This window comes from Macrobrachium nipponense, chromosome 14 (assembly GCF_015104395.2).
Source record: "Macrobrachium nipponense isolate FS-2020 chromosome 14, ASM1510439v2, whole genome shotgun sequence".
NCBI lineage: Eukaryota > Metazoa > Arthropoda > Malacostraca > Decapoda > Palaemonidae > Macrobrachium > Macrobrachium nipponense.
This window is the reverse complement of record NC_087207.1, coordinates 62,654,557-62,798,735: the sequence shown is the minus strand read 5'-3', so window position 1 is coordinate 62,798,735 and position 144,179 is coordinate 62,654,557. Positions and strand designations below refer to the sequence as shown.

Genomic DNA, 144,179 nt, shown 5'->3' with positions numbered 1-144,179 from the left:
CAAAAGGCGCTGTATATGAGAGAGGTACCCTGATGTGAGAAGTACGAGGAATAAGTTAGTAGGATATAGGGGACTTTTTTTTAAGGAATATAAGAAGTATTGTGTGGCTAAGTATGGAGGTAGCAAGAAAGATTGGGCAAAAGAGTTTGGTAACTTCTTGATGGGATTTTTGTTGAGTATGTATGGGGTAATGAGTGTAGGGAATGTGCTGTATGAGAGTGTGAAAAACAGGCAAAGAGGATAAAGAGTAGCGTTCGATATAGGAGAAAGCACGATTTTGAAGAGGCAAGAATGAATGTTGGTGAGTCGTTGTCAGTGTATGTGTGCAGGTTGGAAACATTAGCTAGGAAAAAGTTTTGGGGACAAAGGAATAAATGAGTGTAAGGGAGTTGATGTAAAAGTTATTGGCGATTGTACCAGTGAGCATATACGAGTTAACGATTCTAAAACGTAAGGAGAAAATGAGATGGACGAATGAAAGGTTGACGTGGAATGATATTTTTGAAATAGTAGAGGATTATGAGTAAGATAGGTGTATGAAAGAAAGTAGAAGTGTTAGCATTAGGAATGAAGTAGCTGAGGGTATATGAGAGTTTAAGAGCTATATAGTCAGTTTTAGAAGGGCCAAGGCGAATGGCAGAGCGAGTGGTTGATAGGAGTGTTAGAGCAAGTAATGTAAGTATAGTTAACCCTAAGAGAGATTGGAGCGCAAGCGTTGGAAGAGTAGGATCAGATAGTCATGAACGAGAGCAGCAGTGTTACAGATGTGGAAAGCCAGGACACGAGAAGAATGAATGTTGGTGGGCATTAGGAGTGTGCTTTGGGTGTGGGTAAATGGGGCATTTAGTGAGTGTAAGGAATATTACATGTTACAGGTGTGGACAGGAAGGGCACATAGCAAGTGGATGTCGGGGTACCCTTGTGAATGTGATTTGCGGTGATTGCGGGAAGAATGGACATTATGCAAGGATGTGTAGAGAACCACGTTCGAAATGTGTTGAATGTGGAATGGAAGGTCATGTGGTGAGTGTGTGTAGGTGAAAGGGAGTGAAGCAAGCTAACAGTTCAGGAAACTAGTTAAAGAGGGGATTCAGTTGGGTGGGTCTTCTGGTGTATGAACGGTGAGAGTGATGCATATGCATGAAGGACTGCTGCATGAGAAAGGGTTTGGTAGTAGAGCACATGAATGTATGAGCGTGCAAGTGAATTGCAAGGGGATATGTTTGGTTGCTTTGATTGATACAGAGGTACCTCGAGATACGAAAGGCTCAACTTACGAAAAACTTGAGATACGAAAGCCAATACAAAAAATTTAACGGCTCTACATACGAAAAGTTTTCAAGATACGAAAGGTTTCTGAAAGTCCGAGATTCGCCGGGATAACAATTTTGAAATGCGCGCCGCCATCTTAGTACTAGTAGACTCGCCACCATCATCCTGCTCTCCCATTGGTTCCTGATGCTAGTCGCGGCCATGAGATCCTTCTCTCCTATTGGCCAGCGTCCCTCCCATCATGCATCTCCTATGTACACGTAGTGGCGTGCCTCGGCCACTCGGTACTAGCATTGTTATAGTACGCGCGCAGTATTCGTTTTCAGGATCGTCAATGTGTATTTAAAATAAAATTTTCTCTTATCTTTTCACAGAAAATGAAAACAGAAGAGCACCTCTTGAGTGACGACATATATGATCGCTCTCGTGGGATAAGTGACCAAGATCTCTCACATGGGATAAGTGATCAAGGTCTCTCTCATGGGATAACTGGAAACTTTGCAAGGTTGGTAGAATCTCCACTCCCTGCTGAACAGAGGGTGTTGACCAATCATTTACAACATGCATACCAGTATGTAGTGTACTTATAATCAAGGCACTTCAGTTTATGTTGAAGGTCAGCAGCCAAACATTCAGTGCCCAAATCAGTTGCAGAGAGAGCATTTGGTTGAACAGGGTTTTGATGGACACCAGGGCCAACAGTCATGAGGTGCAAAAAAAGAACCGAGTGATAAAAAACAGAAAGTTGAAATTCTGTAAAAAAAAAAAAAAAAAAAAAAAAAAAAAACTACGTAAAGTAAAAAAAACTTTAAAAAAAAGTTAAAAATCAAAAAAAGAAAGAAAGAAAAAAAAACGGCAGAAATTAAAGCCGCTTTTCATAAAGTGCAATCATTTGTAGAAGACACCCCCCGAAAATGCTCACACAGGAACATTGTGAAAAGTAGGCAGAAGCAATCTTCCTTGGATAGTTACGTGTATATTTTTTAAAGTGTACGCATGTACATACCTATCTGCTGTTTGTCCTCCTCCTCCTCTGCCACCACTTTCAGAGATAGCCTCACTCGAAAGGTAAGCTTCCACATTTTACGTACAGTATATTTCTTGTTACCATGTACACTAATATACACTTTATTTACAGGTTATATTTTGCATTTTTTTTTATTAATTTAGGTATTGAATGGTCCAAATTGTTGTAGTATTTCATTGTTTATATGTCAATTTAGCTTTATTATGAAATTTACTAGGGTGTTTTTGGAGGGCTTGGAACAGATTAGCCATTTTACATGTAACATGTGGTCCAAGATACGAAAACCTCATGATACGAAGGGTGCCTCGGAACGGATTAATTTCGTATCTCGAGGTACTACTGTACTGGGTGCAGTGTAAATGTTCTTTTTAGGATTGTGAAATTAAGAATTGTAAAGGAGAGGTACAAGGAATAGGGAATTTATTTATGCCTGTAGTGGGGATGATATGTGAGAAAATAGAAATTGACGGGGTAGTAATGGATGAGAGTGATTTTTGTGTAGTTGAAGAGACAAATGATAAGTACGATATGTTGCTGGGGGATAAGTTCTAGAAGAGGTGCGGGATAGTGGTCCGTCCAAGTACGAATATGATTGAGTTGCATGAAAGGGAATGTACATGGCAGGTTGTATTTGGATAAGGATGGAAGAGCAGACAGTAAGTTATGGAAAGGAGTGCCGTTGGTTGCAAAAGAGAGGGTGAAAGTGCCACATGAGGTCGGAGAAGTTGTTAGTGTGAAGGATGCATGGCTGGATAGCCTTGGGATTGCCGATGGCGACAAGTGTGAATACATAGTTGAGGGTATGGATGTATGGGAACAAGTTGGTAAGAGCAAGTGAGCATGTATACGATGGGGTTTTGGATATGGGAAATCCTCGGGTATTTGATGCTTCGTTGCCGAGTGTTAGAAAAAAGCGAGTGCGGGGTATACATGATGGTAATTATGTGGGGTTGTATATTTTAGTGAATGCAGACGACAAAAGATATGTTAAGGTATGGCAGGTGATGAGAGGTAGCGTGAAAGGTGATGATTAGAAGTATGATGAGTGGAAAGAAAGAATTGAGGTGGATGAAAATAATAGTGATAATGAAAGGGAACAGTTGATGCAGATGTGGATAGACGGGGTGCGTTGAGTCATGGTGATGAGGATTTTGGGGGATCTAAGCTTCCAGAATTCAAGATAGTTTTGGAAGACAAAACCCCCATATATAAACAAGCTGCAGAATCCCCCCACATATACGTAATCAGTCCAGCTGCCAAACTCACCCTCTGTCACACTTTCTTCTTTACACAACAAAATACACGCAGGACAGTTGATCTATAGCTACACAAAACAAAAAAACACAAAACACAACAAAAACTCTCAAAACACATGTACTTACCCAACCACTCCAGATACTCCGGGCTATCCTGTGCTGTCTGCTGGTCGATGTCGCTGAGACATAAACAACCACAAGCCAAAAGCAAGAACCACAACCCACCAACACAACAACAACCAAGGACCACAACTCAACACAACACCCAAGGACCACAACCCCACAACTCAATAACACAACAACAAACAAGGAACACAACCACATCTCAACAACACAACAAACCAACAAGGAACACAACAACAACAACCAAGGAATGCAACCACAACAAAAGACCACTGCACAACCAATCACTAACACAAAAACAACAACACAAAAAAAGGCAACACACACACCCACTACAACACCAAAAAATCAGAACAACAACCAACAACAACAACAACCCTCAACTAGCTACAACAATCACATACAACCCTCAGGAACTCACACATAACCCAACAAAACCTCATAGCACAACAAATCCAACAATACAGGCACAACAACTCTTAAGCATCAATATCAAACCAAACAAAACAAACAACAAATCAATAACATCTCAACTGACTTTCAATGCCTTCACTGAAATGCTGCAAACACTACTGTCTATCACCAGCTCTCACCAAAGACTAACTCAAAAACTAACCAAAACACAGAACTCCAACAACTAAAAGGACCAGCAGACGACCCAGAACTCACCAACAGCCAATCCAGTCGTTAACCATCCAACCACCAATTACGCCCTCTCTCTCTCTCTCTCACACACACGCACACACACACACACACACAGGCGTTGTCAAATGGAACTCCATAACTCCTCCAAAATGGGAGGAAGTTTAGTGCAAATGCAAGAGGTGAATGGGGAGACTCAAGTGAGAGTAATTGCGTATGTGAGTAAAGCTTTTCATAAAGTGGAGCAAAAATATTCAGTGGTTGAGAAATACCTTGCAGCGATAAGGTTATGTGTCAAAGCATTGAAAGTATTTTTGTATGGGGAGAAGTTTGTTATAAGGACAACCATTGGCCATTAGTGTATATGATTAAGAAAGAGTGTGTGAATGCTAGGCTCATGAGGACGTTGAAGATTTGAGTGAGTTTGATTTTAAGTTAGAGCATATACAAGGGAGTAAAAATGTAATTGCTGATGGGATGTCAAGAATGTATGGTGTGGGTGACAATCCTGTGAAGAGTGACTGGGACCCAGATAGTGCTTGAGGGATTAATTGTAAAAGAGAGATTTGTGAGAGATGACAGAATTTGTGAGTGTTTGTTTGTGGCATTAAAAGATTTATAGAATTAGTGTTTGGTTGAGGGAGTGCCTGAGAGTGTAGATGAGCTGCGTGCAAAATTGATGAGTGAATACAAAAGGAAGGGGTATACACGGTCGAGCAAGGTATGGAAGAAGAGATGTTGGTGTAATTGTTGTTGGTGGTAGCAGAGTTGCTTAGAAGAAAAGTGGATTTGTATTATGGATAGAACAAACCAGCTGAGTACTGAAGAAGGTTGAATGCTCGTGGGCATGGAGTTATGAGGATTCAGTTGTAATTGGTTGGTTAGAAAAGGGGATTATGAGAGGGATTTGACTCTGAAGTACGAAAGTGGGAAGGTAACTAAGGATGAATGTGGTGAGGACAATTGTGATGTGAGTAACCAGCAGTGAGTGTGTGCATGCATAAGACGCAAAGGAAAATGGTGACATTTGTTAGCATAAATGATAGTGAGTATTGTAGTTTGATTGATATGGGGGCGGAAGTTTCCTTAGTAAGTGAGTCAATAGTAAGTGAACTTGAGAGGTGCAATTGGGAAATGAAAAGACAGTCTACAAGTGTGAGAATACATGGGTTGGGGCAAGAAGTGTTTTGGTATGGGAGGAGGTACAGTTGAAGGTTAAGTTAGGGGGTTTGGAAGTAATGCATAACTTTATAGTTTTAGGAGAGAATGATATGCCAGCCTTTTTTTTTTTCTTTTTTTTGATAGGAATAGATTTTTTGAGGATGCATGATATAAGTAAAAAGGGAGGTAGGAAAATAACTAGGATCCAAGATAATGGTGTGTTTGTAGCGAATTTTGTGGGTATGATTGATATTGCTACAAGTGAGAATGATTTATTGAGTGAGGAGAAGATTGAACAAATGTAAGATAAATGCGTGTAGATCAGTATGTTACGACAATGTATTTTGGGAGGTGTGCATGTGGAAGATTGGCCCTGTGAGTTGGGTGTGCATAAGAAGGTTGCTAAGCGGTTTGTAGTGTGTAAAAATATAGTATATTTTTAGCATCAGGATGGGATGCGTGGCAGAGAAGTGTATGTGCCAGTGTTTTCTGTTGATTCAGCTGTGAGTATGTATCTGTAGGTGCATAACCATTTTGGGCATATGGGGAAGAATAAGTTGTGGGAATGTGTGAAAGAGAGATTGTATACACCTGGATTGAACAAAATTTGTATGGATGTGGCTATTACATGTGAGGACTGTCAGAAGGGAAAATATCAGTGTGAATGCGAGTCCGCCTGTGTTGTGATTGCAGATGAAAGAGCTGTTCGAGATGTTTGTGATTGATTGTGTTTCATTGCCCAGGACTGTGAGAGGACACATGGGAATGATTGTGATGGATCACATGAGTAAATTTGCTTAAGTGGTCCCCATCAAGGATAAACGGAGTGAAACTGTTGCACGAATGGTAGGTCAAGTGATGTTGCCAAAGTGTGTGTGTGTGTGTAAGCCTGCGAGAATGTTGAGCGATAATGGACCTGAGTTTGTGGGGTGGGAGTTTGAAGAAATTTTGAAAGAGTGGGGTGCAAGTGTCTGCCACTCCGTATATGCCCAGTGCACATGGTTTGGCTGAAAGGACTGTGAGAACGATGATGGAGATTTTATGAATGATGAGTAAATGTGACAACGATTGGGATATGTATATAGGGCGTGCAGTGTGGGTATACAACTCCACACTGCAAAAGAGTATAGGTATGTCTCCTTCCAAGTATGTGTTAAATTTTGAAAATATTGTTAGGCTGTGATTGGGCTCGTCTGAGAGTGATCGGGATTTGTGGAAGAAAGCGAGTGAAAGGTTTGAAAGTTTTAAGGTTGGAGATAAAGTATTGAAAGAGGTGATTGAGAGAGGAAGAATGAATGTGGATAAGATAAGGGAAAAATTTGAGGGGCCGTATGAGATTTTGGAAGTGGGACCGAGTGGATTGAGTTATGTTTTGGGGAAATTGTGAGTAGATGGAAGTATGGATGAAGTAAGGGCACATTATAGTCAGCTGCATATGGAAAGATGTACCACAGTATGTTCGGGGGAATACGATGAGTGAATGGTTGAAAATGAATCAGTATAAGCCGAGTGTCAATGAACAAATGAGTTGGGAAGATCGGCAGTTGGTATTGGTTGAGTACAGAAGTAGGCAAAAAAGCGTATGGAAAGGGAATGAAAGGGAGAAGCGTGAACTGCATGATAAGGGTTTTCGGGTTAGAGTACAAACGGTTGATAAGGTGTGTAATAGAGATGACTTTGAGGGAATGAATGATACGTATAGCATGCGTTGGTTTGAATTAACAGGGGTGAGTGAGATTTTAGTGGGAAGGGACAGAGTAGTAGGGAAGTAGTTGATAGGATGGATAAATCTTTGCAAGAGTTTGACAGAAGTATGGATGAATTGAGTGGTTTAGTAGCAGAAATAGGGGAGATATTGGGACCAGAGCTAGAAGATGTCGATGAAATAGTGAATGAGATTTGGGAGGATAGTTGTGAGGGAGATTATGGGAATTTGAATGAAAGTGGTTTGGAAGAAGTGAATGGCGATGTAACTGAGAGATCCAGGGCGCCTGCCTCCGAGCTTCCTTGGGTGTTGCGAAAGATAATTTAGTGTGGAGGTTGCAAGTGTAAGGATACGTTGTCAAATGTAATGGGGGTGGTAATATAGAGGAACAATCAGTTTCGTGGTTGGTGTCGCTATTAAGATCGTGTAGTATGTGTTTGTGGTTTTCTGAAAAAGAGTGAAAGAGAGTGAGAGAGAGAGAGAGGGTGTAATTGGTGGATGGTTGGTTAGCGATTGAATTGCTTGTTGGTGAGTTCTGGGTTATCTGCTGGTGCAGCTGCCGAATCAGTCAGTCTTGGATCAGTGTGGACTGGACAGTTTTGGGCAGTGGTCTGGAATTTCTTGATGGTCAGTTATTGTGTATTTTTTTGGAATTGTTGTTTTGCTGTGGATATTGAGACTAGAATTGTTGTGGCTGTGTTGTTAAATTTTTTGTGCTTGTGAGTTTCTGTTGTGTATGAACTGTTGTAGTTGTGTGTTCCAGAAGTTGTTAGTGGGTTGTATTTGTATTAACTTGTCGTGTTGATCTTTTTTATGTTGTTTGTGCAGTGGTCTTTTGTTGTATAGTTGTGTGGATGTAGTCCTTGTTTGTTTATTGCTGTATTGTTATGATGGCTGTATCCAGCGGACAGTGCAGCTCCTCCCTCGCCCTGAGCGTGTCAAGTATATGGTGAGTATATGTGTTTTGAGAGTTTTTGTTAATTTAGCTTGTGATCCCGCTACATTATTTATTGGTGCCCAACGTGGGGCTGCTGGTGTGGCAGCTGCAGGACGGTTGGTATGGTGGGTTGTGTGATTGGTGAAGGAAAATAATGAGTATTGAAGGTTTGACTGAAGTGGAGAGGCTGAAGGAGGAGTTGTGGTTGTCAAGGGAAGCTAAGGAAAGGTTGGAAGTAGAGAATGAAAGGTTAAGGGTAGAATGTGAGGAGCTGAAGAGCGAGTTAGAGGAAATGAGAGGAATGCTAAGGAGTGCAAAACTGGAAATGAGAGAAGTGAAAGGAGTGGAAGAGAGAATGGTTGAGGAAATGGACGAAAAATTCGGAGTAATGATGAATGCAGTGCAGGAGATGATGAAGGGATTCATGGGAAAGGGAGCAGGTTCTTTAATATAATAAACAAAATGGATTCAACACCAACAGTTGAAACTCAGGATATAAATACAGAAAGAAACTCAAACAGAACAAAAGTTTATTTACAAGCTTATTAACATAGATAAATGCAGAATGGTTTCTCCTATTTACATAACAAAATTAAAACTGACAATATGTAAAATGGGGAAACAGTGTGGTAATGAAATACTTGATTACTAGTTTTGCAGCTGTTGAAATCAGTGCTCAAAGCGAGGGCTTCACAAAAGGGGACAGTAGAAACTTCAGATGGCTTTTGACTTTGTACTACAGGAAAAAATGTCTTAGTCTTGAAACTTGAAGGGCGGGTTACTCCTCAAAACCACTTGTAGGACGGTTCTTCTCTGAAAGGGTTACGTCATCGATGTCGGGACCTCTCTCTTTCCGACTACAGACTGCGGATTTAACTCGTTTCGTTCACACTCTCTCTCGTGCGTCCTCTTCCTCTCTCTCCTTCTTCTTTACCTTCTCTTATCTGTGATGATATCTCTACTTCCTCAGTCATATATATAAACGTCAATCTCGGAGAGGGGCTAAAAAGGGCGGAGCTTAACTAGCGAACGTAATCGTCTCCCGACAGGAACTTTTTAGAAGGATCTAGACGAAAAGTTACATCATAATACGCGGTGTTTCTAGCAATGGGTGTGTAAGGACAACGCTTTTTCCCTATTTTCATTGTAACCAATCATAAAGTCGCGTTGTTCTTACTTCCATCCGATAGAGCGTTCAGCGGCCTTTCCGCCGATATATAACACATGCAATTCCATTATTTGTACACTTTATTATATCTAAATGAATGTCTGTAAGAAAACACAAATTTACCGTCTCAGAGTCATTTCTGTTTGCGGTGCGAGACTGCACTACATATCCGTCCGCACCTGTCTATGTCAACTCAGTTTGTCTGTAAATAAATCATCAGTACCCAGCTACCTGTCTTAATCTCTGGTCCTCACAGGTGTGCACTGGAGTTCCACAACACACCTGGGGATTCTCGAACAATTATGAGAACAGACGCCTCCAACGTGCACGAATGCCTCCTTTAATATATGATTCTTCGCTATAAAACGATCACCATGACAGGTGAGTACATGTGTTTTGAGAGTTTTTTTTTTTTTCTTAGCTTGTGATCCCGCTACAGAGTGCACTATAAGAATCTGAGTACATGGTGAAATTATTACCTAGTAGAACAGAAACAGTCTCAAGAGATTTGGCTAATGCAGTTCATTCAGCTGTAAAAATAGAGGCATTATTAGAAAGTCTGCCCACATATGAGCTTTTACCATGAACAACGGCACAACCAACACCACTTGATGTCTTTGATCCATCAGTAAAAAGTTTAACAGAACCCAAATGCATTTGGTTATGATTAAGAAAACGAGCCTTCACTTCTTGGACATTAGCAGATTTTTTAACCACAGCTGTTTTATAGACTGATGGTTCTGGAGTCAACCAAGGAGGCAACGTAGAGCATTAATTCTTACATGAAAAGGCTTGGAAGCTCTAGCATTTGCAAACTGCTGTGGATCGTTTTGGTTTAAGAATAGATGCTGCAGGGTTTTCTGGGGTACCTCTTAATTTGACCATATACCACAGTCCCAGTTCCTCTTGAGTTAAGTCTAGTTGGAGCTCTTCAGTGTCGGTATATAGAATTTCAACTGGAGATGTCTTAAATGCACCAGAGCATATTCTTAGACCAGCATGATGAGCTACATCCAACTCCTTAAGTTTGCTTGCACTTGCTGAAGAGTAGATTTGGCAACCATACTCAAGCTTTGATTTACATAACGAGTCATATAACCGTAAAATTGACCTCTTATCAGCACCCCAGTCAAAACCCGAGACTACTTTTAAAATGTTAAGGGACTCCTTTATCCTAATTTTCAAGGAATCAATATGACTAGCCCATGTTAGTTTCTTATCAAAGATCATCCCTAAAATCTTCACCTGTCTCTCAGCTTAATATTTGGGTTTTCTTTCGAGTACTTCTACTAGTAAAACGAACTGCCACAGTTTTGGACGGGGAGAATCAAAAGTCATTGTCATCTGCCCAATTCCTGATTGCATTAACTTAATTTTGCAGGAAATTACAAGCTGCAATAGTATCATAACTAGTGACATAAATAGCAAGGCCATCCACGAACAAAGACGCCTTTACTGGAGGCGAGACATTCAACAATGCTGTTTATACCCGCAGCAAACAAGGTGATACTCAATACACTGCCTTGTGGGACGCTTTTCTCCAGCTCAAAATCATTAAGACAAGGTATTTCCAATTCTAACTTTAATATATCTATCACTTAGAAATGACCTGATGAAATTCAACATTATTACCTTGTATTCCCATGTCATGAAGCTGTTTAATAATACCAAAACGCCAAATAGTGTCATAGGCTTTATCGAGATCGAAGAAGACTCCAATAGTCTGACAGGATTTTGAGAAACCTTGCTGAATTTGGGTTGGTAATCTTAGTAGTGGATCCAGAGTGGAACGATTTCTCCTAAATCCAAACTGGACAGATGATAAACCATTTTTCTCTAGATGCCACATTAGTCTAGAATTCACCAGCTTCTCAAACAATTTGCACACAACTTGTAAAAGATATTAGCTGATAGCTTGCAGGAAGATGTGGATCTTTCAAGAAGGGAGAAGAACACCAATTTCCTATTGTTAAAGACTTTAAGGAGATAAGATTTGGCAGAATCTGGAAGATTTTTCAGCATGCTATAAAGAATGTTATCACTCCCGGGGGATGCTGATTCAGATGATGATACGGCATCCCTTAATTTCCTCAAAGTTAACTTGGAATTATAAGATTCACCATTTCCAGAATTTAAATTAAGGGAGATTGTTGAATTCCCAATATTCTGGAAACGAGTGGAATAGTTCCTGGAACTTGATACTTAAGAGAAATGCTCACCCAGTTTTTCAACAACTTCATTAGGCTTGATGACAAGGTCTCCATTGATTTTCAGACAAGGCATTGGAACATATTTGCCACTTAGTTTTCTATCAATCTGGCTGGAGTCTTAGAATTTATGCCATTTATATAAAAAAGCCAGGATTCTCTTTTTACTTTTTAAAAATATTTCCTCTGTTTTGCCATCGCTCTTAGGTAAATAGATTTTGCTGTTGCAGACTGACTGGATTTATAATGCCTGTCACATTTCCTGGTAATTTCCCTTAAATTACCACAGGTTTTATCCCACCATGGAACAGCAGGTCTGTGTGGTTTCCCTTTGGTCTTTGGTATAGAGTTTTGAGCACTGTTCAATATTTCAGTGGCAAAGTACTCACGAGCCTTTATATGGGACTTGAACGACTCAAATTCCTGGGAGTGTTTAATACCTTCTTGAAATTTGATCCAATCTCCTTCCATTTAACAGGAAAATTCGAGGGCACATTTCTCACAAACTTCAGATGAATGGGAAAGTGATCATTATCATGTAGAAATTCATCTACAGACCAGTTAAAATCCAAATAGAGTGAAGAAGAACAAATACTCAAGTGTATAGCAGATGAATCAACTGCGTGGACATTATGATATGTCATAGTACCATCATTAAAAAGTGTAAGATCATTATTATTAACAGTGTCATCAATGATCCTACCCTCTGTCTAAAAATTTACCATCCCAAAGTAGATTGTGAGAATTAAAATCACCAAGTTGGAAAAAAGGAGGAAGTTGGTCAATTAAAAATTGAATGTTCCCAAAGTGAACCTACATCTTGGGGGAAGGGAAAGAGAGCAGACTGTCAAAAGTAGCCTGGATAGCAAGTGCTGGAAGCTGCGTGTTAAGGGGAACAATACAATATTGTAATGATTTAGCAATAACTATTGCAACACCTCCATGGGCACGGTTCCCATCTGTGGGGCTCATCATTTAGATCTCATAGTTTAGACCTGGATTTTATACTGCATCTCCTAACTTCATTTCTTAGAGGCATACAACCCCTGGATTATGCTCAAGCAGTAATACTTTTAGAATTTCTGAGCGAGTCCTTAGTCCCTTACAGTTCCACAGTTAAATGTCCAAATTGAACTTTTATTGCTTGGATCTTCCAAGGGCAATTCAACTGTAATCTGCACAATTGCTTTGGTTTATTTTCCGTGTGGGACTTCACAGGAGTTTCTCTAGATTGTCTTGATATATGTTGTGTTTTTATTGGCTTTCTGATACGGAGCAGAGTGGACCTATACTACAATAGTCTTGGTATCTAAGGCACTTGATTCCTTGGCTGTTTCTGAGGCAGACGTACCCTCATTGTTGACCTCACTTTTGTTACTCTTTTTATTGAGTTTTGATATGTCCATACTTTGAGCAGGTGGAGGAGAGGATGAAGTTCTTACTCTTTTTGTAACTTTGGTTTGTTCTTGTTCCATTTCTTCAAGGGTTTCTTGTTGCAAAGATAGGAGAGACAAAGGGAAGATCTTATAAATTGCAGATGATTCTACTGTAAAAGTAAGCACATCTTCCTTAAAAGGGGGGTGATTCAACCCTAGCAGGCTGAGCACCTAGATCAGATGACTGGGTCTTAGTTTCAGGAGTTCTTACTTTTAAACCAGGTACAGGTGCTACATTTTTAGCTTGATTTATAGGGGCTACAGAATTCAGAGCCATAGCATAGGTCTTTGTCTGACCAATTAATGTTTTAGCATAACTAATGCTTATATGTTCGGCATTAGCTTTACATACAGCTGCCTCTTCATATTTATATTGAAGAGTTTCTGGGTTTGATTTTGAGACAACCAGTGGTATTGTCTGACAATACCATAACAGGATTGGCATTGTCACCGAACAAGAAGGTTCCTTTCCCTCTAGTTTTGGTTAACATATAAGTGCTTAAGTGTATCTGTAGTGCACTCGATAGTTCTATAAAAAGAATGCATTCCAACATGGAATGTACTACCAGGTAACTCAGCCTACCAAGTTGAGCAGAAGGGTAGAGTACTGCCTTCTCACTAAGATTTTGTTCGCTTTGGTATTGTTTCCCCTCTCTCAAGAGTTAAATACTAATTTGGATCTCTCTCTGGTCATCACAGTCTCGGGTCTCTGGTTGGCTCGTAATTCTTGTGTATGGTCCACGTCTCGTGCTCCACATTTGCCATTACAAGAATTGCCAGACAGAGATATATCTCAGATTCATTATCATCTTCTGTTTACCTCAGGGTATAACAGAAGTCTGTAAGTCTTCTGCTTTGTCACCTCTTCTCTCAACCTCCTTGACTTTTATGGGGAGGCGTGACTTGAACAGGGAGGACTCCACTGAAAGTTTTGTTCCACGGCTTAGCCCTTGGACCAAGCAGGGTGTATGCTGGAGTAATAGAGGTGGGATCTCAAGTGTCTCATGAGGTTCTTCACTCTAGAGGGGAGGGTAGACCAGGAATAACTACGCTTTGGAAGGACTCAAAAGTCCTTTGCCATGAGATGAGGACATTCTCGAGATACAGAGGACCTTTATAGGTACTTCACTGACTCTCCTCCTACAATGCCTCTGTATACTCCTCATCTGAGGTGCTTCTGTATTTGGATGCATCGATGGAGGGTTGGGGTGCACACCCAATGGATTTAGTAACCTATGATGGTGGCCCCAACACATCAGATACCTCCACTTCATGTCCTAGAGCTCACTGCGGCATCTTCAGGCCTTCAACTTTAGAATGCAGTGGTAAGCACTCTGTGGCACTTATCAGCGACAACACCATGGCAGTGGCATATGTCAACAGGCAGGGAGGCTTAATGCCTTCCCAGCTCCAGTAGCTGACAACGAAAGTGCGGGAGTGAGCAGTCACTAACTCACTTTTTGTAAGCCAGATGCATTTTTGCCAAATAGAAATGCAATGGTAGACGAATTCAGCCTCCAGAATCAGGTAAGGTGAATAGAACCCGAGGTAATCAGCAGGGTGCTGATCTTCTCAAATTCAGAATGATTCTGGTGGCCACCTATTGGCCTCAGGCCGTTCAGTATCCTGTTCTGCTGGCTCTCATTACAGAGGCACTGAGAGCAGTTCCCAGTGGAGGCCACAATCCGCTGTGTCAACCATACATATAGCGGTATTACCAAGCGGTGCAACCCCCTGGCTCTTCACACTTGGAGGTGGTCCTCCATCTCTTGTGAACAGCAGGCCCTACTTTATTCAGACTGTCAGTCGTGGAAGAAGCTTGCCTCTCAGCCCCTAAATCGACTCGCTTTGAAACTCCTAAGGGTCATCATCTCTTCCCAGGGGAAGTGGACAATTTCCTCGTCGGCTCCCTTACCTGTGGGGGAGCTACTGGTTTGGAAACCTGCACTAGGCCTACCAAATCGCCGACCAACCGAGGTACCCGCTCCTTCTGCTACTTTGAGGAAGCCTACTTCTAATGCTGCCACTGTGTCAAGGCCTCGGGCTGACTGAGACTCTATGGAGACTCTTACGCCCTCATCTGGAAACAGAGGGCTTCCTTTTTCCCTCCGTGCCAGTGAGGGCGCAGGGCGAGAGAAGAGCAGATATACTACACAGGTATCACGGTTCTCCCAGCCACTGCCTAGACAGATTACCAGCTGTGGAATTAAATGATATCATCAGTGTCTAACCGAACACCTGTAGATGTAAGGAGAAGTTCCCTATAGACTCCTTCGCCAATGGCTTTGATCTCGAAGAAGTCTGGGACAAGCAGTAAGGATGACACTGCCTTTTTCAGCAATCACTTCTCTCTACTCCTCCTCACTCCCTATCGCTAACGTGCAATAGGCTGACTCGACTAAGCCAAGGGCTCAGCCTAACCCAGGGCCACAGTACGACAGTGCTGAACCAAATTGGGTGCTTAGCTCCTTCCTTCGTATTCCAGAGGAATCTTTCAGTGCAACATGGGCTGAAGGAGGGAATGGGTTGAGACATACAACCTGCACTTTCTTTCCCCTTCGAGACGTTGCACACATACCCTCAGACACTTTTCCTTGGACCTGTGGTGGAGGTTCCTATAACAGGACAGGTTTGCATCTTGCCTTAGATGTGCGGTCGTGGATGGGAGAATGAATACTGAGTGACTGGCCCTCTTCTTCTCCAACCCTTATCCTTCTCTTCCCTCACACAGAGAGTGATTGGCCACTACATGCTCGAACTGGCTACGATGCAGGTAAGCGACACAATAGAGTCCCCATTCTATTGTCAGTAGATGATGGAAGCAACTGCGCCTTCCTCTTGCAAGGGGAGGAAGAGCGGGTCCCATACGATAAAAAAAACCCACTGCTTGTATTTGCCGTACTGTCTTTCACTATCAGGTACATCAAAGCTTGTTTTTTTCTACGATACGCCTTGTCTACCATATTAAAGACAGCCCACATGTCTGATGATTGGTTTTGCAGTTGCTATACTCCGATCAGTTAATCAGAAGTGCGATTCAAACCCTAGCTCTTACAACCAGGGCACGAATTGAGGTGAGCAAGCTCCAGTCAGCTCTCCCGACTTATATCAGAATCCTCCCTCCAATTATACGTCTTCCTAATGTAAAGGACCGATGGTTTGTATATTGTATAGGAACAAATCACATTTTTTTTTAAGGAAAATTGTATTTTTCCTAACTAACTATACAAACCTGAGGTCCTTCACACATTAGACCAACCTCATGCCACCCCTCATTCTGTTATTCCTAGTTAAGTAGATTCCCCCTCCCGAACAAACTACATGGTTATAAAAGTCTAACAGCTGTTTCCAGCTTCGCTGAAGGCGATTCCTAATGTAAATGACCTCAGGTTTGTATAGTTAGGAAAAATACAATATACTTAAAAAAAATTTTGTACTAACCGATACGGATGTATTATACTACACAATCAACAATTTTTGCCATCAAGATATCACTGTTAATTTTCTTTATTAAACTCTGTCACACCCATTAGATTTTGTTACAAAATGATTACCTGTACTATTAAGCATACTGTCATTCTATATTTAGTTAACTACCACATAAAAAGAGTAAAAAAGCAAGAAAACGCACCAAATGTCAATTCATCAGTATTCACAGAGAGAGAGTTACAAGGAGTTACAGGGATTAGATGTCTCAAAGACTTGTTAGTCTATCTGAGGAGACATCGAGTGCTCACTTATCTCTTTGAGCATGTTTCACTGTTAATTCAGTGTCCTAATGCCTTTGTCTAACTTCCTTTTAAACTCTTTCACACTGTTGCTGTTTACAACTTCTGGTGGCAGTTTACTCCATGTGTCACATATGTAAAGAAGTTCCCACAATGAGATGTGTTGTATCTCTTCAGTTCTAGTTTTTTGTTGAATGTGAAGAAGTTATTGTGTACTTTTGTTGTGCCTTTCAGTATTGGATGTCTTTATTAGCTGTCCTCGCAATTGTTGTGTTTCTAAGCCATACATTATCAGGCTATCTAGTCATCTGTGGTAACCTATTTGCCTGATGGATGGAATTAACTTTGTGGCTCTTGCTTGTACCCCTTCTAGTCTATTTATGTTCTTTCTTGGTGTTGGTTTGTTTGTTTGTATGGTGTTTTTACGTTGCATGGAACCAGTGGTTATTCAGCAACGGGACCAACGGCTTTACGTGACTTCTGAACCACGTCAAGAGTGAACTTCTATCGACCAGGAGGCATTCGCATCCAATATGATGCAGCAAATTGGGAACATGGTTGGGAACTTGGTTAATACCAAGTTCCAAGAAATCCTAGAAAGGTTAGGCACGCAAGAGACCATAGTCACTGGTCTCCAACAGGGCGCTGCTTCGGGCATTCAACATCCCGGTCAGTTAGCCCATGGTCAGGTTATGCCGGACTGCTCCACTCTCCCTTCCTTCCATCCAAGCAATCCTTGGAGGGTGGCTAATTATGTACCTTTCGTAAACGGAATGCTTACGATTGAGGGCTGCGGAACTCGAAGGATTGAGGACTTCGAGTTCTATCCGCCAGGGTTGCAGGCCTCTTTCATAGGCTATGTCCGTCTCATGGAATCTGCTTTGGTCAGAGAGGACAAGGTCCCGAAAGAGATCGTCATCCTCTCTTGGGACCAAGCTCAGCAAGTTTGGATCCGTAACCTTGACGAATGGCAGTGTGTAAACACTAAGGTCACAGCCTACAGGAGTCCATTCACTATTTTTACGGTTGAATAGGACACTCCAATCCCGTTCACATCTAAAGTGGCAGAACTCACTCTGCAGGCTGCAATGAGAGATGAGCCTATGCCACAACTCCGGGAGACAGAAGCTACGTCTTTGCTACTTCCTGGTACAGACGACCTATGGGTAGACATGCCAGCTACCTTCTCGGTTGGCAAGCTTAAACCTGACTGTGCCATCTCCTTATTCAGTGAACGGCTACCCAGGCTCTCTGATGCTCTCATCCAAACGGAATTCGACGCTAGGACACGGCTTGCAAGGTCCCTTAACAGTCTAGTCATGACAGAAACGGCAGCACTTGTGTATTCACAAGAACCGCTGTTCAAGGTCATTGCTAAGGCACTATTGCTGAGTATGCAATGTGACTTGTATGATTTTGTCGTGGCTAGAAGGAACTGTAGAAAGCACGTCCTAGCTGAATCCACGATCAGGCACGAACCCAACAAACTCCTGGCCTCTTCTATTTGGGGTGCTGATCTTTTTCCAGCCTCGGCAGTCAACGAGGTGCAACATGAGGCTGCAAGGTTGAACCAAAGCCTTCGAGTTTGCTGGGGACTAGTACACAAGAGGAAATCGGAGTCTTCATCCTCGAATTCCAAACTAAAGAAAAAGCCTAGGAAGTTCCAGCCCTTCCAGGCACCCAAGCAACAAGCCTGTGTTCAGGCTGTACCAGTCACTCAACCCTCCACCTCTAAGAGCCAATCCCAACAGCAGTTCGTACAGCTGACTCAGCCACAACAGCAGCAAGCATCAACTTCCTTTGCTGTTTCCCCTGCATTCAACCCAACCTTTGAAAGCCAGGCATTTCAGGCATTCAATAGGTTCGGTAGGGGGCCAGATCTAGAGGCGCCTTTCGTCAACGAGGCGGAGGAAGAGCTACCAGTCGAGGCAGAGGTGCAAGGGGAGGACGTGGAGGCTGTCCGTCAGCAACCCAATGAGATCTCACAGGTAGGAGGGAGGCTGTACCTCTTTCGTCACCGTTGGAGGTTCAGCGATTGGGCACAAAGTATCGTATCCAAAGGCCTGGGGTGGAGTTGGATTGAAGGTCCACCTCCACCCAACACCTTCTATCAGGAACCAACAGCGGAGTTGGTAGAGTATTCCCGCGATCTCCTTCAAAACGGAGCAGTGTCAAGAACCAAACATTTAAAATTTCAAGGTCGCTTGTTCAGCGTGCCAAAGAAAGGCTCAGACAAAAGAAGAGTAATCTTAGACTTGTCCCGTCTAAACTTATTTATTCTTTGCGACAAGTTCAAGATGCTAACCATCTCACAGGTGCGGACTTTACTTCCCCGTGGGGCCGTCACCACCTCTGTAGATCTTACAGACGCCTACTATCATGTCCCGATAGGAAGACACTTCTGTCCGTTCCTAGGCTTCAAGTTAGGGAACCAAGCCTACTCTTTGGGCTCAACATAACCCCCAGGATTTTTACAAAGTTGGCGGACACGGTAGTGCAGGAACTAAGGTCTCAGGGTATTATGGTAGTAGCCTATCTGGACGATTGGCTCGTGTGGGCCTCAAGCATTGAAGACTGCCGCAAGGCTACAGCCAAGGTTATCCGTTTCCTCGAATACCTAGGATTCAAGATAAACAGGACAAAGTCCTGACTGACACCGGCGTCCCGCTTTCAGTGGCTGGGGATCCATTGGGACTTGGATTCGCATACTCTATCAATCCCGCCGTTGAAAAGGAAAGAAATAGCCAAGGCAACCAGACAGTTTCTGAAATGCAAACAGACATCCCGGAGAAACCAAGAAAGGATATTAGGTTCTCTCCAATTTGCTTCAGTGACGGACGTCCTATTAAAAGCCAAACTAAAGGATATAAATCGGGTTTGGCGTTCAAAAGCCAACAAAAGGTTCCGGGACAGGCTAGCCCCAATCCCAGCGATCTTACGGAAACGTCTCCGCCCCTGGGCGGAGGTGAAGAATTTGGCAAAGAAAATCCCACTGCAATTTCCGCCTCCAGCCTTAGTGATCCACACAGACGCGTCACTAACAGGTTGGGGAGGATACTCACAGTACAAAAAGGTACAAGGCACTTGGTCCCTTCAATTCCGCCAGCTTCATATAAATGTTCTGGAAGCCATGGCGGTGTTCCTCACCCTGAAAAAGCTTCGCCCAGCCAAGAAATCTCATATCATGCTGGTGCTCGACAGCGCAGTAGTGGTACACTGCATCAACAGGGGAGGCTCAAAATCAAGCCACGTGAACCATGTCATGATAGCCATCTTCTCACTAGCAGGCAAGAACAAGTGGCACCTATCAGCTACTCACCTTGCCAGAATTCAGAACGTGGTGGCCGACACTCTATCACGTTCAGCCCCACTGGAATCAGAATGGTTACTGGACAGGAAGTCATTCAGTTGGGTATGTCAGCTAGTACCGGGGCTCCAGGTGGATCTCTTTGCCACGGAATCGAATCACAAACTCCCTTGTTATGTGGCCCCCAACCTGGACCCTCTGGCTTATGCCACGGACGCGTTGGCTATAGAATGGAATCAATGGAACAAGATTTACTTGTTTCCTCCGGTGAATCTTCTCATGAAGGTTCTGCACAAGCTGAGGACATTCAGTGGTCAAGTGGCTCTCATAGCCCCCAATTGGCCCAAGAGCAATTGGTTTCCCCTTCTACTGGAATTGGGTCTCCGCCCTCAACGGATTCCCAACCCCAGGCCGTCACAGCTAGTGCAAACGAGGAATGTTCGCTTCCTCAGGACTTCAGAAAGCCCTAACTTTCTGGACTTCATGAAGTTTGCAGCACAGAGGGATGCAGATATTAATCCTCAGAACATAATTTTCTTGGAATCAGATAAATGTGAATCAACCCTTCATCAATACGATTCAGCAGTTAAAAAACTGGCTGGGTTCCTGAACGAGTCTAATGTACATACCATGACCACAAATCTGGCTATCTCCTTTTTCAGGTCATTATTTGAACAAGGTTTGGCAGCTAGTACAATAACTACTACCAAATCAGCCTTGAAAAAGATTTTCCAATTCGGATTCAAGATTGATCTAATGGAATCATACTTTACTTCCATCCCCAGAGCTTGCGCCAGGCTCAGACTTGCTGAAAGGCCCAAGTCAGTGTCATGGTTCTTAAACGATGTCCTTAAGTTGTGAACTTAACTTTTGTATACTTATTCACTTAAACAATACTTAGGAAAGTAATTTAAACAGCCTTAACACACAGATTAATATAATTATTAACACCTTACAATTAACAACAAACACGCTGAAGGTGGCAAGCCAAATAATACAGTCGTATGTTAAACCGCTTTATAGTTAAATGGAATTCCTTGTCGACGAAAGGACCTCATCCAAAACGTAGACGAAGCGAGAAAGTCCTATTCAGTGAATATGTTTAGCTCGTAACCACTCTGTCCTAAAATATGAACAATATCACTATTAGTGACATGGAAACAGTAAGTCAAATTAAATTTCCCAGAATTACTCAAAATTAAGCTGCATACATTTTTACAGGGCTTCGCACAAAATAAAATTAACCAAAGCCATAAACTTCATAATAATGCAACCTATGACGCAAATAACCTGGAAATTTTATATGAATAAATTGACTCAAAAGGACCAAGAATAGTTATTTAATAATTAAGGATTTAGCAAGACCTTTACTTAAATATAAATGAAAGTACTGGCAATAACAAGGAATCTAACTAAAACCCGCTTCCTTCAGTTGAACCCCATACCTGTTATTGTCCAGAGAGGCATATAAGTGGAAGTGACGACGACGTTCACCACAAGAGCAAGTTGCAGATAAAGGAGCCAATTATGCGACACATCAAGCTAGGACTCCACTTGGGCTCAATCACACACAACGATGCTGAATACATCAAAGTAAACCCTTGGTCATAACTCGAGGACGAGGACTTCAGAACTGCATACGTCTCGACATGGCACATGGTCGTGGCAAACCAATTGAAGAAGCTATCCAGTGGTCCAGTGAGGGTTTTACAACATCCACATATTGTTTATATTCCTCACTGTATAATTATCGACGAAGAAACGCATCTGCGAAAAACACTTGAACACGAAGATTAGTAATTTCACAGAAGGCTTAGAGGAATAGAGGAGGAGTTGCTGCCATACTGCGGACTGAGTGATGTCTCTGCTTCTGTCTTTCAGTACATAACCATATCGGCTTGTATAGTTATAACAAGGTAATAAGGGAACCAATGGAAGAGGGTTAAAAATGAAAACAAGCTAATTCAATACCAACTTAAAACTATCAAACAACTACTTACTCCCTTTGAGTCAAAATACGCGGTTAATACAAACAAAATGGAAAGTTACGAATTATATTCGTAATTTTCTGGACAAGTTGGCCTCAGATATCAACAACTCCTCGTGAGATTATCAGTCCCTTTTGAGGAAAACTCTATTCTTCATAAGCTTAGCTTCAGGAGCTAGAATTTCAGAGCTGTCGGCCTTATCTAGGGACCCAGGTCATAGAATTTCTTCCTTCAGGGGAGGTGTTACTTTCTCCAGATCGACGGTTTCTTGCCAAAAATGAGGACCCATTAGACAGGTGGGCTCCATGGAAAATTGTTCCGCTTCCACAGGACCCATCCCTTTGCCCGGTAACTTCATTGAAAGCTTACTTAAATAGAACATCTCGGAAATCTGATGGGCCTCTATTTATTAGGGAAAAAGGTGGCACCATTTCTCTAAAAGCAATAAGGCAACAAATACTATATTTTATCAAGAAAGCCAACCCGCAGTCCTTCCCACGGGTATATGATATTAGAGCTATAGCTTCCTCAATAAATTTTTTCCAACATATGAATTTTGAAGATCTGAAGAAGTACACTGGCTGGAAATCTCCGGCAGTATTCAAACGCCATTACCTTAAGTTCTTGGAATCCCTTAAGTACCCGGCGGTAGCGGCCAGTTTCCCCCGATACCGGCGGTGATAGTAGTCAGTAGTTCAGCTTTTTTCTCCGCTTGCCCCCTCCTTCCTACCAGCCTCGTTAACATTCTTGCCTTCGTTCCAGTTACATCACTGTTGTACTGGTCCTCAATGTATCATATTGTACATAATGTATAGTTCATAAGGAGCTTATTTCTCTAAATTTTGTTTACTATGATGATTAATGTGATTTGATAGTTTTAAGGTTACTGCTCTTTTATGTTACAAATTTGTCACTTGGTGTACATTATATGTCATAACCTTAATTGTTGTTCACTAGAATCCTTTTGGAAATTAATTTGTGTTCTTCCATTGTCCAAGCTTGGTATTTTCTCTGGTACTATTTCACGGAGCGACACGGCCGAGCCCAGAAAAGGGATTTTGACGTAGGAAAAATCTATTCTGGGCGAAGGGCCTGTGTCGCCCAGTGAAATCCCATCCTTGTCTTTCCACCCCCAACTGTGCACCAAGCTAGGGTGCTATCTGCAGGTATGACGTCACAGGCGCTAGCTATACAGTAGCAGGTAGTGAGCCGTAGGTCGGCTCCCCTATTCTTGAGGTTTTTTGATGTAGGAGAGGCTAATTGGAGAAGGACCCGTGGTAGTGGTTTCACTCGCCCCAGAAACCATACTGACGCCTTTTAATAAAGGTGAGCGAGCCAGAATATTCTGGCATTTCCAATTTAGCGGTTCTCTGGTATTATAACAATATTTTACCTTAGAAATAGTGCTAAAGGAACCTATTTCACTGGGCGACACGGGCCCTTCACCCAGAAATAGATTTTTCCTATGTCAAAATCCCTTTTATGATGAAATTGATAAAAAAACCAGGAATTTGTTGATATTTGATAGAAAAATACTGCGAATAGGCGAATTTCCCGCGAATAATGGGGGTATGCGAGTTTGTGAATACTGGGGTTCACTGTATATTTCACCTATTCATAATGCTTCCATTCTTTGCTCCATCATATGGGTTTATTTATATCTTCATAACCATGTCTTTATCTCATTTTTGCTACTGTAACTTAACACTCAAAACTCTTCCACAAGCATTTGTAGTTTCTATGCACTACTGTATACCTAATCGACACTGATCTGAAATCACTTGTGGGCCTTTTCTTAATTCCAAACCTTTGAACTTATATCTGTCATGTCTAATTTCTAATTTACCTCATCCTTCAGCTCATGGGAATATTCAGTACAAAGGCATTATCCTTGAATAATTAGTCCCATAGATCAAGTCTTGGTATCAGTCACTTAGGAGCAAAGAGTCCTCTGCATGAAAAATTCTACCAATATAGCTGATAGACAGGGACCTTCAGAGGCAACAATGACATGGGAAAACTATGAATAAAGATGCCTCTGCATTAAGGACCCTGACTACATGAATGATAGAAAGTAATATTTAAAAGAAAAAAGTGCCATGCAAAATTGTACAGCAGTTACTCAATTACCATCTCTGGCATATAAGATTTCCGAGTCACGTCATCACAGCTGCAAAAGGAAAACTTCCAAGACGGCAGCAAGATCTTCCTTAAGAGCTAAGTAACCATTTTTGGGGGTTTCGGAAGACTTGTAGATAATGACAAATCCTCCCCTTTACAATAATGTCAAGGACACCTATGTGGTGTTGCTAATGGCATGCATCTTCACCCTGACTGGTGCACATCCATAATGTGCAAATCTCAGCAAAAGGGAGTCTAAGGTGCCACTTCTAAGCATCAGATTTGAATCTTGCCATCATGAAGGTACTATAGATATCTTTAGGGGTTACAGGGGCGCAACCTCCAGTACAGTCACTGTCTATAACTCCTTCAGGAAATGCAAAGTAAATACTCAAAGCGACTGTGTGGAGCCATATGTTCCAAAGAATTGAGGTGCCCAATTTGGGACTAGCACCTCTCAACCAGAGACAATTCTCTAACTCGCTGTTAGCAATATGGCAACCTCCGGTTCTTCTGGTGGTAAATAACAGCACTTATCCCAACAGCCCTTTTCAGAAATGTCCTGGTAAATGGCATAAAATTCAATCCCCTACGCATCAAGGAGTCTTAAGGTGTAAGCCAAAACTGATGGAAGAGGGCACCAGGTGTTTCAATATCAACAATTATACTACCATTATTCAGTTGGAAAATATGAAAATTTTTAAAAGTAACTTGTATTTTTCCTAACATACAAACCTGAGGTCTTCACATATGAGAATAACTTTCAACGAGTTGAAAATCTGGCTGCTAAACTTTTGCAAGGTGGTTATGATAACAGTTACTGATGGTAGGAGTGGAAGTACTATACATATACAACAAATTGGTGTGCACTCAATTCTACGCAGTTTACCTTTCGGTCCAGGTAAGAGAATGAGGGGTGGTAAACAGTGGTCCCTTTATGTAGACCTCAGGTATGTTAGGAAAAATTTAAATTCCTTGAAAATTTTGTCATTTGTTCCTACATGAATACAAACCTTTGGAGGAGGATTCTGAGTAAATTTCTGAACTGACTCATAGTTTGACTCACCAGGGTACTCTCTTCGCGGTCATGAAAGAGCAAAGGAAGGAGACTGCACTTCTGATCTACTGCACAAGCGAGATTTTCATTCATCAGACTTCTGGGCATTTCGAACTAAAGAATGTAATATGTATCCTTAATTCGAAAAGGATTGAATGAAACCACAGTGTCGGAGACTATAAACCTAAGAATAACCAACTGGCTTGCTCATAGTAAGTCCCTCTCCCCCCCTTGCTAGAGAGAAGGAAGGATTTGCATCTACTAATCCAAATAGAGCTAGATTTTAGATAGAATACGCATTCATCTAGACCCCTGCATGCATACCAATCTATCACACGATGGTTCATTCGCTGTTCCTCTCTCTGTCCACTGGAAGAGGAAGGAAGGCAGAAGAAAGAAAAGAGGCCAGTCCCACACACACACCTTCTGCAGCTACACTTATTAGGAGAGATGCAACCTGTTCTTTAAGAGATGGGTGAACTACATGACTTGTTGAGCATCCAGCATAGGTTTCAAGGACCTATGGGCAATGACCCAAGGTAAAAAAAAGATGAATGTGATCTGTATGATTACACTCCATCCTACCACATACTCAACTGACAGGTTTTTCCAGAATGCGATGGACTGACTGATGACCCTGGCCTTGAAAGATCTGGCCCAAAATGTACTGATGTTCACCTGGGAGATGCAGTGTATGGTCATTTGATCACCTCAGTAGTCAGAGGAATGACAATTTGGACACTGTTTCTTGATCGCTCAAAGCTAACGAAAGAGTCGTTGCCATTGGGTTGAATGTCTAGTCTCTATGGAGGCAACATATGTCATACTGTCATTGGTGCCACAGGACCATAGACGGGGAATGATCCATTTTACTAGTCACCTTCAAAACGTAGAATGACAAAAGATGTAAGCTTCCAGATTTAAATGGATATCAAAGATGTTTTGATGTTTTACTTTATTCAAAGGTGTGAGAAGGCAGATCAGAACAGTGCCAACTTCAGAAAGCTGAAAAAAGAAGGACTATGATCAAGCTTCCTCAGAGTCTGAATGAATTTCTGGAAGTTAAGGTGCCCAGATCAACTGCCCTTACTTATCTTAATGTCCAAAATTCCAGGCAACATGTTCATACTGGAATAGAATACATCAAAATGAAAATACATGATAAGAGTAATATAATTTTTATCACTTACACCATCACTAAAACATGAAAAAACAACTGCAATAAATCTTTAAATTGGGAATAAATGAGCACAGGAAAACAATCCTGAGAAAAATATCTGGAGAGCAATGGCAAGGCTGCAGGATCATGAGAAAAAAAAGGTTATTATTTTTTTCACACAGTCAAGAAACCACTGGGTGCAAACGCTTGTGGTAGGACCACCTTCTTTTTCTTCTGTCAGACAGGCAAAAACTGGTGATTCTGGGAACATCACAAATAAAACATTAGACATATACATACATGATTAATGTAGTCACTCAGAAATGTTTTGCAGCATGTTCCAGAAGTTTTCGTTTACTTCAATAATTTATTTGTTTGCTATATACAAGGACGTGTGTTTTTCTTATTTGATTTTGGTTATTAATCATACTGTTAAGAATATAAAAATGAACGGTCAGTGAAAAATCTATTAAAAAAAAAACAAAACATTTTGAAAAATTTTGCGCACGATGGTAGGGTAAAAGTCAAATAAAAAACTAAACTATAATTAGTCATCTATTCACTCTTCATGGGAGTAAATTCAAGAGACTTTCTTCTCCATGCATAAATAACCCCACTGGAAAAGCATAAATATAGGGAGAAAATCTGGTAACACCCAATGGATAAGAGAGAGAGAGAGAGAGAGAGAGAGAGAGAGAGAGAGAGAGAGAGAGAGAGAGAGAGAGAGAGAGAGAGAGAGAGAGAGTGTGTGTGTGTGTGTGTCTGGTAACACCCAATGGATAATTAGTGGCAGAGAGAAAGAGAGAGAGAATATAAATGATTAAATAAAGGAATTATAATGATAGAGAAAAAAAATTAGCTTGAGGGAAATGGAAGGTACTTTCTTTAATGTGCCAGTCATATCTATGGTTGTTTCATGCATTCACTAAGGTGACCCCAAGCAGTGCCAGATGTCACTATGTACTGTATTATAAGCTGTTGTCTGAAAAGTTTTGAAGTATATTGCAAAACATTTTTGAATAACTCTAACAGTACCTGAGTCACCCAATACAGGCAGTCCCAGGTTATTGGTGGACTCTGTTAATGGTGATCTGTTTTATGGCACTTGTCTAGCTCCATAAAATTGACAATTTATGGTGCCATAACGTGCTGAGCTCCAGTTATTGGCACCTGGCACCATAACATATCTAACAGAAGTTATCACAGCCCTTAGCTGGCTATCAGCACCATAAATCGCAGAGTTTCGGTTAAGGGCGGGTTTCGCTTATCAGCACCCCACTGAGAACGAACCTCCCCCCCGATGACCGGGACTGCCTGTATATCAATCTTATAAACCAACATACAATACAGTTGAAAGGGTAGTAAAACACTAATAAAAATAAGTTTTATTGAAAGTTATAGCAAATAAAATTTCAATTGAATATTTTACATGAGGAATATTAAAATTGAATATTTTACATGAGGAATATTAACATATGCCTTAATTGTAAGTAACTGTAATAATATACACCTCAATTCTAACCTGTGTAAAAAAGAAATTGTTTAATTATATACAGTGCAGAAACACTTTCTCCAAAAACTCTGCATGTCTCTTAAACACATGCTGTTCCTTTTTAACTGCATATAGTACTGTGTTAACCCAGTAAACTGTAATCACTGGCTTAGTGATTTTCCTTGTTCCTAAATTTAAATTCTAGAATTCTCTTCCTGCTTCTTCTTATCTTATTACTTGCCAGAGGTAGGTAAAGGCAGTCCCCGGTTATCAGGGAACTCAGTTATCTCAGGTTTTATGGGGCTTGTCTGGTGTCGATTTTTGGCACCATAATGCATAGATTTCCGGTTATCGGCTTCAATACATATCTATCAGAGGTGCCATTAACTGGTTATTGGTGCCAAAATAGAGTTAATGGCCCCATAAATCACCGATTTTCACTTATCAGTAAGCCATCAGAAAGGAAACCTTGCTGATAACTGGAGACTGCCTCTATATTGCATTACAATGCAATTACCCTTTGCTCTTTATCATTTCCCCTCAATTTTCCTTTGTGTCTTCGTTTTATAAGGATATCTGGTTACTTTCACCATTAACCTCTATATGTATATAATAATTAAAAAAAATAAAACTGCTGTCTTAACATACACTTTAGTACCTAGAAGGGGAAACCATCTAAATTTATCAAAAATGGTAGGCTCTTTAAAAGTCTGTTATCAGATGCCCTGGTCTCAACTCAAAAGGGAAGACTGCAGCCATTTGCATTATAAAAATAAAATTTAGTGACAAGTCAAGTGATCCTGAAAGGCTAATTCCTATGATGCTAGAATTAAGATGAAATAGCACTGTATTAAAATTAAAAATTTAACTACCTGTCATGGGTTTATTGAGATTATTACTCAATCCTAGTCAACAGAAGCTAGTCTGACCTAAAATAAGGCAAATGGCCAAGTAAGAAGGGGGAAAGTCCACTTGCCATGAGAACATAATTTATTTCGGTATAAAGGAGCGGATTTGAAGGTGAACCAAATCTGAATTAAAAAGTATGGCTGCTACATTATCATATTCACCTACCGCAACAAAAATAAAAAATGTGCTATGATACCTGTCACTGAGACATTTGTCAGGTACGAGTAGCCACAGCAGGACTGAATTTTCCAGTTAACTACTGTTTAGCTTAGCTGAATGTGAATGGCCCTGTCAAGCATTGCTGCTAATGGTTTCCGTATAATTATACTCTGTTTTTTTTCATCTGTCCATCCGCCTGTGGTGTTTTTGTGTGGTAACACTGCGTCCCGGGCTTTAGATAGTTACATTCAGCTTACATTCAACGATTATAATAATATCCTATTTCGAATATCAACGGTGTAATTCGCATACAGTAAATTATTAAAACACTTTTAAGTTGCAAATGTACACCCAGATATCCTATTATTTACCTAAAACTTATAAATAGCGTAACTATCTAGCCTGGGACGCAGTGTTACCATACAAAAACACCACAGGCGGATGGACAGATGAAAAAAAACAGAGTATAGGTCACCCCAACGGAGTCAAGGTTATTAGTTTCTGGGGAATGGACGTATGTATCAGAGATGTAATAATAAAAATTAAAAGAAAAGGATAGAATGGCAAGAGCGATACAAACTACTGATCAAAATAACTAAAAAATACATTCTTCTTAACTTGATATAGTTTGATATGTAGTATACAAACTTGCTTGGAGTTATCCAATTACTTAGGAAAGCTTTGCTTTTTAACCAATATGTCTCTTTTGGTTACTATACTGGGTCATCTACAACTAATTTGAACACATAGTCAAATGTTAATATGTACATCAAAATGTAATAAATCAAGTAGCAAATAGTAAAGAACTGCAAAAATGAGCACGTTGAAATGCTAGTACGCCATGATGACAGCTATATAAAAGGAAAATAAGCATCACTGATAATGAGAAAATGGAAACAATAAAATAGAACTGGAATCAAAGACCCTAAAAACACACTGATGGAGACTGGTTATTGTTGGTAAGAAATGGGAGTCAACCAAAAATTAAAGAATGGCTCTTTGACATGTGACATAATAAAGTACAGTAGAAGTTTCATACAGTATTTAGGTACAAGTTTCATACAGTATTTAGGTACAGAGTTATACAGACACCAGCCTCCTTAAGATTGAGTTACGCTCCAGACAGCCGTTTATAAGTTAAATTGTTATAAGGTTAGTTACTTACTCTTCATATCTACGTAAGTACTAGAGTAAAGTCAATACAGTACTGTACATTTTTTCATCCTAAAACACAATTTACTGTACATACATTACTATATTCTATAGAATAGCCATGCAGAACAAAATCTAAACTCACAGGTGGCAAAGTGGCAGAGCTCGGATAGCAATTTTAAGTTTGCGATACAAATGCAGAATAAAACTAAGCTGACTAAAAAATCCACTTTCATTCATTTTGTCTTCCTTCTACACTACTCGGTAAAGCTTTGACTTTAGGTGTCATGTTAAGACAAATATTGTCTCGTGTATTCAATTTAATGCACCAATACATCCAAATTTTTTTTACAAGTGTTGGCTCAAGCTACATATTAAAGGAGTTAATGTTGTTAACCCTCTGAGGATTATGGAGGGAGGGGAAGGCCAAAACTTCTCTTAAGCAAAGCCCACTCAGTGCAGTACTGGTTTACTGCTTATGAAATTAAGAGATAATATTCTTCCACGTTTGTTGTAAATTTATTTCTCATATTATGATGCTGGTTTCTGTATTATTTTGAAGATGAATACTAATTGTAATTTTTTGCATGTTTAAACGGGAAGCAAAACAAAACTACTTAATCAGCATGATGTACTGAATTTAGCCAAAAATGTCCTTATGACATGTCCAATTTAGCAGTTCTCTGGTATCATAGCAATATTTTACTAGAAATAGTGCTAAAGAGGACACATTTCACTGGGCGACACGGCTTCCTCGCCCAGAAATAGATTTTTCCTACGTCAAAATCCCTTTTTAAAAATCTGCGTGGACTAACAAAAGATATGATATAAAATTTCTTTTCTACTGATATGTATGGCTTTATACAACAGCTGTTACATTCTGGTTTAACAATCATTCATTTTGGATGGCCCTACTGTCATGGGAGATAGTTTAAATTATCCCCCAACACATTTACGATGTCATTCTCAAGCTACTTGACATCAAAATATTTATGACTAGTACTTTCTTTTTCTACACATGACATGTCAGACTGTAAGGAATGAAATTTTAAGACACCAACTGAAGTCATTGGAGGCTCAAAATCTTATTAGTACAAATCTGTAAGAAAAAATTCACAGAATTAAATTTCATGAAATCATTTGGGGTCATCAGAAGCTCAAAAAGTTAACAGTATGTACAGTCAGTCCCAAGTTATCAGCGAGGGTTCCATTATTGGTGGCAAGCTGATAAGTGATAACTGCCATTAACCAAAACTTGGTGATTTAAGGTGCTTATGGCACCAAGTTTCGGTTAACCCTTAAACGCCGACTGGACGTATTTTACGTCAACATTTTTTGTCTCTCGGGTGCCGACTGGACGTATTTTACGTCGACATACAAAAGTTTTTTTTTAAAATTCGCCGAAAAATACTTTTGGCCTACCAGCCAAAAACTCTTGAATCACGCGCCTTGGGGGATGCTGGGAGTTCACGGATCAAGGTGTTGTTTTGTTTACAATCGTTACGCAGGCGCGCAAGCACGAATTTCTTTCTTGCCACACTAAGAAGTATCTGTGACACATCTCGGAAATTATTTCGTCACTTTGACATAATTTTTGTACCATTTTAAATTAGCCGTTACATGGAGTATTATATATGAAAATGTGCGCATTTGTATGTAGAATACAACAAAAAAATACTCATGATTGTAACTTTAATCAGTTTTGAGATATTTTCATATAAATAACGATGTGCCAAAATTTTTACCTTCGGTCAACTTTGACTCTACCGAAATGGTCGAAAAACGCAATTGTAAGCTAAAAATCTTATATTTTAGTAATATTCAATCATTTACCTTAATTTTGCAACTAATTGGAAGTCTCTAGCACATTATTTCGATTTATGGTGAATTTATGAAAAAAATTTTTCCTTACGTCCGCGCAGTAACTCTTCCGAAAAAATCATACATGCGATTGTAGTAATGTTTGCACCATTTTAAAATTAGCCGTTACATAAAGTTTCATATATGGAAATGTGCGCGATTTCATGCACAATACAACTAAAAACAACCCATGGTTGTAGCTTTTATCAATTTTGAAATATTTTCATATAAAAAATGATGTGACAAATTTTCAACCTTCGGTCAACTTTGACTACTGAAATGGTCAAAAAACGCAATTGTAAGCTAAAATGCTTATATTCTAGTATTATTCAATCATTTACCTTCATTTTGCAACCAATTGGAAGTCTCTAGCAAAATATTTCGATTTATGGTGAATTTATGAAAAAAATAACATTTTCTTTACGTCCGCGCGGTAACTCTTCCGAAAAAATCATACGTGCGATTGTGGTAATGTTTGCACCATTTTAAATTAGCCGTTACATAAAGTTTTATATATGAAAATGTGCGCAATTTCATGTAGAATACAAAAATAAATAATTGAAGGTTGTAGCTTTTCTCATTTTTGAAATATTTGCATCTAAATCACGATAAATAGAAAAAAAACCACGTTTGGTCAACTTTGACTCTACCGAAATGGTCGAAAAACGCAATTGTAAGCTAAAACTCTTACAGTCTAGTAATATTCAGTCATTTATCTTCATCTTGAAACAAATTCGAAGTCTCTAGCACAATATTTAGATTTATGGTGAATTAAAAAAAAAAAACTGTCCTTCCCTCCGCGCGCGGATTCTCCGCCACAAATCTCCGAAATGCGTACGTCCCATTATCGGAATATTTGCTCCATTTCATATTAGGCATTTCATAGAGTTTTATATATGAAAATGTGCGCAATTTCATGTAGAATAAAACCAAAAATATTTGAAGGTTGTAGCTTTTCTAATTTCCAAAATAATTTCATATAAAAATATATATAAAAAAATTCGACATTTGGTCAACTTTAACTCATCAGATATGATCGAAAACTGCAATTGTACGCTAATACTCTTACAGTATAGTAATATTCAATCATTTGTCTTTATTTTGAAAGAAATTGGAAGTCTCTAGGACAATATTTAGATTTATGGTGAATTTTTGAAAAAAATATTTGTTTACGTCCGCGCATTACGAATTCATGCATTATTTTGAGATAATATTTTCTTTGTGTTGCTTTTATTGTTTTACAATGTGTTATATACCAAAATGATCGCAATTTAGTGTACATTACAACGAAAAAAAATTAACTCGTTACCTTTAACCATTTTGCGCATAGTGCGATTTGAATACAATTATATATGAAATTTTGTTTTCACGCTATCATATATCGCATTATTTATATATGATAATGATAATTTTTGTTCATTTCTGATGGTTGCATACTAAACTTCAGGCAATGACAAAAAAAGGAGCCAAAAATGAACTCTTAATCTTGAAAACTAAGCGCGCTGTGATTTTTTGAAAAGAATATTTTTTCCGCTTCCGCGCTCACTCTGAGACCGCCTCGGCACACGGAAAACAATTTTTAATATACCCCTTCGACGTTTAAGGGTTAATGGTGCCTCTGCTAGGTATGTTATGGCACCATAACTCTATTATGGGTACCCCGTTATGGCACTATAAATTGCTGATTTTATGGCGCTAGACAAGCCCCATAAAATTGGCGCCAATAACTAAGTCAGCTGATAACTGGAGATGGCTCAGAGTTTTGAATTGGCATGCATGAAGCCATCGTTTCAGAAATTGGATAAGTACTTGATAACTTATGAAAGTGGAGGAGTGCAAAGCCAAATAGATTACATCCTGGTTAGAGCCGACAAAAGCAATGAGATGGACTGCAAGGTGATCTTGGGAGAAGTTATGTTAAACTATATAGGTTAGTGGTGATGGATTTGAAAATGAGAGGTAGGAAACCCAAGGAGAGGAGGAGGAGATCTAGAATTAAGATTTGGGACCTTAAAGGAGAAAAGGGGGAGCAATTTGAGAGGACTGTGAAAGAGATGGCTGGAGGGGGGAAATGTAGAATTTGGACAGGGTAACAGAGCAGAAAATATCTGGGCAGACATGAGAGAAACATATGTAGGGGAAGCAAAGGAACGGGTGGGAAGAACCAGTGGATATGGTGTCGAGAGAAGTGATGATGGAATGGAAAGGTGCAAGAATCAATTAAAAGAAAATCAACAGCATTTAAAGAATGGAAAGTAAGGCATGCACAGGGTGCAGAAGAACAGTACAGAGAAGAGGAAAGAGATGTGAGACGGAGGGTAGGTATGGCTATTGGAAGAGCAGCAGAGCAGTTGAATGAAAGACTGGGAATAAGAGAAGGAGAAAAAGGACATCTTTAAGATTTCAAATTTGAGGAAAAGGCAGAGACAGGATGTGAGTAAATTGGGTGTCATCCAGGATAGAGATGGAAATAAATTGCACAGGGATGAAGACATTAAGAAGAGATGGAGAGTATTTTGAACAACTTTTAAATACTGAAAATGAGAAAGGAGATGGGAGAAGCACAGAGGGTAGAGGGACCAGTGATGGAGATACAGGACAAAGAAGTGAAGAGAGCATTAAGTATAAAATGAAGAATGGTAAGGCACCAGGTCCATCAGAGTTCCAAATTGAAATTATAAAATTATAGGCAGTTGCCGATTATTGGCAGGCAATAACCAGAACTCGGCCTGTTATGGCGCTGGACAAGCCCTATAAAACCAGATCACCGATAACTGGGGACTGCCTGTACTAGCTAGAGAAGAGGAGAAATGGATGCTGGACTAATTTAAAGCTATATGGAAAGAGGAACTAATGCCAAGGGACTGGGAGAAGAGTCTAATGGTATATATACTACAAGCAGAAGGGAGATGTCATAGATTGTGGTAACTACAAGGGAATTAAACTAACAGCATGGATTGAAAGTTTTAGAGATACTAGATGAGAGGTTAAGAGAGGTTGTAACGATCGGGAAACAGCAGTATGGATTCATGAAGAGAAGAGGGACGGTGGATGCCGTCTTCATAGCAAGACAGCTACAGGAAAAGAGGCTGGGGTGAAATCAGGAGCTCTATTGTGCATTTATAGGCCTAGAGAAAGCATACAATAGAATCCCAAGAGAAGTGATGTTCCTTGTTAGACGAGATGGTTACGTGCATACTTCCGATCTCTGGGTCTGGGTTCCATTTCCCTCTCTCCCAACACGAAATCAGAGGAATTAATTTCTAGTGATAGAAATTCATTTCTCGAAGGGTTCGGATCCCACAATAAGCTGTAGGTTCTGTTGCTAAGTAACCAATTGGTTCCTAGGCACAAAAAAATATCTAATCCTACAGGCCAGCCCTAGGAGAGCTGTTAATCAGCTCAGTGGCCTGGTAAAACTAAGATATATTTAACTTAACTTGGTGTTTGAGGAAGAGGAAAGTTACAGAAAAGTTGGTTAGGCTGGTTGCAATATGTCGAATAACGAGCACAAAAGTAATAACAGCAGTTGGGGAGACATAAAACTTTGAAGTTATGGATGTATTAAGTGAAGAGATCAGGAATGAAGAGCTGTGGAAGTTTTTGTATGCCAATGATCTGGTGATTACTGCCGAAAATGTAGATCTACAGAGAAGGGTTGGAGAGTGGTAGAAGTCTTTAGAGGGGGGTGGCTTAAAAGTGAATGTGAATAAAACAGAGATTTTGGTGAGCAGTAGGAAAGATAGAGGCAGAATAGTAATACAAGAGAGAAGAGGCTTGATTATAAAACAGGTGGAAAAGTTTAAATACTTAGGATCTACTTTAAGCCAAGAGGAAGGATGTGATAATGAAGTTGACAGTAGGATAAAAGCTGCGTGGGGGAAGTTGAGAGAGGTAGCTGTAGTAGTATGTGATAAGAAAATGTCATTCAAGCTAAAAGTCAAGATCTACAGTACAGTGATAAGATCAGTGTTAATGTATGGATAAGAAACATGGGATCTAAGAAGAGAAGAAGAAGTAAAGTTTGAGAGAGCAGAGATGAGAATGCTGTGGTGGATTACGGGAATAACGCTGCTTGAGAGACTGGAAAAGACAAAATAAGGGGCAGGCTTCGTAAAAATTACAGAGGTGATAAGAGAAGCATGTGTTGAGGATGGATGATGAGGAGGGAGTGAAGAGGGCTTGGGAGGAACCTGTTATGAAGATCAAGAGGGAGACAGAGGGTTTGATAGCAAGATAAAATGAAGGAAGATACGGAGAGAACAGGTTTAGTGGAGGATGATGCCTTTGATAGTAGTGGAGAAGGAGCGTAAGGCAACTGACCCATTGATGTAGGGATCATGGTGGGAAAGAAGATTTACACTGTACTAAAATAAAATGCATTAAACTTGTAACTGATTTAACTTGCATGCAGTATGTACGGTCATTACAACATGCTATTGTCTGGAAGGGTAGGAAGTACTGTAGCAAACAATTTTACTTATCTGCTGCCTGACTGGTAGCTACTGTACGATGCTTTGTATGTTTTTGGGAAAGAAAGACATGACAAAGGTAAACTTTACAGAGACAAGAGCTGAGTTACTGAACAGTACTTGTCTACATGGCAAATGACATAAAGAGACAGAGAAATTGCTAGTTCCTCAATGCAGCTTAATTTTATCATAATTTTTATCATCTTTAATATTTCATCAACTTTGAGGGAAGAATTTAATTCTATTCTTCATAAAATCAGTAAAATACATACACTATTAAAAACTATGTACTATTGTAACCAAAACACACACACTTATAGACAGAATAGTTAAAATCTAATCGGCTGGCAGGTTGCCATGGTGATATGTTAGCCAATGACGCCCCTCTACTTCTGCTCTATTTATAGACATTTCCATCGCAAAATATGACTGCATACTGTTGATGACATTAGTAACAATAAAGAACAACCCTCTCCAAGATCAATATGATGAAATGTCTTTTCCAGTCTTAATTGTCGTCAAAATTCACAGGTTGAATTACAATTATTTTGACCAAAGTATATTTTTGTGTTTTACAGAATGTTTTTGTTAAAAAAAATGTGTTAGTGAACAAATGGTCTAATTGTCCCACTATTTTATTGCTGATGATCTTAAATATCTGACAATCATTTAACAGTACTATTTATATTAATTATAAATAATAATAAACTATAATAATGAATCAATAACTAAAATGAATAAAACATGTTTCTACATTGGTTTATTGGTCATTATAGGTATTGCTGGTTAAACCGGACTATTGGCAAAGAAAGACACCCTGGTCCCCTATTAGTCCACCTTAATGAGGGTTGGCTATAGCAGGATCAGACACAATAGACAAACCAGCATTACTAGATTTAGACAATGTCCTAAATAGCAACAGCTTTAAGTTCAACTCGAATATCGCTTTTTATTTCCTATCTTTATCTAGCTCAGAAAGAAGAGAAGTCAAAGTCTTCCATCTTTTCGTCCCACTCTCTACACTCCTCTCAAGTCAAGTGAATGGTACATGTCAGTCCTCTACACTTTGTACACAAAGTATGTGAATTGTAACATTCTTTAACAAATCTGGTATTACAGCCATTGCTGCAATACTGAAAACTCAAAGAGCTAGAATCTAACATCAGTCACTAGCGAAGTCAAAATAAGGTAAAAATAAAAAAAACTAGTTTAACTCTGTAAATCTAACTAAATATCCAAAGCCAAAGACTAACTAGACAAGGAATACTTCACCAAAGGAGAAGGTCCAACTAATTCCAAACAAAGCTGCTGTTGTTAACACCTTGCTTGCAGAAAACAAATTGAGCTCTAGGTTTAGTTGTTCCTCTTTTACCTGAGATTGGGCAAGGGTCTGTCACCTACATAAACACAAGGCTATTGCAAATTTCAAAATTTCAGCTGCCATTGAGTAGAAACTAAGCTACGTAATTACTGGGTAAGTTACTTATAAATAAGATATGTTACTCTCATATTTGGTTCAGAAGAAAGCTTCCCTGCCACAAGAATAGGACTAAGGGATTTACACATCGCATCCTAAAATTCAGCTTCTGAATTTTGCCATGAGTAGAATTTACAACTGAATGGAAATCAATTTGCAGTTTCCTAGCCTTGCACATACTCATGTTAATGGAAATCAATTTGCAGTTTCCTAACCTTGCACATACTCATGTTAATGGAAATCAATTTGCAGTTTCCTAGCCTTGCACATACTCATGTTTTCATGCAAGTATAAATAGCTGAAGGTGGTCCTGGGAAGTTCAGACCCTCAGCACAGCTATAATAAATGTTATGGTGTCTTCTGATTCCACTTAACCCTTAAACGCTGAAGCGGTATTTTAAAAATCGTCTCCCGTATGCCGGCGGCGTTTGGGAGTGAGCGCCGAAGCAGAAAAGTTTTTTTTTTTAAAATCACAGCACGCTTAGTTTTCAAGATTAAGAGTTAATTTTTGGCTCCTTTTTTTCGTCATTGCCTGAAGTTTAGTATGCAACCATCAGAAATGAAAAAAAAATATCATTATCATATATAAATATTGGGATATATGACAGCGCAAAAAAAATTTCATATATATAATTGTATACAAATCGCGCTGTGAGCAAAACGGTTAAAGCTAAAGAGTTCATTTTTTTCGTTGTATTGTACACTAAATTGCAATTATTTTGGTATATAACACATTGTAAAATGATCAAGGCAACACAGAGGAAATATTATCACAAAATGATGCATGAATTCATAACGCGCAAACGTAAATTTTTTTTTTTTTTCAAAAATTCACCATAAATCGAAATATTGTGCTAGAGACTTCCAATTTGTTGCAAAATGAAGGTAATTGATTGAATATTACTAGACTGTAAGTGTTGTAGCTTACAATTGCAGTTTTTTACCATTCCGGTCGAGTTAAAGTTGACCGAAGGACGAATTTTTTCTATTTATCGTTATTTATATGAAAATATTTCAAAACGGATAAAAGCTACAACCATGGGTTAGTTTTAGTTGTATTCTACATAAAATTGCGCACATTTTCATATATTAAACTTTATGTAACGGCTAATTTAAAATGGTGCAAACATTACGACAATCGGACAAAAAAATTTATGATTTTTTTCGGAAGAGTTACCGCACAGACATAAGGAAAAAGTTTATTTCATAAATTCACCATAAATCGAAATATTGTGTTAGAGACTTCCAATTTGTTGCAAAATAAAGGTAAATGATTGAATATTACTAGAATGTAATATTTTTAGCTTACAATTGCGTTTTTTTACCATTTCGGTCGAGTCAAAGTTGACAGAAGGTTGAAATTTTGGCCCTTATTGTTATTTATATGAAAATATTTCAAAACTGATAATAGCTACAACCAAGGGTTGTTTTTTGTTGTATTCTACATGAAATTGCACACATTTTCATATATAAAACTTTATGTAATGGCTAATTTAAAATGGTGCAAACATTACGACAATCGGACGAAAAAATTTATGATTTTTTTTGGAAGAGTTACCGCGCGGACGTAAGGAAAATGTTTTTTTTTTTTTCATAAATTCACCATAAATCAAAATATTGTGCTAGAGACTTCCAATTTGTTGCAAAATAAAGGTAAATGATTGAATATTACTAGAATGTAAGACTTTTAGCTTACAATAGCATATTTTTACCATTTCGGTCGAGTCAAATTTGACCGAAGGTTGATATTTTGGCACTTATCGTTATTTATATGAAAATATTTCAAAACTGATAAAAGCTACAACCATGGGTTTTTGTTGTTGTATTCTACATGAAATTGCACACATTTCCATATATAAAACTTTATGTAACGGCTAATTTAAAATGGTGCAAAGATTATGACAATCGGATGAAAAAATTTATGATTTTTTCGGAAGAGTTACCGCATGGACGTATGGAAAAAGTTTTTTTTCATAAATTCACCATAAATCAAAATATTGTGCTAGAGACTTCCAATTTGTTTCAAAATAAAGGTAAATGATTGAATATTACTAGAATATAAGAGTTTTACCTTACAATTGCGTTTTTCGACCATTTTGGTAGAGTCAAAGTTGACCGAAGGTTGAAATTTTGGCACTTATTGTTATTCATATGAAAATATTTCAAAACTGATAAAAGCTACAACCATGAGTTTTTTTTTTGTTGTATTCTACATGAAACTGCACACATTTTCATATATAATAATCCATGTAACAGCTAGTATAAAATGGTGCAAAAATTATGTCAAAGTGATGAAATAATTTCTGAGATGTGTCGTTGATGCTTTTTTGTGCGAGAAGAAAGAAATTCGCACTTGCGCGCCTAGGTAACGATTGTAAACAAAACAACGCCTTGATCCGTGAGCTCCCAGCATCCCCTAAGGCGTGTGATTCAGAAGTTTTCGCCTAGTAGGCCTATAACTATTTTTCAGCGAATTTAAAAAAAAACTTTTTTATATCGACGTACCATACGTCCAATCGGCACCCAACAGACAATTTATATCGACGTTTAATACGTCCAATCAGCGTTAAAGGGTTAACCAGTTGCCTTCATGTTGTACCAAGATGGTTGAAGTTACTGTCATAGGGCAAGGAGAGGGTGGGGTAGCTAAAATATGGTTCCAACACTGAGATTTTTATCAATTACGTACTTGACACCAAAAGTGGCATCATGTCTGTATAGTTCATTGTTTGGTGTTAAGGTTAAGCATATTAACTTAAGACAGTAAGACATTGTCCAAGGTTTAAAATCTGAAAACCCCATTAGCTGCTCCTTTTCTTCTCTCAAACTCTTGTTTTGTTTTAACTTTAGGGCAAAGTACTTTATATATATTGTGAACCAAGAATACAATAGTACAGGCAATCCCTGGTTATCAGCATGGGTTCTGTTCTGACAGCTTGATGATTGGGGAAAATTGCAGATAACGCTGATTTTTGGCACTTATCAGTGCCGATAACCGGATTTTGGTGCCAGTAACCGGTTAATGGCGCCTCTGTTAGGTTTGTATCGGTACCAATACTCTATAGGTGCAGATAACTGGAAATTGGCACATTTCAGCACTGAAAATCGCTGATTTTTGGCACAAGACAAGTCCCATAAGACTGGATTGCCAATAACAGGGGACTGCCTGTACTGTACGTCTATGGTGACAGTCCCAGAAAGTAAAAATTAAGTACCTCAGGAATAAAATAGTAATGATTTTTCACCGACACTGAAATCAATAATAAATAATATATCAGTTTCTCATTGAGGTGGCATAATGCAAAGACTATGATTTAGTACTGTAAGGATAATATACAAGATTAGCCACTAAATATACAAAAAAATATCCCAAACACAAGCATTAACAAAAGTGAGGGCATTTCCAAAAAGAAATGAAAAACAAAAGTAGTTCATGCTTACTGAATTCAAATATAAAACCAACAAATTATACAGACAATCACTCTATAACTCTGTGAAAATAAAGAAGGAAAGATATGGAATCACATATCTAGTTCCTATCAGAACACCTGCTATGTAATATGATATGCAGAGGAAATGAAGAGTTGTAGCCAGAGCAAAAGTGGCTTCCAAATTCTAAAAGTAGCTCATTCACACTTCTTACACACTGCCGGTACCCAATCAGTTAATTTATGTCAACATGGAGTGGACTACATTCTCCTTAGACTGTGCCAGTAGCAAATGCAGTACGTAAAATATGTGCTGAAGTTCCCATTCTTGTGAGGATGCACTCTACAGTACAGGATATTCCTTGTATGCCAGAGTACAGTTATCAGGAGAAACGTTTTCATTACTATTTTCAAGCTCAGTTTATGAACAGCATTCTGTACTACCACATATACACTGATGTAAGGGATTATGAACCGCATAATATGGTATTCCTGGATGCTCTAGTCTGCCATCAGGTTGACGAATGTCCTGTGGAAGTTCATTTGAATGACTTGGGGGATGTGATGCTACACCTGCACGGGGATCTGTCATGGGGACAGCTCGTAGATCTGTGGGTATGGAAGATAAGTTACCATTCTTATTTTCCCCTTGGCAATTACTCCCATTTGGTTGCACTGGTCTGTACAAAGGTGACACATTATCAGGTCTCATTTCATAAAGTGTTGTACGTGACCTGTCTACGGGAACATCCTGTCGATATTCTTGTCTCATCATCACCTGATGGATCAGAGCATGTCTTTGAACTGGAAGTTGTATTTCCTGTTGTAGTACATCCTCCCTCATTAATTCTTGACCAGATAAATTATGCCTTTGAACATCAATATTCTGATTCAATGTATCGCTCCTGATTTCTTGGGTTGGCACTGATGTATTATCAGAAGCAGATGAAACTGGTACCTGTGCAGCTTTTTTAAGTTCTTTTTGGAGAGACTTTTGTTCCAAGGCATGATGTAGTTTCTGAAGGTATCCTACTTTCAAGCTTTCAGCCTGTTTATGGGCATGAAAACTATGTACTGAGGAAGGGTCATGGAAAGGGTCAATTACATCTTCCTCTTTCATATCTGGATACGACTGCTGAATCATATTCATCTGAATTGCTGCTTCCAATTTTGAAAACTCATCATACAAGCGTCCTCCTTGTTGTTGTAAATATTTTCGCAAAACCTGACATGCAAGCACTGTTTCTGGGACTTTTGGTAATGAAGGTAGATATTGTGTTCCACAGTCAGTATGCTGGTTAGAGGCCATGTTTTGACTAACATTTGTATTGGTTACACGTGAATAATTATAAGGACCAGAAGAATTCTTGGTTTGTGAATTTGATTTTTCATGGTCGTCCTGATCTATTGGACATAAGTCATTATCTTGTACTACAAAGGCTTGAAAATCTTGATGACTTATTCCTGGAGGGGCACCTACAACATCATTTACTTTTAAAGCATCAACATCTTTACTTAAACCAGCTTTAACTGCACCTTTGGCTATTGTTTCTGGACTCACATGTTTCCAAGCTTTATATATTAAGTAAATTGCATCTAATGCTGACAAACTCTGAGAATGTGATGACAACAAGGAACTGTGGCTAAACATATTGGTGTTACTTGTGGGCTCCACTGCTTTAGAATTTGCTAACAAAAGCCTCAACTGCTGATATCTGTATAGAGCTTTAAATGATGAAATTATTCCCAGCTGTAATGGCTGCAGGACTTTTGAAGTTTCTAGTGGAAAATGAGTAATACTAATATTCAAAAAATGGATATTTTCAGGATGATGTTTTGCCTTATTTAATATAAGAACTATCTTCTTCTTTTGTAAATGTAGCTCTCGATCCCATTCTCGTAACCATGAAGAAAAACATTCCAAGTTAATTTTGGCATTCTCATGATAATAATAAAAAACTGGTAGGGACATATATTCCAATGACTGTACAGATCCAACAACAGCTGCTGGTTTCCGTTCTGTACCGGACAAATTACAAGCTAAAATAACACTCATTCTATCTTTTCCACCTGAGATCATTTGAGACATACAATCAGGTACTGAATTATAGGTTAAGACAGTCTCATCAACAACCCAAACATTTTGCCATGGTACGTCTCTAGTAGATTTAACGAACATGTATCTTCGCCAGTGATTTGCAACTTTAGTAATGGAGGGAGTGCCATCCTTTTCTTTAAAAACTTTAAGTGTTACACCATTTCTATCTTTCCATCTCCCTAGCCAACCTGCAGAGGGTTTAAAATCAATCCCCATTTCAACACCAATTGATTTTGCTTTTTCCATTAAAATGGGACCAGATATTGGAAGATCATCTTTCCTTGCCTCTTTGTACCAGTCTAATAACTTTTGTTCTAATTCACCAGCTTTTCCTACCCTGCACCTTTTGCGCTCAGGGGTGGCAAAGCGATTCCACTGCACTAAAATTGTTTCTTTATTTTTCATAATTCTTGAAACTTGACTTTGACTTACACGAAACATTGAAGCAATCTTTCCCTGAGGTATCTTTGGTTCACGGTCTAATATCTCTAAAACCTGAAAAAATGGAAGTGTGTTAACATAATGTGCATAACCAAACCCTTAAACATATATCTACAGGACCTACAGGACCTTTGCTGTCACAAAAGGAAAAATCATGATTTTTACAGACAACTCCAAATACAGTAGTATTTCACTAACATAAATACCATTGGTATTTATGTTTGTTGAAAATGCAAGATTTTGTCTTACTGAGCCATTACTCAAGTATATACTCAAAAGGCCAAACAAAATTGAAAATCTGCAATTGCTAAGCCTTTGAGATTCTGATGGCAACTGTACATCATCCATTCTCAAATCTCTGAAATTCTGATGACTATGATCTTTTAAAAAACAATACAATTTGGATGTGGTGTGTATGAACGCTTGTTTTTGTCTTAAGAGGCAAATACGTACATATATGATTTGTTGTAGATGGAAATTTAAAAACAAGTGACATAAACCATTATGTATTCTAAGTACATTTTATACAATCTAAACAGAAGCTGGACATCAATTACCTCTGATTTGACATCAATTTCTTTAAAGTAAAAATAATTTTTCATTAGTGATAACCATTTTGTCTATTTTTTTATTTATAAACATTCCATGATAAAATTCATTAACACAGCACAAAGTACAAAATAACACAGAACAATTGAATGAAATGATTGCTAAGCCATCTTTCTCAGTAAGCGAAGGGTGAGCATTCTGATTCTGAGCACCTCAAATCCTCAAAGGCTTATGTACAGTCAAACCTGAGTTTTCATACACCTCTCTTTTCGTACGTTTCAGTTTTTGTAGACTTTTTTCTAAGAAATTTTGTCTCTGTTATTGTACATTTCCTTGGTTTTCATATACTCAGAAACACTCCATCTGGGTCCCAGCGTGTGACCAGGCCCCATATCAAGTGCCCAAATAAAGCATTCCATCTTCTTTCATGACCCATTCTGGCTTTGTGCTCGTTGTTTCTGTGCTTTTTTTTTTATTCAAGTGCAAATGCTAAATAAGCCAACATGGGGGCAAAGAAAGTTCCAAGTAAAAAAAGGCGAGAAATATATCATAGAATTTAAGAAAGAACTCATAGCAAAGTGTTGGAGGAAGTTGCATGCCAATCTCAGTCTGCTGTTAGTGAATTTAAGGGCAGCAGAGGCTGGTTTGAAAAATTCAGAAAATGAATGGGCATACATAATGTGCCTACTTCAAGGATTAAGGACATGTTTGCAAAGTGGAACAATGTAAAAAAATTTTGTGTAGAAGTATCATCCCAACAAAGAAGTTGTAATCCGTGTCTCTGACATGTTTAATGACAATGTCGTGTTTAACTTTATGCAAATTTTACAGAAACACCAGAAGCAAATGTCTCTGGATAGTTTTGTTGTGCGACAGAGGTCCAGTAACTCTCAGGCTGGTCCTAGTGCCAGTAAAAAACGAAGAGAAGTAACCCCAGATAGGTCCTTGATACCTGAAGTCCTTCTGGAGGAAGATTCCCCTTACAAACAATAAACTCTCCTACTCTCCCTCTTCCACATGCTAACTAAGAGTTTTCCATTCATTTCATTTGTCATTTTTATTTATTTATCATTGTTTTCTGTATGTAAAACTGTTTATTCCCTGTGAAATGTATTTTTTATTAATATTTTTGGGGGTTTGGAACAGATTAATTGTTATTTACATTATTCCTCATGGGAATAATAGTTTCTGTTTTCATACATTTCAGATTTCATGGGAGGTTCCGGAATGGATTATGTACAAAAACCGAGGTTTCACAGTAATATATACCTCCTCCTTTCCCACTCACCTGACCTTTGGTCTTTGGAATATATCTCCATCCAGATACTGTACAGTGGCCCCTGTATTCGCGTTCCCTTGATTCGCGGGGATTTCCGACGATAAATAATCACGATTTAGTGTATTTTGATGTTATTTTCATGCCTAAATACATTTTTATGATACAAAAATTATTTACTAATTTCTAAATATTAATCTTGAACAATACTGTATTAGTAAGTTTATAAAGATTAAATGATATCACATAATAACAATAATAATTCTCCCTCTCTCTTACAGAGATGTGTTTTTTGTATGATAAATAAATGATTTACTAATTTTCAAATATTAATATTAATGTAAAGAGCAATCAATTCATTAAAGAAAATACTACAGTGAATTAGGAAGATTTTAGTTTGATAAATTTTAAAAAATTATGTAAGAATGAAGAAAATCCCAGTTTTCACGCATCTTTCTTTCGAACTACAGGTCCAAGCTGAGGTCCAACAGCCGTCAAATATATCAAGTAATGTGACAGGAGGGGAGGGAGTGGTGTGTTTCTCTCTCTCTCTCTCTCTCTCTCTTCTCTCTCTCTCTCTCTTTACTGAGATGAGAGATTTTCATGGTACACGTATGTATATGTTTATTAATATTTTCAAATAATAATAATAATAATAATAATAATAATAATAATAATATTAATAATAATAGTAACTGTAATTACAAAAATCATATGTGAAAGTATTTTACAGAAATACCTCTCTCTCTCTCTCTCTCTCTCTCTCTCTCTCTCTCTATCTCTCTTCTCTCTCTCTCTCTCTCTCTCTTACAGAGATGTATGTTTTTTGTATGATAAATAAATGATTTACTAATTTTCAAATATCAATATTAATGTAAACAGCAATAATATCAATTCATTAAAGAACATACTAAAGTGAATTAGCAAGATTTTAGTTTATAAATAAAAAAAATATAAGAATGAAAGAAAACCCATTTTACCCCGCATCTTGTCTCTGAACTCCAGGTAGCCAAGCTGAGATGACTGGGGTCCAACAGCTGTCAAATATATCAAGTAATGTGACAGGAGGGAGAGTGTGTTGCCCACTCAAGATCATGTAAATTCTCTCTCTCTCTCTCTCTCTCTCCATTATTATTCTCTTTGTTTCAGAAATATTTCATAATTTCACTCTTGATGACGTTGCCATTCAATGATCTCTCTCTCTCTCTGTCTCTCTGTCTCTCTCTCTCTATTCAGGGGGAACACTGTACTACAGTATGGTCCCAAAATATGCGTGATCGATTCCCCTTGTGTGTGGTTGCTAGTCCCAAAAAATAGATTTTTTGTATCTGCTAAGCCATTCAAAGTCTGCAAGTAACATGCCGCAAAACATATCAAATCTATTGTCTTTTCAAATATTTTAGGTGGGGAGGGGGGGGTTCACTGGTATCTGAGAGAAGGGGTGGGGGGAATGCAAGAGAAAGATTTCCTGCTCAGCCATTAGGTAAGACGGAAGGCTCCACTTCACACATTTGACGTCATAGCGCAGTGTATGAATGATTGGTATCATCATCGCCATACATATTATTCAGATCTGCGGAGTGTATTCTGATCATCCGCATCATGTATGCATCTGCCTAGAAGTCGAAGAGGAAGACCCATTTTCTTGAAATTAAAAAGCTTGTCATTAAGTTAAGACGAAGGAAAGAGCAACTTCCATTTTGGCAGCAGTTGACAACTTGAAATCCATCATTGCTGAACATGAAGCTAGAATTTTTTTTTCTAGGTTAACTTGTTTTGACTAACTTTTAGCATTTGATCATTTATTTATCTTTTGTTGAAATAGATTTTGATGAAAATGATTCGTAAAAGAGATTAACAGAGAAGCAGAGAGAGAGAGAGAGAGAGCATGAGAGAGAGAGAGAGAGAGAGAGAGAGAGAGAGAGAGAGAGAGAGAGAAATCCGTTTGCTCTAAACTTTTCAAGAAATGATATTGTCATGTTACAATAAAGTTTTATACATACTTACCTGACAGATATATACTTAGCTATAGACTCCGTCGTCTCCGACAGAATTTCAAATTTCGCGGCACACACGCTACAGGTAGGTCAGGTGATCTACCGCCCTGCCCTGGGTGGCAGGACTAGGAACCATCCCGTTTTCTAATCAGAATTCTTCTCTTCCACCTGTCTCCTGCGGGGAGGCTTGGGTGGGCCATTAATCGTATATATCTGTCAGGTAAGTATGTATAAAACTTTATTGTAACATGACAATATCATTTTTATACATTCAACTTCCCTGCCAGATATATACTTAGCTGATTAGCACCCATTGGTGGTGGAAGTAAGAGCAGCTAACTACTGAAATAGACAGGTAAACAAAAAACATGGATGTTGTAGGTATTAATAAACCTTTGGTTCCTACCTTATTAGGCTGAAGACTTCGCGGCTACTGCCTTGGAGTCTGGTTTAGCCTCAAGAGCCTCAGCGAGATATTGATCTATGGCTAAGAGTTCTTGTGGGTCTGCCAATGGGGTCTTATCCACTTACTCGGCAGAGCCCTAAAGGCCTTTGTCATTGGGTGCTATTCCACTAACATGACAATACACCCTTGTTCAAGGAGCACAAAACCGATCCCGATCACCTGATCCTAACATCCATGTTAGTTCTAAGATTGTAAGGAGTTATCCCCGAACTCCTTACAAACAACCAAAAACTCGAAACATAATTACACTTTCATTACAAAAAAATATATAAAAAAAAAAATTTTGTACTCCCCTACTAGTCATACATACCCTTGATCCCCTACCAGCAATGACACTCTGCTCCCGTGCGACAGTAGTGAGCTTGCTAAATAGAAAACCAAGCACATATCTGACAAGAGGGTTTATGTACGATAAAAAACACAAAATTAAGGATCAGTCTTTGCTCCAAGACCCAGTACTGTATCTGCTGATACAAAAGGACCTAGCGAGAAGCACTTCTCATAGGTCACTCTCACATCCTTCAGATAATGAGATGGCAAACACTGAATTGCACCTCCAATATGTAGTCTCAATGATATTCTTTAGAGACATATTCTTTTGGAAAACGCCAAAGACGTTTGCTACTGCCCTCAACTTCATGAGTCTTGACCTTTAGAAGACCGAAGGATTCCTCCGAGCAGTTCTTGTGAGCGTCCGTAATAACGCTTCTCACAAAGAAAGCTAAGGCGTTCTTGGACATGAGTCTTTTGGGGGTTCTTCACCGCACACCAAAGACCTTGTTGACAAGCTCCCATCTGTCTCTTCCTCTCTAAATAATATTAAGAGCTCTCACTGGACAGAGAGATCTCTCTATCTCTCTGCCTACAAGGTTAGATAGGCCTTTTACCTCAAAACTTCTGGGCCACGGTTTTGACGGGTTTTCGTTCTTTGCCAGAAACATTGTCTGGAAAGAACAGATGGCAGCATCTCCTTTGACCCCACCGTGGAATCCAGAGCGTGTAATTCGCTCGTCCTCTTGGCTGTAGCGAGAGCCACCAGGAACAAGCATTTCCTAGTGACGTCGCGGGAAGGACCCAGATGTAAAGCTCCGAATTTATCCGATGAAAGGAATTTCAGGACCACGTCTAGATTTCCAACTAGGTGTTCTAGGAGTAGCTGCTTTCGAAGTCTCAAAAGATCTAATTAGATCGTGTAGATCTTTGTTGTTAGCAATGTCCAGGCCTCGATTCCTGAATACTGAAGACAGCATGCTTCTGTATCCTTTTATTGTCGAGACAGATAGGTGTGATTCCTCTCTCAGAAAGAGGAGGAAATCGGCAATATTCACTATAGAGGTACTGGAGGAGGACAGCTTCTGACCCTTACACCACCTCCTAAAGACTTCCCACTTTGACTGGTATACTCTTCTCGTCGAAGCTCTGCGGGCTCTATCGCTAGAGCCCCGCAGCCTTGCGAGAAAAGCCTCTCGCTCTGACAAGTCTTTCGATAGTCGAAAGGCAGTCAGAGCGAGACCTGGGAGGTTTGTGATGAAACCTCTCGAAGTGGGGTTGTCTGAGTATCGTGTCTGTTTGGAAGCGATCTGGGGAAGTCCACTATCCACTCCAGTACCTCCGTGAACCATTCCTGGGCTGGCCAAAATGGGGCTATGAGTGTCAACTTCGTGCTCTTCGAAGCTACGAACTTCCTGAGCACTTCCCCCAGGATTTTGAACGGGGGAAAGGCGTATGCGTCCACACCCGACCAATCCATGAGAAACGCGTCTATTGCGAAGGCTCTCGGATCTTCCACTAGAGAGCAAAGATCTCTATTCTTTTGGAGAGGAACGTCGCAAAACAGGTCTATGTGAGGTCTCCCCCACAGGGACCAAAGACTTCGACACAACTTCTTCGTGTAGAGTCCATTCTGTGGGAAGGACCTGATTTACTCCTGCTCAGTCCTGTCCGCTCTCAACATTCTTGATCCCTTGAACAAACCTTGTGAGGAGAGTTATGCCTCTTTCTTCCGTCCAGGTTAACAGGTGTCTTGTTAACTGATAGAGGGAGAAAGAGTGCGTGCCCCCCTGCTTGCGTATGTAAGCCAGAGCCGTGGTGTTGTCCGAGTTTATCTGTATCACCCCGTCTCTGACTATCTCTTCGAAGGATTCTTTAAGGCTAGGTGTATGGCCACAAGTTCCTTGCAATTGATGTGCCAGGACACCACCTGTTTTTTTTTTTTTTTTTTTTTTTTTTTCCTTTTTTGTCCAGGTGCCTGACACCTCCTTGCTCCTAGCGTCGCTCCCCCATCCCGACTTCCGAAGCCGTCGGTTAAATACACTTGGTCTGGGTTCTTCTGCAGAGCAAGCGATACGCCCTCGTTCTTTTGAAGCGGAGGGATCCACCACTTCAGATGATCTTTTACTTCTTGTGGAAGTTGGAAGATGTCCGAGAGTTGACCCGTCTTTCCAACTCCACACTCTTTGAGGAAAAACTGAAGAGGGCGAAGGTGAAGTCTCCCTAGTGAGAAGAACTTTTCCAGTGAGGCAGGGCAGGGTCCCTAAAAGGCTCAGGTAATCCCTCGCTGAGCTTGTTTTCTTTCTCTCCTTTAAGAAGCTCGAGATTCTCGACAAACCTCGAGCGATTCTTTCTCGCGAAGGATATACCCGAAAACCCCGAGAATCCATCTGAATCCCCAGAATAGACCAAGTTCTGGCTGGGGATCAGTTGTGACTTCTCGAGGTTGACGAGCAACCCTAGCGAATCTTTTAATCATGTTCCTTGTTACTTCTAAGTCCTTTCAAGCACTGAATCTTCGACTTGGCCCTGATCAGCCAGTCGTCCAAGTAGAGGGAGATGTTTATCCCCTCTAGGTGAAGCCATCTTGCTACATTCGCCATCAGATTGGTGAATACTTGTGGGGCTGTAGACAGACCGAAGCACAGAGCCCTGAATTGAAAGATCTTGTCTCCTATTACAAAGCGAAGATATTTCTTTGACAATGGTGAATGGGAACGTGGAAATATGCGTCTTGCAGGTCCAGAGAGACCATCCAATCTCCTGGACGAAGAGCCGACATTACAGAGGCGGACGTTTCCATGCGAAACTTCTTTTTTTTTTTCTGTACGAAGCGATTCAGAGCGCTTACGTCCAGAACTGGCCTCCACCCCCCCGATGCCTTTGGTACTAGAAAAAAAAGGCGATTGTAAAATCCCGGGGAGTGGGGATCCTGCACAAGTTCGATGGCCTCTTTTTCCCACATTTGCTCCACCATTTGAAGGAGAGTCTTTCTCATTAACGGGTCTCTGTACCTCGCTGACAGTTCCCGAGGCGTAGATGTTAGGGGAGGGCTGTCGTCGAAGGGATTACATATCCCTTCTTCAGGACCGACACTGACCAAGGGTCGGCTCCCCTTTTTGCCCATACTCCCTGCAAAGTTCAGGAGTCTGGCGCCACTGGTGCTTGGAGGAGCAACAAGTCACCTTTGTATTTCTTGAAGGGCCTAAATGAAGACCTTCCTCTCTTTTTCAGAGCTCTGTTCTTTCTGGCAGGGGGACGAGCCGCTGCACCTCACGAAAGGGCCTGCTGAGGAGGACGAGAGTCCTTCTTAACCGTCGACAACTACAGGACCGTCCTTTCTTGGACGTTTTGCGTTAGTAGGTCTTGTGTCGCCTTCTCAGTTAGCGAGCGAGATATATCCTTCACTAACTGAGGAAGGAAACAGATGATCCAGAATAGAGGGGCGAACAGTAAGGCAGTCCTCTGGCTCGGAGAAACCCCTTTCGATAATAGGGATCCATAAACTGATCTCTTTTCAGGAGACCAGCACCAAAAAGGGAAGCCACTTCACCCAACCGTCCTGTACTGCCTTGTCCATGCAGGACATACGCTTATGTTGGAGAATTTCTGGGTTCAGAAACTCCGGATCCTTAGATTAAAATTTTTGGCCAGAACTCCGAGTGACCAATCCAGAAATTGAACACCTCTAAAGTGACAAAAAGTCCCTTTAGAAAGTGGTTCAACTCTGAAGTGCTCCACGTTCGCTCTGACCAGATCCTAAGGAGTGACGTCTAGAGGCCTCCACTAAATTGGAAAAGTCGGCATCTGCAGAGCAGGTAGAGAAAGACCCATAGTCTCTCCTGTCCCATACCAAATACCTCTCTTTCCGTGCAATCTGGAAAGGGAGGCATGCAGAATACCGTCTTTCCTAACTCCTTCTTCTTGTCCATCCAAGAATCTAAAGAATGGAGTGCCTTCTTCATAGATATCGCAGGCTTTCATTTTTAAAAAGGCCGACGATTTTGCCGTAGCCGAGCTCGAAAAGAGCGAACGAGGAGAAGGAGAGGCCAGCCCCCGCCGGACTAAGAGAATCTCCAAACTCTTGAAGTAATAATGAGGCTAAGACTTTATAAACTAGAAAGTCCCTCATTAGCAGGAGGTTCGTCATCAGACAACTCGTCTAACCCTCGATCAGACGAAGGAGAAAAGTTCACGTTTGGAGGGAGAATCCTTCCAAGACCTCCTATGTTCTGAAGGAGAGGAGCTCCTATTGAGAAGAGTTCATAACCTCCAGGAACGAGTCCCCGACCTCTTGCCTCCTGGCTCTTGACTCTTGCCTCCTGACTCCTGCCTCCTGGCCTCCTGACTCCTGCCTCCTGACTCCTGCCTCCTGACTTGGCTCCTGCCTCCTGACTCCTGCCTCTTGGCTCCTGGCTCCTGCCTCTTGGCTCCTGCCTCCTGCCTCTTGCCTCCTGGCTCTTGCCTCCTGGCTCCTGCTCCTGCCTGGATGCCTCTACACTCCCTGGCTCTGGGCTCCTGCCTCCTGGTTGACTCCTCACTCCTGGCTCTTGGCTCCTGCCTCCTGGGTGACTCCTCACTCCTGGCCGGTGCCAGACGTCTGATCGGTTCATCCAGGTTCGAACCGGAAACCTCATCTCGAGTAGGAGTATCGATCCTGGAGGCAGATACCTCCACACGTCTGGGAGGATCTTTTAATTTTAATAGGAAGGGAAGTGTCTTTCTTCTAGGAGGCTCCTTTGACAGGACTCCTACAAATGACGAAATCTGTTTCCTGCATCGCCATCATGAACCTCTTTGTAGCCTCCTCTTTATCCTCTTCCGAGAGGAGGGGAGGAGGAGGAGGAGTCCATAGCCTCCACCATCCTGCCTCCTTCTCACTCTGGTTGAAAGAATGGCTCTTCTTGCCTTCTTCACTCCCGATGGAGACTCCTCAGGGAAGTTTTCAGGGCTCGAGTCAATATTCGGAGCCTTCCAACTCCTCTTGAGAGGCCGAGATCGATCTGAATCTCTCCAATCACGTCTCGGTGATGAAGATCCCGACGACGAAAAAAAAACACTCACGTAGGACGCTTTTACAATAGCGGTCCTTGGCAGTCTGGGTGTCCACAGAAACCGCCGAAGGGACACCTGATCGGTGGGGATTCTCCACCAACCTCCTTTCGGCTTTCAAACATTCCTTCTCCTCTGGGCATGTGAGCTTGGAAGAGGTCTAGACCTAGGAGCGTTGCTGAGCCGACCAGATGCCCCCTCACTACACTGGGGACACTCATATCACTGGTCCACTGAAAACAATCACCTAGTCCTTACCTAGTATGGCAGCCATTTTGTTTTCCATCAACTTGAAGGCTGCTTTTAGATCCGCAAGTTCTTTTGCTGGATCTACAGGTTCTGCAATAGGAGAAGGGGCTGCAAGGAAGGAGAAGTAGCAATACTTTACCCTTTGGGGAAGATCCCAAGCTTGGAATTAGTTCAGATCTAGAACTACTTAAACTTCCTATGAGAAAGCCTTCCTCACTCTTTCTCTTTCTAACTTTTTTAAATAATTAGTTAGATTCTTCATTCGTTCTCACTCAAGTTCTCACATTCCTTACAAGTATTAGTAAAAGAACATTCATACTCCCTTGCACCTCTTGCATACCGTGTGAGGGTCTACCGAAGCTTTCGGCAACCTCACCTTACAGCCTACATTCACACAACGTCTCACAACTCCATACCAGAGTCAGACATTATTAAAGAAAATTCCAAAATAAAGTCCACAAAAGCGTATGCCAATCCAACAATCCAGATACGTCACCAAAAGTCGGTCAGAAGATCAATTGCCGGTGAAAAAAGAAAAACCAATCGAGAGGAACCAACAACAATGTTGATGGTCCGGGCGACAGAAGAATTCTGATTAGAAAAACGGGGATGGTTCCTAGTCCTGCCTGCCACCCAGGGCAGGCGGTAGATCACCTGACCTACCTGTAGCGTGTGCCGCGAAATTTGAAATTCTGTCGGAGACGACGGAGTCTATAGCTAAGTATATATCTGGCAGGGAAGTTGAATGTATAAAACTGTCATTTCATGTTGAATTTTGAATTATCATCATTCCTTTTTAAGAAATTGTAATTTCATATCAAATTTTGAATTTTAATCAGTTCTTTTTTATTGTAGAATAAATTTAGATGAAAACAATTACATAGTGAAAATGATGGACAAAGAAACTGAGACGGGCACTCAAGTTTGTTAGGCCTAATGGGAGTGAAGACACACGTGATCCGCCAGTCCCCGAAACCTCAAATGCCTTCCTTCAGCAGAACTCTTTACGGAGGATGAGATACAGCAGGTTGAAGGTTATTTTGCAGAGGATAGGTAGAGGAAATTCCATCCCCAAGGTTTTTTCTAATGGAAATGACTGTTTTGTACTGTCTATGTTTATGTGTGGGAGTTTTCACCATCCTGGGTGTAATTTTAAACTTTTTCATGCTATTAAAACTTTTTAATGTTTTATTTACCCTTAAGAACAATTTCAAATTAGAAAAAAAATACAGTAGTATAGCACATAGAAAATATTGAAAATGGGTAAGTTGTTGTTTGCTTTGGACCTAATGGAATTATTCCCATAAGGTATGTGTACCAAAATCTGCGACTTTCCATTTCTGCGAGGCCATGGATCGACCAAATTCTCTCATAATTGGGGACCGTACTTTACTTTCTTAATTTAAATCTACAGCTGAAAACCATTATGGACAGTCAACAGATTATAAACCCAAGAGGGTTCCACAGGGAAATCAGCCTGCAGTGAGATAAAAATTAAAGGAAAAAGTGATAAAATGACAAATTATCTGAGATAATTTGTATTTTTCATAGCTATAAACCTGAGGTTTTAACAATAGGATAATTTCTAGCGTCTAGCTGGATCCGGTTAAATCGCAGATGAAAGCAAGGAATCTTGCGAGATCTGGCAACTCGTGCATATATCGGGTGAAGAGTGGTCAAGGACCACGCATCTACACCTCCGTGTCAGTCTTTCCCAATTTAGGATGTCTTAGCTGACAGAGGGGTGGCTAGAGGTGGGCAGTATAATGTTAAGAACTCAGGTTTGTAGCTATGAAAAATACAAATTGTCTAATAAAATTTGTCATTTGTTCATACGTGAACAAACCTTTCGTCTTAACAATAGGATAGTCTCATACTTTGAGGGAGGTACAAGACATCCTAACCCACCTGTTGACCAACTCTTGCCCAGGCAGCTAAGAAAAGACTGACGCGGTGGTGTAAATGCGTGGTCCTTGACCACTTTTCACCCGATATATGCACGCGTTGCCAGATCTCGGGAGATTCCTTGCTTTCATCTGCAATTTAACTGGATCCAGCTAGGCGCTAGAAATTATCCTATTGTTAAGACTGAAGGTTTGTTTGCATATAAACAATAAATGAACATGACATAATATAAAAAAAACATTACGTATTCAGATGTCATCAGAGAGAAGGAATGAATTTGAATTTGCTCCACAATTAAACATTTGGAGATCTGAAGATTCCACGAGTGTGCCAGGCAAAGTATTCCAAATTTTATTCATAGCCAAGATAAAACTAGCAACTGAGTAGTAGTATTAAACCTGATGCAGCACTAAACCATAGCTTAACTTTAAGATGAAACTTGAGGATTTTATAAGGAGTTCTCCTTGTCATAAAACTACTCCACCTGGGCTCAATAAGAACATGGTGAATACCGTCTCAACAGGCTTGGGCGATTTCCAGTAGTGTACTACGTATACCCTTCTTAAAAAGCTAACATCAGGAACAACCTGATCCATCTCCGCATTAACCTTAGTTAAACCCTCTAGTGAACCTACTCCACAAGATACAATCCCTGTAACATCTGTGAAAACAAAGTCAAGACAGTTGCCTGACTGATGTGAGGGTTCATTTATTAATGTTCACAACCAGAAATAACAGAGAATCTACAGTTGTAAAACCCTGATTAATTGCGTTAAGGATTGCTAAACAGTACAACATACATTTTTGTAACTGATTCTGTGGGCCAGGATTAAGTTCAATATTGCCAAAGAGCACAAAGGAATATTTGCAAGCTTAACAATAATATATTGGTACACGTAAAATCAATATGAGAAGTGTATGCTCATAGATAAAATTATCACCAGATAATACAGGCAGTCTGCAGCTATCGGCAGGGGTTCCGTTCTCTGCAGGGTGCTGCTACGTGAAAACTGCCATTAACTGAAACTTGCTGATTTACGGCTCTTATGGGGCTATCTAGTTAATGGCGCCGATAACCAGTTAATGGTGCCTCCTTTAAGTATGCTATGCCACCAACTATTTTTGGCACCTTATCGTGCTGATAACTGGAACTTGGCGAGTTATGGCACCATAAATTGCTGATTTTATATGCTAAAAACCGGATTGCTATTAACCAAGTCCTCCGATAACCAAGGACTGCTTGTAAGCACTGATTTCATTCATCTTCTACCTGACCTGCAGTTACTTGTTTCTTTAATTTTCCATCATCAACTTGAGCATGATGTTTTATTTAATGTTCTTGTTTATTTTTAATGTGGTTACCCTCTCCACTGACATGTTATGCATTGGAACATATACAAGTAGTCCCTGGTTATCGGGAGGGGATTCCATTCTCAGCAGGGCACTGATGAGCGAAAACTGCCTTAACCCTTAATGGACGGATAGGCTCTCAGGAGTAGTAATAACAGGTTGTGGGTGATGGACAGACTGATCCTGGGGAGAAGCAATATTATGCGCCTTCAATTTGAAGGGAATTGGGCAGGAAAGAGGTACCACTACTTCTATAACCCATAAATTTACTAATGGCAACATTTAGACTGGATAAGATGAGAGACTGGATGGCTCAGGGCTTAGTTTTGGTGCTGACTTCAAGGGAGGATGTACTGCCTTCTCTGTGTCACATGATGTCTTTTTGTAAATTTGCTCATAAATATACCAAGGAGTTGCTGTTGGTTTGTCATAAAATATATCAAGGGGTTGGTGCTGGTTTTAGTTCTTATCTTTTGTGATAGTACGTCAGTTATAAATGTAATTTTGCAAAGAAAAGTGAAAGGAAATAATATATAAATATATATAAAGCCAAAAAAGCTACTGCATCTTCATTCTTGGTAAATTTATGTAAATATTTTACAACAAATAGGTCAGAATTTGTTACTAATTTTATTTCTTATCTGTTTTGATATTGTGATCTCTAATTATAATTTTACAAAATATATAAATCCATTTATTAGAAAAATCATGCATAGCTTCATAAAATTTACGATCGTCTTGTAAGAGGCACCACAACGGGTTGTCAATATAGTCATTTTCAACTTATCATGGAAGGTAGGGGAATTTTTTTTCTTACACCATGTCAATTTTCATATCTTCCTCTTTCCACTGATGAGATTGTTTTTTTATTTTGCTGACAAAATTTACCCAGTCTGGATTGCTGCACTAATAAATTCCCAGTCCAGTAAGGGTTAACTGAAAGTTGGCTATTTATGGCGCTTATGGCGCCAAGTTTTGGTTAATGGTGCCTCTGTTAGGTATGCTATGGTGCCATAACTTATTATCAGCACTTTATGACACCAATAACAAAAACTTGGCCTGTTATGGTGCCATTAATTGCTGATTTTTTGGCACTAGACAAGAGCCATAAAACTGCATTGCCATTAACCAAGTCCATCCAAAACCGGGGACTGCCAATACTGCAAAATGACAAATTTTGTAATCAATTTGTATTTTTCATAGTTAACAAACCCAAGGTCTTAACAATAGGGTAATCTTCTAGTGCCAGTAGTTAACTGGTTAAAAGCAATCAAAGATTGTATCGCAAGGAACCTGTTTTGTATCGCAAGGCACCTGGTAACAATGCATATACGAGGTAAAGACTAGTCACCGACCACATCTGCATTCCGTGATGCATTTAGTCTTTCTTCCATACCAGGATATGGGAGGGGTGGCTAGAGATGGGAAATTAATGTTATGACCTCAGGTTTGTTAACTATGAAAAATACAAACTGATTACAAAATTTATCATTTGTTCACATGCAGAACAAACCTGCGGTCTTAACAATAGAACCTACTTATACTTGGAGGGAGGTACAAGTACCCTGAACTGGCTGGGGGTTCAGCTCACCTGACCATCCTTCCTAGAAAACTCAGCCCTCTAGAATTAAATACAAAGATACATATCCAGATTCATTACATCCATGGAAGACCAAGAGAACTCTATCTGTTCATGTAACAAACCATGTGGGTTAAGGGGTTTGACACCACTCTTCCATCCCCTTGCTAGAGAGAGGAGTAAATGCAGCTGAGAAGTAGATTTGTCTATTGTATGGAATACAAAACCAAAATGAGCAATATGGCCGCCTCACTCACCTGTATCAAATCAGTTCCAGCATATGACATCTCTATTCTTCAACCCGCCTGTAGGAAGAAGAGAAAAAAGGAGACCAGCTAATTCACTCATCACCTTGGGTAGGCTACAACCTGTCCTGCCAGGGGTATTGGATGAGCTACACACCTTGTTGGGCAGCCACCATCAGACCCAAGGAAAATGTGTCCAAGGATCTGTAGGCAAAATCCTTCAGGTAAAAGGAAGTGAAACTGGTTTGCTGAAGCCAGGAACCAGCATTCAAAGTCCTATGAACAGACAAGCTCTTCTTAAAACTCAGAGAGGAACCCAATCCTCTGATCTCATGCACTTGCGCATGCATAGTATTTGTGACAGAACTTGAAGGTGAGGATTATGCTTGTTTAATCACCTCATGAAGCCAGAATGAAATGGTATTCTTGGATACTTCTTTCTTAGTTCTGCCCATGCTTACAAAAAGTCCATGGCACCTAGGCCTTAGGTGACAAGTCCTTTTTAGATAGCAATGTAGAGCTCAGACAGGACAAAGCAATAAATCTTGCGGATTGCTATCCGTGAACTCATTCAGGGAGGGAATCGAAAACAAGGCAAATCTGTCATCTTGCACAGAGGGATTTGAGTCTTAGCCATGAATTCCGGGACAAATTCAAAGACCACATACCGCCCCCCCTCGTATGTTCTAACATCATAACTCAGGCCATGAAACTTTCCAACTCTTTTTGAGGAAGCCAAAGCCAAATTGAAAACTGTCTTTTCTGGGCTCAGCTCGTGTCGGCCTATGAAAGGATCCTTAATATCATTCTTTCTAGGCAAAATTAATCTAAAATTACCAGAGAAAAACAAAATTAAGAAAATGTCAGTAAAACTGACTCGCTCACTCTATAAAAGAAGTGTCGGTATGAGAATAGGGGCGAGTGGGATCACTACCACGAGACATTCACCATTTAGACCTTCAACTCAAATCCCCACTAGAGAGAGCTGATACTAACGGGTGATGCGGCCGCTACTACTACTACTAGGGACGGGCCACGGACAGCAGCGCCCCTAGCGGTCATCCTTAATTATTAGCAGTACGCGTTGTACGCATTTTTTCATGTGTGCTATTTACCTTTGGATTTACCTCCTTTTCTATCATGGAACGTGCTGCCATCGCATCGGCTAAGTTAAGTGCCTCATAAGTAGTATTTTACCGTATTTTAGTCTTCCAGGGACCAGTATTTTCCTTCTAATAGGTCATATACGGTTTCCCGGTCGACTCGTGGCGGCGCCATGCTGCCTCTTGTTAAGAATTCCCGGTCTTCCATACTGGGACTTCTTGTACTTATGGGCTTACTATATCACGTTCATCGTTTTTTACATCGCCTTTTTAGCTAGGTTAGGCCCGTTTACCCAATTCTCTTAGTTTGGTATTTAGGGCTATTCTGTGTTTCTGGCCCAGCATCCCGGCTCTTGCTCTTCATCGGCTATCGCTGGCTCTGAGTAGTCTTCTGTTCCTCGGAACAGTTTGCCTCCTCCTGGGCTTCTTTTTCTTTTACTAAAAGTGTCTTTTCCACCTTTTACGATGTATTTTTAGTTTTATTTAGGGTGTTAGGCTAGCCTAGGTGCATGTCCCATGTATTGGTACAGCCTGGTTCACGTGGCCCTCCCACGGTTGTGTGGCTATCGCAGCTTAGGCCACTTGCGGTCACGTGTTCCATCGCACCTTACCCTTCCCCTTCCCTCCCTACCAGGTATAGGGAGGGGTCTGGGGGACCCCTTGGTTGCCATGACAACCTCAGTAGCCTTCCTCCCTCCTTCTCTGAGGCGGCCAGGGGTTCTTCCCAGCTGGGGTATAGGGCGACCACTTGTTTCGGGTACCGGGTCACCGAGCGGGTAGTTGTTGGGACGGGGAGGAGTAGCCACCCACCCCCCCCCCCCAATCTCTCTCTCCCGCGTGTTACGCCGGGGAACAACCCCCCCCCCCCCCCCATTGCTCAGTCCTACCTTTCCCCTACTATAACGAACGGAGCCTTCCGCCGCAAGCCGGGGCACCTTTGGTTATAGTTCGTCTGGCTCCGCCAGCGGGCGGGGTGGTCACTACTAGTGGTCTATTGCTTGCCTACTATATCCTTCCCATTTTTTCCCGCTACCGGGAGGAGAGCTTGCTTCTTACCCCGGCCACTCCTTCTAGTAGACGGGGGAAAGTCTAATATTTATTTCGCTATTTTTTAAGGATATACCCTAATTTTACGATGAATTTTAGATATTATAACTGTGTGTATACCATCTCCGTCGTTTTCCGTCGTGGTTTCATCTCTCACCACCACACCTGGTTGGATTCTTTCTCTGTCTCCGGCGTAGCCTTGGACAAACTCCAAACCATCTTGTTACCACAACGTATTATGGCGGGGCTCTGGTTTATTATTAACTTTCTCGCTCCGGCATGCAGCGGAGCAATTGTTAGGCTGTAAGTGTTCTCCTGATGCTTATGATCTTTTCCACTTACAGGCTACCAACTGTCAGGTCCTAGGGTGCAATGCGACTCTGTACGACCCCTGCGCCCACGATGAGTGCAGGTCTCACGCCGCGTGTGCCACGACTCACAACGCCATGATCGTCTGGCACCCGGAAGCCTGCGCCATCTGTTACGACCTTGTCAGTCAAGCTGGTGGGGGGGGGTAAGTCCGATTTTAGACTTCTTTATCGTATTACCTAACAACACTTAGTCATAAGCTTGTTAAACCCCGTCCCCGCCACTAGAAGCTTCATTTCGCCTTCTCTTTCAGGCTGCCGGTGTGAGGGAAGTCGCCCCTAGCAACCCTGAAGGCTTGGGTGGGCGGCTTCGGGAAGAACGCCGCCAAGGGCCAGCCATACATCTTGGATAAGAAGCTGGCCGTTCAGATCTTCCCCGGCGGCAAGTCAACAGGATACGTTGACCCTATCTCTGCAGCCCCTCTCATCGCCTCCATCCAGCAAGAGGTGCAGCAGTCGTTCGGGGCCGTGGCCACGCAGGAGACGGTCCCAGACGTCGCGACCTTGGACCTAAATATTGAGCCTATGGCGGTAGGTGCGGAGGATTTGTTGGTTGAGGTAGGTGTGTCGGGCGCCCACAAGGTCTTTCCTTGGGCGCTCCTGGATCTTCTCCTGTCCCTTCTTCTACTGCTTCTTTCCAAGGCTTTTCGGGATCTGGAGATGCCCTGCCCGCTCTCCCGCTCTCTCTGTACCCCCAAAGGTGAAGGGACAGAGAGAACAGAAGACCCTCCATAAGACGACTTCTAAAAAGTCGTCGTCGTCTTCTTCAGCTAAGAAGTCTTCGACTTCCTATGCTGACGCGGTGAAGGCTAAGCCGAGCTCTTCATACTCCAAGAGCTCTAGAAGCAAGGCTTCTAAGGAGAAGGCTCGCGCTCCTGCTGAGCCGATGCCCTCTCCGACCTCCACCGCATCCACTCCGGCAACGCCGGTTGGAGTAGCGGGACCGAGCACCTTTGATCCCACTGCCTTCTCAGCAGTGGTGATGCAACAGGTTAGGAGAGATGGTAGGCTCACAGGTCTTCGCCCTCGGAACCAAGTTCGAACAGATGTTCGCACAGCTGTTTCGAGCACTCTGAGTCAGCGGGCCAGTCCATCCAAGACTCTCTAACAGAGTTTAGAGAGAAATGAGGACCGAGTAGCTGGCTTGCTCAGGCTCCTCATCCAGTCTCCCCAGTAGCAGGTGCTGGTATTCTCCAGCTACCTCCTTATGAGTCGCTACCAGCCTTCTCCATGGATAACCCATGGAGAGTGGCCGCTTACACTCCATTCAAGGACGGTATGATCTCTGTCCCGGAGTGTGGAACTCGAAGGATTGAGGACTTCGAGTTTTATCCTCCGGGATTGACGCAGCCTTTCATTGGATATGCTAGGCTGACCGTGGCGGCCCTCACTAGGGAGGACAGATCTCCAGAGAGAATGTGCTTTATAGTAGAGAGCACGCTCAGCGGGAATGGGTTCACTGCCTTGAGGTACTGGGAGTGTACCAACACTAAGCTCCAGGCTTTCAAGAGTCCTTTTACTATTTTTTGCGACGGAGGAGGAGGCCTTCTCTTCCGTTCGCTACCAAAATAGTGGAAGCGACTCTTCAGGCAGTCCTCAAGGATGAGCCCATGCCACAGCTGAGGGAAGCGGATTCTAACTTCTCCGCTCTTTCCAGCCTTCGGAGAATTGTGGAGAACTTGATCCAGGCAGAGTTCGACGCTCGAACTAGGTTTGGAAGATCCCTCAATTCTCTAATTATCACTGAGATGGCTGCTCTATCGTATGGCACAGAACCTCTATTTAAGATTCTGGCCAAGTCCAGCTTCAAACTGTTCAGACGGATCTTTCGACTTCTTCCAAGCTAGGAGGAACTGCCGAAAGCACGTTCTGCAGGAATGCACTATTAGGCACGAACCTAATAGACTCCTGGCTTCCAGCATGTGGGGGGCGGACCTCTTCCCAGAGTCCCTGTGAATGAGGTGCATGCCATGAGGCTGCTAGGCTCAACCAGAGCCTTAGAGCTAGGTGGGTATCTCCTCTAAGAGGAAACAAAGAATCCGCCCCCGCTGCTGTAAGAAAAAAAAAAACTAAAGTAAGTCTGGTAAAAGGTTCCAGCCTTACCAAAAACATCAGCAGCAACAGCAATTCGTTCAGGCCGTCCCAGTTACCCAACAGGGACAACCTTCAACCTCAAAACAGACCCAACCCATCCTCCTGTTGTCTCCTCAGTCGCAACCCTCGACCTCCTACGCACTCTCGCCGGCCTTCAACCCTATGTATGAAGGTCAGGCTTAGGCTAAGGCCCCACCGAATCCGGCGCGGCGCGTCGCGTGCGTCCAACACGACTATCCGTCTACAAGCGTCTCCGTCTTCTGCGAGTGTGGCCCAACCAGACAAACGAGTGACGGTTATAAGACGGACAATTCAAACTTCAGCAGTACTTGCCGTTAAAGGGAGAGCGCGAGGTTTTCCTCTGACTCGGTGCTGTCAACCAAATTAGAGGCGTTGAACAGTAAGAAAATCTGGACTTATGACATAACTTTTAGACGAGGAAAGAATGGAGAATATGCAAAACTCTCATAAGTTACAATAGCGTCCAGACAAGTTTTTTTTTAATATTGTCGGATGCCGCCGAAAACCTTTGACTTAATACACGAGGGCATTATATCTCAAATATCAAAATTTGATACCAATTACAGAAGATCCGTATCAACGTAAGAAACTTGTAGTAACTCTGAGGGAAGGATTACTGATTTCGAATTAAAATTGCACTTTATTTTATTTAATACAAAATTAAGATAGTTAGAATTGTGTGTGAACAGAACACTTTGATACAGGAACTTCTGAAACAAAGATATTTACATAAATGTATCCATTAGAATATAATAAAAAAATACTTTAATCCTTTATCATAACCACAAATCATCACATTTGATTATAACTCAAAATTGGGCAGGTGGTTCAAATGCAGGTGTTGTAGGTCTACCACAATTTCTTCCTTCATGCGGACCCCAGCTCGGAGACGCACGTCCACGCGCGGCTAAAAACAAAATGTTTTGTTCCTTGCGTGTCTAGTCCGGTAACGCACCTGACGCAAAAAAAAACGCAAGCTCATGCGCCGTGTGGGCCACTCGTGTTTGAACTATGACAGTTGATCGAAACGCACAAAACGCGTAGCCGTGTTGGACGCACGTGACGCGCCACGCTGGATTCGGTGGGGCCTTAGCCTTACCCTCCCTTTAATAGGCAGTCGAGAGGTAGCAGAGCGAGAGGCCACTTTTCGCCAGCGTGGCACAGGAAGAGCGACAAGGGGTGAGGCAGTTCAGAGGAGGGCGTGGAGGTCAACCCGCCCACAACAGTGAGGGCTCCCCAGGTAGGAGGGGAGGCTGTTCCTCTTCCGTCACAGGTGGGGGTTCAGCAATTGGGCACAGAGCATAGTGGTCCAAGGGATTGGGTTGGAGTTGGATCAAAGATCCCCCTCCAATCAATCATTTTATCAGGAACCTTCAAAGGAATTGACAGATTATGCGAGCGAACTCCTTTAGAAAGGAGCTATTGCGAGAGTCAAGCATCTAAAATTTCAAGGTCGCTTATTCAGCGTGCCAAAGAAAGGCTCAACAAAAAGAAGGGTAATCTTAGACTTGTCAAAGCTAAACTCTTTCATTCGTTGCGACAAGTTCAAAATGCTTACCATCTCGCAGGTAAGGAAGACTTACTTCCTCGTGGAGCCGTCACATGCTCCATCGATCTTACAGACGCATACTATCATATCCTATAGAAGCCATTGCCATGGTCCCCCCCCACCCCCCCCTTCCGCCCATTCCATTCCTAGGATTCAGACTAGGAAATCAGACATTCTCATTCAAAGTGATGCCCTTCTTGGTCTGAATGTATCCCCAGGGTATTCACGAAATAGCAGAAGTGTGGTGCAACAATTGAGAACTCAGGGGATAATGGTAGCAGCATACCCTCGACGATTGGTTGATCTGGGCACCAACGTCGAGAATGTCTCAAAACCACGAAAAAGGTAGTTCAATTTCTGGAACATCTGGGGTGGGTTCCAGATAAACAAAACGAAATCCAGACTACCCAGAGTCTCGTTTTCAGTGGCTAGGAAATCCAATGGGATTGTCTTCCCACAATCTGTCAATTCCAGTGGTCAAACGGAAAGAAATAGCCAAGTCTGTGAAACAATTCTCAAATGCAAACAAACATCAAGGAGAAGCCAGGAAAGAATCCTAGGTTCTCTTCAGTTTGCCTCAGTGACAGACATCCTCCTGAAAGCAAGGCTGAAAGATATAAACCGAGTTTGGCGATCGAGAGCAAACGCCAAATCTCGAGACAAGTTGTCAGTAATTCCACAGATCCTTCGCAATCAACTCCGTCCATGGACAAAAGTGAAGAACCTGGCCAAACTAGTACCCCTTCAATATCACCCCTTCCAGTGTTAACCATTCACACGGATGCCTCCCTGTCCGGGTGGGGGGGATATTCTCAATTCAAACAAGTTCAGGGGACTTGGTCAGTCAGTTCCGCCAGCTCCACATAAACGTTTTGGAAGCAATGGCAGTATTTCTTACCCTGAAGAGACTTCTTCCCCCGAAAAAGTCTCATCTAAGAACTAGTTTTGGACAGTGCAGTGGTAGTTCATTGCATCAACAGGGGAGGGTCCAAATCCAAACATGTGAACCATGTCATGATAGCCATCTTTGCACTAGCAGACAAACACAAATGGCATCTGTCCGCCACTCACCTGGCGGGGGTAAGAAATGTGATAGCAGACGCTTTGTCCCGGTCGGTCCCTCTGGAATCAGAATGGTCCCTGGACGACAGGTCATTCCAGTGGATATGCCGGAGAGTCCCAGGTCTCCAAGTAGATCTCTTCGCTTCACAAGCAACCCACAAGCTCCCTTGCTATGTGGCCCCCAACCTGGACCCTCTGGCTTATGCCACGGACGCCCACCTGTCGTTTAGATTGGAATCAGTGGAGAAAAATTATGGTCTTTCCTCCAGTGAATCTTCTCTTGAAAGTCTTGAGCAAGCTGAGGACTTTCAAGGGACTAGTAGCCCCTGATTGCTCCAGACTGGCCCAAGAGCAACTGGTATCCTCTGCTTCTGGAATTGGTTTCGACCTCAACGGATTCCCAATCCCAAGCTGTCACAATCAGTTTACAAAAAATGAGGACTGTGGTTCGCTTCCTCAGGAATTCTTCAGACCCTAACTTTATGGACTTCATGAAGTTTGCGGGCTAACAAAGATGCTAACATTGATCCACAACATCCTCTTCTAGAATCAAGATAAGAGAGAGTCAAAAAAACTATTAGACAATATGACTCAGCTGTTAAAAAATTAGCATCCTTCCTGAAAGAATCAAACACTACACCATGACAGTTAACTTAGCTATATCCTTTTTCAGATTTCTTGTTTGAAAAAGGTTTAGCAGCTAGCACTATTACTACTCATAAATCGGCTTTGAAGAAGATCTTTCAGTTGGGTTTCCAGATAGATCTGACTGAATCTTACTTTACGTCTATCCCTAAAGCCTGTGCTAGACTTAGACCTTCTCAAAGGCCTACTGCAGTCTCATGGTTCTTAAATGATGTCCTCAAACTAGCATCAGATACTGACAACTCGTCTTGTACATTCATAATGCTTCTTAGAAAGACGTTATTCTTATTAAGCCTAGCTTTCAGGAGCTAAGAAATTTCAGAACTGTCGGCTCTATCCAGAGATACGGGTCATGTGGAATTCCTCCCCTCAGGAGAAGTTCTGCTTGCTACCGGATCGTAGTTTTTTTGGCTAAAAATGAGGATCCTCTTGCAAGGTGGGCTCCTTGGAAAGTCATCCCACTTCCGCAAGATCTTCTCTCTGCCCAGTATCAACTTTAAGAGCCTTTCTATCTCGCACATCCTCAAGATCCTCAGGTTCTCTCTTCATGAGAGAAAAAGGGTGGTACTTATCAGTAAAAAGGTATTAGACAACAGATCCTTTACTTCATTAAACAAGCCAATCCTGATTCATTTCAAAAGCACATGACATCAGGGAGTAGCCACCTCAATTAACTACTTTCAACATATGAACTTCGAGGATCTTAAAAAGTATACTGGATGGAAAATCTCCGACCAGTCTTTAAAAAACGTCAGTATCTAAAGTCCTTGGAATCTTTAAAATTTTCTGCAGTAGCAGCGGGAAACATTGTTTCTCCTGATACTGTATAGTAGTCATAGTATAGATCCAGGTTATCCTTTCTACCTACCTCGTCCAACATGCCTCACCCCTACGCCATGCTACTCGGATACTCTAGCCTTAGCCGCTGAGATCATATTGGTGGATTGTCCCTTATTTTTTTGCTAGGGACATCCACACTATGTACTTATAATGTACTTCAGTGTATCTACCCTTATTTTTATGCTAGGGTAGGACACAATGTGTTTGTATATTATGTAAATAACCTTATTTAAGTGAATCTATTTTGTTAAATTGCATTGCATTATCGTTATATTAACTATGTTTATATAAGTTAATTTTAAGTACTTTATATTATTGGCTTTCTTTATGTCATTGTTTAGAATAGTTAGCTTAAGTACTTAGTTTATATTTTGTAATATACCTGATTCACTTATATTATATCCCTTCTTTTTTACAACTGATTTTCATTGTCCTTTTTCCCATCTTGTCTGTTTCTCTGGTACTCTTTCATAGGCCGACACGAGCTGAGCCAGAAAAGGGATTTTGACGTAGGAAAAACAAAAATCTATTTCTGGGTGATTGGCTCGTGTCGCCCTATGAAACCCACCCTGTATTTGCTTGCCCTCCCTGCAGGACAAGATGTTCATAGATTAAGGATGACCGCTAGGGGCGCTGCTGTCCGTGGCGTCCCTAGTAGTAGTAGTAGCGGCCGCATCACCCGTTAGTATCAGCTCTCTATAGTGGGGATTTTGATTGGAAGGTCTAAATGGTGAATGTCTCGTGGTAGTGATCCCACTCGCCCCTATTCTCATACCGACACTTCTTTTATAGAGTGAGCGAGTCAGTTTTACTGACATTTTCTTAATTTTGTTTTTCTCTGGTAATTTTAGATTAATTTTGCCTAGAAAGAATGATATTAAGGATCCTTTCATAGGGCGACACGAGCCAATCACCCAGAAATAGATTTTTCCTACGTCAAAATCCCTTTAGTCGAATCCCTGTCTGACAATCGATGCAGTGGCTTGAATGGAGCCTCATTGAGAGTACTCAGGACCAGAGCATGATCCCACGTTGGAGGCTTGAACTCTCTCGGTGAACAGGACTGCTTGAAACTCCTGAACAACACTGAGGTCTCCCAAGAAGAAAATGTTTGCGTCTTTCAGGCGTAGAACCAACCCAAAGGCAGCTCTAACCTTGACAGCAGAGACCTTTCTTGCTTCTGAGAAAGGTCAGAAAATCTGCTATTCCCTGAACAGAAGTTTCGAGTGGAGAGAAACCCCATCAACGACACCATTCACAGTAGATGGCCCACTTGCCCTGGGAAACTGGGAAACAGTTGATGAAGACCTCCTGAGGTAGCTGGACATCTGACCTGCTGCCTTGCAAAAAAAGCCTCTCACTCAGAGGTGATACTACTTCAGTCTCCAGCTGTGAAGACATAGGCACTCTACCGACTAGTGGAACCTATCCACATGAAGTTGGCAAAGAAGGTTGTGCCAAGGGGGAATCTCTCAGAATTACTAACAGAAGAGACAGAAGGTCTGGGAACCACTCTGCCTGGGGCCACAGAGGAGCCACTAAGGTCATCCTGAGATTCCTGGAACTCATTACTGTAATCTGTTCAGGACTTGATGGATCAGGTAGAACGGAGGGAAAGGGAAGGTGTACACCTCTAAATTGTCCCAAGGGTGCTGAAGAGCGTCCTCTGTCAAGGCAAATGGATCCATGATCACTGACAAATAGACCTCCAGCTGTTGAAATGGAGCTGAAGAGGTCTAACATGGGTCCTCCCCCACAGGTGAAACAGCCTTTCTGCTATGTCCTGATGCAGGGACTACTCTGTACCCAGAACTTGACTCTGACGATTTAGTTTGTCGGCCACTTCATTCCTTCTGCCCGGAATGTATCTGGTACATGAGCTCCACAGAGTTGTCGATCGCCCACCACAGTGGTGTTGTCTGACATCAGAATGACCAAGTGACCTGCCACCCTCTCTCGGAACTCCCACCCAGGAAAGCTGCTTTCAACTCCACATGTTGATGTGAAGCAAATTGTCCCCTCCACTCCAGATACCTGTAGGAGCTCTTCGAGATGAGCACCCCAACTTTTGTTGGAAGCAACTGAAAAAAGGAGCAGATCTGGAGGGGGCGACCCACCATAAGGTTCTGGTCATCCAACCAACGCTATAGGTCTCTTCTTATCTCTCTTGATAGAGGTATCTGCTGCTGAGGGGAATCTTCTGCAGCGGACCAGAACTCCTCCAGTCTCCACTGTAGAGAGCAAATGTGGAGATGCCCATGAGGGACCAGCTTCTCGAGGGATGACAAGATACCAAGGAGAACTGCCACGGAGAGCTGGCTGCTCAAACTGAGTAAGGAAGGATCAAGCCACCGTCCTGAGCTTCTGCAATATCCTCAATGCTGTTATATCTACAGTGGGGCCCCGTATTCACACTTTGCGGATTCTCGGACTCGAGAATTCATGGATTTCTCTCTGGACCGTATCTACCCATTATTTGCCAGACATTCACCTATTTGTGGGTTTTCCTGATGATAAATAATAACTAAATATTGTATTTTGATGTTACTTTCATGACTAAATACATTTTTATGATACAAAAATGATATACTAATTCTAAAATATTAATACTGATCAATACTGTATTATTAAGTTTAATAAGATTAAATATCACATAATAACAATAATCCTCTCTCTCTTACAGAGATTTATGTTTTTTGTATGATAAATAAGTGATTTACTAATTTTCAAATACTAATATTAATGTAAGAGCAATCAATTCATTAAAGAAAATATTGCAGTGAATTAGTAAGATTCATTCATATTATACATGTATGTATAATATGTTTATTAACATTCGCTCCTTCAAATAAGGATAATTTTCTCTCTCTTTCTCTCTGTCTCTCTCTTACAGAGATGTATATTTTTTGTATGATAAATAAATGATTTACTAATTTTCAAATATCAATATTAATGTAAACAGCAATAATATCAATTCATTAAAGAAAATCCTAAAGTAAATTAGAAGATTTTAGTTCATAAATAAAAAATTAAGTAAGAATGAAAGAAAATTCACTCTACCCCGCATCTGTCTTTGAACTCCAAGGGGCCTAGATGCCTCGCCTCGGCTATGATCCAACAGCTGTCAAATATATCGAGCAACATGACAGGAGGGGAGAGAGTTTCCAACTAGGTTGTGTTGCCCACTCAAGTTCCTGTAATCTCTCTCTCTCTTACTGAGATGAGAGAATTTCTATGGTACATGTGCATGTGCATATATAAAGGTATAAGCCACGAAGGAAAGTTAAACACTGGCGTCGCTGCACCAGTGTTTAACTTTCCTTCAAGGCTTATACCTTTATTTATGCATTTATCACGTTCCAGACTTTCGTGATTCAGTTATACGTGTGTATATTTTTATTAATATTTTCACATAACAATAATAATAATAGTAATAATAATAATAATAATAATAATAATAATATAACTAATTTCAAAATGCATATGTGATAGTATTTTAAATAAATACAATAATCTATCCATTTCACTCTTTTAAATAAGGATAACTCTCTCTTTCTCTTTTGCCACACGAGATATGTATGTCACGGTGGGCTGGAAGTGTATGTATACAGTACAGTACAGGCAGTCCCCGGGTTACGACGGGGGTTCCGTTCTTGAGACGCATCGTAAGCCGAAAATCGTCGTAAGCCGGAACGACGCTTGGAAATATGTCTTAAACTAATAGTTATAAAAACCTTACAAGTAAGGTTTTTATAACTATAAAAACCTTACTTGTAATCCTTTGGTTACACTACATGTTGTTTCCTGTAGTTTTATGTACAACCTGGAGTTATTTTCATAAAAGAATGCTGGTTCTTGAAGGTAAAAACTATTGTAATCCTCTGGTGACACTACATTCTTGAAGTTTTATGTACAACCTGGAGTGATTTTGCCAAATCTTGAGGGCTACAAGAACAGCTGATTACTATTTACGTATCATATAGACTAATTAAAGTAAACGTATCTTTAAATAGGCTTATATTATTTGTATCAACAAAACATTTACTGGCATGAGTCAGCCGTTTAACGAAACGAACACTTCTCTGTCCTTAACTCGGAGCGTCAGAAGACGTCTCTCTCTCTCTCTCTCTCTCTCTCTCTCTCTCTCTCTCTCCTCTCTCTCTCTCTCTCTCTGATCAAATTACTGAATAATGTCTCTCTTTGGATACTTGGAATTTGCGTTGTAATCTAACCAGAAACTTCGTTTTGTTATTATTACTGGAAACAAGCAATGATTTTTTCATTATTTGCGCTGGACTGTTATATGTTAAACTTTGCGCACCGCAAGCTAGTATGTATTCATTCGCTCGGAAACTAGTTCCGCATATGAGGCGTCACTAAAAAACATCGAAAAATACGACATAAAAAGTGTTGAAAATCATCATAACCTCAAAATTTTTGTTGTACTAATCTAACCAGAAACTGATTTTTATTAATATACTGTGCTAAACTATAAAGGATTTTTATCATAGTATGCGTTTTTTAAAAGCGTCGTTAACTCGGAGCGTCGGAAGCGTCAGCGTCGTAACCTCGGAACAAGCGTCGTAACCCAGGACGGATTTTTCCGTTGAATATTTAAGAAAAAGCGTCGTAACCTCGGAACGTCGTAAGCCGGAACCGTCATAACCCGGGGACCGCCTGTATATCTTTAAGGTTTAAGGGTAACACTACATTTTATGGTAATATAATAATATACAGTACTAGTTTTTAAAAAAATATTAAGTTTAATGAGATTAAGCAATAACAATAACATTTTTTTTTCTCTCTCTCTCTTTCTTACGTATGTTTATTTGTTTTGTAGTATAAATAGATGATTTACCTTATAACTAATTTTCAAATATTAATAAGATTAATTAAAAAAAATAGCGATTCCCAGTCTTTTTATCCACTTCGAGGAAGGAGGGCAGGGGAGTAAATAACAGTTTGATATATGTATTAGTGGAGGGGAAGGAGTCGGAGTCAAGGAGTTATTCTCTCTCTCTCTCTCTCTCTCTCTCCATTATGATTCTCTTTGTCTCAGAAATAATTCATAATTTCACTCTTGATGGTCAGATATATGATGTTGGCTGTAGGTATACATTTTTAATGGTAAAATGTTTAAGATGACTGAAATTATATTAATATAACCTAAAAGATTCCTACAGTAATAGGTTAGTCATTTCAGGTATATTTGAAGTAAGATGTTATTGAAGGTATGCACTTGGTATCTGAACTTTCAAGATAAGCATCTTTAGTGGTGGTTCTAACTATTCGCAAGGGTGTCTGGTACACATCCCCTGCGAATATGTGGGGAACACTGTATTACAATACTTAGCTAAAGAATCCTCTGGTTCCTGTCCCGGACTAACTTCTCCCTGGAACTTGGTAAGACCAGCCAGTTGTCGAGATATCTCAGCAGGAGAATCCCCTGAGCATGGGCCCATGTCAAAAATGGGGTAAAGACCCATGTGAATGCTTGAGGGGCTGTAGTCAAACCGAAGCAAAGGACCTCAAACTGGAACACTTGCTCTCCAAGGCTGAAGTGAAGAAATCTCCTGGACGAAGGGTGAATCAGAATCTGAAAGTAAGAGTAGTTCAAGTCTATTGACTTCAAGTCTATCGACAGCATGAAGTCATTCTGCCTTACTGTTGCCAAAACTATCCGGGGCATCTCCATTCTGAACCTCGCTCCGAGAATACTTTCCTTCCTCTAGCTCCAATGCTAACCTCACGAACATGAACGTGTGGGGAAAACATACGACCTTGTGGGGCAAATGATGAAGCACTCCTTCACTTGTAGCTTACAAAACCACAAAGTCCTTGATCCTCCAATGTCTGATACAATGGTGAAGCTGTGATGGAGAAGAGGTAGAAGGAGTGAAATTCCTCTCTCTATCGGTCTCTTACAAGCAGGAGTCGGGAAGAGACCCTCCAATACGACTCTTCTTCTTCTTTGTAGATACATCAGAAATCCTTTCTCAAAACAAGAGTCCAGCCTCTTGAGGACCGCTTGAACCAACGCCTCGACGGCTCATTGATAAAAGATGATGACGTCATGTCGGGAAGAGATGGCATCATAACTGGAGGATGAGTGGCCACCGCATCTGACGTCATAGGCTGAGAGGACACTGAGAATGACGTCACAACATCTCTTAAGACCAAGGCTGGTTGATGGTCTCGGCATGCTTCACCGGAGGAGTGAAAAAGAGCGACCAGGTGGCAGCACGCGAACAACATCCCATCCATGGAAGGAGAACCCGTAGCCCAAGCCATATCCAAACTACAGTGTTCCCCTCATATTCATAGGGGATGTGTAACGGAAACCCTGCGAACACCTCGAACCCGCAAAGTTAGAACTCTCTTCTAAAAATGCTTACATCTGCCTATCTTGAAAGTTCAAATACCAAATGTATACTTGAAGTATCATCCTACAACAAATATACCATTGAATTGGTATTATTAATATAATTTCAAAGCCATCTGACACATTTTACAATTAGAAATATATAAACAGCCAATAACAGAGAGCGAGAAGACTCCTTACGATATCAAAAAATTGAAATGAACTTCTATAGGCAACACTTCATCCCCTCCCATAAGTACATACGTACATCTTTTCCAAAGAGGAGAGAAAGAGAGGGCTAAACAAGTATCTATTCATCTGTCTATCAATTATTTTGCTGAGAGAGAGAGAGAGAGAGAAGAGAGAAGCCCAGACGATGAGAGGAGAATCGAGAGACTTGAGAAAAGAGAGAGAGATTGTCCTTACCAGTATTTAAAAGAGTGAAACTGGGAACAAAGATTATTGGTAATTTAAAAAACATACTCACACATGGCAATTTTGTATTTAAAGTTATAGGATATTATTATTGAGTACATATGTTTTAGTATTATTATTGGAAAAATAGTTAATAATAAAACTTATTGCATAACAAGTTACCATAACAATGATCTCTTCTTCAGTGAGAGAGAGAGAGAGACGAGAGAGAGATGCATTGAGACGAGGAGAGAGAGAGGAGGAAGATGGGGAGAGAGAGACGAGAGAGAAAATTGCATAAAAAAACATAAAAAGCGTTGACCAATTTATGGCACTGTTCTCCTCCCCTGTCACATTACTTGACATATTTGACAGTTTCTGAGCTCGAGCTTCTCTGGAGTTGAGAGAAGGTTGGGAAATGGATACAGAGAAAGACAAAGGGAAGGATTTTCATTTGAAATTAATTATATTATTATTTTTTTTTTGGGGGGGGTGTCTATCACAGTCATATTTATAGTGTGGGGTTGAGGTTCCCGGTTGTATCCTGCCCTATTGAGGAGTTCCAAATCACTTTTCTTACGGTGCGCCCAATTTCGAGGATCACACTCCCATGGCAGAAGAGTCCTGGACTACTCAGCCTCCTTAGTTTTTCCAGATGCCTTTTCAGGGAGCTTCGGGATCGTTCGCCTAGTGTTTGTATAATTAATGGGTTACAATTTCCACTGGCCAATATCCCATGTTCCTTCTTATTTCTATTTTTATGGTCTTGATTACTTATCCATTTTTCCCCTTTATTTCTCTTGCAAACTCTTGGTAATCCCATTGGTTATTGCAACATCAATGAGCACGATTACTTCTTGATTTGTGCAATCAATGTACACGGTCTTGGGCTATTTGCACGTATCACCCTATCTGTTCTGATACCATTAGTCCCAAAGGATCTGTTTGCTTGATCATTTTCATCACTCCCTTCAGGTTGGTGCTCGTAACCACTTATTACTGCAAAGGTAACTGGCGTTACTTGCACAGGCTCCAGTGGAGGGCTTTTGCCACTGAATCATGCCTCTTTTTGTAGTACTGTAGTGTTTATTAATATTTGAAAATATTAATAAACACATACATCTACCATAAAAATTCTCTCATCTCAGTAAGAGAAAGGAGTTATCCTTAAGTAAGTGAAATGGAAAGGTTATTTTTATCTCCTTAAAATACTGCCATACACAAATTTTTTAATGATTATTATTACAACTGAAAATATCAATAAACATATTACATAACTAGTACCATAAAATTTGTTTCATCTCAGTTGAGAGGAGGTAGAGAGGAGGAGAGAGAGATGGAGGAAGCTTAGGAGAGAGAGCGGGGGAGAGGAGAGAGAGAGAGAACTTACATGAACACTTAGTGGCAACAACACAACAGCTCCTCCCCCTCCTGTCACCTTACTTGAATATATTTGACAGTTTAGTACCTGGAGTTCGAGGGAGAAGACTGGGATTTCCTTCATTCTTACAATATTTTTTAAATTTAATAAATAAAATCTTACTAGTTTGCTATAGTATTTTCTGTAATGAATTTATATTATGCTGTTTACACTATCAATAAATTTGAAAAATAGGTATATCATAACTTTTTATCATGGCAAAAAGACATACATCTCTCTAAGAGAGAGAGAGACGAGGAGAGGAACTGAGAGAGAGAGAGAGAGAGAAATTATTATTTTTATTATGTTGATATCACATTTAATTTTAATTTTAAACTTACCAATACAAATATTAATCAAATATCCAATATTTGTAAAAATTAGTAAATAATTTGTTTTGTATTTTAAAAAAAAAAAAAAATAAAAAAATTGGTATTTCTTTTCGGGAATCAGCTCGTTCTGTCGGCCTATGAAATATCCTTAAGAATCTTATTTAATTTTAGGTAAAATTAATCTAAAAATTACGAGAGAAAAACCAAAGTTAAGAAAAAAATGTCAGTTAAAAAACGACTCGCTCACTCTATAAAAGAAGTGTCGGTTATGGAGAATATAGGCGGAGTGGATCACTACCACGGAGTCCATTCACCATTTAGACCGTTCCAACATTCAAAATCTCCCACCAGAGAGAGAAAGATGATACTAAAGGGTGGGTGATGCGGTACGCTAACTACGAACTACTACCGACGCCACAGACAGCAGCGCCCCTAGTGGGTCATCCTTAATCATTAGGTTCACAGCGGCTTTGAGTTGGCTTTTTACCTCTGCGTGTTGTGTTTTCGTAAGTTTTACCTCGTTCATTACGATGGAACGTGCAGCTATCGCACTCGGCTAAGTTAAGGGGTACCCGCACCCCTATCGGCGGTATGACCATGTCAACTTGCCCAAAAAAATTAAAAAATCGAGTTCATTACGTGGTATATATGCAGAAACAAAATGCCGATGCATGCTTTCCAGAAGGTTTCAGCAATTATTTTTATAAATAATGAAGATATAGCGGTTTTTTGGTTTTTTAAATGATGACGTCATCGTAAACCTGCGTGCGTCTTTATGACTTTAGGTTTGACAGAATCTTTTGCGTGTTTATTTTTTGCATATATTACAGCGATTTTTAAAAGATTTTTTTCGAAATTCTCAAATACATGGCAGGCCGAAATGAAATGGTTGGAGTGTGGACACTGGGCGACGAAGGGAGCTGCTAAGAGCGGTTATTTATAAGGCGAGGACTCAGAGGAATGGACTCAGTTACGCCACAGACGTCAGAGGAGGTACATGCGCGTAGGCACTTCGCGTTTGGTTACTAGCTATTTTTACGTTGTTTCTTTTATAACCTTCTTAGTGAAGGTTATAGCAATGACCGAAGTTACCTAAGATCCAAGAAGGCTACTCAGCAAAACTAAGGCTCGCAAAAATTAGAGGGCCGGGGAAGGCCAGGAGTGTGCTGAAAGAAAAACAAAACGAAAATTCATTGTTATCAGCTTACCCTCATTGTCTTCATGTCTTGCCGTCAAAAATCATCATTCTGGTGTCACGCTGGGAGGCGGGTATTAACAACCACTTTTAGGGGTAGGACCAGGGATCCTTGATTGTAGAAAATCAACAATAAAAGTAAAATCAAATAAAGTAATTGATAAGAATGTTGTTTTGATTTTTATAAGAAAAAAGCGAAAAATTTGAGATTACCAAAATCTTTGGAGCTCATAATCAAAACTCCAAAACATACTTATGCGGCATGTCGGTAGAGGGTTTACTCGGTTATTTATTAGTCCAATTTTAGAGAGGAAAGATATCATGGAAAGAGGAACTTTAAAAAAAATCCCAAATAATTCTGGGTGACAAGAATTTTGATTTCTTTTTTTCTTTTTTTTTTAGATTTTTTTTGAGGTTGTCCTAGGACTAAAAAAAAAAAATAAAAAAAATTCATAAAAAATACAAAACAAAAAAATCAAAAAAATAAAAATTCTGTCACCACAGAATTGTTCCGTATATAAAGAAGTTGTATGGTATGGATTTTCAATGACAAATTGATGTCATATTTAGCGGAGAAAATCTATACCAATTTTTTTTATTTTAAAATCATGATTTTTGCTAATTTAAAACGAAAAGTTTTTGCTCAAATGGACTTGAAATTTTTTATAATGACAAAAGGTGGTTGGTTAATATATCTAAAACAAAAAATATGTGAAAATTATGTATTTCGAGTAATAAATAAAAAAAATAGGACATCAGAGCGGACGGTCCCCTTACAAGTGCCTCATAAGTAGTATTCTTTACTGTTTTTTATTTTTAGTCTTTCCAGGGACCAGTATTTTCCTTTTGCCTTTTATAGGTAACATATACGGTCTCACCCTGTTGACTCGTGGCGGCTGCGTGCCGCTTCGTTGTTAAGATTTCCCCTGGTCTCCCAATACTGGGACTATCTTATAACTTATGGGGCGTACTATATTACGTTCATTGTCTTATTACATCGTTTTTATAGACTAAGGAGAGACCTTGTTTTACCATTCTTTTCTTAGTTTGGTATTTAGGGGCTATACCGTGGGTTTCTGGCCCAGCATCCCGGCCTATTGCTCTACATCGGCTATTGCTGGCTCACCGAGTTGAGTACAATCTGTTCTTCGGATAACAGAGCTTGCCTCCCCGCCTGGGCTTCTTTCTCTTTTACTAAAAGGTGTCTTTTCCCCCTTTACGATGTATTATCAGGTATTTAATTTCGGAGGGTGTTAGGCTAGCCTAGATGGCATGTACCATGTGTTGGTACAGTCTTTGGTTTCACGTGGCCCCTCCATGGTGGGTGTTGGCTTTCGCGGCTTAGGCCACCTGCGAAGCACGTCTCCCATAGCACCTTACCCTTACCCCTTCCCTCCCTACCAGGTATAGGGAGGGGTCTGAGGGGGACTCCATTGGTTGCCAATGACAAACCACCAAGTAGCCATTCCTCCCTCCCACCCCTCTGAGGAGGGCCAGGAGGCTCTTTCCCAGCTGGGGTACAGGGCGACCACTTGTATCGGGTACCGAGGGTTCACCGAGCGGGGTAGCTGTAGGGACGGGGAGGGGTAGGGGCACCACCCCCTCTCTCTCTCCCTTCCCGCCGTGTTACGCCAGGGACCCCCCACCTATTGCCTTAGTCCCCCCTTAACCCTTCCCTACTGTAATGAAAACGGAGCCTCCGATGAAAGCCGGGTGGGGGCCCTTTGGTTATAGGGTTCGTCTGGCTCCGCCAGCGGGCGGGGTGGACATTTTTTTTTTTAGTAGTGGTCTGTTGCTTGCCTACCATATCCTTTTTTCCCGCTATACCGGAGGGGAGAGGCTCGCTCCTTACCCGGGGCAACTCTTCTAGTAGACGGAAAATTTTATACTTCGGTTATATATACGGAATATACCCTTAATATTACGGTGGAATTCTTTAGTTTTAATTTATTTATGTGTGCCATCTCCGTCGTGGGTTTCATGGCCTCCTCACCACTGCCCTGGTTGGAATCTTTACCTGTCTCCGGAGTAGCCTTAGACAAACTCCAACCGCCTTAGTTTACCACAACGTTATTATGGCGGGGCTCTTGGTTTAATCTAACTTTTCACGCTCCGGCATGCAGCGGGAGCAATTGTTAGGCTGTAAGTGTGCACCTGATTAACATGTATTCTCTCCACTTACAGGCTACCAACTGTCAGGTCCCAGGGTTTGCAACGCAACCACTCTACGACCCCTGACCGCACCCATGAGGAGTGTAGGACTCACGCACCCCAGTGTCGCCACCACCCACAATGAACTGATCGTATGGCACCCAGAAGCTTGAACCACCATTCTGCTAACAGGACCTTGTTAGTCAGCTGTTGGGTGGGGTTAAGTCTTAATCTTAGACTTCTTGGTCTTGATTACACTAATAAACAATTAGTTATTTTAAGCTTTTGTTCAACCTGTCGCCGCCAGCTAGAAAGCTTCATTTAGCCTCTCTTTTTCAGGCTGCCGCCGTGAAGGAAGTCGCCTTGGCAAACAACCTGGAAAGGCTTGGGTTGGGGGGCAGCTTTGGGGAAGAACGCCGCCAAGGGCCAGACGTACAAAGTTCTGGACCAAGAAGCTGGACCGTTCAGAATCTTCCCCGGTGGCAAAGTCGACCAGGCTATATTGACACCCCATCTCGGCAGCCCCCCTCCATGCTTCGATCCAGCAGGAGTGGGCAGCAGGCGTTAGGGTCCGGTCTCCAAGCAGGCAGGAGCCCGGTCCCAGTATGCGCGGCTAACCTGGGACCTGAAACATCGAGCACCTATTGCGGCGGTAAGGGGCAGAGGATTTTTTGGTTGGAGAGGTAGGTGGTGTCGGGTCGCCCAAGGTCCTTTCCTTGGGCGCTTCCTGGATCTTCTTTTCCCACCCCTGTCCATTTCTTCATGCCTCTTTCCAACGGCTTTACGGGATCTGAGATCCCTGCCCGCTCTCCCGCTCTTTCTTTTGTACCCCCGAAGGTGAAAGGGACAGAGAGAAACAGAAGACTCTTCCATAAGACGACTTCTAAGAAAGTCGTGGTCTTCTTCAGGCTAAGAAGTCTACGACTTCCATGCGCTGACGCGGTGAAAGGCAAAGCCGAGCTCTTCTTACTCGAAGAGCTCTAGAAGCAAGGCTTCTTTAAGGAGAAGGCTCGCGGCTCAAGCCGAGCCAACGCCCTTCTCCGGCATTCCACCGTGGATCCACTCCGGTTAACTCCTGTTGGGGTGGCGGAAACCGAGCTCCTTTTGATCACCACCACCATTTTTCGGAAGTTGTGATGCAAGCAAGTGGGAGAGATGGTTGGCTCAAGGATGACCGACCCTCGGGTCTAAGTTTGAAACAGATGTTTGCCGCCAGCTGCAAAACAAAAACCATCAACCAGTCTTGGCCAATCCCATTCAGGCTATCTCTTAACAGATGGTTAGAGAACAAGAGGACCGTTTGCTGGACTTTAGTCAGAGGTTCCTCAGCCAAAGGCTCCCGTAGCAGGGGGTTTCTTTTTTTACTGGCATTTTGCAGTTACACCTTCCCTACGAATCCCTACCAGCCTTCTCCATGGGATCAACCCACGGAGAGTGGGGAGCTTATGGCCCCCTTCAAGGACTGGCATGCATCTTCATCCCGGATGTTGTGGAAACTCGAAGACTTGAGGACTTAGAGTTTCTATCTCCTCCTGGGACTGACTCAGCCTTTGCATTGAGGGTATGCTAGGGACCGTTGACCGATTGCGCTTCACTAGAGAGGACAAGATTTCCCGAGAGACTGGCTGGGTATAGTAGGGGAATCACGCACAGTGGGGAATGGGTTCACTGGCCATTGGAGGATTGGGAGTTGTTACTAACACTAAGCTCAAAGCTTTCAAGAGTCCGTTCACTATTTTCGCTACGGAGGAGGAGGCTTCTCTTCCGTTCGGCCTACCAAAATAGTGGAACGAGACTCTTCAGGTCAGTCCTCAAGACGAGACCCATGCCACAGCTGAGGGAAGCGGAATCTACTTCTCTGCTCTTCCCAGCCTTTGGAGAATTGTGGGGAGAAACTTGCTGCCACGTTCTCGATTGGTTAAGCTTAAGCCAGGACTGAGCAACGGACCCAGTTTGGCGAGAAGCTTCCAAGGACTGCTGATACCCCGATTCAGGCAGAGTTTGATGCTCGAAACAAGATTTGGGATGGTCACCCTTAACTCCCTAATCATTACAGAAAATGGATGCCCATGTCTTATGGCCACAGAACCTTATTTCAAAGATTCTGGCCAAATCTCAGCTCCCAGGACAGTCCAAGCTGATTGCTTTCGACTAATTCTTTTACCTTAGCTAGGAGGAACTGCCGAAAGCACGTCTTGTTTTTTTTTCTTTTTCCCAAGTGGACGGCCACTATCAGGCCATGAGCCCTAATAGACCTATGGCTTGCCAGCATGTGCGGGTGCGGAACCTCTTCCCAGGAAGTTCCTATGTGAAACGAGGTGCACCACCGAGGCTGCTAGGCTCAACCAGAGGCCTTAGGGCTAGATGGGGCATCGCTTCCAAAGAGGAAACAAGAGACCGCCCCTGCTGCTGGTAAGAAGCTTAAGAAGGTACCAGGAAAGAAGGTTCCAGCACCTTACCAGAAAGCAACAGCAGCAACAGCAGTTTGTTCAGGCCAGCTCCCAGTTACCTCAAACAGTGGGACAGACGTGTTTTCTTTTCTACTTCAAAAGACACAACCCATCCTACCTGTTGTCTCCTCCAGACGTTCAACCGTCAACCTCCTACGCAGTTTCTCGCCGGCCTTCAATTCTATGTACTGAAAGCCAAGACCTACCCCAGCCTTTAATATGGTTTCTAGAGGGTTAGCAGGGCGAGGGGCCACTTTCGCCAAGCCGTTGGCACAAAGGAAGAGCTGCCAAGAGGTAGGACAATTCAGAGGAGGGCGTGGAGGTCAACAAACCCGCCCAACAACAGTGAGGGCTCCCCAGGTAGGAGGGAGGCTGTGTTCCTCTTCCGTTCAACAGGGGGGGTTCAGCAAACTGGGCACAGAGCATAGCGTTCCAAAGGATTGGGTTGGAGTTGGATCAAAGGACCCCCCTCCAATCAAATTAAAAATTCTATTCAGGAACCATCAAAGGAATTGACGAGATTTGGCGGAGGAACTCCTTCAGAAAGGAAGGCTATTGCGAGAGTCAAGCATCTAAAAATTTGCAAGGATCGCTTATCAGCGTGCCAAAGAAAAGGCTCAACAAAAAGAAGGGGTTAATCTTAGACTTGTCAAAGCTAAACTCTTTCATTCGTTGCGACAAAGTTCCCTAAAATCCACAATGTTCACCAGTCTCGCAGCGGTACGGACCTTACGTTCCCCGTGGGGGCCAGTCACAACCTCCATCGATCTTACAGACGCATACTTCATCAATCCCTATAGCCAGACACTTCCGTCCAGCCTAGGCTTCAAACTAGGAAATCAGACGTTTCCCCATTCAAAGTGATGCCCTTCGGTCTGAATGAGCCCCACCAGGGTTATTCACGAAAGTAGCAGAAAGATGGTTAGTTCAAACAGTTGAGAACTTCAAGGGATAATGGTAGCAGCCATTACCCTAGACGATTGGTTGATCTGGGCACCAACGGAACGGGGAGGAATGTCTCCCCACAAATGCCCCCCACAAAGAAGGTAGTTCCAATTTTCAGAAATCATATGGGTTCCAGATAAACAAAACGAAATCCAGACTCACTCCCAGAGTCCTCGTTTTCAGTGGCTAGGATTCAATGGGATTTGTCTTCCCAACAATCTGTCCAATTCCGGTGGTCAAAAGAAAAAGAAATAGCCCAAGTCTGTGAAACAATTTCTCAAATGCAAACAAACATCAAGGAGAAACCAGGAAAGAATCCATAGGGTTCTCTTTCAGTTTGCCTCAGTGACAAGACATTCCTCCTGAAAGCAAGGCTGAAAGATATTAAAAATCGAGTTTGGCGATCGAGAGCAAACGGCCAAAATCTCGGAGACAAGTTGTCAGTAATTCCACAGATCTTCGCAAGTCAGCTCCGTCCATGGAAAAAACAAAAGGAAGAACCTTGCCAGAAATTAGTACCCCTTCAATATACCCCTTCCACGTGCTAAACATTCACACGGATGCCTTCCCTGTTCCGGATGGGGTGGGGGGGATATTGCTCAATTCAAGCAAGTTCAGGGGACTTGGTCAGTTCAGTTACCGCCAGCCTTCACATAAACGTCCATGGAAGCAATGGGGCCGTTAGTCTTTTACCCTGAAGAGGACCTCCTTCCCCCCGAAGAAGTCTCATCTAAGACTAGTTTTGGGGACAGTGCAGTTGCGGGTAGTACATTGCATCAACTAGAGGAGGGTCCCAAGTCCAAAACCACGTGGAATTCATGTCATGATTAGGCCATCTTTGCGGCTAGCAGACAAACACAGAGTGGTATACTGTCCGCCAACTCACCTGGCGTGGGGGTAAGAAACTGTGATAGCAGACGCTTTGTCCCGGTCCAGGTCCCTCTGGACAATCAGCAAATGGTCCCTGGACGACGGGTCATTTCCAGTGGATATGAGGAGAGTCCCAGGTCTCCAAGTAGATTCATTCTTGCCTCACAAGCGAACCACAAGCTCCCTTGCCTATGTGGCCCCCAACCCTGGACCCTTTGGGCTTGATGCCACGGGCGCCCTGTCGTTAGATTGGAATCACAATGGGAGGAAAATTTATGTTTTTCCTCCAGTGAATCTTCCTTTTGAAAGTCTTGAAGCAAAGCTGAGGACTTTCAAGGGGACTAGTAGCTCTGATTGCTCCAGACTGGCCAAAAAGCAACTGGTATAATCTGCTTATGGAATTGGGTCATCCGACCTCAACGGATTCCCAATCCCAAACTGTTCGCAATCAGTACCAAATGAGGACTGTGTTCGCTTACCTTCCCAGGAATTATTCAGACCCTAACTTTATGGGACTTCATGAAGTTGCGGCTAACAAAGATGCTAACATTTGATCCACCCCCCCCCCCCCCCCCCCCCAAAAACATCCTCCTTTCCTAGAATTCCGATAAAAGAGAGTCAAACTATTAGACAATATGACTCAGCTGTTAAAAAATTAGCATCCTTCCTGAAAGAATCACTACAACATGACAGTTAACTTAGCTATATCCTTTTTCAGGTCCTTGTTTGAAAAAAGGCTTAGCAGCTAGCACTATTACTACTCATAAATCGGCTTTGAAGAAAATCTTTCAGTTGGGTTTCCAGATAGACCTAACAGAATCTTACTTTACGTCTATTCCCAAAGCCTGTGCTAGACTTAGACCTTCTCAAGGCCTACTGCAGTTTCATGGTTCTTAAATATGTCCTCAAAACTAGCCTCAGATACTGACAACTCGTCTTGCACATTCATAATGCTTCTTAGAAAGACGTTATTTTTATTAAGCCTGGCTTCAGGAGCCAGAATTTCAGAACTGTCGGCTCTATCCGAGATGCGGGTCATGTGGAATTCCTCCCCTCAGGAGAAGTCCTACTTTTCCCCGGATCGTAGCTTTTAGCTAAAAATGAGGATCCCCTTGCAAGGTGGGCTCCTTGGAAAGTCATCCCACTTCCGCAAGATCCTTCTCTCTGCCCAGTATCAACTTTAAGAGCCTTTCTATCTCGTACATCCTCAAGATCCTCAGGTTCTCTCTTTATAGAGAAAAAGGTGGCACTTTATCAGTAAAAGGAATCAGACAACAGATCCTTTACTTCATTAAACAAGCCAATCCTGATTCATTTCCAAAAGCACATGACATCAGAGGAGTAGCCACCTCAATTAATTACTTCCAACATATGAACTTTGAGGATCTTAAAAAGTATACTGGATGGAAATCTCCGACAGTCTTTAAACGTCATTACCTAAAGTCCTTGGAATCTTTAAAATTTCTGCAGTAGCAGCGGGAAAACATTGTTTCTCCTGATACTGCATAGTAGTTGTAGTATAGATCCAGGTCTCCTTTCTACCTACCATCATCCAACATGCCTCACCCCTATTGCCATGCTACTCGGAATACTCTAGCCTTAGCCGCTAGAATCATATTGGGTGGATTGTCCCTTATTTTTTTGCTAGGGACATCCATGCTATGTACATATAGTACTTCAGTGTAACCTACCCTTATTTTTATGCTAGGGTAGAACACAATGTGTTTGTATATTTTGTAATATCTTTAATTAAGTGAATCATTCTTTATTGTTTTGCCATTACATTATTTAAGTGTTACTATGTCTAATATAAGTTAATTTTAAGTACTTTATATTGATTGCTTTCTTTATCATGCCATTGTTTAGGATAAGTTAGCTTTACGTACTTTGTTTGTATACTGTAATGTCCCTGATTCACTTATATTATATATCTCTTTTTACTATGGTTTCATTTGTCCCTTTATTCCCATCTTGTCTGTTTCTCTGGTTACTATTTCATAGGCCGACACGAGCTGAGCCCAGAAAAGGGATTTTGACGTAGGAAAAATCTATTTCTGGGTGATTGGCTCGTGTCGCCCTATGAAACCCACCCTGTTTTTCTTTTACCCACCCTGCAGGACAAGATGTTCATAGATTAAGGATGACCGCTAGGGGCGCTGCTGTCCGTGGCGTCGGTAGTAGTAGTAGTAGCGGCCGCATCACCCTTTAGTATCAGCTCTCTCTGGTGAGGATTTTATGTTGGAAGGTCTAAAATGGTGATGGACTCGTGGTAGTGATCCACTCGCTATATTCTCATACCGACACTTCTTTTATAGAGTGAGCGAGTCAGTTTACTGACATTTTCTTAATTTTGTTTTTCTCTGGTAATTTTAGATTAATTTTACCTAGAAATAATGATCTTAAGGATATTTCATAGGGCGACACGAGCCAATCACCCAGAAAAAGGATTTTGACGTAGGAAAAATCTATTTCTGGGTGATTGGCTCGTGTCGCCTTATGAAAGGATCCTTAATATCATTCTTTCTAGGCAAAATTAATCTAAAATTACCAGAGAGAAAAAACAAAATTAAGAAAATGTCAGTAAAACTGACTCGCTCACTCTATAAAAGAAGTGTCGGTATGAGAAGGGTACGAGTGGGATCACTACCACGAGACATTCACCATTTAAGACCTTCCAATCAAAATCCCCACTAGAGAGAGCTGATACTAACGGGTGATGCGGCCGCTACTACTACTACTAGGGACGCCACGGACAGCAGCGCCCCTAGCGGTCATCCTTAATCTATGAACATCTTGTCCTGCAGGGAGGGCAAACAAATACAGGGTGGGTTTCATAGGGCGACACGAGCCAATCACCCAGAAATAGATTTTTCCTACGTCAAAATCCTAGGGCTGGCTCAGCTCGTGTCGGCCTATGAAAGAGTACCAGAGAAACAGACAAGATGGGAAAAAGGACAAATGAAAATCAGTTGTAAAAAAGAGAGAGATAATATAAGTGAATCAGATATTACAGAATACAAACTAAGTACTTAAAGCTAACTTATTCTAAACAATGACATAAAAAGAAAGCCAATAATATAAAGTACTTAAAATTAACTTATATTAAACATAGTAATATACAATAATGCAATGCAATTAAACAAAATAGATTCACTTAAAATTATTTTACATAATATACAAACACATTGTGTCCTACCCTAGCATAAAAATAAGGGTAGGTACACTGAAGTACATTATAAGTACATAGTGTGGATGTCCCTAGCAAAAAAAAAAAAAAAAAAAAAATAAGGGGACAATCCACCAATATGATCTCAGTGGCTAAGGCTAGAGTATCCGAGTTAGCATGGGCGATAGGGTGAGGCATGTTGGACGAGGTAGGTAGAAAGGAGACCTGATCTTATTTTACTATGGGGGGGGGACTACTATGCAGTATCAGGAGAAACCAATGTTTCCGCTGCTACTGCCAGAAAAATTTTAAAGATTCCAAGGACTTTAGGTAGTGACGTTTAAAGACTGTCGGAGATTTCCATCCAGTATACTTTTTAAGATCCTCAAAGTTCATATGTTGAAAGTAGTTAATTGAGGTGGCTACTCCCCTGATGTCATGTGCTTTTGGAAATGAATCAGGATTGGCTGTTTAATGAAGTAAAGGATCTGTTGTCTAATTCCTTTTAACTGATAAAGTACCACCTTTTTCTCTCATGAAGAGAGAAACCTGAGGATCTTGAGGATGTGCGAGATAGAAAGGCTCTTAAAGTTGATACTGGGCAGAGAGAAGATCTTGTGGAAGTGGGATGACTTTCCAAGGAGCCCACCTTGCAAGAGGATCCTCATTTTTAGCCAAAAAGCTACGATCCGGAGGAAGCAGAACTTCTCCTGAGGGGAGGAATTCCACATGACCCGCATCTCTGGATAGAGCCGACAGTTCTGAAATTCTGGCTCCTGAAGCTAGGCTTAATAAGAATAACGTCTTCCTAAGAAGTATTATGAATGTACAAGACGAGTTGTCAGTATCTGATGCTAGTTTGAGGACATCATTTAAGAACCATGAGACTGCAGTAGGCTTTGAGAAGGTCTAAGTCTAGCACAGGCTTTAGGGATAGACGTAAAGTAAGATTTCAGTTAGTCTATCTGGAAACCCCAACTGGAGATCTTCTTCAAAGCCAATTTTATGAGTAGTAATAGTGCTAGCTGCTAAACCTTTTTCAAACAAGGATCTGAAAAAAGGATATAGCTAAGTTTAACTGTCATGGTTGTAGTGTTTGATTCTTTCAGGAAGGATGCTAATTTTTTAACAGCTGAGTCATATTGTCTATAGTTGACTCTCTCTTATCTGATTCTAGGAAGAGGATGTTTGTGGATCAATGTTAGCATCTTTGTTAGCCGCAAACTTCATGAAGTCCATAAAGTTAGGGTCTGAAGAATTCCTGAGGAAGCGAACACAGTCCTCATTTGTACTGATTGTGAAAGCTTGGGATTGGGAATCCGTTTGAGGTCGGAGACCCAATTCCAGAAGCAGAGGATACCGGTTGCTCTTGGGCCAGTCTGGAGCAATCAGGGCTACTAGTCCCTTGAAAGTCCTCAGCTTGCTCAAGACTTTCAAGAGAAGATTCACTGGAGGAAAGACATAAATTTTTCTCCACTGATTCCAAATCTCAACGACAAGGGCGTCCGTGGCATAAGCCAGAGGGTCCAGGTTGGGGGCCACACATTAAGGGAGCTTGTGGTTTGCTTGTGAAGCGAAGAGATCTACTTGGAGATCTGGGACTCTCCGGCAATATCCACTGGAATGACCTGTCGTCCAGGGACCATTCTGATTCCAGAGGGACCGACCGGGACAAAGCGTCTGCTATCACATTTCTTACCCCCGCCAGGTGAGTGGTGGACAGATGCCATTTGTGTTTGTCTGCTAGTGCAAAGATGGCTATCATGACATGGTTCAACATGGTTTTTGGATTTGGACCCTCCTCTGTTGATGCAATGAACTACCACTGCACTGTCCAAAACTATCTTAGATGAGACTTTTTCGGGGGAAGAAGTCTCTTCAGGGTAAGAAATACTGCCATTGCCTCCAAGACGTTTATGTGGACTGGCGGAACTGAACTGACCAAGTCCCCTGAACTTGTTTGAATTGAGAATATCCCCCCACCCGGACAGGGAGGCATCCGTGTGAATGGTTAACAATGGAAGGGGATATTGAAGGGGTACTAGTTTGGCCAGGTTCTTCACTTTTGTCCATGGACGGAGCTGATTGCGAAGGATCTGTGGAATTACTGACAATTGTCTCGAGATTTGGCGTTTGCTCTCGACCGCCAAACTCGGTTTATATCTTTCAGCCTTGCTTTCAGGAGGATGTCTGTCACCGAGGCAAACTGAAGAGAATCTAGGATTCTTTCCTGGCTTCTCCTTGATGTTTGTTTGCATTTGAGAAATTGTTTCACAGACTTGGCTATTTCTTTCCGTTTGACCACTGGAATTGACAGATTGTGGGAAGACAAATCCCATTGGATTCCTAGCCACTGAAAACGAGACTCTGGAGTAAGTCTGGATTTCGTCTTGTTTATCTGGAACCCAGATGTTCCAGAAATTGAACTACCTTTTTCGTGGCTTTGAGACATTCCTCGACTGTTGGTGCCCAGATCAACCAATCGTCGAGGTATGCTGCTACCATTATCCCCTGAGTTCTCAATTGTTGAACCACCACTTCTGCTATTTTCGAGAATACCCTGGGGGCTTACATTCAGACCGAAGGGCATCACTTTGATGAGAACGTCTGATTTCCTAGTTGAAGCCTAGGAATGGGCGGAAGTGCCTGGCTATAGGGATATGATAGTATGCGTCTGTAAGATCGATGGAGCATGTGACGGCTCCACGAGAAGTAAGGTCCTTACCTGCGAGATGGTAAGCATTTTGAACTTGTCGCAACGAATGAAAGAGTTAGCTTTGACAAGTCTAAGATTACCCTTCTTTTTGTTGAGCCTTTCTTTGGCACGCTGAATAAGCGGACCTTGAAATTTTAGATGCTTGACTCTCGCAATAGCTCCTTTCTGAAGGAGTTCGCTCGCATAATCTGTCAATTCCTTTGAAGGTTCCTGATAAAAGGATTTGATTGGAGGGGGATCTTTGATCCAACTCCAACCCAATCCCTTGGACACTGCTCTGTGCCCAATTGCTGAACCCCCACCTGACGGAAGAGGAACAGCCTCCCTCCTACCTGGGGAGCCTCACTGTTGTTGGCGGTTGACCTCCACGCCCTCCTCTGAACTGCCTACCCCTTGTCGCTCTTCCTGTGCCCCGCTGGCGAAAGTGGCCTCTCGCTCTGCTACCTCTCGACTGCCTATTAAAGGGAGGGTAAGCCTGACCTTCATACATAGGGTGAAGGCCGCGAGAGTGCGTAGGAGGTCGAGGGTTGCGACTGGGGAGACAACAGGAGGATGGGTTGGGTCTGTTTTTTGAGGTTTGAAAGGATTGTCCTGTTGGGTACTGGGATGCTTGAACGAACTGCTGTTGCTGCTGATGTTTTTTGGTAAGCTGGAACCTTTTACCAGACTTCTTTAGTTTCTTACCAGCAGCGGGGGCGGATTCTTGTTTCCTCTTAGAGGAGATACCCCACCTAGCTCTAAGGCTCTGGTTGAGCCTAGCAGCCTCATGGTGCACCTCATTCACAGCGGACTCTGGGAAGAGGTCCGCCCCCCACATGCTGGAAGCCAGGAGTCTATTAGGTTCGTGCCTAATAGTGCATTCCTGCAGAACGTGCTTTCGGCAGTTCCTCCTAGCTTGGAAGAAGTCGAAAGCATCCGTCTGAACTGTTTGAAGCTGAGACTGGCCAGAATCTTAAATAGAGGTTCTGTGCCATACGATAGAGCAGCCATCTCAGTGATAATAAGAGAGTTGAGGGATCTTCCAAACCTAGTTCGGGCGTCGAACTCTGCTGGATCAAGGTATCAGGCAGCCTTGGAAGCTTTTCCCCAAACTGGTCCATTGCACAGTCCGGTTTGAGCTTACCAAGCGTGAATGTGGCAGGCAAGTTCTCCCACAATTCTCCGAAGGCTGGAAAGAGCGGAGAAGTAGAATCCGCATTCCCTCAGCTGTGGCATGGGCTCATCCTTGAGGACTGCCTGAAGAGTCGCTTCCACTATTTTGGTAGCGAACGGAAGAGAAGCCTCCTCCTCCGTCGCAAAAATAGTGAAAGGACTCTTGAAAGCCTGGAGCTTAGTGTTGGTACACTCCCAGTCCTCAATGGCAGTGAACCCATTCCCGCTGAGCGTGCTCTCTACTATAAAAGCACGTTCTCTCTGGAGATCTTGTCCTCCCTAGTGAGGGCCGCCACGGTCAGCCTAGCATATCCAATGAAAGGCTGCGTCAATCCCGGAGGATAAAACTCGAAGTCCTCAATCCTTCGAGTTCCACACTCCGGGACAGAGATCATACCGTCCTTGAATGGAGCGTAAGCGGCCACTCTCCATGGGTTATCCATGAGAGGCTGGTAGCGCTCATAAGGAGGTAGATGGAGAATGCCAGCACCTGCTACTGGGGAGACTGGATGAGGAGCCTGAGCAAGCCCAGCTACTCGGTCCTCATTCTCTCTAACTCTGTTAGAGATCTTGGATGGACTGGCCCGACTGACTAAGGGTGCTCGACAGCTGTGCAAACATCTGTTCGAACTTGGTTGGTTCCGAGGGCGACCTGCGAGCCTACCATCTCTCCTACCTGTTGCATCACCACTGCTGAGAAGGCAGTGGGATCAAAGGTGCTCGGTCCCGCTACTCCAACCGGCGTTGCCGGAGTGGATGCGGTGGAGGCCGGAGAAGGCATTGGCTCAGCAGGAGCGCGAGCCTTCTCCTTAGAAGCCTTGCTTCTAGAGCTCTTGGAGTATGAAGAGCTCGGCTTAGCTTCACCGCGTCAGCATAGAAGTCGAAGACTTCTTAACTGAAGAAGACGACGACGAACTTTTTAGAAGTCGTCTTATGGAGGGTCTTCTGTTCTCTCTGTCCCTTCACCTTTGGGGGTACAGAGAGAGCGGGAGAGCGGGCAGGGATCTCAGATCCCGTAAAGCCTTGGAAAGAAGCAGTAGAAGGGACAGGAGAAGATCCAGGAGCCCGACACACCTACCTCAACCAATAAATCCTCCGCACCTACCGCCATAGGCTCAATATTTAGGTCCAAGGTTGCGACGTCTGGACCGGCTCTTGCGTGGCCACGGCCCCGAACGACTGCTGCACCTCTTGCTGGATGGAGGCGATGAGAGGGGCTGCAGAGATAGGGTCAACGTATCCTGTTGATTTGCCGCCGCGGGGAGACCTGGACGGCCAGCTTCTTATCCAAGATGTATGGCTGGCCCTTGGCGGCGTTCTTCCCGAAGCCGCCCACCCAAGCCTTCAGGGTTGCTAGGGCGACTTCCCTCACGCCGGCAGCCTGAAAGAGAAGGCGAAATGAAGCTTCTAGTGGCGGGGACGGGGTTTAACAAGCTTATGACTAAGTGTTGTTAGTAATACGATAAAGAAGTCTAAAATCGACTTACCCCCCCAACCAGCTGACTGACAAGGTCATAACAGATGGCGCAGGCTTCCGGGTGCCAGACGATCATGGCGTTGTGGGTCGTAGCACACGCGGCGTGAGTCCTGCACTCATCGTGGGCGCAGGGGTCGTACAGAGTCACATTGCACCCTAGGACCTGACAGTTGGTAGCCTGTAAGTGAAAGATAACATAAAGCATCAGGAGAACACTTACAGCCTAACAATTGCTCCGCTGCATGCCGGAGCGAGAAAGTTAGATTAAACCAGAGCCCCGCCATAATACGTGTGGTAACAAGATGGTTGGAGTTTGTCCAAGGCTACGCCAGAGACAAGAGAAAGAATCCAACCAGGTGTGGTGGTGAGAGATGAAACCACGACGGAAAACGACGGAGATGGTATACACACAGTTATATAATACTAAAATTCACCGTAAAATTAGGGTATATCCTTATATATACGAAATATCAATCTTTTCCCGTCTACTAGAAGAGTGCCCGGGTAAGAAGCAAGCTTCCTCCGGTAGCGGGAAAAAAGGGAAGGATATAGTAGGCAAGCAATAGACCACTAGTAGTGACCACCCCGCCCGCTGGCGGAGCCAGACGAACTATAACCAAAGGTGCCCCGGCTGCGGCGGATGGCTCCATTCGTTATAGTAGGGGAAAGTGGACTAGCAATGGTGGGGGGGGGGTTCCCGGCGTAACGCGGCGGGAGAGAGAGAGAGGGGGGGGGGGGTGGCCTACTCCTCCCCGTCCCAACAACTACCCGCTCGGTGACCCGGTACCCGAAACAAGTGGTCGCCCTATACCCCAGCTGGGAAGAACCCCTGGCCTCCTCAGAGAAGGAGGGAGGAAGGCTACTGAGGTTGTCATGGCAACCAAGGGGTCCCCCAGACCCTCCTATACCTGGTAGGGAGGGAAGGGGAAGGGTAAGGTGCGATGGAACACGTGACCGCAAGTGGCCTAAGCCGCGATAGCAACACAACCGTGGGAGGGCCACGTGAACCAGGCTGTACCAATACATGGGACATGCACCCCTAGGCTAGCCTAACACCCTAAATAGAACTAAAATTACATCGTAAAGGTGGAAAAAGACACTTTTAGTAAAAGAAAAAGAAGCCCCAGGAGGAGGCAAACGTTCCGAGGAACAGTAGAACTACTTGGAGCCAGCGATAGCCGATGAAGAGCAAGAGCCGGGATGCTGGGCCAGAGACACAGAATAGCCCTAAATACCAAACTAAGAGAAATGGTAAACGGGCTAACCTAGCTAAAAAGGCGATGTAAAAAACGATGAACGTGATATAGTAAGCCCATAAGTACAAGAAGTCCCAGTATGGAAGACCGGGAATTCTTAACATGAGGCAGCATGGCGCCGCCACGAGTCGACCGGGAAACCGTATATGACCTATTAGAAGGAAAATACTGGTCTCTGGAAGACTAAAATACGGTAAAATACTACTTATGAGGCACTTAACTTAGCCGATGCGATGGCAGCACGTTCCATGATAGATAAGGAGGTAAATCCAAAGATATACAGCACAAGTGAAAAAATGCGTACAGCGCGTACTGTCTAATAATTAAGGATGACCGCTAGGGGCGCTGCTGTCCGTGGCGTCCCTAGTAGTAGTAGTAGCGGCCACATCACCCTTTAGTATCAGCTTCTCTCTAGTGGGGATTTTGATTGGAAGGTCTAAATGGTGAAATGTCTCGTGGTAGTGATCCCACTCGCCCCTATTCTCATACCGACACTTCTTTTATAGAGTGAGCGAGTCAGTTTTACTGACATTTTCTTAATTTTGTTTTTCTCTGGTAATTTTAGATTAATTTTGCCTAGAAAGAATGATATTAAGGATCCTTTCATAGGCCGACACGAGCTGAGCCCAGAAATAGATTTTTCCTACGTCAAAATCCCTTTATTTTCTCATGAAAATAACATCAAAATAAACTAATTAAGAGATTATTTTCATCGGAAAACCCAGTGAATAGGCGAATTTCCCACAAATAATGGGTAAATATTGCCCAGAGCGAAATTCGCGAAACTGTAAGTCCGTGAATCCAGAGAATGCGAATACGGGGGGCCCACCGTACCGCCATCTTGGCTTACTCAAAGAAATTAGATGCATTTACCCTCTTGGTTGCAGAACTCAAGAGATAGCTACAGCCAAACACAGCAGTCCACCCAGGAAGATCATACTGCTGGTTACAATAGACTGTGATGGTGTCATGGACGAAGTTGAAAGCCACTCCACTGCTCAACAGGAAAAGGAGATATGCCACCTAAGTGGAAACCACAGGCAGATGATGTCAAGACATTGGACTTTAGGGTAAACTGCTGATCAAGGCCAGGGTCTTGGAGACAGCAAAGATGGCAAAACAGAGTATCCTGACATCTCCTACAGTAACCAGATGGACTCCTAAGATACGTATACGTGATGGATAGCGATGAATCTTCAAGAAAAAACCATCGTCGTAGAAATATGGGGAGAGATCGATCCTCAGAGCAGTGACAACTATACATACAGTAGGCAGAACCCATGACGTCGCATGCCCATTCCCGACATCACACAAGAGAACTGTCGCAAAGAGCAAAATAACATTTGAGTAGCAGAAAACTTAAAGTAAAATAGTATTACAAATATACCACTACCAGCTGAACATCATATGAAAACGATGTTCACAGCAAACTGTGAGGTTGGTATCCCCGGACGACGACATGAATTGTTCGGCAGGAAAGGGCTCCAAAACAGCAAGGAACCCACCGCTGACAGCACTGACTGCTGAAAGACACTTCTTCACAGCACAAACACACAAGTCAAAAAACAAAGTAATATGGCATCTCTGTCAGATGGAAGTGAAGAAGGGGGTTCTCAAGTTGTGGGAGAGTGCCTCCACTGCCAGATTCCAAACAAACGAAAAACAGGGCTGGCAACTTCAGAATCTGTAACTATATGAAATACTCTCTCCCTCAGGAAGATGCAACCTGAGAGAGACTAAAATATTATATGTGAGGATGGAGGGAAAGACGGATAATAGCTGTAAAGCCCACGCCCCAATCCTACTAAAATGATAAGGGAAAGAGGCGAGACGACAAACACAACTGCTCCTGCAAGAAGGGAAGATAAAATCGTCCGCCGTTAAAATTTGTCCCGAACATCCCACAACGCACACATTCTGAAAGACTAAAACATTAAAGTTCCCAGGCATGTGTGAAAGATACATAAAAATATAAATGTCAATACACAATTTTCAAATCAAAACACTAAAGCAAAGTAAGGGGTCTTGTCTCTCTGATGGGGCAATACTCTTTCAGGAGACGAACTAGCCCATCACCCATAATGTAAGCGATGCCGATGCAGAGTTAAAGACGTATCTACTGCAACAGCATCTATCCCAAGGAAGTTCAACACGGCAACAAAGAAGGTTGTATAACACGTTGACGTCCACAGAACTTCTAGCAGAATAAAAAGAAATAAAGCGTAGGCTACAATAAAAAACTGGCTTGGAAAAGGAGAGTGAAGCAAAACTCCGGTCTCCATGGAGGTAAAAGAAAGACCGGCATATTGTGGGGGTCTGAACTTGGTTGAAGAACAAACATCCACCACGTATATGCAAGAGTTACTGGATGCCACAGATTCCTTGTTTTTACAATCTTTGATTGATTTTACTGGTTTCCACCTAGCACTAGAAGATTTATCCTGTTGGTAAGACTGAAGGTTTGTTCTGCATATGAACAAATCAATTTTGTAACAGCAATGCTATAGTTACAGCAGCTGTGTGCACTGTCCCTCTGGCAAACAGTGGATTGTACTAGGTATTTACAATGATAAAGGGGACGTTTGGGTTTAACATATTAGCAGTAAGAAAAAAAATCATGAGAAAAAGTCAAATGTGTGCCGTATATATCTATCAAGTATCTATCATGTAACTAGAACACCAGCATATAACAGATTGACACTGCTTATAAGGACATGGCTGTGACAACTGGATAAGAAAAACCCAGTGGGTGACATTCTTTGAGTAATAATGAGAACTTTTATGATAAAATTATTTTGATATATACTTTCTTTGCACTTATTTCAATATACTTACCAACTGTTAAAATATATCTTTGCACTGTTAAGTGCTATTGGCATTAAAAAAAAAAAAGACGAATGGCTGACCAGGTGGTGTTAGAATGTTTGTGTTCTTGTCAGAATTCTTCCTGACCACCCACTAGGAGGTGAGGAGGATGGGCAGGGTTCCACTTAATAACAGGCAAGTATCCAAATAATTTCATAATGAAAAATTCTCATTATTTGGAGTGAATCTTACCTACTGTTAAAGTTAGCTGATTACATACCACATTGAAACAGGATGGTGGGTTAGTTCAGCTGGAAAAAAGAACTGGTCAGCCAAGTGAACTAAAGCTTTATTTAGTAGAGAAAAGCTTCTAAACATTCTTACCTGTTGTGTGATCCTTCCTGGTGAGCGCTGCTGCCAGAGGGTAGACCCACAGCAGAGTTTCACTGACTCTTCTACCAGAATCGAAGCCCACAATGACAACCCAAACTAAAGACAACAGCTACCTTACAATATGAAGGTATGTTCCTATACACCACCTTAATTTGTTTGTTTGTTTGTATGGTGTTTTTACGTTGCATGGAACCAGTGGTTATTCAGCAACAGGACCAACGGCTCTACATGACTTCCGAACCACGTCGAGAGTGAACTTCTATCACCAAAAATACACATCTCTCACTCCTCAATGGAATGGCCGAGAATCGAACCCGCAACCACCGAGGTGGGACGCCAACACCATACTAACCACGCCACTCAGGCGCTTGTGTGTGTACCTTAATGCTCCCCAATTCAACACCAGGATCCTAACTACTAACAATAGCAGACAAAAGAAGAATATTCTCTTATTTGGTTCGGGAGAGAATTGTCCAAGCTGCGATGATAGGACTTAAGAACTTAAGAATTCCCAAATGCAATTTCAACATCTCACAAGCAAAGCAAAGCAAAAACTGAGTTACACCTCCACTAAGAAGCCTCAGCAACCTTATAGAGCAAAAGGTTTTAAAGGAACTTAAAAGTTGTGCTTACAGCATGGATATCATGAGGCTTAACTTTCAACAGCAGTAAAAAGTCAGGATTCAATTTTGGGTGTGCTGACTGAATTAAGCAACATAAAAAAAAATAAATGAAGCAATCTTGAGCATAAGAATATTAGGCATCCTAACACCACAGAATAAATTCTTAACTTCTCCTCTTAAAGGTTTAAGTCTCTCCAGGTAAATCCTTAAAGCTCTACCTGGACACAGTAGGGCCTCCTCTTCACTGCCTACTAGACCAGTTAAATTAAGCACTTTCACAAATCTGGGAAGAGCTTTTGCTTTGATGTCCTTTTTAGCCCACATTAAAAGAGAGGGCCCACATTAAAAGAGGATGAAGCGAACAGTACAAGAGAGGGCTTGAAGCTCACTAATATGCTTAGCTGTAGCAAGAGCTACGAGAAAGTGTCTTTAAGTTTAAGATCTTAAGAGTAGTTTTGGCCAAAAGCTCAAACTGAGATACGTATCGTCAAATATTTAGGACTATACAGGCAGTCCCCGGTTATTGGCGGACTTGGTTAATGGCGATAAGGTTTTATAGCGCTTGTCTGGTGCCATAAAATCAGCAATTTATGGCACCATAATGGGCTGAGTTCCGGTTATCGGCACCATAACATACCTAAAGGAGGCGCCATTAACCGGTTATCAGCGCCAATAATTGGATATCAGTGCCATAAACCCCATAATTCACCAAGTTTCAGTTAATAGTGGTTTTCGCTTATCAGCACCCTGCCAAGAATGGAAACCCTGCCGACAAGCGGGGTCTACCTGTATATCCAAATTCCATCCTAAAACACTATAAGAAGACTTTGGGGTTTCCAGTTCAAAAAATCACAACACCTCTTTCAAATCTAAATTGTGAGCAAATACGTATTCAAGTATGTTGCAAAACCGAAGACAACTAGAGCGACAGCCTTGAATTGACAGAACAGAAAGTTGCTTTGCATGCTTAAGATACCAGAACTTAATTAGCTTATCTGTGTTACAGGTGCTGAATATTCCTTGGTAAAAGCACCAAGATCGATAAATTGACCACTGCTGTTGATTTGCTGATACAGTTTTACAGTGAAGGGTCTTCTAGATTTCAGGAGTGATTCCTTAGCCACTACTGAAAAGCCTCTAGCTCTAAAGAGACGGTCGACAGTTTCCATGTGGTCAGACGAAGAATATCGAGGTTTTCTCATATGAGACTGTCTCAAAAGATCTTTCCTGAATGGTAGACAATAAAGAACATCTGCTGCCAAGAGAGGTAGCATGGGAAACAATTCTCTTTGGGTCTACCAAGGGGCTGTCTACGCCATCCCTATACTAATAGTTAAAAAGGGATAACAGCAGAAGTACAGTCACCTCTCAATTAATGTTTTTTTTCTTTAACAAGAGCTAGAAAATATTTTAAAATGTTTAAAAAATGCAAAAATTTTGATTTCACGCGAATTGGCGCCTGAGCGCTGTTTTCAAATCATCACCGCTGCAGACAGCAGACATCGACATAAACAAAGACATAGCACAGTATGTATTTATTAATAAAGTGAAAAACTTTGTTTATTTATTAATAAAACAAAAGATTTTGTTTATTTATTAATAACGCCAAAAATCTATAAATAAAAAATTCAACACGAAATGAGAATCAGCTTTGTTCCGACATTGACATAATTGTCAGGCTACTGATGGCTACGTATAATTACCCACATAACGAATAATATGCATCTTTTCCATGAGTCTTTCAAAAAGTTATGCATTACTTCACTGTATCCAATAACATTGTATGTACGTATTCTCATATAAAACAATAACATGGCAGTCAATGTTTCGCTTTGGAAATCAGCTGATGGCAAATACGAGTTTATTTTGCTGTATTTAACTCAGTTCTGTGTGAATTTTCTTGCTTCTAGTTAGCATAAAAGAATATCTAGATACTTTACTTATATGAGTCAAGGTCATTTTTTGTTATAAGATGAATTTTTAAGTCGAAATATGGCTTGAATAAGTCTCAGTGTGAACTAGTTTATTTTTTTGTAAACAGATTGCATTGGGAGCATCTTTACTGCGTAAAAAAAAAAAAGAAGACGTGATTCCGTTTGCTATTTTCACTTGATTTCATCGTAATACGAGCTTTATGTTATTTATCTTTTATTTGCGTGAAAACAACAATAAAATTTGTTTCAAGCCCAATAGTTTTGATTAAAATAATTTTCTCCCAATTTTATCAGCAGTTGTATTTGATGGCATAACTTTACTGGATTTTTATCCTTGTTGTCAATGCATGATAACGGTCATTAGCAGCTTTAACAGTTTTCTCAGCTTCAGCTACAACTTGGTTTAAATTTAACAGTATATTTCCTTGCTGATCTTTGATCTATAGCAAATAAAGTTATTACATAAAAATATATCAGTCCTATTCTACAATTCAGTTGTACAATGGTTGAAATACAAGACAAATGGATGTTGCTGTTATCCAATTCAGTTGTACTTAGCAAAAAAGCACAGTTCCCCCAAGTCCAGGAACATAAACCCCCCTTATTCCTGTTATTTCATATGGGAAAAATATGTTTAAATAACACGTTTTTAATCAACACGAGCTCTCCAGGAACGTAACCCTCGCATTAATTGAGAAGTTACTGTATGAAAAAAAAAAAGCTAAAGACATATACTACTTTTAACATCCAGAAAGGGACAGAAAATGAGTTACTAATGGCATGTTGCATGAAAATTTACAGAATTATAAGGGTTTAAAAAATTGGATCAGTCAGACACAATAGGTAAAATAGTCCTGGTTTGACTGGGACTTCTGGCTAACAGGTAACAGTCATATTTGTATATAGTATACTAACATTTAGTGAAATTTGTTCTCAGATATACATCTGGGTCCAACATTTCCCATTAGTATTTCCTTTTTACCTGCATTTCTGAATTAAAATTCCCAGTAGCTGTCTGGATAATAACTTGTTCTTCTGATTAAAAGTGCCAAGTAGTTTTTCCCCTTTTTAACCAGCATTATGATTATGGCTGGACTATGTATTAATGATCTTGAGTTTACTGTATAATATTTCAATCTTACCTTCACTTTAGCTCCAAGAGTTAAATCCTGTCGCCTCTTTCTCATGAATGCGAAATCTTCAGTCATTTGCATTTCACTGGCACTTACCTTTCCTGTGCCTTTCATCTTTTTTTTCCTCTGAAATTCATAATTAATTCATATAAATAATGCTTCTTTAAAATGCTTACTGGTATAGTGTAAAACCTTTATATGTTGATGAGAACTTTAATTCAAATTTCCTAACCTGTACAAAAGTCAAATTAATTTACATGTGCTGTCCAGCACTGATCATGTGATGAGTGAATGAATGTAATGCACTTAGAATCAATGGGAACTTGCACTCTGAAATTCACAATAAATTTATTTTTATTATAAAATTCAGGATCTTATAGTATGCATCACTTCTGCCAAAATCTCTTCCACCCCATCTCTAAAGAGAAATTCCTATGCTCAGTTGCCTCCTTCCTAAACTTTCAAATGACTCAGTTTACTAACGTACTTTTCTTCACTCTATCTACATGGCCAAACCATCTTAAAACACAATGATTCACACTTTCATTTATACTTCAATCTTTATTGCAGCTTTACTGCATCTCTGCAATTCTTTCTTTTAATTTATCTCATCATATAAACAATTACATACTGTGTTCTCAACAGTTTCAACATTTTCCCCTTTTGCATTCAACATAAAAACTTCACCTCCATTAAAGATAACTGGCTCACTAATCCCTTCATAGACCCTCATTTCTTCTACATACACTAATCTTCTCTTCCAATTCTTATACATATACTCTGCTCCCTTCTTTTCTTCACATTCTGTAATTTGCCCACATCCATTACATTTACAACACTCCCAAATACTTCTCCTGTCATCCATCAAAAGTCTGCTCTACCTCCTTGGCTTCCTTTTACTCACATAACTGCACTTCTTAACACTGATTTTCTTGGTAAGTTTGTAGCATGGCTATTTAGGAATTTTAGTCACATACACTGTAACACTTTATATATTCATAAATATTAAACCACAAATTTTGTTTAATATCCACATAACTATACCTCAGGAATAACTTACAATCAAGGGAGATTTTAAGTGATTAGTATTTCATCAATAGTGGGGTTCAAACCAATGCATGGTTTAGAAGCAACAAGAATCAGTGACTTTAACCACTGAGCCATCAAGGGAGGTATAAACAGATATCAACTCTGCTGTACATATGCCCATCGAATTCAGGTATTCATAAATATCAAGACAAATTTTGCTTAACATCCAGTTCACAACACCTTGGGAATAACTTACACCCAAGGAGAATTATAAGTGATAAATGCTTCATCGTCAGTGAGACCGAACTGCTGAATACACTGACTGATAACAGAACCATCACGAGAAGTATAAGCTGATACTGACTCTGCTGTACATATGCCTGTTCAATTCAGGTTTTGTACTTAGAATTGATATCAACCCACCTCCACCATGATAGCCGATTGGTAAGTCTGTACCACAATGCAAAATACAGTATGAATTTATGTTTAGGAATCCTGTCTCTAATAACCACTCCATACACTCGAAGACTTCTTTGAAAGAAACATTTCTGAAGAAGGCTAACAGTGTATGCACCTTTTGGATGTCATGTGACTTAGGAAGGGAGTGACGGTGTGCCTTTTTAATGAGGGTCAATAAAATAATTCTCAGCCCATGTAGGGAGAGTGGTTTGGGCTTCGGTGTAGGAAAAATACGACCATCTGGGATGTTTGTCATGATATCTAAGTAAACCTTAAGTGCTTGAACCAAGCATAATATTTTATATGAAATCCAGACAGTCCCCAACTATCGGCAGACTCGGTTAATGGCGATCCAGTTTCATGGCACTTGTCTAGTGCCATAAAATTGGTGATTTATGGCACCATGACAGGCTGAGTTTCAGTTATCAGCACCATAAGGTGCCGATATTGAGTTATGTCACCAATGACCAGTTATCGGTGCCAAGAACCGAAACTCTGTGCCATAAGCGCCATAAATCGCTGAGTTTCGGTTAATGGTGGTTTTTGCTTATCAGCACCCTGCCGAGAACAGAACCCCCACCCATAACAGGGGACTGCCTGTGTTGAATTCCTTTATCAGAAAGAGGGTTTTCCCTTTAAAAAAAATCCTCATTCCTGATGATAGGCCAGGAGAAAACAGCAAATGATAACTAAGTGGTGAATGTTGTCCTTGTCTAAGAGAGCCAAGTGTATGCTAACATGAGCTCCTAATGAAAGCAGTTAAGAAGACTGCCTTTTGCAGCACGTGAATTATAGCTGTATTGGGCCTATGAACTGAGGGAATGAAAGGAGTCTAAGAACCTTATTCATGGATCAGGTAATGGGAAAACTTCCTGGTGCTAACCTCTGCAGTGTAAAAGAATGGAGAAGAGAATTAACAATTTCTATTAGCTCACCGAGATAACGGATTAAAGCATCCAAGCCTATCCCGCTATAAAAGAAACTCATATTTTGTTGTATAAATAAGTGAATCTGTTTTTGGTATAAAATCCAGGTATACTTACACCCTGTACCCCTTAAAATACTGTAAAATGCTTATAACTGTACTGTAACAGTTCACTGCCTAAACTGGCATTTTTATGATAAAACAAATTTTTTTTATAATACCTACCCATTAATTACTTAGCAAACAATTTCTTGCCTCGGCAGCTTGAAGATTAAAATATTCGTGGGTGACGCTTCACACGTTAATCAGGGATTTGGCTAAGGTGTTTACCCAAACACCTTAGCCTAATCCCCGATTAACGTCCAACAAAAGACATCTCCCAAGGACACAGGTGTTTACGAAATACCATGCCTGAACTGTGACCAATCTTACATAAGATTTACAGGAAAATCACTTCCCCAGAGATTAATACAACATAAACGGTCAGTTAGGTATGGACAACAGAACTCAGCTATTTTCAACCATATAAATGAACATAGCCACAGAATACACTGGAATTTGTCACATATAATTTATAGCAGCAACTGCTGGTACAAGAGTCAGATGATGGAATCAGCCTTGATTAAACAGAGACAGGTAATGAACATCTCAAAGGGCGCATGGGATTCAGATGTCATTGACAAAGTTTTAATTCAACCAATGCTTAAGAGGATTAAAGGAAGATTATCAGCAGGAGTGACTTAAACTGGCTTACCTGTGGATGGATCTCTTGGTATAAATACCACCTTTTCTGTAACTTTTCTCATTCATCTTCCTGAAGAGAGAGACAGCAGTCTCTGAAAGATATTATTTTCTCTCTATATTTTGGCATTTTTATGGGCTCCTTAATTATCTGTTGTTAGTCCACTGCAGGACAAAGGCCTCAGACACATCCTTCCACTCTCTTCTGTTTATGGTCTTTCTATACCAATCTATACCCGCAAATTTTTCTTAGCTTGTCCACCCATTGTCTTCTCTTCCTTCCCCTGCTTCGTTTGCAATCTCTAGGGACCCATTCTGTTATTCTTTTTGTCCATCTATTATTTTACATTCTTATTATATGTCCTCCCATGCCCATTTCTTTTTCTTACTTCTTATTAGAATATCCTCTACTTTAGTTTTCTCTCATATCCATGTTGCTCTTTTTCTGTCTCTTAGTGTTATAGCTTTTGAGTTGTAACAAGCTTTTGTTCTAAGGCTTTAGTGAGGCTCCAAGTTTCTGATGCATAAGTTAATACTGGTAGGACCATCTGATTAAATACTTTTCTTTTTAGAGAAAGTGGCATTTTACTTTTCACAATCTCATTTTGTTTATCAAAATGCTTATCGTTCTTTTAAATTTGGTCTCGTCCTGGGGAAACACTGTCTGTCCTAAATACATACATTCATTAAGAATCTCTAGGTTTGTCCATAACCCTTATTTGATGTCTCTCTGGATTTTCATTTAACATTTATTTTTACTCATATTCATTTTCATTCCTACATTTCTGCTTTCTCTATTCAAATCTTCTATCATCTTTTGTAATTCCTCCCCTGATTCACTGAGTAGAACTATGTCATCTGCAAATCTTAAGTTTTAAGGTACTATGGAAACTGGTGCCACTACCATATTCCAGACTGTCTCCTGACTTGACTTGTGGTCCACTGCAATAGCCAGGATTGTTTCGGATCAAACTGAGGGAGGTTTAGTCAGCTCTTCACCCTTGACTAGGCTGTTGCAGTCCAAGGCAAAGGCTATTTCATACCAAGGCCATCTTAGTGACCTTGTGGACCAACCTTCTCCTGGCCAGAAGGGACATGGCATTGTCGAAGGTGGCAGGGTTGCCGGACTCCGAGTCTTTGTCGGCTCTTCGGAATGGGAACCTACTTGATTCTGTTTCTGTTTCCTCTAACAGAGTTGGAAGATGCAACTGACCAGCGACAGGCTGATACTAAGGATAGGCTAGTATATCGGGCAGTTTCTAAGTCGAAGTCTCGTTCACACTGTCCTCCCTCTCCTCCTCTGTAATCAGGAGGAGGAGAAGACTCATGTGCCAGTATAGGTTCCTGCGCCAATGGATGGCTCCTGTGCCAATAGGTGCTCCTGAATCCCTACCAACATCAAAGGAAACACAATACCCTCCTCCATACAAGAAGGTTGCACATGCGCCGAAAGACACCTAGGTGCAAACCGTTTCTTGGAGCCAGAGGTGAAAGCAGAGAAAGGATCTGGAGAGGGAAACATGAGAGGATAAAGAACCGGTGCCAACAGACGCTCAAAACTTTTCCTTTGTGCTACCTCTTCAGGCAGACATCTAGAGGACAACTTCCTCACTTTTCAGCAGACAAGACTCAAGTACAAAACGCCATTGGTGTCTGGGGGAAGACTTCTCGGAGTTCAATCCACTTAAGGAGAGTTGAGACTCCTTGGAGATGCCTTTCCAATGGTGCTCTGTTACAGTCTGGGACTTTTCAACGGGACCGCCTGAGGGGGCGACTGCTTGTAGGCAGACCCTGCTGACCTCCCTTGGGCTACCAGTATGACTCCTCCCAGGGGCTGGGGAGTTTGACAGGGACCTTTGCCTAGGATAATCAGCAGGATGAACAGCCACCTCCTCCACAACACTAACACTGGCACTCATTTTACCACCTACCTTCTCCATTAGTGTCTCAACAGACGCTCCTAATGTCTCCATCGCCTGTAACATAATAGACAATTTTAGGTCAACTCGTGCTTCGAGACTGGCAACAGCATTGTGATTGGGCGCTAAAGAGTCAGGGTTAGGACTAGGTTGATTAGGAGAGGGGGAAGATTAAACAGAAGACGAAGGAGAGAAAGTACCAACAGTTATAACCTGACTATCTAACTGTTTCTTAGTGATTCCTCTAGAAGCAGCCTTCTCTTTTTGTCTCTTTCCAACTTACTCAAATGGCTAGTTAAGGTCTTCCATGTTTTGTCATCCCAATCAACACATTCCCCACAAGTCAAAGTCGGTGTCCAAGATTGACCCCTACACTGAATGCAAACTGAATGCAGATCATAACAGCCCTTAATGAGCCTAGTATTGCAGCATTTGCAGCAATACCTAGCGTGTACTATAAGAACCGGTATCGGATATGCCTAATACTTGCTAACTCAAACAAAAGCAAAACTTTAACTATTTTGCCAAACTCCTAACAATAACTAAATAATTTTGCCGAAAAGGCTACCAAAACAACAGAGTATGTACTTCACTAAACATCCACAGATATTCAATAACAAGTACGTAATTCCAAAATTCCTGCTGCTACTGAACTAGCTATTGACAGCACCAGCCGGCAGAAACAACTGTCTTTTCCGTGCAGAGTTGGTTCCTATATCCCACAGTAGAGGGTGAGGGGTATTGCCTAGCCAAGACACATAGCGCTGCTGCAAATTTCAAAATTCTAGCTGCCAATGGTTTAGAAACTATAGCTATGTAACTACTTGGTAAGTTGCATACATAAAATTGATGTATTTTCATAACTTCGGTTTGAATTTGTGCACAAACCTACCTTAATTTTAATTTTTCTTCCTTTTTTTGGTCTCAGTTTTGGGAGTTGAACTTCCTTTCTCTCTTGTTCTTGTGTATTTTCTGTAGTTTCTGAGTCATTAGCTGTATGATCATTCATTTCTATTTTCATTAAAAGATCTTCATTTGAAGAACCTGTAAAGGCTGGCAAAGGGTCCAGTTTTGTCACAGGTGAACATTTTGTGACATCATTTACTTCCATTCCTGTAACTAATATAGAAAATTTTAATACTAAACTCATTACTACAAGAATATACTGTAATCATAACTCAAATTCAACTTACCTTTCTGACTTCTGTAAACTACTCTCTTTAGTTTATGGTGATAAAAATACATTTTTAAAAAATATAACCAATTTTTTTGTGCAAACTCATCACTCTACTGTAGCCCTGATGAGTGTGCCTGCTAATTAGCCAGACACTCTAAACACTGAATAGATTTAACCTCGTTGTCTGAACATCTGAGTTACAATGGTGACAACATTTTAAGTGATATTTGACTTTACTGCAAGACAGGTACATATATTGAAAGAAGAGCACAAATAGTTTCTTGTAAAGTGGTGCGTTTGTACCAAAAATTAAATTTTGAAATAAAATAGTATATTTCTGGGCCTATCCTGTGTTGCTTCGTGAAATGATTCCTATAGCACTCATTTCTAAGGTATAAATATTGCTAGATATACTAGAGAAAAAAGCTATATGGTTATGCCAGAGTTTCCTGGCTCGCTCACCCTTATCTAGGGTGTCGGTATGGAAACTAGGGCGTGTGTAACCAGTATCAGAGGTCCCCTGCCACTTAGTCTCTTCCTTTCTCAATATCCTTCGTCTACAGAGAAGCCGTTCTAGGCCATCTACCGCCCGCCACTGCTACATCTAGAGTCTTGTTTACCATTCCTGTAGATAGCACTGCTAACGCCACACGTGTTGTGTTTTTGCGCTGTGTTATTCTTTATGAATTCACCCTTTATTATCATAGCTGAACGTCAGGAAACTTCTGCATCTAAGTTGAGTACTGTAATTAATGTTTAATCATGTTTTAAGGTATCGATGGGCTTTATAAACGTGTTTATTTTGGTTATATGTATGAGCGGACGCCTGCATGACGCCGCTCCCAGGCAGCCATTTCGTGCATCGCTACCTGCGTATATTTACGCTCATGTCGCACCCAATTGGTCTCCCATACTAATTGGAGTCGCCTCTTTTGGATATATTAGCAGTTCCTCAGATATTGTTTATAGATGTTTTGCATTTTTAATCCTGACGTTAATTTTATGTCCAATCGCGGGGGATACTAGCCTACCGAGCCGAGCCGCATGCTCTCGGAAGGTAGCCTAGACCTGGTAGTCCTATTATACATCCGTTAGGTTGGTCTCCCAACCATTAATTTACCTAGATGGTGTATTATATTCTACTTAGTATATTAGTCTCTTTAATAAGAGACTTCTTTGTTAGTATACAGAAGAGCCTTGGCCCTTACCGTAGCCTATACATGATGGTCCATGAGCCACCCTGGTCTTCCTGGCCATATCGGTTATAGAATTCGATTTGGCAAGCTAGGCTAGCTGCTCAGAGCCTTCCTGGCTAACCTGTTCAGGTCGTTTCGATTTGTGAGGGTTAGGCCAGCCGCTCGAGAGGACTCATTGCTTTCTCTCTCTCTCCATCTCCCTTCCCTTCCCTCTCATGTCTCCCCCGCGTCAGGACTATACAGTAAGTCCTCGGGTTACGCCGGTCTCGACTTACGATGTTTCGTGGTTACAAATGCGCCCCCATAAAAATATAAAAAATAATATTATGCGTCGTTCCGTCTTACGCGGTTTAGCGTCGTAAGCGACGTAAACAAACGTGAACTAGTTCCGGGCGCACGGTGGAAGAATACGCTTTGTGGGGGAGAGGACGGCGTCGCTTCGCTACGCTCATTCCTCGCCCATACGCCATTTTGATTGTTTACGCTGCCTCTCTCTCCCTCGTGTTGTATCGTTTTTGTAACTTTTTGCTCTTTGTTATGGCTCCCAAGCGCAAGGCAGACTCTTCTGATGGTAGTGCATCGAAGAAAAGAAAGGCCATCACCATGGAAATTAAAGTGGACATTATAAAGCGATCTGAGAAGGGAGAAATGCCAACAAACATTGGCCGCTCGCTTGGCCTTAGCCGTTCGACCGTTGCTACCATTATCAAAGATAAAGAGCGCATCGTTGAACATGTGAAAGGATCTGCTCCTATGAAAGCGACAGTGATAACCAAGCAGCGTAGTGGTCTAATAATTGAAATGGAAAGGTTATTGGTGCTTTGGTTGGAAGACCAAAATCAACGGCGTATCCCAGTCAGCCTTATGGTGATTCAGGAGAAGGCGAAAAGATTGTTTGAAGCGTTGAAAAAAGAAAAGGGGGAGGGAAGTGAAAGTGAAGAGTTTGTGGCTAGTAGGGGTTGGTTTATGCGATTTAAGGCTCGGGCCAATTACCATAACCTTAAAGTGCAAGGTGAAGCTGCTAGTGGGGATGAGAAAGCAGCGAGTGAATTTCCTAAAGCGTTGTCTGAGATAATTAAGGAGGGGGGTTATTCTGCTCAGCAAGTGTTTAACGTGGATGAGACAGGTTTGTTTTGGAAGCGTATGCCTAACCGCACTTACATCGCCAAGGAGGCGAAGTCAGCACCCGGTCATAAAGCCAGCAAGGAGAGGCTAACTTTACTTCTTGGGGGTAATGCTGCTGGCAACTTCAAACTGAAGCCCTTGTTGGTGTATCAGGCTGAAAATCCAAGGGCACTCAAGGGCATTTGGAAGGGTCAACTACCAGTAATTTGGAAGTCCAACAAGAAGGCATGGGTGACACTTGCAGTGTTTGAGGACTGGTTCGTAAACCATTTTGTTCCAAGTGTGGAGCGGTATTGCGCCTCCAAGGGTATCCCCTTTAAGATGTTGCTAGTGCTGGACAATGCCCCTGGACACCCTGCCCAGCTGGGAGACTTCAACCCTAATGTCAAGGTGGTTTACCTTCCACCTAATACCACGGCCCTTTTACAGCCTATGGACCAAGGAGTGATTGCTTCGTTCAAGGCCTACTACCTACGAAGGACAATTGCTATGGCTTTACAGGCAACTGAAACCAAGAAGGACTTGACTCTGAAGGACTTTTGGAAATCCTACAACATCCTTGATGCTGTAAAGAACATTGCTGATTCCTGGGAGGAGGGTTAAGCAAACAAACATGAATGGTCTGGAAGAAAATTTGTCCTCAATTTGTGAATGATTTCCATGGGTTTGAGGACACAGTTCAGCAAGTTGTCAAGAACGTTGTTGCCCTGAGTAAGGAAATCAATTTGGAGATGGAGGTTGATGATGTTACAGAGCTGCTGGAGTCTCATGGCAAGGAGTTATCTGCTGAGGACCTGATACAACTGGAGAAGCAGATGATAGAGGATGAAGAAGAAGCACCCACCCCAGAGCCTAAGGCTTTCACAAGGAAGGACTTGGCAAGAGGTTTTGCAGAGTTGCAGCAAGCGTTGGCAACTTTTGAGGCTCAGGATCCCAACTTGGACAGGTTCACTAGGTTTCCAGAGGCATCATGGATTTGATGCAGTGTTACAAGGAGATCTTGGATGAAAAGAGGTTGCTCTCTGTTCAGACTAACCTGGAGCAGTATTTTAAGAAGGTTGAGAGGCCTGCAAGAGCTCCTGTACCCTCTACCTCAGCTGCCTCTGCTAATCCAGACTCGCCTGCCCCACAATCTCCAGCACCTTCTGAATGTTCTGCTAACCCAGACTCGCCTGCCCCAGCATCTCCAGCACCTTCTGTAGGTTCTGCCTCACCTCAAGACTCACCTGCCCCAGCATCTCCAGTATGTTCTGCCTCACCTCAAGACTCACCTGCCCCAACATCTTCTGGAGGTTCTTTTTCTCTTCACTAACCTCCCCCAGTCTCTCCAGCACCGCAGCTTCCTCTCCAGTGTGCAAGCCAACCAAATTAATAAAGGTAAGGAATTGTTCTCTCGTTGTTATTGATACGTATTTACATTAAATCATGTGGTATTTTTTAATGTTCCGACTTACGCTGAAAATCGTGTTACGATGCATCTTAAGAACGGATCAACGTCGTAACTCGAGGACCCCCTGTATATGTATTTTTATTATTATTATCCGAATGATACGGATATTGTGTTATGTTGCGCATTTTGCATGTGTTAGTAGGCCTATAGGCCTACTGCTCCTGATCAGTTGGGCCATGACCTACCGCGTGGTTGTACACCTGGCTGGCCACCTCTCTAGTCGACCTCCCTCCCCCTGCACCCACCTCGGTGGGGGAACGCGGCTCGCCTCACGCTATTCCAGGTAGCCGACCCGAGCCTCTCACATAAGGGGGGGGGGTAGGAAGTACGGTCGGGGGGTAGGACCACCGCGTCATGCTCAGTATGGGTGATAGGGGGTTGCCCGCTCGGGCGAGCCTTGGTTGGCCACCTGGCTCGTCAGGACGATGCGCTCTCCGGGCCACTAGGTCACGTCCCCTATCCACGGTCCTACTTCACCAGAGCTATCCTCCCGCTCCAGCGGGACCGGCTCCGGCTCCAAGGTATTGGCTATACGAATAGCTATGATCCTTTACTCGACCAGACTCAGGCTCGTTTCGATTTGCGAGGGTTAGGCCAGCTGCTCGAGAGGATTCATTGCTTTCTCTCTCTCTCCATCTCCCTTCCCTTCCCTCTCACGTCTCCCCCGCGTCAGGACTACATATGTATTTTTATTATTATTATCCGAATGATACGGATATTGTGTTATGTTGCGCATTTTGCATGTGTTAGTAGGCCTATAGGCCTACTGCTCCTGATCAGTTGGGCCATGACCTACCACGTGGTTGTACACCTGGCTGGTAAGGTCTCCAACTGATCGCGTGCGGGCCACCCCTCTAGTCGACCTCCCTCCCCCTGCGCCCACCTCGGTGGGGGAACGCGGCTCGCCTCACGCTACTCCAGGTAGCCGACCCGAGCCTCTCGCATATGGGGTGGGGGGGGGGGGGGGAGTACTGTCGGAGGGTAGGTCCACCGCGTCATGCTCAGTATGGGTGGTAGGTCCACCGCGTCATACTCACTATGGGTGGTAGGGGGGTGCCCGCTCGGGCGAACCTTGGTTGGCCACCTGGCTCGTCAGGACGGTGCGCTCTCCGGGCCACTAAGTCACGTCCCCTATCCACGGTCCTACTTCACCAGACCTATCCTCCCGCTCCGGCGGGACCGGGACTCCGGCTCCAAGGTATTGGCTATACGAATAGCTATGATCCTTTACTCGACCAAACTCAGGCTAAGGTTTTACCGATTTCCCTGATCTGTTCTTACGAAGCCGGACCCGGGGTAGAATAGCTAGGTGTAAGAGGACCTGACGCTGGGAATGATCCACCATGGTTGGAACAGTTAGTTACGCACATATACTAGTTATGACTAGTAAGATATCTTATCCTATTATATACTTCAGGCTTGTTTACTACGGCGGATAACCTACTCCGCCGGGTATTCAGAACCGAGGTACCATGTTATCACTAGCTCCCTCGCCTTGTTTGCCATTCTTGGATTGTCACATCTATCCCGCACCCTGGTGGGAAGGGAAAATAGGCTTGAGACTCAATCTTAGTTGACTAGATTGAACGTCTCCGGTGCCAACGGAGTCAGGCCAGGTCTTCCTTACCCTGCCCCGTTCCATCAGGCCTATACCTTTACTTTCATGTCAAGAACAATGACTAGTCCTCGGAGCTGGTGAGAAACAGGGATGCATGAAATTTTACTCGTTAAGAAGGCATGCCCCACCAGATACGTCTCCGGTGGGTCTAAATAGTGATACTCATGTATCATTCAACTTACAGATGGTGCGTTGCCTGGAGATGGGGTGTACCGCCGTTCTCCAAGAGCCCTGCGGGCACGTGGTGTGCCGGACCCACGCCGGATGTGCGGTACAGGTGAGATCTCTGCTGGTGTGGCACCATGAGGGGTGCGAGGTCTGCTACGGACTGATGAATGAAATCACCTCCGAGTCGGTACGTACCACCCTTAAAAATTATACAATGAGAATCAGATTGAATAAAATCACGTTGATACATACTAGACTAAGGATAGTTTTTAGTTTAAGTATTGAGATAACTCTCTCTTACAGAGTATTCAAGCCCTCAAGGATGCGGTGATGGCTACTCTGAAAGCCTGGGTCGGTGGCTTTGGCCGTAATGTGCTGTCCAAGGAGATGGCTTCCCTCATCTACCCCGGAGCAAAGAAGTCGGCAGCTGTAGAGGCGGAGGTAGCGGCCCCCATCATCGCCAGGATCCAGGCGGAGACCACGCCCTTACCGGACGACGATTTCGGCGAGGAGGTGTTAGGGGAAGTAGCGGCCTTGGACTTGGAGTGAGAGCCCATGGTTGTGGACAACCAGGGCGAAGGTAAGAATGTTGTCGAGGCAGGTAGTGTAGGGGCTCAAGGCTTGCCCTTTAGCCCATCTCATTCTTCTGCTACTACTACTTCTTCTTTCCAGGGATTCACCGGTAAGCTCCAGTCTGTTAGATACAAGGCGAGCTCGGTGATCCCTAAGGTGAAAAATCCTTCCACCTTTAAGGCTATTAAGAAGTCCTTGCCAAAACCAAGGTCCGGATCTAGCCGCGCCAGTATGCCATCGGCTCCCAATCCCGGTGCGGACTCGGCAGATGCTACTCCCCCTCCACAGGGGTCGAGAGCAAGAGGTCCAAAAGCTAGGGCCCAAGAATCTAGCTTTGACCCGGCGCCGTTCTCCTCGATCATGATGGAGCAGGTAGGGAACTTGGTTCAGACCAAGTTCCAGGAGATTTTCTCCCAGCTATCCTCCATTCTCGAGGCATCAGGACAGTCCATCTAATCCCTGACGGAGAGGATGATGACTTTGGAGACCCTAGTGGCGGGTATCCGGGAAAATATGGCAACAGGACAACCTCAGTCCGGACAGGTTACTCAACCCCTGTCGATGCCGGACTCCTCAAAGCTGCCCCCATTTAAAAACAATAACCCCTGGAGGCCAGCAGCATACGCTCCGTTCACGGACGGTGTGGCGGGATCACAAAAACAAGTAACCTCCCCACATAAACTTAACCTGTCTGGCTATCAAACCCACCCTCAATCACACTTTCACTTAACACTAAAAAACATAGCAGGACAAATGGCCCCAATACCTACATACAGAACAAAAAACACAAACAGGTACTCACCGCTGGCTTCTGATACCTAGGACTAGGCTGTGCTGTCGTCCACTGGATATAGGCTATAGGCTAGCCAACACACAACCACCGCCGACAACCAAACACAAATCAACCACCCGGGACCCACAACCCCACAAAAACTCAATAACCCAACAACTAAATGCAGATGAACACCAACCGCACAACCCCCAAATCTATCAAATAACACCCAAGCAACGAAACACCAAAGGAAAACTGCTGCCAAAACCAACACTGACTTGACCAGACGCCTCACTGTTTACAACTCTCGTAACAGACTTCCATTGACTACCTACAGAGTGCCACAACAGACATGCTTCCGACCGCCATCTAACCACTCCCATTCATTCTTCCACCAATCTCTCTCTCTCTCACAAACCCCTTTGGAGATGTTGTCAAATATAAACTAAAATTACTCCTCCATATTACCTCCCCCATTACATTTGACAACATCTCCTTACACTCACAACATCCTCACTAAATTGCCTTTCGCAACACCCAAGGATGCTCAGATGCAGGTCCCCTGGATCTTGTTTGAGGACCATCATACACTCTTTCAGTTACATCGCCATTCACTTCTTCCAAACCACTTTCTTTCAAACTCCCATTATCTCCCTCACTACCATACTCCCAAATTCCATTCACTACTTCACCGATGTCTTCCAACTCTGGTTTCAACATCTCCCCTATTTTGGCCACCAAACCACTCAGTTCATCCATACTTCTGTCAAACTCCTGCAAAGACTTATCCATCCTATCAACCACCTCCTCACTATTCAGTTTCCTTCTCACTGAAGTCTTACTTGTCCCTGTCAACTCAAACCCACATACACTACAAGTATCATTCATTCCCCCAAAGTCATCCGTAGCACACGCTTTATCAACCGTTTGCACCCTACCACCAACCCCTTTACCATGCCATTCACGCTTTTCCCTTCCACTTCCTCTCTCCACACTCTTCTGTTTTCTTCCATACTCAACCAACACCAACTGTCGATCTCCCAGACCAATTTGTTCACCAACAGTCGGCTCATACTTATTCACCCTCAACCACTCACTCATCGCATTCTCCCAAACATAGTGTGGTACTTCCCTCCACTTACGGAGCTGGTTATGGTGTGCCCTAACCTCATCCAGTCCCCCACCTACTCGCAATTTCCCCAAAACATAACTCAATCCACTCGGTCCCACTTCCAAAATCTCAAAAGGCCCTTCAAATTTCTCCCTTACTTTATTCACATTCATTCTTCCCATCTCAACCACCTCTTTCAACACCTTATCCCCAATCTTAAAACTCTCAAACCTTTCACTCGCTTTCTTCCACAAATCCCGATCACCTTCTGACAGACCCAACCGCGGTCTGACAATCCTTTCAAAATTCAACACATATTTACAAGAAGACATACCTATACTCTTCTGCAGTGTGGCGTTATATACCCAAACTGCACGTCCTACATACATATCCCAATCCTTGTCGCTCTTACTCATCATTCGCAAAATCTCAGTCATCGTCCTAACAGTCCTTTCAGCCAACCCATTCGCACTGGGCATATACGGAGTAGAATACACATGCACAATACCCCATTCCTTCAACATTTCTTCAAATTCCCATCCCACAAACTCAGGTCCATTATCACTCAACATTTTTGCCGGCTTACACACACACATGGGCAACATCACTTGACCCACCATTCGTGCAACAGTTTCACTCCTCTTATCTTTGATGGGAACCACATAAGCAAATTTACTCATGTGATCCACCATCACAATCATCCCCACGTGTCCTCTCGCAGTCCTGGGCAAAGAAACACAATCAATCACAAGCATTTCAAACGGCTCTTTCATCTGCAATCGCAACACAGGTGGACTTGCATGCACACTCTGATACTTTCCCCTCTGACAGTCTTCACACGTGACAGCCACATCCACACAAATCTTACTCAACCCAGGAGCATACAATCTCTCTCTCATGCATTCCCACAACTTATTTTTTCCCATATGCCCAAACCGATCATGCACCAACAAACACATACTCACAGCTGACTCAACAGAAAACACTGGCACATACACTTCCTTGTCATACACCCCTTCCTGATGCAAAAAGTACACTATGTTTTTTTGCACACCCAAACGTTTAGCAACCCTCTTATATACATCCAACTCACATGGCCAGTCTTCCACACGCACTCCTCCCAAAACACATTGTCGCAACACACTTATCTCCAGGCACTTATTTTGCATTTCCTCAATCTCTTCCTCACTCAACAGATCATTCTCACTCCTAGCAATATCAATCATACCCACAAAGTTTGCTACAAACACATTACCATCTTGAATCCTAGCTACTTGCCTGGCCCCCCTTTCTAAGAATTCCATTTCCTACATCTACGTCTATATCGTGGATCCTCAAAAAATCTATCCCTAATAAAAAACAAGATGGCATATCATTTTCTCCTATAACTATAAAGTTATAACCTTTAACCGTACCTCTTCCCATACTAAAACACTTCCTTGTCCTAACCCATGTATTCTCACACTTGTAGACTGCCTTTTCACTTCCCAATCACATCTCTCAAGTTCACTCACCACTGACCCACTCACCAAGGAAACTTGTGCCCCTGTGTCAACCAAACTACAATACTCACTATCATTTACTCGGACAAACGTCACCATTTTCCCTCGAGTCCCATGCATACACACATTCACTACCACGTCCACCTGGTTATCCACATCACAATCCTCCTCATCACATTCATCCTCAGCTAACTCCCCATTTCCACAATTCTGACTCAGATCCCCTTCACAGTCCCTTTTTGTAACCAACCAATTACAACCACGTTCCCCGCACTGAATCATCAAAACCCCACGTTCATTACCAGTACTCACCCTTCCTCGATATTCAACCGGTCTGTCCCATCCAAAATACAACAACACTTTTATTCCAAACAACTCAGCTACTGCTGACAACAATTCATACAACACTTCTCCTTGCCCACCTTGTTCCTCCGCACATGCCACTTCCTTCTGCACATCACTCATCAACTTCACTCGCAACTCATTCACACTACCGGGTACCTCTTCAACCAGACCCTTACCTTCCAAGTTTTTCAATGCTGAAAACAAACATTCACACATTCTGTCATTCCCTTCAAACCTCTCTTTTACAACCAACCCCTCAGGTACCATATTCGGATCCCAGTCACTTTTCACAACACCACTGTCCTTACCATGCATCCTAGACATCGTATCAGCAATCACATTTTTACTCCCCGGCACATATTCTAAGCTAAAATCAAACTCACTCAAATCCTCAATTGTCCTCGCAATCCTAGCATTCACACTTTCCTTCTTGATCATATAAACTAACGGCCGATGATCTGTCCTTATGACGAATTTTACCCCATACAAAAACACTTTCAACGCTTTCACACAAAACCTTATTGCCGCAAGCTCCTTCTCAACCACCGAATACTTAAGCTCTGCTTTATTAAAAGCTTTACTCACATACGCAATCACTCTCAATTGTCCCTCCCCATTCACCTCTTGCATCTGCACCAAGCATCCTCCCATACTAAACTTACTAGCATCAGCATACAACTCAAGCTTACTGGCATCCTCACTGTAGTCCGGAAAAGCCAAGGTGACGTCCCTAGCAGCCTCCTCTTTCAATCTCTCAAATGCTCCCACCATTCGCTCATCCCACCTCAGCTTAGTACAATTTTTCTTCCCGGTCCATTCAGTCAACGGCTTCCCTATACCCGAACAATCCCTAACGAACTTCCTCCCGAACTCAATCAAACCCAAAAAACCCTTTAACTCCCGCATGGTCCGGGGACGTGGAAACTCCTTTACTTTTTCCACAAACTTTTCACTCTTCCTTACACCACTCGCACTCACCTTATGACCAAGAAATTCCACTTCCCCAGCCAACCACGTACACTTCTCCAGCTTCACTTTCACTCCAACCTCTTCCAACTGTTCTAACACCTTCTCAAGCAGTTCCACATTCTCCTCAACAGTCTCACTTGCAATCAAAACGTCATCTATAAACACAGTCACCTTCCTTCTATCAAAACCAGCCAAAACTACATTCATCGCCCTCTGGAAGGCAGCAGGCGCATTAGCCAATCCAAACTTAACCTCTTGAATTGATAGTGGCAGCTACCACTCGAAAAAGCCGTAACATGCCTGCTCCCTTCCTCAAGAGGCATCTGGTAATAGCCCCTTACCAAATCCAATTTTGTGAACACTCTCATCCCATGCATCTTATACACACAATCAGACACCACATTCATCGGGAATCGCTCCTTCACAGTCACTTCATTCACCTTCCTGTAATCCACACACATCCTCAAACTCCCATCTGTCTTGCGTACTGGGACTATTCCAAGCACTCTCACTCCTCTCGATCACTCCCACTCTCTCAAGTTCCTCACACTGCTCCTCAATCTCTCGGGCAATAGGCGCAGAAAAGTGTCGGGGACGCTGATATGTGGGGGTATCGTCATTCAAAACTATCTTGAACTCTGGGAGCTTAGATCCCCTGAAATCCTCATCACCCCGACTCAACGCACCCCGCCTATCCCACAACATCTGCATCAACCGCTCCCTCTCGTCATCACCAACATTTTCATCCACCTCAATTCTTTCTCTCAACTCATCATACTTCCACTCATCACTTTTTTTCATGCTACCTGTCATCACCCGCCGCACCCTAACATATCTTTCGTCATCCACATCCACCAACGTATACAACAACCCCACACAATCACCCTCACGTATACCCCGCACTCGCTTTTTCCTAACACTCGGCAATGAGGCCACAAAAACCCGAGGATTCTCCATATCCAAAATCCCATCGTACACATGCACACTCGCTCTTACCAACTTGTTTGCATCCACACCCTCAACCACATATGCACACTTGTCACCTTTGACAATCCCAAGACTATCGGGCCACGCAACTTTCACACTAACAACTTCTCCAACTTCTCGCGGCACTTTTACACTCTCTTTCGCAACCAACGGCACTCCCTTCCATATTTTACTGCTTACTCCTCCATCCCCATCCAAGTACAACTCTCCATGTACATTCCCCTTCCTATGCAACTCAATCATATTCCTGCTCGGATGGACCACCATCCCACACTTCTTCAGGAACCTGTATCCTAACAACATATCATACTTATCACTCCTTCCCTCGATCACACAAAAGTCACCTTCATCCATCACTACCCCTTCGATTTCTACATTTTCACGCAACATTCCCACCACAGGCATACCCAAATTTCCTATTCCTCGTACCTCCCCTTTACATTTCCTAATTTCACACTCACTCCGCAACTTGTCACATCCATTCTTAAAAAGAACACTGACACTGCACCCAGTATCAATTAAAGCAACCAAACACACCCCTTTGCACCTCACTTTTACACTCATACATTCATGAGCTCTTCCTCCTAACCCTTTTTCATGCAACAATCCTTCACGCACATGCATCACTCTTACTGACCGCACACCAGAGGACCCACCCAACTGAATCCCCTTTGTACCTAGTTTCCTGAACTCCCAACCTGACTCATCCTCTTTCGCCTACACACACTCGCCACATGACCTTCCATTCCACACTCAACACATTTTGCCCGCTGTTCCTTACACATCCTAGCATAATGCCCATTCTTCCCGCAAACCTCAGTCACACGAGTACCTCGACATCCACTTGCTATATGCCCTACTTGCCCACACCTGTAACACTTAACATCCCTATCTTTCTTACACTCGCTCACCAAATGCCCTGTTTGCCCACACCCGAAGCAAGCTCCCAACGCCCACCGACATTCATTCTTCCTGTGCCCTAGCTTTCCACATCTGTAACATTGCTGCTCTCGTTCACGACTAACCGACCCTACTCTTCCAACGCTTGCACTCCGATCTCTCTTAGGGCTAACCATACTTACGTTACTGGCTCTAACGCTCCTATCAACCACTCGCTCTGCCATTCGCCTTGGCCCTTCCAAAACTGCCTCCCTATAGCTCTTAAACTCTGGTATAACATCAGCCACTTCAGTCCTAATACTAACACTTCTACTCTCTTTCATACACCTATCCAACTCATAATCCTCTACTATTTCCAAAATGTCGTTCCACGACAACCTTTCATTCGTCCATCGCATTTTCTCCTTACGTTTCAGATTTACAAACTCATACACACTCTCAGGCACAGTCGCCAACAACTTCTTCACTAACTCTTTACACTCATTTATCCCTTCGTCCCCAAACTTTTTCCTGGCCAATGTTTCCAACCTGCACACATACATCGACAACGACTCACCAACATTCATTCTTACCTCATCAAAACCATGTTTTCTCCTATATCTAACACTACTCCTTATCCTCTTCGCCTGTTCCACAATCCTGGCTTTCACACTCTCATACGGCACATTCCTACACCTCTTATTACCCCATACATATTCAACAAAAATCCCGTCAAAAAGCCACCCAACTCTCTTGCCCAGACTCTCTTATTATCCCCATACTTTGCCTCACAATACCTCTCATATTCCTTAAAAAAATCCCCTATGTCCCTACTACCATATTCCTCGTATTGTGCACATCTAGGTAATCTCTCTCATATATACAGCCTTTCGTACTTCCCGCTCACTCTCACTTTCGCTACTACCATTCTGATCCCTCTTAACCTCGTCCGAATACAGCGAATCAACTTCCATACTAACATCCATGCTCCTCATTACGCTCTTCTTGCCCTTCTTTCTACCCACCTGTTTCCACTCACCGCTATCTAAATCACTCTCAGCCCTTTCCCCAATGTATTCAGTCCCAGTCTCATCCTGTCCGCCACCCTTCCTAACCTTCTTTCCCTTAGTCGTCTTCTTTTCGTCAGCCCCCTTCTTATTCTTGTCCTCAGGTTTATCCTTATCCTGTCTCTTTCCCTTCTTTCCTTTACCTATCACAAACAAGTCACCTTCGTCACTCGTAGTTTCATCCCCTCGCTCTTCCACTGTCTTTACCACTTCTGGCCTATCACAAGACCTAGTAGGCCTACCCCCTACAGCTCCCTCTCCCATGAACCCCTTCATCATCTCCTGCACTGCATTCATCATCCCTAAGAATTTTTCATCCATTTTCTCAACCATTCTCTCTTCTGCTCCTTTCACTTCTTTCATTTCCACTTTTGCACTCCTTAGCATTCCTCTCATTTCCTCTAACTCGCTCTTCAGCTCCTCACACTCTACCCTTAACCTCTCATTATCCACTTCTAATTGTCCTCTTACTTCCCTCTCCAACCTCAACTCCTCCTTCGCCAGTCTCCACCTCACTCAATCCTTCCATTTCAAACTTTCTCACCACTCATACACACTAGCCTAGACCAATTGTCCTGCAGCTGCCACACCAACAGTCCCTGTTCGGGCGCCAAAAAATAATGTGGCGGGATCACAAAAACAAGTAACCTCCCCACATAAACTTAACCTGTCTGGCTATCAAACCCACCCTCAATCACACTTTCCACTTAACACTAAAAAACATAGCAGGACAATTGCCCCAATACCTACATACAGAACAAAAAACACAAACAGGTACTCACCGCTGGCTTCTGATACCTAGGACTAGGCTGTGCTGTCGTCCACTGGATATAGGCTATAGGCTAGCCAACACACAACCACCGCCGACAACCAAACACAAATCAACCACCCGGGACCCACAACCCCACAAAAACTCAATAACCCAACAACTAAATGCAGATGAACACCAACCGCCTGAAAAAATACGACAACCACACGACTTACAGCAGTACAACAACCCGCCAAAACCAACCCTGCCCCAACCACCACTAACAGACACCGAAAATGCACCACCAACCTTCTTAACCTCACCACAACCAGACAGACACACGCACAACAACTTCACAACCCCAAAATCTATCAAATAACACCCAAACAACGAAACACCAAAGGAAAACTGCTGCCAAAACCAACACTGACTTGACCAGACGCCTCACTGTTTACAACTCTCGTAACAGACTTCCATTGACTACCTACAGAGTGCCACAACAGACATGCTTCCGACCGCCATCTAACCACTCCCATTCATTCTTCCACCAATCTCTCTCTCTCTCACACAACCTTTGGAGATGTTGTCAAATATAAACTAAAATTACTCCTCCATAACGGTATGCTTACCATTGAGGGATGTGGGACTCGAAGACTGGATGACTTTGAGTGTATGCCCGTCTGACGGATAAGGCAATGGTAAGAGAAGATAAGGTCCCGAAGGAGACCGTTATTTTTCCCAGGGACCAAGCCCAACAAGCATGGGTCCGGAGCTTGACGGAGTGGCAATGCGTCAACACTAAGTTGACAGCCCACAAGAGCCCGTTTACCATCTTTGTAGTGGGTGACAACACCCCTACTCCATGCCTCTCCAAAGTGGCTGAGCTAACACTACAGGCAGCCACGGAGGATAAACCCATGCCACAACTCTGGGAGACAGATTTGCCTTCCCTTCTGCTCCCCAGAGGCACAGAGTGTTGGGTAGACGCTCCGGCCACCTTTATGGTGGGTAAGCTCGCCTCGGACTGCGGAACTACGTTGTTCAGCGAGCGGCTTCCCAGGCTTCCGGACTCTCTAGTCAAAGCCGAGTATGACGCGAGGTGTAGACTGAGTAGGTCTCTCAACTCTGCCACCATGATAGAGATGACATCGCTGATATATGCCGACGAGCCACTGTTTAAAGTCCTAACGAAGTCATTCCTTCATACAGTACAATGTGATCTTTATGACTTCGCAGTGGCTAGGCGGAACTGCAGGAAGCACGTCCTGGCGGACGCTTCCATCCGCCACGAGCCCAACAAGCACATTAGGTCATCAATCTGGGGAGCAAATCTCTTCCCCGACTCTATCGTCAACGAAGTACTCGGGGAAGCAGCTAGGGTGAACTAGAGTCTGAGGATTCGCTGGGGACTCATTTCAAAAAGGAAACCTGAGTCTGCCGGATCACACCCTAGGGGCAGGAAGAAGTTGAGGAAGTACCAACCCTTCCAGTCATCTCAGCCACAAACAGTGGTCCAAGCGGTCCCAGTGGCCCAAATGAATCAGCCCTCCACCTCAAAAGCACAGCCGCAGCAGCAGTTTGTGCTTTTGAGCCAGCCTGCCCAGCAACCCCAGAGCTCGACTTCCTTCGCCACCTCCCCGGCTTTCAATGCTACCTTCGAATCCCAGGGGTTTCACGGGTACAACAGATTTGCCAGAGGCAGCCAAGCTAGGGGTGCTTTCCGACACAGAGGTGGCGGAAGAGCTTCGGCCCAAGGCAAAGGCTTCTGGGGAGCCCGGGGTGGCCGTCCATCTGCCAACCAGTGAGACTCCCCAGGTAGGAGGGAGGCTGTACCTCTTCCAAAACCGTCGGAGGTTCAGCACTTGGGCACACAGTATTGTGACAAAAGGTCTGGGATGGAGTTGGAAACAAGGGCCTCCTCCATCAACCAGATTTTACCAGAAACCAACGGCGGATCTGATAGAATATACCCAAGAATTGCTTCAAAAGAGGGCAGTGTCAGAAGTCAGACACTTAAAATTTCAAGGGCACTTGTTCAGCGTTCCAAAGAAAGACTCACACAAGCCAAGAATAATCCTACACTTGTCCCATCTAAACTCATTTATTTAGTGCGACTAGTTCCGTATGCTGACCATTTCGCAGGTGTGGACCTTACTTCCCCATGGGGCTGTCACCACCTCTATAGATCTTACAGATGCCTACTATCATGTCCCAATAGCAAGACACTTCCGTCCCTTCCTAGGCTTCAGGATAGGGAAGAAGGCCTATTCCTTCAAAGTAATGCCATTCGGGCTCAACATAGCGCACAGAATATTTACGAAGATAGCGGAAACAGTAGTCCAGGAATTAAGGACTCAAGGGATAATGCTAGTAGCCTATCAAGATAATTGGCTCATATGGGCCACAGACGCCAAAGAGTGCCGCAAGGCAACGGTCAAAGTGATAAGTTTTCTAGAATACCTAGGATTCCAGATAAACAAGAACAAGTCCCGGCTGACTCCGGCACCACGTTTTCAGTGGTTGGGAATACAATTGGACCTAAATGCTTACAATCTATCAATTCCGCCAGCAAAACGCAGGGAAATAGCAAAGGCTACAAGGCAATTCCTCAAGGGCAAACAGACATCCCGGCAGAACCAAGAATGAATTCTAGGTTCACTCCAATTTGCATCAGTTACGGACGTGCTGTTGAAAGCCAAACTATAAGAGATAAACCAGGTCTGGCGATCCAGAGCAAACAAGAGATCCCGGGACAAAGTGTCCCAGATCCCAGCAATCTTACGATAGAGACTCCGCCCCTGGGCAGAAGTCAAGAATCTGTCAAAATCAATACCTTTACAGTTTCCTCCGCCAGCCCTGATTGTCCACACGGACGCCTCTCTGAGCGGCTGGGGAGGATACTCACAGTACAAAAAAGTACAGGGGACTTGGTCAGTGACATTCCGCCAGCTACATATCAATGTACTGGAGGCCATGGCAGTGTTTCTAACCCTAAAGAAACTCTTGCCAGCAAAGAAAATCCACATCAAATTGGTATTAGACAGTGTGGTGGTAGTCCACTGCATAAACAGAGGCGGCTTCAAATCGAGCCATGTAAATCATGTAATGATAGCAATATTTGCCCTAGCCGAAAGGAACCAATGGCACCTATCAGCCACTCACCTAGCAGGAGTAAGGAATGTAGTGGCAGACGCATTGTCAAGGACCACTCTGCTGGAATCAGAATGGTCACTAGACAGAAATTCATTCAAATGGATCTGCCAACAGGTGCCAGGGCTTCAAGTAGACCTTTTTGCCACAGAATCAAACCACAAACTGTCATGTTATGTGGCCCCCAACCTGGACCCTCTGGCATATGCCATGGACGCCATGGCAATAGACTGGAATACGTACTTGGAAGAGAATTTATCTTTCCTCTAATAAACCTACTACCAATAAACCTACTACTGAAAGTTCTGAACAAACTCAGATCTTTCAAAGGTCAGATCGCACTAGTAGCTCCCAACTGGCCCAAGAGCAATTGGTTCCCACTACTAGTGGAATTGGGACTCCAGCCCCGGCGGATTCCCAATCCCAGACTGACGCAGTTGGTACAAACGCGGACTGTGTCCGCTTCCTCAGGGATTCAGAAAGCCCTAACTTTATGGACTTCATGAAGTTTGCAGCACAAAAAGATGCCAACATTGATCCTCAAAACACCCAGTTCCTGGAATCAGACAAATGAGAATCAACACTGCGTCAATACGATTCAGCAGTGAAGAAGCTAGCCACCTTCATGAGAGACACAAAGGTACAAACCATGACTACGAATCTGGCAATTACCTTTTTCAGAACCTTGTTCGAAAAAGGTTTAGCAGCTAGTACTATTACTACAACCAAATCGGCATTAAAGAAAATATTCCAATTTGGATTTAATATTGATCTCACAGATTCGTATTTTTCTTCTATCCCCAGGGCTTGTGCTAGACTAAGACCAGTAAATAGGCCTTGGACGGTCTCCTGGTTTTTAAACGATGTCCTTAAGCTAGCTTCAGACACGGTTAATGAGTCATGTTCTTATATAACCCTGCTCAGGAAAACATTATTCTTATTCTTATTAAGCCTGGCCTCAGGAGCCTTTCCAGAGAACCAAATCATATTCAATTCCTCCCATCTGGAGAATTACTGCTTCTGCCGGATCGTCAATTCTTGGCTAAAAACGAGGACCCACAAAATAGGTGGGCCCCATGGAAAATTGTTCCTCTTCCGCAGGACCTATCCCTATGTCCAGTAAACACACTAACCCTTAAACGCCGACTGGACGTATTTTACGTCGAGATAAATTGTCTGTCGGGTGCCGACTGGACGTATTTTACGTCGACATACGAAAGTTTTTTTTAAAATTCGCGGAAAAATACTTATAGGCCTGCCAGCCTAAAACTTTTGAATCACGCGCCTTGGGGGATGCTGGGAGTTCACGGATCAAGGCCTTGTTTTGTTTTGAAGCGTGACCCAGGTGCGCATGCGCGATATCCCTTCTTCTCGCTCCAGCCAGCATCAGTAGCGCACCATCCGAGAGCGATCTTTCGTGAAAAGCGTGTTTTTCTGGACTTGTGCGAGACTTCGAGCATTTGTATTGCTACAGGACATTCGTAGATATGTCTCAACGACGTGTGAACCGTTTTACCCGTTGGAAGGGATCGTGTAAGGCGAGTTTTGGACCTGGATGCTGGCGAGGGGCCAAGCACCCAGCATGACCCCGCGCCTCAAGGCCGTTCTGTGCGGCCACGTGTGGCTGAAAGTGTTTCGGGAACACATCGTATGCCTTTGGTTACCCCTAGGAAGCATGTGGGCGTCCTTAGGGGCATTCGTAGGCATTTGGGAGGCCTCCAACCAAGGGACATAGACGAATATCTTTCGGAGCTTGATCGGGAACATGTCGCAAGTCCTCATTTTGATGGCGGATGGTCATCGAGTGATGAGGACATCAGTCCCGATGAAAGTGAGGATGAATATTTGCCCCCAATGTCCGTTCGAGGCTCACATCCCGAAAGTGAGCTCGAATTCAGTGGGTTCAGTGCTTATGAAGGGGGGTAGTGTGCATCGTGCGCGCGCACGGGCACGTAGAAGGTCGGCTCGTTGCGCCAGCCAAAGTGAAGGTCGGTCGTCGGAGAGTGACGAGGGGTGGACGGAGGACCCCACCCCTCCTAACATGCACCCCTTCACGGCAACCCCTGGGATCACCGTACCAGTACCCCTGACTGTTTTGGGGTTCATCCAGCTTTTCCTGACGCGGGAATTGCTGGAATACCTGGTACACGAGACGGTGGACTATGCTCGGTACTGCCGGTATGAGCTGAGGACGACCTTGTCGTATTACTGGCGGGGTTGCAACCTCATTGACATGGCGCATTTTTTGGGGCTGCACATTTATTTTGGTATGACACCTGCTGTCGACGTCAGGCAATATTGGAGGAGAAATTATTTTTTATGTATGCCGAATGTGCCTGGCGTTATGTCCCGTGATAATTTCCTGGCGTTGGACAGGTACTTCAACGCCTTCAACCGAAGGGCCATACCCCGGAATAACAGTGATCGCCTCATTTTAGTGCGTACAGTGTTGGATTATATCCGTGAGCGGTGTAGTAATCTCGTGATTCCTGGAAAGAACCTGTCTTTGGATGAGGGGATGATGCCTTACAAAGGACGTCTTAGTATAAAAGTGTATAACCCCAAGAAGCCAAAGAAATATGGTGTGAAATTCTTTCTCATTACCGAGGCCAACACTGGATACGTTGTGGACTTTTCAGTGTATTCCGGGGTCTTCTCCACGCTGCGTGACACTGTATTCAACCTTGTGGGACGTTTCCGTAACCAGGGATATCACCTGTTTATGGATAATTATTATAACTCGGTATCCCTGGCCCAGGAACTGTATGAAGCAGGTGTTCACGTCAGTGGTACCCTTCGGTTGGTGCGTGGGGCCCCGAATGTCCTCAAGAGGTTCGCTAGTCATCCGCAACACCTGGCAAGAGGAGAGACAGAGTGGCGGCGGAAGGGCGCTGTCTTCGTCATCTGTTGGAAGGGTGTCCGACTCGTCCCCATGATTACGACGAGTCATGAACCCGTCCAAGAAGAGATCGTACAGCGGAAGAAGACACGTCGACAGGGCCGAGTTGTGTTTGAGGAGTTTCGTACCGAGCGGCCTACTGTCATTGGGCACTACAACAGGCACATGGGAGGAGTTGATCTCTTTGATCAGCTCATCCAGTACTATCCCTTCGCCAGGAGAACCAGAAGGTGGACACAGAAGCTCCTCAAATACATCCTTCAGTTGGCCCTCCAAAATGCCTACATACTGTACTGTGGGTACCGCGGTGACAATCTTCCGAGGTTGACCCACATACAGTTCCTAGAGGTAGCCGGGAATGCCCTCATCAACTTCGATCCCGATGAGTGGCCTTCCATAACTGACCCCCTGCCCCGAGCTGCAGATCTGCCCCTAGAGGAAAGGGCAGATAGGAGGGACCAAACTTCGCTCGAACTCCTGCCGCCGCCCTGCTGACGGAACGCCCCTGCTGCCCGCCCTGCTGCCGCCGCCACCTGCTGCCCAGCCGGTCCCCTGCTGCCGCCGCCCCCTGCCTGCTGCCGGCCGCCCCTGCTGACGACGCCCCCCTCTTGCTGCCGGCCCCGCCATCACCGCCTTCTTTCGTCGGGTAGTGGACCCTGGCGTGTCGGCTGCAGCCAGGGGACACATACTGGAGGCCTTAGAAGGGCGAAGGCAAGGAGAAATGGTGCCGGGTGTGCCATATGAATGGCAGGAAGGAGAGACCACCCGGTTCTTCTGTCGTCTCTGCAAAGTTGCTCTTTGCAGGATAGGGGAGTGTGACCGAAAGTACCACACTAAGGGCATGTATTGGAGCGCGCCCCCTAAACCGACAGCGGAGGGCGCACGGGGCCGCCGGGTCCATCAGCAGTAAGGGCGCGCGTCTCCCTCCTCCACCTGTACCTCGTCATGTCAAGTGGAAAAAAATGTAAGACTCTTCAATGGAGGAGGGAGAAAACAAGAATAGAACGAAGAGTCAGGATTACGAGTGAGTATTCTGCATTTATTTTATATTTGTTTTATATATTTATTCAATTTTTTATATATCTGAATGTGCGCATGATAAAATAATAATAAGACATTTCATTGTATGCGAAAAGAGAAGTGTCACCTGCATTCCTTTTATTTATGTATTGGTACCAGAATCGAAGAATGTAATATATAATTTTTACGTATAAAAAAAAAAATTATATATATATATATATTTTACATTATAAAAAAAAATTATATATTATATATATTAATATAATTATATATATTATATATATATATAATATATATTATATAGATATACAATATATATTATATATATATATATATCTATATATATATATTATATATATAAATATATTATATATACAATAGATATATAGAACCAGATATATGTATATATAATATATATATATATATATATATATATATATATATATATATATATATATATATATATATATATATATAATATATATATATATATATATATATATATATATATATATATATATATATTATATATAGTATATATATAATATATACTATATATATATATATATTATATATATATTATATATATATATATATATATATATATATATAATATATATATATATATATATATATATATATATATATAATATATATATATATATATATATATATATATTATATATTTTTTTTTGGTAAGCAAATTACTTACAGTCTAGTAATATTCAATCATTTACCTTCACTTTAAAACAAATTGCAAGTCTCTAGAACAATATCTCGATTTATGGTGAATATTTGAAAAAAATATTTTTATTCCCTCCGCGCGCTGATTCTCGGCCGAAAATCTCCGAAACGCGTAGGTCACATTCTCCTAATATTTGTGCCTTTTCATATTACGCTTATTTTATAGTTTTATATATGGAAATGTGCGCAAAAACATGCACAATATAACAAAAAATATTGGAAGGTTGTAGCATTTCTCATTTTTGAAATATTTGCATATAAAGTACAATAAGTACGAAAAAAACTACGATCGGTCAACTTTGACTCAACCGAAAAGGTCAAAAAACGCATTTATAACATAAAAATCTTACAGTCTAGTAATATTAAATCATTTATCTTCATTTTAAAACAAATTGCAAGTCTCTAGAACAATATCTCGATTTATGGTGAATTTTTGAAAAAAATATTTTTTTCCCCTCCGCGCGCCGATTCTCGGCCGAAAATCTCCGAAACGCGTAGGTCACATTCTCCTAATATTTGAGCCTTTTCATATTACGCTTTTTTTAAAGGTTTATATATGGAAATGTGCGCAAAAACATGCACAATATAACAAAAAATATTGGAAGGTTGTAGCATTTCTCATTTTTGAAATATTTGCATATAAAGTACGATAAGTACGAAAAAAACTACGATCGGTCAACTTTGACTCAACCGAAAAGGTCGAAAAACGCATTTATAACATAAAAATCTTACAGTCTAGTAATATTCAATCATTTATCTTCATTTTAAAACATATTGCAAGTCTCTAGAACAATATCTCGATTTATGGTGAATTTTTGAAAAAAATATTTTTTCCCCTCCGCGCGACGATTCTCGGCCGAAAATCTCCGAAACGCGTAGGTCACATTCTCCTAATATTTGAGCCTTTTCATATTACGCTTTTTTTAAAGGTTTATATATGGAAATGTGCGCAAAAACATGCACAATATAACAAAAAATATTGGAAGGAAATATTTGCATATAAAGAACGATAAGTACGAAAAAAACTACGATCGGTCAACTTTGACTCAACCGAAAAGGTCAAAAAACGCATTTATAACATAAAAATCTTACAGTCTAGTAATATTCAATCATTTATCTTAATTTTAAAAGAAATTGCAAGTCTCTAGAACAATATCTCGATTTATGGTGAATTTTTGAAAAAAATATTTTTTTCCCCTCCGCGCGCAGATTCTCGGCCGAAAATCTCCGAAACGCGTAGGTCACATTCTCCTAATATTTGAGCCTTTTCATATTACGATTAAAGGTTTATATATGGAAATGTGCGCAAAAACATGCACAATATAACAAAAAATATTGGAAGGTTGTAGCATTTCTCATTTTTGAAATATGTGCATATAAAGTACGATAAGTACGAAAAAACTACGATCGGTCAACTTTGACTCAACCGAAAAGGTAAAAAAACGCATTTATAACATAAAAATCTTACAGTCTAGTAATATTCAATCATTTATCTTAAATTTAAAACATATTGCAAGTCTCTAGAACAATATCTCGATTTATGGTGAATATTTGAAAAAAATATTTTTATTCCGTCCGCGCGCCGATTCTCGGCCGAAAATCTCCGAAAACGCGTAGGGGTCACATTCTCCTAATATTTGTGCCTTTTCATATTACGCTTTTTTTAGAGGTTTATATATGGAAATGTGCGCAAAAACGTGCACAATATAACAAAAAATATTGGAAGGTTGTAGCATTTATCATTTTTGAAATATTTGCATATAAAGTACGATAAGTACGAAAAAAACTACGATCGGTCAACTTTGACTCAACCGAAATGGTAAAAAAACGCATTTGTAACATAAAAATATTACAGTCTAGTAATATTCAATCATTTATCTTCACTTTAAAACATATTGCAAGTCTCTAGAACAATATCTCGATTTATGGCGAATATTTGAAAAAAATATTTTTATTCCGTCCGCGCGCCGATTCTCGGCCGAAAATCTCGGAAACGCGTAGGTCACATTCTCCTAATATTTGAGCCTTTTCATATTACGCTTTTTTTAGAGTTTTATATATGAAAATGTGCGCAAAAACATGCACAATATAACAAAAATTATTGGAAGGTTGTAGCATTTCTCATTTTTTTTATATTTGCATATAAAAAAAATTTTAAACAAAAATTCGACATTCGGTCAATTTTAACTCGTTCGAAATGGTCGAAAACTGCATTTGTAAGCTAAAACTCTTACAGTATCGTATTATTCAATCATTTTCATTCATTTTGAAACAAGTTGCAAGTCTCTATAACAATATTTCGATTTATGGTGAATTTTTTAAAAAATTATTTTTTACATCCGCGCGCTACGAATTCATGCATCATTTTGTGATAATATTTTCTCTGTGTTGCTTTTATCGTTTTACAATGTGTTATATATCAAAATGATCGCAATTTAGTGCACATTACAACGAAAAAAAGTAACTTATTACCTCTAACCGTTTGGCGCACAGCGCAATTTGAATACAATTATATATGAAATTTCGTTTTTGCGCTATCATATATCGCATTATTTATATATGATAATGATAATTTTTTTCATTTCTGATGGTTGCATAACTTCAAGCAATGACAAAAAAAGGAGCCAAAAATGAACTCTTAATCTTGAAAACTAAGCGTGCTGTGATTTTTTGAAAAAAATATTTTTTCCGCTTACGCGCTCACTCTCAAACCCCTCCGGCACACGGGAGTCATTTTTTTATTTACCGCTTCGGTGTTTAAGGGTTAAGAGCTCATCTAAACAGGACCACCATGAAATCTTCAGGCCCCTTGTTTATTAGGGAGAATGGTGGGACCATCTCCCTAAAAGGAATTAGACAACAAATCCTCTATTTTATTAAACAAGCCAATCCGGAATCAATTCCACATGTACATGATATCAGAGCGGTAGTTACCTCAGTTAATTATTTTCAGCGTATGAACTTTGACGATCTCAAAAAGTATACAGGCTGGAAGTCGCCGACAGTATTTAAACGCCAGTACCTAAAATCCTTAGAGGCCCTTAAATTCCCAGCAGTGGCAGCAGGGAACACAGTTTCCCCTGACACTGCATAGCATAGTAATAACTAGTTTTAATAGCCTATATCTCTCTTTACGTCTTTCTCTCCTACCTGCCTCACTAGCATTCTTGATCTTTGCTCGGTTGTTACTGGGCTGCACACATTGACCTTATTCTCACCTGGACTGCACTTATGATCAATCTTGATTGTACATATGAATGTCTATTTGTATATAGTGTATGTAATTCCCTGTATTGCGGTGTAGGATTCATCTAATCTTATCAGATTTGGGTTATACAACCCTAGTTAGTAGATAAGGACTGTAGTTCAAGGATATTGTTAAAATCCTAGTAGAATTAAGGAATTTTATTAAGAACTTGTAGAATTAAGGAATTCTTATTAAATAGTAATTAGAATTATTTATACAAGTTTTATTTTTCCTTACAGTAACTTATCTGCACTAATTTTCCAAGCTGGTGGGGCCAACTCTCTTACTATTTCACGGAGCGACACAGGTTAGGCCCAGAAAAGGGATTTTGACAAAGGAAAAATCTATTTCTGGGCAGTAACCTGTGTCACCCAGTGAAACCCATCCTTTACTTTCCACACCCTAACTGGCCCAAGCTTAGGTGCTATCTACAGGAATGGTAAACAAGACGCTAATTGTAGCAGTGGCGGGCAGTAGATGGCCTAGAACAGCTCCTCTGTAGACGAGGGATATTGAGAAAGGAAGAGACTAAGTGGCAGGGGACCTCTGATACTGGTTACACACGCCCCAGTTTCCATACCGACACCCTAAATAAGGGTGAGTGAGCCAGGAAACTCTGGCATAACCATATAGCTTTTTTCTCTAGTATATTTAGCAATATTTATACCTTAGAAATGAGTGCTATAGGAATCATTTCACTGGGTGACACAGGTCACTGCCCAGAAATAGATTTTTCCTTTGTCAAAATCCCTTTTATAGGCATTTTGTTAGATACAGTATAGGGATATACCTTCAGTAATTTCATGTCTGCCTTCCTGCCAGCCTTTTGTCTACAGATTTCTAGTTAACCAGTGGTGTTTTAATCATTCAAATTATAAGATGCATTTTGTGTTTACTATATAACTTTTTACTTAAACACATGTATGGGAACTTCTGTAGAAAAATCAAAATTTTTGAAAGTAAATTGTATTTTTCCTAGCTATACAACCCCGAGGTCCTTTACTATAGGAATTACTTAAGGCGTAGTAGCCTGGACACAGCCTCTGAATTCTTTAACAAGGTGATTATGTAGTTAACTACCGGTCCGGTCGTTGGTAGTCCCTCAGACCAGACATAAACATTCCAATTTGCTTTTGGCCCAGGTAGCAGATTGAGGGGTGGTAAGAGTTGGGCAGTTAGCGTAAAAGACCTTGGGTTTGTATAGCTAGGATATACATACCCTTGCTCCTTTACTATAGGAAGACTCATTGATTGGTGGGTGGAATCTGAGTAATCTCCAGTGAACAGACTGGGGTTCAGCCTACCTGAGATTTCCTTCCACGTCATAGGAGCAAGGAAGGGAATCCAGCCACTGACTTTTGATTGGAGTTAAAGAACTGCAAGACCATAATCAGTCTTCTGGGTTTACTCATAAGGGGGAGAATATGTGTCTCCCTTAAGAGAAAGCTAAGAACTATTATGTCGGAGACATTAAGGCAAATACAAGTTATGAGTTTGTCTTATGTCCAGGTCCCTCTTCCCTGCCTTGTGAAGGGAAGGGGCAGATATTACTTCTATTAACTATTCAAAGGAAAGAGATTACTCCAAGGAGTGTCTTACCTGCATCGATCGCTCGGTTCAGCATGTAACGGTCTGCATTACTCTACCCGAAGGGAAAGAGTAGGATGAAAGAAATGAAAGGGGAGTCAGTCACTCCACAGTCATGCTCAATCATATCGTAAAACGAGGCGAGATGTAATACTGTCCAGTTAAGGAGCTGGGTAAGTTACACAACTTGTTGAGCAGCCATCACTGATACCGAGGGAAAGTGTCAAAGGACCTGTGGGTAATATCCTGAGCCGACATGTTCTACGGAATGTGAGGGAACGGGGCAATGGCCCCTGACCTCATGAATTCTTAGGACAATGTGTACCGTCATCGGCAGTAGCAGCGTAGTATATCTTTCTGGTCATCTCTCGAAGCCATCATCCTCAATGAAGTCGCTCAGGGAGGGGGTGGTAAAGGACTCGAATCTGGTGTCAGGAACTGATGGATTCAGATTCTTCGGTCCAAGTTTGGGACGAAGTCAAGCGTAACCTGTCCACATCCACTATTACATCATAATAAAGACCATGTAGTTTGCCAACTCTCTTCGTCGATGCCACAGGGCAAGCAGAAAGATGGTCTTGAGGATCAGATCCCTGTCTGAGTACTCTCGAAGGGGGTCAAATGGGGCACAGTCAGGCTCTGCAGCACGAGACTCACATCCCACTCAGGAGGTCTGAGATCCCTGGGTGGGCAAGACCTCTCTAAGTTCTATGAGTAATATCTCAAAGAAGACGAGATATCAATACCCTTCAGCTTCAAGACAAGGGCCAGTGCGGCTCTGTAGTCTTACAGCTGAGACAGGAGAGAGCTTCTCTATGGAAGGGAGAGGATGAAATCCATGCCCTGTTGAAGAGTGGCTCTGACCGGAGAGATACCCTGTCTACAACACCATCCACAGAATATGGCCCACTTTTCCTGGTATCCTGCAGAGGGTTGCCTGAGGCACCCTGCCATCTCTGTTTGCTCAGCGAGAAATAGTCTTGCTCGCAAGAAATGATGGATATCTCCCAGTTGTGAAGACACAGGGAAGACAAAGTACTGTTTGGCCTGTGGCTGGCACAGCAGTTCTGTCATGGGGGAATCTCTCTTGGTGTTTCAGAGAGAAGAGCCAGAAAGTCGGGAATCAACTGGCTCAGTGCCACCGCAGTCCTCCAAAGATTTGGGGTGATCAGCGTGCCGATCCCTGCTTGAATCAGGAAACAATGGGGGAAAGGCGTAAGCTTTGTGGATGTCCCACGGATGTTGAAACATCCTCTGTAGCTGCCTATGGGTCCAGAACAAAGGCAGAGAAGGTCTTTAGCTTCCTGTTGAGCCGGGTGGTGAGCAAGTCTATGACTGGACAACCCCAAAAGGCTGAGCAACCTTTCTGCCATTTCTTGGTGAAAAGACCGTTCGGTCCCAACCACCTGTTGCTGATGGCTGAGCTTGCCATTACATTCCTCTTGTCCGGAATGCATCTGGTTGACCGCTCTATCGAGTGTGTTGTTGGCCACTTGATCACCTGCACTGTCAAGATGAAGCTCAAGAGAGGCAAGTCTCTCTGTTGACATGTGCAACTACTGTAGTGTAGATCCTCAATGCCACAGTGTGTCCTATCACACATTCCCAAAACTCTTGGAGAACCAGGAAGGCTGTGTCGACTTTCAGGACGTTGATGTGAAGGTGTTTGTCATGAAGTTCTCGCACCTCTGCAGTCTGCAACTGCTCTCAGTGCGTGTTTCATCCTCGGTCGGCGCATCCGACTCTTCAGGGACAACAGGCGATGTATCACAATGAGCCACAACCAACCAGGCTGTTCCTGTCAAGACAGGAACCGCCTCACTACCTACCTGAACATGCTAGTACTCGAGTTTGAGGGGAACTCTTGTCTATCAGCATGCGCAGGTACCACGTCCTCTGCTTGGGCTTGAAATCGGACTTCTTGTGATTTATCCAGGTCTTCAGATCCCTGTAAAACTCAAGATTGATTCCTGTCCTGTAAAAACCGTGAATGGGAGTTCACTAGGACTAACCAATCATCAAGATACCTCAAAAGACATATCCCGTGTGAATGCCCCCAAGCTGAGACCAGGTTGAACACTGTTGTGAATACCTGGGGAGCAGTCGAGTCTAAAACAGTGTGTTCTGAATTGGTAGACCATCTCTGCGAGGACGAAGGGGGATGCACTTGCGGTAGGATTTGTGGATGGGTACCTGGAAATACGCATCCTTTAAGTTCACCGTCAGCATGAAGTCGTTCTCCCAGTTAAGAGGCGAACATTATTTGTGTTGTCTCTATCTTGAACCACATCTGGCTAAGAAACTGTTCAGGGGAGAAAAGTCTATGACTGGTCTCTATCCCCCCGAGGTCTTTTCTAGAATGACACCCAGCTGTAGAATCCTGGGGTCCAGTCTGACATGACTTCTACAGCATCTACGCTCAGTGTCTTCTTATACTACTTCCATTGTAGCTCAAGGAAGTAGAGGGAATATGAGAGGAGTATCGGATGCTCTCATTCCCTCTAACAGTGCTGCTGTCAGGAGGAATGAGCCTCGCCCCTGTGTCAACCAGCAGTGACAGCATGGGCATGGGTCTAGGAGAGCAAGATCGCCTTGGCGAGGTTCTTTTCCAATGTACATGTTAAGGTTCTCTCCTTGCTGTAGCAGCGACGTGACTAGAAGCGACTTGGCTACCAGAACTGTGGCCACCAGCGACGCTGCTGGTAGCTTGGCAAGGACATGTATCACCTTCACGACGCATCCCAGCCCTCTTTGAGGCCGAAACCTTGAGTAAAGAGGGCCTGACAGGTGACCTGTTACAGGTGGATCCGAGCCACAGCTCATCCCCTGCTCCTGCCCTGTGTCACTGCCATGGCAAGGAGAGACTTCCTTCCTTGGCTGTGGATGTACGCCCTCCCTTAGGTGGTCGTACCTTCGAAGATTCACACAAACAAGATTCCGACACAGTCCCTATCCTTTGAGCAGCTCCCTTGGGAACAGAGGGTGGAGAACGAACCTTGTTTCGATCTCCAGAGGCCCCCGGGACTGTGGTCCCTGGGGACAGCGTATTGGTTCCCACTTCCGAAGAAGTGGGAGAGCCAGCAAGAGGAAGGTGGAATCCAATAGGGGTCCGTTCGTAAAAGCCTGTACAACCAACTCCGGGCCAAATTGTTCGCAGGTAGCTGGCTGGTGCCAGGTAAGAAAGCCCTACCTCCAGACGTACAGTCTCCTGAACGCTGAGTCTTCCTCCGGTACAATGGTCCCAGAGGATGCAGCAACTCTAGCCACTGTGAAGGATCACAAGTTTAGCCAGAAGACTGCCTGAAGAGCTGCCATTACAGTAGTCTCCAGTGTCACTGCTTCTTGTCAAGAGAGAGAGATTCTCTCGCTCGTCAAGTGATGCAGCAACAGACCAGGACCCAGGTTACCTGGTTGTCAATAGAGGCTTCTCTGAGTGTGTGAGTTAGCAGGACTGGTAGCGGCGTTGGATGTAGCAGAGCCTCTGCCAGTAGCAGCACTGGTAGCATGGTAGCAGTGCCTTTGCTAGCAGCAGCGCTGATGGAAGCAGTGCCTCTGCTGGTAGCAGTGTTGGTAGGAGCATTACCCCCGCTAGCAGCAGCGCTGCTCCCTGTCTGGCTAGATCGTGCACCGATTTTATGCCACTGGCAGGTAAAGGAGGGGAAAGTTGCTTGGCCTAATAATTGGATTTAAATTAATTCTCTTGTCCAGGGTCGAGGCCATTCATCTGTTCCAATACAATTTCGGCTAGGGCTGACCAGGGCCAACTAGGGTAGCCCCATCGATTCCTTGGGTTCCCTCTTGGGTCCCACAAGGCTTCAAGTCAGTAGAGGAGGCCATGTTCATTCCCCTGAGAGCGTTATGCTGATGTATCACCATTACAATCTCTGAAAAAAGTCCTCTGAATCTCGGGGGTGTCCGAGTCTCTGGGTAGAGGACCTTTGAGTCCCTTGAGAGACTGGTCCTCACGATCAACTCTCCTGAGGGAGAACCTCACCAGATCCCTTAGATCCTTCCTCAATGAAGCGGGTGTATGACCGGTGGGGTCCTAAAACCCCTCCAGGAACATAGGCCCCTGAGGTTGAATCCTGAGAAAATGCAGCGGTGGTAGCAGGACTCGTAGCAGCGCTGCGAGGTCATGCGTCATTATCACGACGCACCCCAGTCCTCTTCGAGGTCGAAAACCTCGTGTGAAGAGGGCTGTAAGGTACCTCCACTCAGCTTCTCCAGATGCCTTGCTCCGAAGAACTGCGATATCAATCATGGCTCCTCAGGAAGAACCAAGCTTGGTCTTCATAAGTGGGACAGAGCCATGGCTCGGACCAACTCTCGCCCCATGCACTGCCATGGTGAGGAGAGAACTCCCCTTCCTTGACTGTGGATGTACCTCCTCCCTTAGGTGGAGATTCTTGCGAATGAGGTTCCGACATGGTCCCTGTCCCTCGGGCAACGCCCTTGGGAGGAGAGACTGGAGAACAAACCATGGTTCAGGCTCCAGTGGCTCCCCAGACCCTCTCAAGGTCCCACTCCCAAAGAAGCGGGAGAGCCAGCGAGAGAGCCAACTGCTTCTGCCCTGAAGGGAGGAGGTACATAGACCCTTAGTAGTCTCGAAACAAGACTTCTTCAGAGGCAGACACTGCAGGGACAGGAACTCAAGTGATAAGCTATAGAAGTGGTCTGGTCCCATTACTACCGTAGGCAATACATTCGTCGGGTGACGAGACCAGACCAGGTGCACTGCAGGCACCTCTATTGAGGTGTAACATCAAGCCTGGATCGATAGCCATCCCATAAAAATTCATGCTAGTTCTAACTCTGACACCTCACCTGCGAAAGTAAAAAGTTAAAAAATTAATAAAGGGGGTTCCCCCTCGTGCGAAGGTATACTTCGGAGCGAGGGGAGGACCCTACAGGAGCGATCCCCAGGTCTGGGACCACAGGTCCCCACTTCTTCTTCCTTCTCCAACTCGTCAGAAGGGGAAGAAGATGAAGCTTCTCCTGGAGGGGCGACAGCGAGTACGGGATGATTGCCAGGAGAGTGGTAAATATAAAGGACGAGGAGGTTAGTACCTTGATGTGGTGGGAGGTAGCAGGACTGGTGTCTTACCCTCATCACAGGTCTTCTAATGTATTCCTCCTCCCAGCAAAGTTCCCCCACCCCCCCACCCCTTGTGTCAAGACCAAACAGAGCACTCTGCACAAAAAAAAAAAAAATAAATAAATAAATAAAAATATATAAATAAAAAACACTCATGGCACTCCCCAACCCCACATGATGGGCAAAGGGCATGAAGATCGATCTATTGAGGCGCGGATTGCTGCACCTCCTACCCTCTATCCTGAGGCAGTGCCCAGGGGCAGGGTACAAGACTGTTGTGATTCATGGGTTTGCATGATTCAGTATATCACAAACACAATATCACAACAATGATCATTACCGTAAAGAAGTTGCAATTCATGGGTTTGCATGATTCAGTATATCACAAACACATTATCACAACAACAATCATAACTTATAATAAGAAATAACAAAGAAAAATCCCACTGGGATTGAAAGAAAACAGCAGTAAACAGCGGTGGAGAACTTGTCTAACCGCAACGATGACTGAAAGTGAATTGGAATGTCTAAGTTCGGTTGGAGGGACTGCTAACGACCGGACCGGTAGTTTACTACCTAACCCCCTTGTTAAAGAATTCAGTGGCCGTGTCCAGGCTACGCTCTAAGTAATTCCTATTGTAAAGGACTGAGGTTTGTATATCACGTAGGAACAAAGCTCACTTAGAAGTCTAGAACATCCTTTGTATGTATGTATGTAGTTATATACTAGTATACTTTATTGCAAAGACTTTTACACATGCTGATGTAATCCATAACCTTTGTTGAACTAAAAACCTTGGTTTATTGGGAGTTTTACAGTACTGACATATCAGTAAACTACTTTGAGAGTTAACTAGGTGAACCAAGAATTATCATTTAAGTTGTTCAAGTGTAGAAATTTGTGAGTTTTGATAGAATAGACTACTGGAAGTCTAAAACAAATTATTTTTGGTGACCTTAATTGACAAATCCAACGGTGCTGCTACCTTTGTGCCCTTGATAAAGAAATTTACCAAGCCAGGAACCAAAAGGAAAGGGTATTTGAAATTAGTGCAAAGAAGGATTACCCAACAATGACTCAGTCTATAAATTTTGTAAATCCCTACAAAGGGAACCAAAGTGACAAGCTCTACTCTCCATGCAATATTTGACCCAAAAACTTGATACAACAGCAATTGTCCTACAGTGTAACGAACATATGCATACAGGACATCAAAATAAATCTTCCAAAGATGCTGTCCATCCTTTTACCAGCTGTAGAGATAATTCACACTAATGGTAGCCTAATCCTGTGAGTATTGGTAGGTGGGATTGATTTTTGGAAGTTTGAGCTGTTAAGCCAAGCACTGTGGCACTTTTTTGACCATCCAGAGCTTATGACAGTGAAAAAGAGGGCATTAAGAGTGGTTGGACAGCAAGATGAAGACATCCAGAAAATAAAGAAGATGAAACACAAGGATCTAATGGTTGAATTGGGAGAAAACCTCACAATTACAGTAAGAAGTATTGGTTCTGGGCAGCACTACTACTGAAGACAGGAAGCAGTACTGGAGATGAAGTAAAAGATCAAAAGTAGGTGCTGTTAGGACATTCCAAACACCCTTTGTAATAGGTAGTATAAGCCCTCATGCCTACACCCAGGGTGACCAGACGTCCCACATTTGACGGGATTGTCCCTTATTTATGAGATTTGTCCTGTGTCCTGTATAGACCCTCCCCGGGACGCCTTTTGTCCCGTATTTTCAATATTTGAGGAAAAAAAATTACAATATACTAGTGAAATTTTGCAAAATACAAGGTAAAGGCGGCTGCCCAAAATTGGCAACAGTGCAGAGGGCCGAGAACAAACAAATGTGTCCTTGGTATTTGATTTTTCATACAAGGCAGCAGTCCGACAAAAAATGTAACAAAAAGGTGAAGAGAAATTGTACTTTTAGACCAGTGGCAAAATTACAGTGATTTCAAGCAATGGCTCGTCCCCCAAAACAACAACAAAAGCGGAGCATACTGCAACATATGCTCAAAGAATTTTAGCATTACGCACGGTGGACTGAGGGATGTGCGACAGCATGGATCAACAGCAGCACAAATCAAATAAACAAGGTATGGTTTTATATATTATATATATATATATATATATATCTTATATATATATATATATATATCTTATATATATATATATATATATATATAATTTATATATATATATATATATATATATATTATATATATATATCATATATATATATATATGATATATATATATATATATATATATATATATATATATATATATATATATATATATATATACATATATAATAATATATATGTATATCTATATATATATAATATATATATATATATATATATATATATATATATATTGTTCAACTACCTCTCCAATTTAGGTGTCCCTTATTTCAATTTTCAAAATCTGGTCACCCTGCCTACACCATGTGAGATGCACTGATAGAAATACTACTCACCTCCCCAAAAAGGGGGTATAATGAGTAGAGGCAGGGTAAGGTTAGTTTATGATGTGTAACTTGTGGCATCATTGGTATGCTTCTGAGAAAGATTAGTAGGCTAATGAAGGAAGAGAGGAGGCAAACAGAAGAGCATCATGATCAGGTAAAACCGAGCCCCTGATAAATTTAAGTTTCAGATGCAACTCATTATTTGAAGTGCCCATGACATAGGTAGCCTACTTTTTTCAGTCAAGGTATGAGTTTCCATCACATGGCTAGGATAGCTAGTAGCACCAGGGGGGGTTAGGTCAATGTAATCAGTTAGTAAAGTACCTAGTAGTAGGTAGGGTAAAAAACCGCATGGTACAGGGGTGGACCATGTACGATCAATGTGTACAACCCCAAAAAAAGTACATTATAACACGTCCTGACATCGGAGATGGGCATCAGACGCGACTTGTTGTTGGTGAGAAACGGAGCTAAAGACCTCTACTCTGGTGTCAGGACGCGTTATGTACTTTTCTTGGGGTTGTACACACTGATCGTACATGGTCCACCCCTGTACCATGCGGGGGTTTTTTACCCTATGTACTAGCATAATTAGCTAGGTACCTAGGGTAGTAGCTAGGCTACCTAGTATACCTAACATGTCTACCAGCGATTCATGACACTTTTTAATAGTGCTTCTCTTGCACTTTGAATGCATTTCACCAATGCTCGGTGACAAACGCTCGTTTTTTTATTTTGCCAAATGCCCAAGATTAGGTACTGTAATTCCCATGAAAGGTGGTGCACATGAGTCGAGTCGAGTCGAGTCGAGGACTTCATCCAAGCCCTGTCGAGAAGGCCTTAACGAGTGATATTTTCCAGCAGGGAAGAAAAACACACAAACCACAAGGTAAATCGTCTAAGAGAATGGGATATCGTTATATATTACACACTGCAATAAACAACTACAAAAGGGCTATCATACACCATCTGAGGAGTCAATGTTTGTTATTTCAACTGAAGCGGTAGGCTAGCTAGATGGAGTTTGTTATTGATATCGGATAGTAGCATGTCCATTAAAATAAAATATAATAATATCATAATACATGTTTCTGCGTGTTATACATTCAGATATGTAAGTGAAGACAAAACAGAGTGGTATAAAAGCATCTAATTGTTCCTTGATACTTACGTACAGTTTATGTTACTTTACAGTGACAGCAGTGTTGCACAGAGAAAATGCTGAATTATAGAGTCGTTCTTTACGTTTACAAAACAAACAAAAAAATCGTCAAACTCAAGTTAATTTACGAAGCCTTATTATCCTGAAGTGATTGATCAAGCAAACCGTTTATGTTTATCAGCTAGTTTGTGATTATCTTTTACAAGACAGGCTTCCTGATACACTCTGGCTGATTTTTTTAAATTGGTGGTAGGTAGTATACCCCTTTCTTCTGAATACCTCGAAATGTTCTCCCGGCCTTTTAATGCTTGAGGTACTGTTTTGAAAATAATCTTCAAGATTCTTAAACAAGTATATTTGGTACTTCTAGACTCTATCAGTAATCCATGTCCATGACCATGAGTGTTATTACAGATATCCAGAGAAGGATTTCTGTTGACATTTTGGCTCCTTCGCCAAAAGTAGTTGTTGTTTGGGCCGAAGCGTTCGCTGCGGTAAACAGTGCATCCTTCAGCCTCAAGAGCAATGGTATGTGTCATTTAGACTAGCACTATACCCTGAAAGCTACCCCTTCTGTAAATATTTATGTTAATTCAAACGTATTGTCGATCACATACCTTATTCTATTAATTATACAAGTGATTACACTGTATATATTGCATTTCTACAAACTCGTCACAAGAAAACCCCGTTCTTAACATTTTTTGCTCTAGAACTAACTATTGGCACAGGTTATCGATCCTATTATTTTGTAGATTTAACCTTACTGCTGCCGAATAGAAGATACCGGGCTAGTGAGTTACCTAGCTACATTTATTCTCTTCTCATGATATTTAAGATTTCACCGAACACACACACACACACAAACTACATAATTATAACCCCATACCTATTCTTTATATATATATATATATATATATATATATATATATATATATATATATATATATATATATATATATATAACAAAGTTATCAAATTATGCCATCAAGAACAGACAAACACTTAAGGCCAAGTCACCTTTAATTATAACCATCACCGAATGCAGCGGATCAGTGGATATAGCCTATTACATGAAATAAATGAACGCTTTGTAGTAGGTCAGAATGGATTGTAATTTACACGGAAAATAAAAGTTTGCCCATTGTGTTTTTCTGATAGCTGGGACTGTGACTTACTAAATCTGGAAGGGTGGCAGAATAAGCTGAACATTAGGAGGTCCATAGGTTGTAGGAATCACGGTTCAACCACACGTCCCCACCCCTAGCCCCCGCCGACGCTTGATTCAAGCGAGCCAAATATTTAATGCAAAATCGCAGCAACCAAAAGACTTAAAGACATGACTGAACTATCATTTTATATGTTTCAAGGCAATTTGAAGTGTTTATTGTTTGTTTGTTAGAGCCATTGAACTCTTAAGATGTCTCCCCAAAGCTAGCTATGGGCATACATGTATACATAAGTTTGAAGACATTTTATCAGGTATTGTATGACACTTGTATGATACCTCTATGTTTATTTATAGTAGAGTGAGAATGAGGTAAGTACGAGTCACTCCTGACTACTAGGAATGAGGCGCCAAGCACTATATTAGCATAGCATTTGTGATTGTCGGTTACATTATGAATTAGTTAGGTGTGATTTTTATCATCCTAACAGCATACGTAAGCTAAATTGATTACTGTTGCATACACACTGGGTTTAACACACAAATGTTCTTCATATAAGCTAATTACTATATTTATGGTAAAACTGAAAAGCAACTTTCAAAATTGTGATGGAATTTATATTTT

The 144,179-nt window shown here is 42.2% G+C and overlaps 1 protein-coding gene across 3 annotated transcripts; it reads right to left on the bottom strand.

Moving 5' to 3' along the window:
* Positions 1-40,377: 40,377 nt before the first annotated feature.
* LOC135226558 (tigger transposable element-derived protein 4-like) lies at positions 40,378-142,843 on the bottom strand. 3 transcript variants are annotated; one of them, XM_064266229.1, is made up of 4 exons: positions 142,396-142,843; positions 106,208-106,434; positions 100,252-100,368; positions 40,378-43,836 (listed from the first exon to the last, which is right to left on the bottom strand). In XM_064266229.1, exons 2-4 carry the CDS (start codon positions 106,424-106,426, stop codon positions 41,665-41,667), a joined length of 2,508 nt encoding a protein of 835 aa, XP_064122299.1. In that variant the 5' UTR covers positions 106,427-106,434; positions 142,396-142,843; the 3' UTR covers positions 40,378-41,664. The 3 variants fall into 3 exon arrangements, with proteins under 3 accessions (XP_064122299.1, XP_064122301.1, XP_064122300.1); XM_064266231.1 differs by having other exon boundaries at positions 106,208-106,428; XM_064266230.1 differs by having other exon boundaries at positions 142,400-142,843.
* Positions 142,844-144,179: the final 1,336 nt, after the last annotated feature.

Coding starts and splice junctions, on each gene's coding strand:
- LOC135226558 (XM_064266229.1), bottom strand. CDS start 106,426: ATGGAAGTAAATGATGTCACAAAATGTTCACCTGTGACAAAACTGGAC. Junction 100,369..106,207: donor GAAGAAAAATTAAAATTAAG/GTAGGTTTGTGC, acceptor TATGAATTTCAG/AGGAAAAAAAAGATGAAAGG. Junction 43,837..100,251: donor CTCTTGGAGCTAAAGTGAAG/GTAAGATTGAAA, acceptor CCATTTTTTCAG/GTTTTAGAGATATTAGACCG.